This window comes from Scomber scombrus, chromosome 3 (assembly GCF_963691925.1).
Source record: "Scomber scombrus chromosome 3, fScoSco1.1, whole genome shotgun sequence".
NCBI classification, from domain to species: domain Eukaryota; kingdom Metazoa; phylum Chordata; class Actinopteri; order Scombriformes; family Scombridae; genus Scomber; species Scomber scombrus.
This window is the reverse complement of record NC_084972.1, coordinates 10,476,588-10,620,766: the sequence shown is the minus strand read 5'-3', so window position 1 is coordinate 10,620,766 and position 144,179 is coordinate 10,476,588. Positions and strand designations below refer to the sequence as shown.

The following is a 144,179-nucleotide window of genomic DNA, read 5'->3' as shown; positions in this document are numbered from 1 at the left end:
CATATTGTCCAACATTAACTCACATACATGACATTTCTGTATTGTGTGAGGTATTACATGAGATCGCTTGAGATCTGAAAAATGAAGTCAATACAGAATTGATTTAAACCTTAAAATCTTTCTCATAGCCACCAGAGGCCAACTCCACTGGCTCTAAAAAGACATACGATTGAATAGAAGTCTACGGTAAAATTACCCTATTTTTCACTTTATTTATTACCTCAGTGGACATTTTCCTGATGAGTTTATGGCCTCAATCGCTAGTTTCAAGTCTTGGAGGCAGCAGGATGTTCATTTTGTAAATTATGGCCCCATTTAGACAAAAGCAGTGTATGCTTAAGGGCAGGGCTACCTTGTGATTGACAAGTCGCTACCACAGCAGAGCTTGAGATGCTACAGTTGGACACTGGCGTGCTCTTCCTCAGCTCTACCCTTTCATTCAAATATGGTCACTTCTGGCTCCAAAACACCAAGATGGAGATGGTCAAAATGATGAACTTGAGGCTTCAGAACAAGAGTCCACCAAACCAGTGTGTGACCTCATGGTGGTTACATCCAATACTTTATACAGTCTATGTGTTAGACACAGAATTAGACTCACTGCACAATAAAGTCTGTATTTTAATGACATCTGCCCTGAGATCCTGTTTAATAGTGCATTCAGGGCTATGCTGCGAGTGCAGATACAGCAGACACTGTCTCTCCTACTCCTTGCAAGGGTGCATGGATCCACAGTAGATCACCAGCTCTGGCTGCAATAGTATTAACAGTATTTTCTTTATGTTGGAAAGATACAAATCATATTAGTTGAATGGAGAAACTCTGGTTAGTACTGTGCCTCCACGCTTGGCATACTCTATATTCCATCTCCTTTTCTCATACTACTGGGTTCCATCAAGTCCTCACCTGCAGCGACAGCCACCTCTGACTCTAATCTTATCCACCTCCTAAATCTGCTTTCACCAGTATGAGCAGTGATGACTCAGAATGAAAAAAAACCCTAAGATGTGAGTTCTTTATGAGCTCCAGTCGTTGCACCAAAGGATTTTCTTTGAATTGTAGATTGTTGTGCACAAGCTTCAGTTCAGAGTAAAATGGCAACAAAACCAAGAGAATGAGACAGTTTGGAGGTGAAATGCTAACATTGGCTTGCTAACATGCTCATAATGATGTAGCAGGTATAATGTTTACTGCATTCACCATTTTAATGTGTTCTGTTACAATGCTTATATATTTGTTCATTAGCAGTAAACACAAAGTACAGCTGAGGCTAATGAGAATGCCATTAGCTTTGCAGGTATATTTGATAATAAACCAAGATTACAATTCTTCCTCTGGGCTCAATGCATGTTTGTACAAAAATATAGTGGCAACAGAGAAGGAGTTCATGGGTCACCAAAGTCAGAGGGATTCATCCTCTAGGGACCATGAATGTGTACAATATCTAGTGCCAATACTGTCTGTATATTAAAGTTAGTGGGTCAACAAAGGAAAATGATTCATCATCTGGAGACCATGAAAGTCAGTAGAACATTTCACAGAAATCCATCAAATAATTGTTGAGATATTTCAGTCTGGACCAAACTGGTGGACCATCCACCAGACTGATATTTCCATCCCTGGAACCATGCCGATAACAAAACAACACAAATAAAGCAAAGTCTCATCACAGAGGGAATTTATTGTCAGATGACAGGCATCATCTTCCTGGCAAAGGGACCGAGGTCTTTTTTAGAGACTGCAGGCACAAAAACAAAGCACATTTTTCCTGAACTATAATATGATATCAAATTCTTGCCAGTACCCTCTCCTTGTCCTCTCACACAATCTGTTGTGTTTTGCCTCCTCTGTGTAAAGTAAATAGATTGTGTCTAATACTGTCATTAGTTCCCACTGTATCTCTGCATAGAATTGCGTGCTAGCTCCATCTTTTATTCTCTCTTCTCATTCAGTTTGAACAGCTCTATTCTCCACCGGGGAGAGGAGGCTTCTTATATCATCGTTTCACTGAACTGAAAATAGGAAGTTCAGAGCATGGAAATGCCTTTGACAGAGAGGGGGGGCTGAGGCTGGTGCTGCTGCACCCACAGCCTGATGTTTAAAACAAGGCGGATCTGGAGGGTTTTGTCTGAAGTCCAGCACAACTGAAACCGAATGCGCTATGATGAATACATTGCTCAAAGGCAATGCATGTGTGATGAAGATGTGGGTATCTGCATGGTTTATATTCATTCTATGTGATGTCTTTCTGCTAATGAAATAGCCTTAGTGGGGCAGTGCAAAGGCTCCACTTTTTAGCAAAATACTTCAAAATATGTTATGTAAAAGATCAAACATAATGCTGGAATTAACATTAAATATGCATAAGAAAAAGCAAGCTAACAATACTATATGACTGTAAAATACAATCAATAATGAAATAATGCAATAACGGAATTATTTATCAGCCACTGTGACCTTTATTTGTTTCACCCCTTCCTCAAATATAATCCGTTCTCTGCAATTTATCTCAACTTTGCTGCACCACTAGCTCCACTTGTTCTTATATATTTTGATATATATTATATGTTTTGTATAGTTTATATTCCTAATTAGGCATCTAGGCTTTCTCCAAACAACAATTTCATTGTTTTTTCTTGTACAGTGACACTAAAGTTATCCTAAGTTTTGACATGAAGCAATTGTTTTAATACAACTGTGGATGTGCTGTCTCGGTTCTGCAACTGCCAGAACTTGAGCTCTGGTGGAGGAAATATTTGTATTCAGCTAAAACAATGAGTCAGCAAAAACAGGAATACTGCAGTGAAGGGTTTCACACTGTTGTGCAAAAGCAGGGCAAACTCATATATACATATGTTTATATTCAGCTGGAGCCAATCATCAAATCGGCACAATGCAGTGTAACAGATAGAAAAAAAAGAGGCATTAATGATTAAATTGCATGCAAAGTCCTCCCTATTGTTCAAAAGATAACCAGTTTAGATTTTAACAGCTCCTCATCCCAGTCAAATCTTGAAAGCCATCTTTGTGTTCATTTAAACTCTCTTTTATTCAGAGAGAGCAAATAAAACCCAACTTCACGGCCAGGGCACCATGCTGCTGTTTGTTAGAAGTGTGTTACAAGGTTCTTGGAGGGGATGAAAAGTACTGGGTTGGACTGCTGCAGAGCTGTTGTTGTCTGAGGACCTGGTGTGAAATCAAAGAGAAGTTTCTCTCTAACGCTTGCTGCTTTGGAGTGAAGCCTAGAAAATGGAACAATGATATTGTATCAGTTCATGTTAGTTAATGTGATGCTTGTCTCGACTCCTCTTTTGTGCCGTTTTGTTGTGTGCTGCAACATGAAAATCTAACGCACAGTTGTTGGAATGAGATATGAATTATATTAAGGACAGATCATGTCTTTCACTAATCCTACTTTAAATGTTTTTATTTACCACATCCAGGGTGTTGTATATGTGTATACATTTGCACACTCAGGTATGTGTATTGAGGTATTGAACTGTGCAGGTGTTTTCATGCACATACATGTGTAGTTCAGCCAAATGTATACAGAAAGCCTTTAGCTCAAGCTTGAATATTGAATTTAGTTATCCATGTTATATTACGAACACACACATATTGTACATGTGTTTGTCTACAACTGAAAAGGTATCTATGCACTGTAACTTGGTCAGTCAGTCATCAGAGCATACTGTGTTTGAATGAATCTGCTTTTATATCAGAGACAAAGAGAACAGGATAGGGAATTACATTTTTTGGCAGAATGGTGGTTCTGTTGTGATTCAGTTGCAGTTCAAATTGAATTGTTTGCCAAACAAAACAAATAATGGGACTACATACTGCTAGGGTTTCATTTGCTGGTGTGTTTCCACTATCTGATCCAAATATAATATAATAACATACAATAAGTGCAAAAGGAAACACAGATTATTCAGTACAACATACATAATGTATATATGTAGTAATGACTAATAGCCTTTTACTTTGTGCTGTATGTTGGATTCTTGTATGTAGGATGTACATTGGCCATGTTGAAATATAAAGGTGCTTTTCAGTATGGTTGAGATATTTAAACATTAATGTTGCACTCATTAGTGGTGAGGCAACTCTGCAAACTCTTGCAGGTTTAGAAAAGCATTTGTCTACATCAAGGGAATCCAGTCACGTTTTGATGCAACAAAATGCCAATAGATGCATTTCAGAGGATGTTAGCAAGAACTGTTGATCAGTCATTCTACTTTTTTGTTCTACTTTTTATTCTCCTTCTTTTTTCTTTTTTTTTTAAAGGTACAATGTTTAAGTTGCAGATATTTTGAACCAGACTGAAAGATGCTATAATCTTTGCTGTAGGACTGTCAATATATCACTTTATTAAGTTATAATATGTTTTCAGTTCAGAAAATAACCATGCTAATTCCCAATATGGGGTCAGTTCATCCAAATAACACCTATTTGGAAAGCTGTACTGATGTTGTCGGAGCAGCCTGAACTGCACTGTATTACACCAGCCAAGTGAAAGCTGGCATGAGCCAAGTGGCATCATAGCATATTATAGTAAACTAGATTGATATTGAAATATCAGATCAATAAATTAGGTCTCTATTGGATTACTGTGTTGTTCTGTGACATTTTATGATTTGACCTTCCATGGAGGTAGTGTGTCGATATTTAGTTGTTAATTAGAGTTATGTTGTAACTTATCTCTGTGGTGTAACTGCATTCTGATCTGTGCAGCTCTTTAGTAACTTATTGCTGGCTGTAATGTTTCTGTAGAGGTTTGATATCTCACAGATTATATTCAGTGAGTGATAATGGTGGTTGGGTGATGTGTTTGAGGGGAAGGGTGGGGTCGAGATAAGCTGCCCACCTATTTATTTGGATGAGGTGGCCAATTCTTACATATTGCACCTCTAAACAGAAATGGTCTGTGTAGGCAATAACTGATAGAATAACAACATTTTAAGGTGATTATAGTTAATGAAAACTGAAACTAAATAAACAAAGTGAAATAGCAATCATACCTAATCAAAATTTAATCGAAGATCAAAATGAAATTAAAACCATGAAACTGAAACTAAAACCATTTACTTACTAGAAAACTAAATTGTCATTGTCCTCAAATTAAAACTATAAAAATAATGTTTTAAAAATTAATTAAACTAAGCTTGCTTCATTAACCTCTTAATAAAAAAGTTGCTGAGGTGAAAAAATGTCCAGATTAATAAACTATGGCTGGCATGCAGCAACATTAAACTTCTTATTCTAAAATGTTTTATTTATTTAGTTCTACTGTTTAAAGAAAACACTGTACAGTTTGGCCTGGCACTTTAAGGCAGAAAGCTCATCAGTATGCATGTAGAGCAGACAGGATTTGTAATATTAGTCTAAAGTACAGTACTTTGATCTGACAGCCACACTCTGCTGGCACAACTGTGAGCGGCGGAGTAAAGAAAGCGTCACATTTTCAAATAAGTGGTTCCTCTCATGTGTGTGCGTGTGTATATTTGTGAGACTGATCATCTTTGCTACTAAAACAGCATGCTGGGTAGGATTTGTACTTACTACTCAATGAATATAAGTTGACAAATTAGCTGTTCTACCTTAGCGATCATCACAAAATATGACCCATGGCTCTGTGTGGCCATGCACAAATGAGCCAACGGTAAATTTCTGTAGTCATTAATTAGACAAGACACAACTTGACAGAGTCTCGGCAGAAAGAAAGCTGGGGGCATAGATACCATTTTTTTTTTTTTTCAATTAAAAGACGGTAGTCAATTAAAAGTTGGGTCTCTGCCAATGGCTGGGGGCAAGGTTAACACGAACAAATGAAGTCCAGGGAAAAAACAACGGTGGATAAACTCCTGGTGCCTGTTATATAATGTGCATAGTTAAGTTAAGCAAAAATAGTCGTTACCTGAATGTAACCCCAGTTCTATGAATACATATGTAGCCCTCTAGCCAACCGTCACAGAGAGGGGAGGGGAACGGAGGAGGTGCAATATAGTTTAAATACAGGGATAACTGTGCATATTTAATAATAATGACAGCAACAACACTACATGAGCATGGGTAACCAGGGTTACTTGGCTAAGCTTGTGAGCATACATCCGTGAGCATGCTATCCACATGCTACAGCTAAGTGGTGCACTGCCAAAATGTTTCAGATGGAACTCAAGAGCTCGAATTATTGTTCCGCTTGTCTGCGTATGTGGGTTACTGGTAATGCAGGAACAAAAATTTAACAGTGCAAACTGAAGAAGATCAGAAAACAAGGAGGCTTTATACTTAAATATGAGCAAACATACTTATGTTTTCCTTAGTAATTAGAAATAAAGGCATCTCTCCGATATAAGCCTGTTTCTAGTAAAGGCCATGTACCCCTCTGCAGTTAAGTAAATAAAGTAAATAAAGGCTATTATTTGGAAACAATGCAGTATCCAGGATTTTTGCAGAGGTCTTTAAAACATTGTCATACTGAGATGATTTGTCAGACATGTTATGTGAGAGCAGGTTGATTCACTGAATGTGTAAAAATTGAGGATATTAAATCTCTTAATGTTTGTGCTTTGGCTACAAAATGACAGCTCCTGCAGGTTCAATACACACATCCCTCGAGCATGCGCACTCATAATTTCCTTTGCTGTCATTGCCAGCAAAGCTGTCAACTGAGAAGTCAGCTGTTGACAACAGCTGGTCATATCTACCCAATAGCACAGAGATGCACCCCCAATGTTAGCCTTCATCCTCATCTTGCTGCTGTCTTTTTAAATATATTCTCTCTCCCCGCCTTTTGTGCATTCATGCTGATGTTATGGGTGCCCCATCACCACCCCATCACCACCTAGTCTTCACAGATTCATCAGTTTCATCACTTCATCAGCTTCATCAGCCTTATCAGTCACAGCAGATTCATCAGCTGCCACCACCACCAATGTCTGGACTCCACAGGGGATTTATCTTGCTGCTGCTCAGGACTGATGTCCCTTGATGTGTGTCGAAGCGCTAAAGTCTTTACTGACTCTTCTGACAAGACTGAATCATCACTATATCTGTTATAATAAACATTTGTTTGTCTGCTGTCTCTTTTTGTCAGGAACAATGTTTAAGGTTAATGCATTATGGTTTCCGCCTCTAATTTTGCACAAAACCTACAGTGTTTTAATTTGTAATGTAAGTCAGTTCTGTAATATTCTCTACAGCCTCATAGTATTTACAAGCTAATCTCTCTGGGGAAGACTACCCAGTTGGATGAAGAATACATAATCTGTCTTGACAGAATGTTCATGAAAATTAGGATGGTGTCACTGCTGCGTGCTTTTGGATACTTAGCGAGAGAAACCAACTTGCACTGAATTTCTGGCTGCTTTACAAATTGCAGCAGAGAGCAGCTGTATTTCTTGCTGTGTGCAGGTAAACAGAAGTAGGAGACACTGCTGAATGACTTTTATCGAATCCAAGTCCTAATTGCAGACTGAATAGAGCCGCAGAGGCTTAAAAGTTTGAACTTAGTGTAAATGAAAGATAACAGCCCTGTTTCCATGGTTACGCAATGGTCACATGGGTGAGGCAGAAGAACAGAACTGCCTATCTGCATGAGATGACATATTCTTGGTATAGAAAGTACTTTGCATGGTGGGAACACACACTCTCCCTCCTCAGGTTCGGATGAGTACATGTGTTGTGGCCCACTGTAAGGTCAAACCCAGTGAGGGGTGGGAGGCTGTCCTGCATATGGCCTCGATAGTCCCCATGGAATCACAGCACCGCCTGCCCACCAGTCTGGCCCACCTGCTTCTCAGCAAAGCCAAGTAAACCCTATCCCCATGCTGGCTACATTTCCTGTTGAACACACGCAAACACCAAGCAGCCCAAAAAACGTCATCTAGTTTGCATTTCAGCCAATTGCTTAAATTGTTCTAGGCATTCATGCATGTTTCACACCCACAGTGTGAACACATTTGTTCTTCTCAAGGGGAAAGCGACATGGTCCAACCTTTACCAGTCCTGTGCTGCACTGCAATTCAGCTCCATTTCCTGTATTGTTTATGCCAGAGGATATTATACAGTAAATTCACATTGTTATACTTTTGTTTTACTTTTAGGTGAAAAAGTTTAGGCAGGGTGTGTAAATCATGCACACCACTGATTATCATCTGATCCCAGCAAACACCAATGACGTTCATCACATCAGACACAACTGTCAACACCTCATGTACTTCTGTAGTTTTTCCTTCCATAAACATCCTACAGGATCATGGATGTTTTCATATAGATTGCAAACACTACTATAGGCTTTCATACATTTTATATATGGTTTGTAGGTCATATAAAATATAAAATATATAGAAAACACAGAATATAGGGTTGTATGAATTATGCATTAAAGTACAAAAGTACTAATTAAGAGAAAAATCTCACTACAAGGTCCATTTAGTAGCTGTTCTTGAGTTTTAAATCATATTAGATGATGTTCTTGGGAGGTTGTCCCAATGTCATGGAATTTTACGTGTTCAAATCTCAATTTTTTTTCCTGACATCAACAATTCCGTGAGAACTGGGTAAATCCCATCCACCAATGAAGTCCATGTAGTATGACCAAAAGCTCCAGAACAGCTTCTAAATGGACATTGAGGTTGCATTGCTGTGACTGTTGTTTCCTCAAAGTCAAAAATTAACATTAAACTACTAAAGAAACACATTTGTCAGTCTATTTATGCACGTGTTGTATACTTCTTCTAATTAAAACAAACTTGCAAGTATGTTGTATTTATGTTGGTTTCTATTAAAATCATGTCTCACATGTCTTATGTCTAGTTTCATCCTCATGACGACACTGTTCCTGGCAGAAATAGCTTGCAACTGTGCCAACACAATGAAGCCAATTTAAACTGCTTGACTCATTTAAAACCATTATACATGGCTGCAAACAAGTGTCCACAGCACAAATGTGTGCTGGGAAAATCGAAGCCTTAACACTGAATGCCCATGGGGTTGGTCCTCTAATGCATGCTTGGTCTTTCTCGTATAAGTTGATGCGGCTGGAAGAGCAGTCTCACTGCACTACAAAAACCTACTATCCACCACAAAGCTGGACTCATGCTTCTTTTCCTCCCACGTGAATGAAAAAAGCCTATCTCTGAGGCCTTTCTCTAGTCAATAGTAGCAGTCTGTACCTAAATATACTTTCCTCTGTTTTCTTGCTTTGTCTAGGCAGTGATACAGTTAATCTGCTCTCTGTGTGCTCCTTAAGGAGAGAGCCAGAGAAAGAGAGAGAAAGGCTCATGAACATGCTGAGAGAACAAGCAAGGAGGAGTGGCAAGGAGCCAGGTGAATCAGAACATGTGACAGGGGGTCAGTGCGGTGGGAGGTGGTGAGATGAATGACTGAGGTGTGAATCCTTGTCGCTAATGGAGGCATCCACCTCCACCAAGCTCTTTCCTGAAGTCTGTGATTAGCTCATCTCCAGCCTTGTGCTCAGCTACATGCCCTCAGCCTATGAGCCTGCTATTTAAATATTTCTTTGTGAATTTGTGCTTAGCATAAAATCTCATTTTATTTCAAAACATGCAGATCTGGTTTTCAAGCGGAAGCTGCTGCGTTTGTTTATGTAACTTCCAAATCTGTTGAGGTGTTCATAACGTTTTAAAGGCTGTTGGAAGTAATAACTACTGAGGTGAAAGGGTTAATTTATGCTTCTTTATAGACTGCCTTGATGCAAGTCAGCTTGACCATTTTGCTTGGTGTAAAATCTAAAATGCTTCCTCTTCACACTTCACCGGCTAATCTGACCATTCTCTGTGCCTGTTGTTGGTTGCCTTGGTTACAAAGTCCTTCAATGTGGCGTCATGGTACAGTACTGTTCCTGCTCAACGCAGAGAAAAGCATCATTTGCTTTGGAGGAGGGTGTATTTTGTATGATGCATATAGCTAAATTTAGCAGCCCATGATGAATTTTTTTCTTGTTCATTTTTGGAGGTCCTAGAGGTTTGTTTGTGTCTTTAGCTGAAAGAGATAAAACATTCATAGACATTGCTGAATGGATCAGTACTGCTATTGTGTCTCTCAAACAAGAGGAGCTGAAAGTGTTTGTTTTGAATGATTTTTTATTAGATAGAATATTGATCTGTTCATTCATGTCTACCACCTGTTCCATCAACCCAGTTTCCCTCCTCCTTTCATCTGCTGACAAGTGCAAAGTGGATCTCATTCAATTTGAAACTGTTGCATCTCATTAAAGTAAACTTTGGTATAATTAGTGATTCATAATCAGATTTGGCAAAAAAATGTTGGTTGTTAGAATAAGTATCTTCAGGAAAAATCTTTCATTTATCACAATACTACGGTGGCCCTAAGAGTTCAACGCACGGCAACATTAGAAAACATATGCAAATAGACCAAAGCAAAAAAGGAAAATGAAGAAAAGATCTTCACCAATTTGACATGTGCAGCATTGAGAATAAAACATGCTGTGAAGTGGGTAAATAACCAAATACAGAAATGCTGCATTTTTTACTGAACACCACAGAAATGAGTTACAAAACAACAGAAGTTTCCAGGGGATTATTAACTAGTACTCATTTCTCTTCTGTGCCACATGCAGCATTTCTGTGTTTGGTTATGTTTCCTCACTTTGTCAACTTGTTTAAGATGTTTTCTTTCTTTGCTTGTGTTTTGTCGATTTGCGTTTTGCATTTGTGTTTTCTTGCCATGCGTTAAGCTTTCATAGCGACTGTACAATACATACAGTACAAGGAAACACACAATGAGAACGTGGTCACTGACTTTCACAGCAGTCTACTGTACTTGACACTTTAATCTGAGGTGTGGGATTAAGGGCCCTTGAAACCTACCTTGTTTGGTCCGGAATTTTTGACTTTTCAGTTTGATCTGAACCAAAATTACAGGTTTGAAATCTGTCAGCCGCACGATCTTGATCTAGTGTGAAAACATTTTTTGGCTGTTTCTGACTTTTGGACCGGTTAAAGCTTCGACAGGCTATCCTCAAAACTGGAAAAAAGAAACAATGAACCACTGTAGCACTGTAGTTATAAAAAGTCAAATGGAAAAAATGCAGACACTTTTAAGGTATTTTCAAAGAGGATGAGAGAGAGAAGATATGAGAGGACAGGAGAGCAAGGTCACCTGGAGATAAAGAAACGGTGGCAGCGGTGTACAAAAGTGCATTAGAAAAAGCGGTGCATCGACCAGTGAGAAGGACAAATTGCCAAGCAAACTCAACCATTAAGGTGGTGTAGTCTTCCCCAGTTTCAGCAGTGTTAGCCACAATAATATGATTATAGTGGCAATGAAATTAATCTGTTCATTTTTCTCTGTTATCTCAAACTGAACCAACGAATTGACAGCACACTGACATCAGACACACAGCCGTCTACAAACCAATCAATGTCAAGTATAGGAAGACACACCCTACATGGGTGATGATAACAGGATGTAGGTATGTCATGTAAAACTCTTTAGTGCACTCAGATAATTGCAATGTGAAATCAAAACTAACTGGATGCAATGTATGCAGTGTAACAAAAACATGTGCCTTGGTTCACACTTTCAGGTGTGAAAAGGCCCTGAGGCGATAAAAGATCACATATTGACAAACTTCATCCCAAAACACTCTAAACACAAAATCTGAGGGAAATATCTGAAAACCATGAAGGTGTTGTTCCTGTTTCCTTATTGCCTTTTTATTACTGCAAGTTAAAATTTCTTTTGATTTGTAAACCACCTTTTTCTTTTTAAATACAGCGTTCTGTAAGTGATGAGTCCTGCTAGGCATGACTTGCCCTGTCTGTTGACCCTTTAACATTTCTTATTTAATTGCAAACTGTCTGCTACTTCTCTCCCTCCTCTTCTTTTTTTGACAACAGTGTTTCAAAATTTAAGACAGACTGAGCTTGTCATCATGCTTAAAATCCAGCTCACAGACAGCAAATGCACAGATCATAAAACCCGGTCGCACTCCAACCTGCTTCTTAATCAATTAGAACAGTATTGCAGTCTTTCTCTGCGGGTCGGCACTTGAACCTCCTTTAGTACTGTATCAAGAGTCAACTCAAAGCACATCTCTACGTCACCTTGGTGACAAACTACCAGAGCATGAGGGACTACCATCGATTGTGTTCATGTGACTGCCGGTTGTCTTCAGGCTCCATCATGCAACTTTAATGAAAATAGATTTCCCCTGTCCTTCACCTGTGCAACATGTAGAGGAGACAATATAAGGTTAAGGTAGGGGGAAGGTACAGAAAATCTAATAACAGGACTGACACATGACAACATAACAAACTTTAATTTCAGTTTTTATGGAAATGTGTAACTATTCCTCTCCGAAATTTGTCTATATTTCCCATGTTACAACAACAGTATCTTGTATGTTTTTTCCACTGAATTTGGTTTCTAACTGAAATATACTTTATTTGTAATGCCAGTGGAAGTTTCAGCACATTTCATCAGTGTTTTGCTTCATAAAACAGAACCATTCTACCGGCTTAAATTGATACATAAAATGTCACCTGAGAAATGACCTTTCTCACTAATGTGCAATCATAGAAAATGTCATATATTTCTTCAGGATGAAGTCAACAAACACCACAAATCAATAATAATACTACCTTCCATTCACCATAGCCTTTATTGCCTCAACCCCTGTTATCTCTACCACTGTTATGAATGGGAAAATGACAGAGCAGGCAGCTGGGGTGACAAACTAAGTGGTGATGACAGCAATGCTCCACACAGGAGGCCCATTACTTCTAATGCACACTGGAAATGAGAGGATGTGCCAGATCAAGACCACTGTAACGTCACCACATGCCTTTGCATAAGCAACACACTCGCACATGAAAATGTCTACAGTGGCAGCATGAATCAATGCTGAGGTGAAATATTAATCCATTTCCATTTAAAATTCCCCTTCAAATTTTCTATTTGTGGATGCTAGGCAGGGTGGCTCTTTGAAGCTGCATGGTGCCACAAGTAACCCTTTCACTAAAGATAAGGTTTGAGGGCAGAAAACACTCCTTCTGTTTGATTTCTACACATTTAGAATAAGTGGATGTGGTCTAAATTCCATTTGAGAATCAAATGATTAATTTTTTAATTTATAGTATTTGTTTCACCTGTCATAAACAGTAAAGGCTGTTATTAAAACATGCTGCCCTGTTCTTCCCCTGATACAACCCATAATGAATGACAGCGCCTGTAACAAGTGGGGGAGGTTGAAGAAAGCAGCATAAATGAGAATGACTCGTCCTATAGGAGATTTGTACTGACGTCACTTTTTCATGTGAAACAGTACCACCCTCCCTCACCAACACTGAATGGTAAAACAAACTTTGCAGTGCTGCAATGAATGGACAGAGCTGCAATACCAAAATATAAAAAAGACATATTTTCATGAAAAGGTAAAAGTCTTCATTGACAGTAGTCTGTATGAAGCACCAAACAGTCATTTTGTCTGTGGATATTGAAAAATGGCCAGAAATGGACTTTCCTGATACATATTGTGTAAACAGTATATAACTACTGTGTGTAGCACAGTACAGGATAAATAACACCTTTCTACTAAAGGAAGGAGTCTCTGTATGTATGTATGTATGTATGTATGTATGTATGTATGTATGTATGTATGTATGTATGTATGTATGTATGTATGTATGTATGTATGTATGTATGTATGTATGTATGTATGTATGTATGTATGTATGTATGTATGTATGTATGTATGTATGTATGTATTTCACTTATCTTTTTAACTGTTCATCCAATCGACTCCACACTTGGCAGGTGAATGGCTGGGGTCCCAAGAAAGCGCAGTGTTTATTTAGTGCAATTTGGTTAGCAATACGTTTAATGTTAATACACTTTGAATAAACCAGCAATCAGCAAGCCACTCTACTCTGTGCAGGGGCAGGGTGGAGCTCCGGGGCCGCTACAATTGTGAATGACAGACAAAGCAAAACTCTTTGGAGCAAACACACCCACTCAAATCTGAACTAAAGGCACAGAAAAATAAGAACAATCTTTGAGCCCAATACGATCGTTCCACTTTATTTTAGGAGCCCTTGAAATGAGAAAATAACTAATAATAAATATTATTATAATTTATATAATATGTGCATAATAGAATGTTAGTTTCTTTCATGTTGTTGGTGTATATACTCTTACATCAACTGTGTTAATTTTTTCTATGCAGTGAAGTAGCGCCCGAAGGCCAAGAAATTGGCCCCAAAACAGAAGTTTTGAACGGGCACTGCACTGCACAATATTAGTAGTATAGAGACCTGGCCTGTTTTAATGTCCCTATAAACTTAGTGTCACATCTTCAACTGTATATTTTTCTATAGCATTAAATATTCATTAATACATATGTAACACTCAAATTGAAAAACAAAAGTATTCTTTAATAGGAGTTGAACACTCAAAAACACATCAGAACTGTATAGGTGTGGTTTGTTTTCATCCAGTTTGATTGACAGTTGTCTGGCAACATGAGCAAACAGCTCCACAGCTGTTTCTGGATTCTTATTCAAATGTTGCTATCAGAGCCCTGGTCTGTTTAAACCAGAGAGAGAAAGCACAGACAAAATAATAAGAAGCTGATTGAGGTTGTTGAGGACCTTGTCTTGTTGTTGTTGTTGTATGTCCACCAGTCTGGAAAGCAGTGTTTCAATGCCTACTGTGGTTGAAAGTTTCAAATTTGTCTGTCAGCATCTTTGATAATTGTGGTTGGGTGTAACGTTGTCAGAGTGTACTAACACATCCTGGAGTACATTGCTACATCACTGCAAGGTTTGCAAAAAAAACTAAATAGTTTGGCAGGATCACCTAAGCACCCATCAATTGGAAAAATCTAACCAAAATTTCGTTTTTAAATTATTTTCTTTAAAAGCTGCATGAGGGTACTCAGAGTGCACAAATGTACCCATAATAATAATATTTAGAATATTATAACAGGTAGAGGATAATATAAACAATGGTTCATGTAAAGGCAGTAGTGAAATTTACTGGTACATATTTATTAATGAGTAAGCAGAGACCAAGATACAGTATGTGCATGAATTAGCTCTTACAAAAAGGATGCTGACAATCAACCACTCTGGTGTGCACATGCATTGCATGTTTAGTTTCTTCATTTTTAATACATCTATCCCAAATCTGTCACAAATGTGAACGTTTTCTCTTTCATGCTGACATTAGCAGCTTAATGTCAGATGCTGCATGGCTTGACTACTTAGCGAGTGCTACAGGTACCACTGCAGGATTTATTCAGCGTAGTAGCCCCCTCATTTTACTCTCACTCACTTCACACAGCAGGATATTGATCCACTGTAAATGGAGTGAGCACAAGCACTGCTACAAAAAATAACCCATGTGTAGCTGCAGTTAGTCTCTGACTTCATGGTATCATTTATCTTTGCTTGGCTGCTTGAGTCATGTGAGGACAGTGTTGGACTAGGTTTGATGGGTGGACAGCAGCAGCAGTAAAACTGGAGAAGCAATTAAGTGAAGGCTATTAACTAAAATATTTGATACTTAATCAGAAACAATGGTGGAATCATTAAATATATAGATATAGAACTGAAAGTCTCCATGACTTATTGTTGTAGTTTACAGGAAATGGCTTGCTCTGCAAAAAGTGATATTTAAAGGGCCATATTTGCATGACATCACATTTATGAAAGCAAACACATCTGCAGGCTGTTTGGAAATGTTTTTTCATGAGCAAGCATGTATCGCATAATTTAATTTCCTCTGTGGACATTTCAAATGCTGCAATAACGGTAAAATGTACAGTTTACTTGGCAAAAGTCTGTATTTATGAGGTACACCTCATATGTGGGTTATGTAAAGTCAATACAACATTCAGCCTCTGCAGTGGCTGAGTATCCACACACTTTTGATTTTACTTTTCAAAGCGAGAGAATACACTGACAGTCCACACGCTACATTTCTCATAAAAAGAGCCAGTCCTATCTTATTACTTCAGATCTAACCCTTCCACACTTATTGGATGCTATCTCTGACTTAAGTCATTAAACTTGCTTGTATTGTACAACACAAGTCCCTCACTCATACTCAGACACTTGCTACTATTATTGTCTCACAACACTGCTGACAATATAAGGAAGTACCACATTGGGAGCATCTGTGGCGCTCCAATAATGTCAGCAGCACAGTGACAATTTCTGTGCTTTGGTGTCAAAATGTGTACTCTTCACTCTCCATGGAGAAAATGAATCTCTGCTGGGCAGACACATAAAAAGTTAAGCAAACATACTGTATAGCAAGATGAACGAACACGGAGCAGTCAGTGCGTCCACAGTCTCCACTTGTAAGAGCAGAGCAATGTGCTTTTGAGAAATGAGATATTGGGCAATCTTTCTGGCCCTCTACATGATGTCTTCGCTACAGTACATACCAATTTATGCCTCAATATTGCTGCTCAGTGTATTATTTGATCTTCACACAGTGCAGGTTTTCAGCACAGTGCTCTCCCTGACTGAGAGTGCACATGATGGCATTAGTATATTGTGTGGCACAGGAGTATTATTGGCTGAACGCTCTCCAAGGTCCCATAAAGTTTAAATTAAAATTTAAAAGCAGCACAAATAAAGCCACATGCAAGGAAGAGAAAAAAAATGCATAATATCCTATAGACAAAGGAAGCTTGCTGGAGTTGGACCACCTGTGAGCTCATTGTGCGCTGCATACAGAGGAGCAAAGTATTACTCAAGGCAGGAAGTAATAATAACATTGCATGTTAGGTTGCATTGTTGCAGTAGCAGATTTTTTAAAATTTGAATCAAATCAAATCAGATGAACAAATAGACTTCCAGAAATGGATGCCACAGCTTTCATACAGCACTCTGATGTCTGACTAGTTATTTATTCCCATTCATTTATTCATATTAATTTATCACTAATTATCTCACCAGTATTAACAAATTTGTACATCTGCCGTCATATTTTCAAAGCCATCCTCACATTTCCACACTTCTCTATCGTGCCAGCAGCTTGCATAGAATTAAGAGCGGATGCAACACAAAGTTCGAGCAGCTCCCCCCCAGAGATCTAATTGTGTACAAATTGCGAGGCTATGTGGTAATCTGCTGCGCTTTCCTGTAGCTGCTGCTGCCACAGGCCACCTGGGGTCCACTGCGAGACTGGACCTCTTCTGGGACTGAACAAATCATTACATACAGCTCACTAGTGACCCAGTGCGCATCCCTCATCATAAAGGGCCTTAAGGATGTGACATATGGATGAATGGCGTCAACCTATAGTGGAAATCCTCCCAAGGTGGATTTTTTTCCCCCCTCTGTAAATCCAACTGTGCTGCTGGCAAAGACCTGACTTAATATCTAACTAGCAGGTTAATAATAATGAATGTCATGGGCTAGATTGAGACTTGATGATTCTCAGTTACTGAAAGCCTAGAACTAAATGTCAGCTTCTGCTCTCTAATGTAGTTCTGAGGCAGGGAACATGCAGGAGTTCAGACAGATTAGTGTCTCACAGACTGCTACAGTAAAAAGAGCCTAATGTGTTCACTGCATGCTGATCGTAGCAGGAGTAAAATCTTATGAATTTGCACTTCGCAGAATGTGAAACAGTGATTCCTGCTCTTTTCCAAAAAGCTAATTAATTTTAATGTTTACAAAGGTCATCAGTGCAGTTTTGAATAAATTATTCTTTGCATGTTGTATTTGATGACCATTAACCAAACAAAAAAAGTCTAATTATACATTTAAAGCAGAATAAAAAAGGGTGTTCAATCAAGTCTTGATTTGGTTTATTCAATTCTTTTGTAAAGGGCATGTATCACCGTCGACTGTTGAGCAATGACACCATGCCTCAAGTTGCTTTGTTCTAAGCCTCTTTAACCCCAGTCACTTCTCAAAGAGAGATGAAAAACCTGCACTGACACTGTCAGAGGGCATTACTGACCTCTGACATTGTGCAGTCTGTTTTTTTATTACAAGTTTGTGTCACTAAAAATGATCATTATGTGCTTGAATGTTGCTCGGGGTTGTGCCATCAGCATCCTCACAGAGTTGCAGCATCAGCACTTAGATGTGAAGCAGAGACTGTGGAGACTAGGTGCTGTTATAAACTGCAATATAAGAACTAAAAGGACTCTTACTGTATTACAAATGAGGACCCATACTAATGCTGCAGCTGGAAAGTTTGTCAAGTATCAATTAAAATACATCTCACATACAATACTTTCAAACCTTTGTGTTTGGTGTCATTTTTAGAAACCGTTTGTGTGGATGTGTTTATATTAGTTTTGGGATGTTTCTGGTGCAGTCAGATTCAAAATCTACAACTTCAACTGGTTTGTCTTCTCCAAATGGTGTAAAAAGCCTTTTAAATATTTTTTTCAATGCATCAGGTCTTATGGTGTGTAATTGATGGCTGAGCGCTATTTCATTCTGCAAAATATTATGTAACAAACTTAAATAGCTAGGGTTCTTGTTTTAAATAGACTTATACATATCGATAAAGAAGAAACATTTCAAGTGATCGCGTTGTGTGCTTTTCCTACGCATTCTGCTGTGAATTCATTGATCCCGAAATCTGAACGGCAATTCAGAAAACATCACAACTTACCTTGACACCAAATTGCGCCTCTAAACGTAGGATCCAGAGACTGCCAAAGTCGAGTTTGTCCTCGGAGTGCCCCCCAACTCCTATTACACTAAACGTTCCTGTGAAGTTTAAAGATACAAAAGTACTTCTACATCAAATTCTTGCGCTCCTGCAGCCGGTAGTACTGTACCATCTGTTGTGCCTGAGCGCATCGAGCTCCGGCGGTGAGCAGGAAGAGGAGGGAGAGGAGAGAGGAGAGGAGGGGGGGGCGCACAGCCGATAGGACAGCACACACAGGAGGAGCAGGGTCAGATACAATTCTGAGATAGTTCATCTCCAAATCTACTGCTCTTACTGTACTTTGTAGTTCACAAAATCAGTATGCGACGTGCAGCACGATGGGAATTAACTGATGATCGAGCATGTGGTGGAGGATGCACCTGTATTCACTGTCACTCACTATCCACACAGCAAAACATAATCTAAAAGCCTTTTCAGACACGTTTGCATTGACTACGGTAAAGTATTCATTCTCTGATGTTAATACATTTTTGAAAATTAGGAAGTAAAACCCAGTATGGTGAATATATGAATAATCTATACAAAAAAGACACCCACCGAGAAAGCATAAAGGACAATTGTATGGCATGGTTGAAATGCAAATATCAATGAATTCTAAAGTAAAACATGAAGAGACATATTATAACCTTCAAATTCTGTAGTGAATACAGCAGCAGCCTTTTTGCCTTTAATGTAGGTGATTGGATCGCTCTAAATTGTAAAAAAATATATGCAAATTTCACTTCATGGCATCCTATTTCAGTACATTAATACTGATGGAAGGGTCGCATCTAAAAGAAAAAAATCATAACCTGTTTCCATTGCGTGACAGTCATACATGATAACTTCATAATGATAATGATATGTAACTTGGACATACTAGTTCACATCATTAGCATGCCTGCTGTTATGTATACTCATTCAACTGCAGCTGTTGTCTAATCTGACCAGTGTCTACTGGTTTAACACAATGGTTCATAAATGAATGTTCTGTCCCATGCCCATTAATGGTCATATATTACATGCAGTATATTATATATCAAGCTGTTTACATTGGAAAAGACTCTAAACTACAACATACAGACTCATGTTGACCTGCACATGACTATTACTGTTGATGAATGCCAAAATGTAAATGTTTCTTATAAAAATTAATGTTAGGTCTTTGTGACTTGCTTATATCAGTCAGTTTACCCAAAAAAAATAGAAATATTAACGTTCTCGTTTTTAAAAAAATTCAAGTTTGTATAAAAGCAACACGCATTTGCTTACTTGAAACACCTTTTGGACCCTGTAATTATTCCTCCTGTCCATTCTGAGAAAGTGGTTTGGACTTTTGGACGCTACTGTATAAGAGATCCCTGCCCAATGCAATTCTAACATGTGGCAGGGGTCAAAATCAGTCCTCACTGTGTGTAAAAGTGATTTCCAAAGTTGAAGCTAATCTGGAGTGAAATTTCCTATTGGTGTTTTCATGGACAGCATTTTCTTGCTGAGCGGGGAGCTATGAGCGTGTAACTGTTTTCAGATTGACTTGAAAAAATGCGAACCAATTCTTTAATTCACATTTATACATTTAAAGCCAAGTGGTAGGTAGTCATGCAGATAGTTTCCAGGTTTTCAGTTTTCCACCCAAAATACCAGGTTTAATACAACCCAGTCTCACAGCAGTTTGAAAAGTAATTAGAAATATAATAGATTCATGTGCATGGACACGGATTCAGCGTTCACAACTTTTAAACTAATGCATTTCAGTTTGAATACTTTCTGTGTCTGCACTACTTTTTAATATTTTTTTCAGGTCTCAAAAGCACAGAAGCTGTTTTGTTTTTCTCATTTGTTATTTGCTGCGGGGGGTTAACTGTAACGGCTACATTGCTCAGCATTTGATCACTAGATTTTGTCTTTGTTTTTATTTCTTTATTTAAGTCGAGTCAAGATGAAATTAAAAATGCCTTTTTAAGCCTTTTAGATCACATCCCTGGTAATATTGTGCACCAATATATGCAAAAAAAAAACAAAAAATCTATTTCTTTGTTTCAAAATCCAATCATGTTTTCTTCCCGTAAAACAAAATGAGGTGTGCTTACATATGTTTGAACCAGCCAGTTCGAACCAATTTCAACCAGTAATGACATCAGTTTTAAAGTCATGCTTAGTATTACAAAAAAGGAAAATTCGTGTCCATGTGCATGAATCTATAAATTAAATTTAGTGACTAATTCACAAACTGCTGGGAGACTGGGTTGTTTATGATGCAACAGCAACATCTCTTTCCAGAAACAATGAGTGAGTTTTATACTGACAGTCAATGCCAAAGGAAGTTAAGGACACATGTTTACTCTACTGGGATGGCTGCAGAAATGTCAGAGACAATCATCTTTAAACTTTGCCAAATAAAACCAATTTTTGCCTGGCTTTTCACTCTAGGGGTAGGTGAGAAGATATATTTTTCTGTTCATAATTTGGTCAAAATACTCCCATACTACCCATTCAAACATCTGCAGCAGGCATGCATCTGATTGTTGTTAAATATGAAATCATGCTCTTAACATTCTTTGACTTATCCAAATGCCCAAGGGCCCACATGTCCACACACATTACAAAATGAAGCGTGAGAAGAAACATATACATGAAACTGAAAAACACTAGATGCACATGGATCCAGAGATTGGATACTTAGAGAACAGATGGTTTACCTTCAATGTGACAGATACTGTGTGTTGCCCCATATATGTTAAGAGCGATTAAATCAAAGGTCAAATGTATCCTGAGAAACTGGAGTAACATGGCAAAGGTTTCTAACAGTTCTGCATTAAATGGTTGCTAATTCTTTGCTTTTTAAAACTGTATCCTTGCCAAGCACAAAATAGCACAAAACTGTTCTATCACCTCCTGCGAACAGAACTGGATCCCTCCTCCAAACACTGCTGCCTCCTCACCCACATGTGCTGAAATCTGCTGAGACAGGGGAAGATGGATCCTCCCACCCAGGATGAGTATTTTTGGCGGGGCATAGACAGAACACTGACCCTGGTTTCACTGGGTGCCATCTGCAACCGCTGAGAGCAAGCCAATCTGCCATACTGGCCATTTACAGCTCCTGCCAACTGGGATCATACTTCTTAAGCTGTCCACAATGTGCTCGCCAGGCCCGGTCACTCCTATGATGGAGTGGTAGACAGGCATCACAGCTCAGTGGGGTCGCTCGTTTCCCAGGGTCAGTGAGTTGTGTTCAGGACATTAATAATGCACCTCAGCCATCACAGAAAACCAAGTTATGGGAAATGGTGCAGGTTGCTTCTTTTTCCCCAAAAAATAGTCCAGACCTGTAATTGTGTTCTTGCTAAGAGTTAGATGCCACTCTCATGTGTGCCTGGCCTGTTAGCTACAACTAGGAGATAGATAGCTTATCTTAGCAAAAACAGCTAGCCTGGCCCTGTAAAACTTATTGTTTTTACACTTTCTTTTATGTACAAACAAACAAACAAACAAACAAACAAACAAGATATGTGTTAATCTTCTTATCTAACTCTTAGCAAGAAAGCGAATAACTGTGTTTCCTAAAATGCCTAAAAAAGACAATTCTTTTAACTACTGAAGCTTGAGTTAAAGATACTTGTCAAAAGTTACTTCTAAATTATCCTGCTGAAGGAGTGTGTGGTGTGTTTGCCTAAATGAGAACTCTAATTCAACTAACTTCTAATTCAGAAGGAGGACAGTTTTTGATGTAACAGAAAAATGACCCTTTGCTTTCAAGCAGATTGATTCACTGGATTGCGATCAGCGGTAGTTTGAACAGTGATGAGTGTGTGTGTGTATCTTTCAATACTGCCTGTCCACTTTCTCATTTCTTCTGTGCGGCTGCATGCTGATCACAGAAGCACAAGACTGACTCATGTTAATGACAAAAGATGTATTTGAATATACTAGAGAACAGCAGAACTGTGATAGGTGTGAAACAATGCAATGGAGCAATGTCTGATATGTTTAGCACTCACAGTCAGTCACTTTGTCTCCTGTCATGACCACATCATATGAAATGAAGCACAGCAGTAGTTATTGCAGAATGTCGACTCAGCTGTCATGTTTCAACACTTGGACAGAAGAGACAGCTGGGCATCTGTCACCAGGATGTCATGTTCTTTTAGGCAGAGCTGCAGTTCTGAATGGTGCAAAAGTTTCAGCTGAATCTGTGATTTTACTGATCAGTTCTCTTCTCTGTGGTTGATTGTGATTGGAGGGCACATGTTGTGAGACATGGTTATAGGGTAGAAGATTATCAAGAAGACTCATCAAGTTAAGACTTTGTGTCCAGGGTGCCTGTAATGTATGTTCTATCTCGTCCGTCTACCCACAGAGAGCATTTAGCTCTTTGTGTTTATTCACTAAAGATTCAGATTGTTGCAGGAATTCTGCTGCTACTGCCATTCTCAACCCTCTTTCTGGTGCTTTTTTTTAATAGCGTGCCTAGTACTTTTCGTCACAGACAGACTGTGCTGTTTCACTGCAAACGCCTGATATCACAACAGCATCCACGGCCTTGTAGCATTACAGCACTCAAGCTGGAGTTGCTATAGCAACTGATGATCAGACGGGTTATTTTTCTGTGTTTGTGAACATATTGAGGAGATGATGGGGAAAAGACCAGATAGCATTTTGTACCCGCGGTACCAAAACACCAGGCTTTTTAAAAGCCTGAAGAGCAATAAATGTCAACCTGTTATTGTTCCTCATTACTGAAATGTGCCAGAACACTAAATCTGATGTAATCACTATAAAATGTCCTTCCCCGTTTGGTAACCATCCATGAATGGAAGAAAAGTACTGCATGACAGCATCTCCTGAAACAAGCTTTTCAACAGGAGCCCTTCTGAGATTTGAAATCATAAAGGGCACAGTGTGATTCCATATCACCTCTACAGAGGGGGTGCTACTGACACTTTGCTGCCACATTTAAAGGTCAGACCTAGAGGCATCAGCAGAAAATATAAGAATTACTTTACAATATGCAGTAACTGTATGTCATAGTTGCAGATGGTTTACTTTCTAACATCAGATTGCAATATATTTAAGAACTATATAAGTAATGATCTACGAATTTTTTTAAGTCCTCACTTCCTCCGAACATAATAACCTTGTTTTGTTATTCCTGAAAGAAAAGACTATGAGTTTTTATGATTCCGCAACATGAACACCGTTATATGAGGTGAGTCACTCCTATCCAGGGGAAGCATGAATGTTTCTCTATCACAGCCCATCACAGCACTCACCAGCCTCTTTACTGCCTGTGGATTCATCCACATTCTGGGATTTTTTTAGCATCATAGCCAATGGTGAAATTTAAATTAAACTTAGAACTAAGAGGCTGCAGGTAGTATGTGTAGGATCTGGTTTTACAAAATGTCAGTGGCAAAGGAACAATGTGAGAGTGTTTACTGACCTCTTAACTTATTGAACTTTATGGAATTGCTATGTATTTGCATTCAATGTCAACCCAACTTTATTTGTCTGTTTCTATAATGTTAAAATGTAGAAATAAAAATTGAGGGCTTGTGTCACATCCTTTAATCCTTCAAATGAATTAAACATGCCAACTCTTAAAATGTCTTAAATCCCAGACTCTCAGTATTTCTAATATGTCCTTAGAAGCAAGAGATTTTAACTTCGGTTGAATGATGGTGAAGACTTTTAAATGAAAATCTGATGGAAAGTATTAGGAACCATTCCTCTCTTATAAAGCTGATTACTCTCCAGCAGGTAAGTGTGTTTGTATCGAACATTTAAATGCCGGAGCTCAGAGGATTTTTCGATGCAGGCATACAGCCAAGTGGAAGAGCTGTTCAACATTCAAATGTCTTCATGTCTGTTTATTTATGGCAGGTACTGTATGTCAGTACTTGCCAAGATTCTCTGTGCTATTTCTGGCTCCCCTGAAATAACACAGTAAGCTCATTTTTGTCAAAAGCTTTGAGGGCTTACTTTAGATTATATGAATGAATACCCATGGTCACTGCTGTGATAAAGCTCCACAGAATTACTTCTGCGACAGGGAGAAAGACTGCCGGTAAAATTATTATGCTAATGACATATTTTAAAAAATCTTATATTTCAATAATATATCAAAAGACAAGGAGGGAGATAATCAAAGATTTTCCTTTTATGCTGCTAAGCACTTAACTAAGGCCAACCCGAAACACAAATTCTGTCCTCATGCATGTATGCTGAGGTCCATTTATGTAAGCTATGGCAGACAGCTTGTCTGGCATCACATGGGATGAGGAAAGCGCCAGCTGTGTCCAGGTGTGTATGGATGGACAGGGATTCTGCAGCAGTCTTGTTAATTACCTGTAAACAGGCCTCATCTCCCAGTTCCCTGCGGTGGCTCATCAAACACCATCAGTGATGTGGTTAAAAGTGACGATATGAAACAAGTGTATAGTGACTGCACAACAAAGACACCACATGAGCAGACTGGAGATGACACAAAATGTAAGAAATAGAACTTCATCGTGTAGGGACGCACAAACCTTCACTTCAATTGGTTTCATCATTTACCGAGCGTTTCCTTGACAACAGCTGTGTTTCAAGGACGTTGTGGTAAGATGATGTGTGCGTGTCTCCAACTGTGGATGTGTCTGCAAAACTGTGTGTGTGTTTGGGTGTGTGTGTAGGTGTTGATTAAGTTAGCATTAAACATGACAGGGATTACATTTAAGAGCAGTTTTACTTTATTGTTTTTAACTACCTCCCAGCGACTGAAGACAAAATTCATTTAAGAAACATTATCCTTTTTAGGGTTAGGCATCTGAACAAAAAAGACTGGTCAGATGCATATTAGTTTTCATTTTTATGGTTCCAAATATTTGTCATTTGAAAGTGGAACACATCATGTCAGGAACAAATGCAGCTGGCAGGAATTCTAGTTGTTCAGTTGTAGTGAGCAAAAAAGTCATCAGCGGTCTGCTGGCCAGGGTCCTCGGATCCATCTGTCAGACTGACATTATACCACAAGATCGGACATATTCCAGCTTTGTTGTCATCCTGTTGTGTGCAAGGAAGTAAGACGACAAAGTTCTCTTGTGCCAAACGCAGAGGTTTCCACATTATCACCAGAGCATGGTTGCTTATGTTACATTTCACATTACATTACTTTCACTGACCTAACAATGGCTAGAGAACTGTTTCTTGGCCCGTATGATCTACATAATGGCTGCACTGGAACAGCTGTGCTTATTGTAATTCCACAAAGAGTAACTTTTGTACTGTTGTATTAAACAGAAAGACAACACCAAAACACAACATTTACCAGATTGAAATTTTGGCATGGTGGACCTTGGCACTGAGCTCTCGTGAAACTTATTTGGCTCACTGCACAGCATGCACTGATAAACAAGACCAATATTGATTAACAGCCACAAAGGTTCCATTTACATGACTGTTTTAATGTCCAGACATTTCCAGCATCAGAGTTGAACAACCTGGTCTGATCATGTCACCAGGACCCAGCTCACTGAATTTCAGTCAGTTCATTGACTTGAGCAGATCTGCAGAGATATATATGCACAACCCGTTCCTGAGTCCTAATCCATCTACTCCAACATGTGATAGTGCTCTGTGGTCTGGAACTGTAAGTTGGGAGTTCGCATGAAAGGGCTAGTTTGTGAGGAGGAAGTGGTGTTCACTGCTGGATGGCGACCATCTGCGGGGCCCACAGCAAAGAGCAGGTCAGCCATGTGGTAATGGCTGCTTCTCACTGTGCCCTGCTGCTACAGTACTGCTCAAGGCAAAGGAACACATGTAGCAGTCACTTAATGAGAACACAGCTTCATCCATCACACATTTTACAGCAAAATGTGGAGATTAGGGGTGCCTGGGTGGCAAATCATCCACCTACCAACCAGGTTAAATTCTTGGAAGAGGCACTTGCTCACTAGCTTGGTAGTGTGTTCTAACTAATGTGTTTGTAGCTGTGGAGCCATTGAGGATCTTGTCTGTCGCACTGCATTAGTGATTCCTACTGCTTGGTCTCAGGGGTCTGTGCGGAGGAGGAAAGTGTAAACCTCCTCATGTGTTACAACCTCTCAGTGAAGCTCTCTGCTGAGAGGTGATGGTGATTTCACCCCTTCCAGGCCAACACTTGAGTAAAGGGGAAACGGTCATTTCAAACTGGGTGAAAAGAACCTCAGAAAATGACAAACTTAAGAGATAACTCATTGGTTGTAATAAGGTAGTTTAGGCAGTCAGCTGCTACACTCACACATACTTAAGATATCAATGTTGTGCTTATTCTTTAACTGTTTTCATGTAAGGTTTAATGTCATTTGTGGCCACACTGCCACCTCTTTTGTGGTTTTTGTGGCATTTCAAAATCCTCACCACCACCGCAGCTTCCCCTCCCTTCCCTTCCCTTCCCTCTACCCTTCCCCTTGGGGAGAAGTTAATATCGTCACACCACGCTACCTGCTGTGCTGAGTTTTATGCTCCCTAATGGGAAGTGATGAGATCAGAGCCCCGACGCCAAATGTCAACTCTGTGCACACTTTGCTTTCACATAATAATACATTACATAAGCAGAATCATACTGTTTTTTTTCCAAACATGATCAATGCAGGGGGTGAATGTGGAGTTGCCTCACTCTGTCCAACCAACCAACAAGTTAATTATAGATTGAAATATAAAATTAAATTCCAACTATTATTACACATGATGCACACTGGCTTTGTGCAGTGGGTGTCCTATAATTATTTGAAAGATGAGACTCATGACTCTCAAAGGGAGGATGTGATTTGACACATTTTAAATTTTAAATTTTAAATGATATTTAAATGATTTGGAGAAATGGCAGCATTATAATAAAAAGTCAAATTTCAAACTGATGTCACACAGGTCAAGTTGATGAAACATGAAGGGCTGATGCATCTTATTACAGACTGTAACCAGGCTGATTGGTCATGAACTGTCATTTTTTAAATCCTCAATTTCCTCTGATTCAACCAAACCTGTTTGTCAAACCCACATCTGTTGCCACCCTGGTACATGTTTCTATATGCAGCCTGTTTGGTTCACTCCTGAGATCATGTATGAATTTATAGTTAAATAATCTGATTTGCCCTACTGTGAACTACTTTTGAAACATAGCCACCTCACCAGCAGAGGTGGTTCACAGACAGATGGTTTCCATGACAACATTATTTGATAAGCTCTCTCAAAGCGATCAAAAGAGGGGAATAAAAAGCTACCTACTTAATAAGTCATAGACTGGTGAGAGCAACTCTATTAGTAAGTAAGTAAAGTTTATTTATATAGCACCATTCATAGATACCAGTCACAAAGTGCTTCACAGTCAAAATAAATAAAACAAATATAAACAACAGATAAAACACACATGGGAATAACAGGCATAAAAACGCAAGTTTAAACATAAAATACCACATGCTACCTACTGTATTTGCCTGTCTGAACAGATGGGTTTTTAACCGCTTTTTAAAAGAGTCCATATACCCCAGAGACCTCAGTTTTATTGGGGGACTATTCCAAAGCGTAGGTGCTGCTGGCTGGAGTGCATCTCCCTAAGTCTTAAAGCGTGTCTGAGGGACATTTATAGCAGAAGACCCTAGTTAGAAGACCTAAGAGCTTGGCTATTGGTGTGGTGGTGCAGAAGGTCCACAATATAAATGTGGAGCCTGGCCATGTAGGGGTCTATGAGTGAGCACCAAGATTTTAAAATGAATTCTGAAAACTGTTGTACTGTGTTAAAAGCCTGGCAAGAGCATGTTGGATGGTTTGTAAACAGTCCAAGGAAGATTTATTATGGCAGGCACAAAGAGAATTGCAATAGTCTAGACTTGAGATGAAGGCGTGTATTAGCATCTCCATTTCACTTTTTGACATAACAGACCTGAGGCTATGTTTCTAAAGTGAAGGAAACAAGTCTGATCGAGTAAGTGCACTAATAAAAAGCATCAGAACTAATGGATTGGTCAAAAATCACACCAAGAGGGGTCCGCTACAAGGGGGGTGTAGTAATCTGCCACCAAAATATGAATGTTCTTCTAAAACTCCCTGCTCCATGTGAGCAGGGACTTTGCAGTGCGATGAAGCAGTGTGATGACAAAATGCGGCTTTGAGTTCTAATGGCAGGAGAGTGCATGATCTGTTTCCACACTGTGTGTTGATGTCACCAACTGAGGATGGGGTGTCCGAGCATGCGAGTGTTGTGGCGAGATCAGACTTGAGAGGAAATTCCCCTGCAAGCTCAGGACACAGAAGACTTCCAGTGCAACTGACCACATCCTCTCTCAAGATATTCAGATGGGAACAGGAGGTCATTACTCAAGATGAAGGCTGTTGATTTGACTTCCCATTAGAATGGCGAGCCACCAGAATACTGCTAGCCACAAGTGTTGAAGAAACTGCAGTGTTAGATGGTACCGTTTTTCGCATCAGGGAAAGTCTAAACCATAGGAGCATCTGCTGGATGGATTCCTTCAGAATTTGTAGTTCAGGAGGTTTTTTTTTTACAGGGAACTGATTTATCCACAGAGGATTCTATGTTTTTGCCATAACAAAACCGGCAACTAGTTTCACGTTAATATTGATGTTTCTCTGAGGCTGTTCAGCAGACAGAGGGTGACTGGAACCACTATGAACAGTTCTTGAAAACAAAAAATCCATGAGTAATGTTTTAAATGCTTTATCAAATTAAAAAACACAGCTAAAAACAACTAGCCCTAAAAAATTAACTGTGAAATATGACCCAAATCAATCAATTACTGACAGAGCTTCTGGCAAGCAAATACTGACAGCTTTTACTGCTTTTGTGCTAAATGTCAGTTTAGCACAATAACAGATAACAGATTATTCAGGTGGAGGGAAATTCTGTCTATGTAAATCAAAATTCATGTTTATACTTTGTACACAGCATTCATATCAAGGTGCTAACACTGATGTGCTGCCATAAAGTGTTACAACATATCAGGAAGTGAATTTAAATTATCTGATAATTCCAAAATTATAATTTCAGTTTAGTAGAAAATTGTAGTTCCACAGGTAATATTTTTACAACTATAGTTGATTTTGTTACAAAATGGCAGCACCCTCTGCATTAAACATTAACAATGTTTCACTAATAATGTTCTCATTCTTTCTGCCTGTGTGCACTTTTTAAACTGTCACTCAGCCTACCTGGACTGTCAAATAACATTACAAACAGCAATGTGCTACAAGTCTTTGTATTGCGTCACTGAAAGCGTAAGAAACTTTATAGGGTCTTGTCATGTAGTTCATAAGTCAAGGCAAATATGTAATTACAGTGTATCCAGCATTAGAGATGATTCATCAGGGTCAACAATTAAATGTAACCACCACAGATCTGATGGCACAACTTTATTGATGCAACCATGGCAACCTGGAGAATAGGATCCAGCATCTTGATAGGCTGCCGGCGCTGCAACTAGGCAGCCTGGTTGCATAATGTTCTCAACCTTGACTTTGATGTGTTCCTCTTTATGTCTTTGTACCTGCAGTGAATGTTTCTGTAATGTGCGGAGACAGATAAAAATAATTGCATTTAATGGTGAGTGTGGTAAAACAGAAAAAGGAGAGCCGGAAGACAGTAGGCCAAAGATCAACTCTTGTTTTCACTTACTAGAGACATTTGTCTGAATATAATCTGCTTTTCTATGTGATTGCTTGCTTGTGATGCATCACTCATACAGACTCCAGAAGAAATATGTGTGTGTGTGTGTGTGTGTGTGTGTGTGTGTGTGTGTGTGTGTGTGTGTGTGTGTGTGTGTGTGTGTGTGTGTGTGTGTGTGTGTGTGTGTGTGTGTGTGTGTGTGTGTGTGTGTGTGTGTGTGTTTGTTGGAGGGATCAGCCCGAAAACTTTGCAAGTGACTTCCAGCAGACTTGAGCAGCAGAGAGAGTTTAGCTTCTGTCAAAGCCATCTGGTGCTTCTTTAATAAAAATGTGTTTGAATCTGTGTCACGTTTCTCAACTGGTCTCCTCGTTTACGCAATGATTCGCGTCGTCGAGGAGAGGGAACAGAGAGGGTGGCATGAAGAGAAAGGGAAGCAAAAATGTTGTGTGTGTGTGTGTGTGTGTGTGTGTGTGTGTGTGTGTGTGTGTGTGTGTGTGTGTGTGTGTGTGTGTGTGTGTGTGTGTGTGTGTGTGTGTGTGTGTGTGTGTGTGTGTGTGTGTAAGAGCTGGTGGCAGTGGGTGGGTGGGTGTTGGGGGATGGGGGTACAAAGACAGAGACAGAGAGAGTATAAATGTCACTTTAAAATGCTGTGCCTTCCCACTAACACATGACCGTCACTTCACCCATTTAAAATCTGATTATCGTTTCATTATAATTCGTTCCTTATTAGAAAGACTGGGTGGAATCTGGAAGAGTGAGGAGAGATTATGTTTTGAATCATGAAAGAAGGCGGCCAGATTTATACATTTTGGAGAAGTCTATTAGCAAGTTACAGACTAATGATGACAAATTATATGTTATTCTGGGATTCAAAGGTCTTACAGTGATGAGGCTTCTTTTCTTTTCAGCCACATAAGCAAAAGATTCTTCCATGGATTTAAAGAGGCAATATGCAATAGAGGGCTCCTCTCCCTGTGTGTGTGCGTGTGTGTGCGTGTGTGTGTGCGTGTGTGTGTGTGTGTGTGTGTGTGTGTGTGTGTGTGTGTGTGTGTGTGTGTGTGTGTGTGTGTGTGTGTGTGTGTGTGTGTGTGCGTGTTAGGGTAGAAACGAGGGGTTCAATGGTAAACAGGGAGCAGAGGAGCTGACCTAGGAGGAGGGCACTCTCTCTGCTCTTAATTACCGGCAATTCCTGCGAGAGAAAAGATGTTTATCTTCCCCCCACCACTCTAACTTTCACACTGCTTCGCTGTAACGCACCCTCAGCCCTTTGTCACTTCCTCATTTAATGATGCTCCTGTGGAGAAGAAAAATAAGGGAATTTTCACCTGCACCAACTTCCAGTATTAGTCATGAATATTTCAGTGAATACTAAGAGGGGTGGGGGTATATCATGAGCTTCAGATACCCAGCACAGCAAGTGTATGTGCCACTGTCCATACTGTAGCTGGTGGAGAAGACTGACTGGATCAGCACATCATCACCATCATCTTCAGTGTTACAGAAGGCAGCCAGAAAATCAAACCCCCCCCAACCCAACCAGTGTGTAGCTGTCAACTATGTCAGTGATGGAACAACATGCATGCATGCTGTGAAAGAAGAGTAGCTGACTGGTGGTTTTATTCACATGGAGTAAGGGAACCAAATTGATGCCGACATGCAGAGCGAGATTATCAGCACTTGCTGTATAACTACCTCTTATCTTTTTTGCGTCCCACGGTCTCCATTGAGTCTCATTAGAAATATGTGTGCACGGATTGTTTTTGGACTGATTTCAGCTTTCACCGTGTGTTCCAGTAAATGCTGACCTTGTCACATAGCATTTTTCATACTTAAACAAATTCAATATGGCTCTAAGTGGAATCAGTGTGCGAGCAAATTGTGCTGAGGATAATGTATCAAATAACAGGATAAATCCAATTTCACAAACACATCCCCTTGAGGTAAGATTCAGATAGCTTGACTGCTGATTCGTACACACACACACACACACACACACACACACACACACACACACACACACACACACACACACACACACACACACACACACACACACACACACACACACACACACACACACACACACCCACACACAGAAAGAAAGAGGCAGCAATCCCTTATTGTATTCCTATAGATATCAGAGAAATTGAATTTTTAAGGGAACAAGCATCTTTCTTTTTGCCCCTATCATTCAACAATGCCTGCTGTAAATGGATTTCCTATCTATAAATGCCTATCTTCCAATAGCAGTCAGGCATGCTGAGGTGAAGTGCCGCTATTCCATCAATGAACCTTTATTGGCCTGTTAATCCCAGGCACATTCAATTTGGATGTAGATATGAAGAAGGGAGATTACATCCAATGGGTCTCCCAGGCCGAATGGACACCCGCACACACACACACACACACACACTCTGACACATAAAAACACGATGATTTTCCCATGTATCTTTGCAAACAACATGGCAAGAGAAGAATTGAGAAGTCTATATTTATAATGTAGTATGCAGGGGAAATCAGACACGCTAGAGGTAGGAATTCCATACAGATATATGACTTAATAATTTTGCAGAATTGTAAAGTAAAGTAAGCACTATTAGAGGTCTGACATTTTTCATGACAACAGGAAAGAGGATGTGTATCCACACAGCTTGTATAAAGCTCTAGTCTGGTGGATACACTGCTGTCATTCTCATTACACATTTGCTTTAAATCCACAAAAGTAAGAGGAAACCTGTCATGCAGTAACTGCTGTGCACTCTCATCGATTGTTCTGTCCTGCAGAAGTCCAGCATGTTTACCTGTCAGCATAAACTGCGCAGTAAAACTCCAAAATCCCTCCATCCAGTCCTTTCAGTGAGATATTGTGAGTCTCTATAACACAGAAACCCTTTAGGGCAGGATCTGGCAGCACGCAGGAATATGGAGAGTTAAACCTATGAATCCCCAAAGAAAGATGGATGAAGTGTTAAGCAGCAGTATTTCATATGGACTATGCTCATAAACTGGGACTCTGGCAAAATACATGCAATGGATTAAGGTTTTCTTCCATGTATCAGAATATTCTTCAGATCTGCAAAATGTTCACTGACAATATTTTTTTGTGGGTATAGCTGAGTTTGGGAAACGTATCCAGGTAGCTAAAGCTCATTGTGTTTCATGCAGTGGATACAGAGCAAGCAGAAACTGCCACACCTTGAGGACTGACGGCAATGCAGAAGTACGTTAAAGTGTAATGCCATCAAGAGCAGCTAGATGCTGGTTCCAAACTATTCTTGTCTTTAGCTGAGCCCCATTCAAAAAGCATCAATTTCTATCTAGTTTGTTTTTTGTTTTTTTCTAGTCATTTAAAAAAAAAATCAGCCATTATGGTCTCAGTCGCTAAATTTGGGCAGTGTGCTGGTGGTCAGTTTGAAAATGATTGCTCTGTTAATAAGATTTGAAGACTTACATGTATGCAAATGAGTAAGACTTAAGTTGTTTCTTTTTTTTTTTTAGAGTAGTATTTGATCGTCCACTTTATTGAACATGTAGCTTCACTGAGGGAGCATTTGATAACATTACTATACCAGGATCAGCATAATAATGACCTATTTTTTTCTCTCTCCCTTAGTTTGACAACTTCTACAATGTGGTCTGTGAATATGACCCTAAAGAGTTAGGGTTAGCCCTAACCCTAACCCTAACCCTAACCCTAACCCTAACCCTAACCCTAACCCTTCCCCACATAGAAAAGCAAACAAGGCTGTTTTTAGTCCTGGGCATCTGCTGTCTGATCACTGTTAAATCATGCAAATCATGATAACAGAAAGCTGTGATTGGTCAGGATCCAATTTATAATCTGCCATGTCTCTCATACAAGTCATGACAAGAATGCAACAATATTTAAATTATTAATGTTTTCTGATGCTATCAAAGGTTTAGATAAAGTAGCTCAGTACAGAAACATACCACAGGATACCTTTGCCCCACAGTGAATACTTTACATAGCTTGATTATGTATTACCTCTTTTAATTGTCTATAATGGTATTTCCGTTTTGTACCTGAGTGTATAACCCCAAGGTCATAATACATCCTGCCCTCATGTTGAATATGATTATTGATGTCTTGATCCCATTTAACCTGGCAGCTTGCGCACTGATCTTTCATGTGCAAAGTGACGCGTGTGCCGGCCTTGTACTTCTACTCAGTACAAAGATAAATCACTGAGAGCTGAGCCTATATCCCGAGGGAGCAGGGAACACAATGGCTTAGCTAGCAAACCCAGAGGGTGAGCGGTGTCAGTCACTAACTCCCCGCAGAGACCCACCGGACCTCAGAAAATTCCCTAATGGGAACATTAGAGAAACAGGCCTTTTGGCTAGACACACACACTCACTCCCACAAACACACCTCTACTTATGGAGGAGGAGGAGGAGGAGGAGGAGGAGGAGGAAGAGGAGGAGGGGGGTGAGGAAGAGCAAATTAAATATTGTCAGTGTTTGTTAAAAAAGGTTTTAGTTGTGAATTTACAGGAACCATACATTCATGATCTTATCAAGTCAAAAGCATCAAAATCATCACATTGGCACTCCCAGAGCAGAGCCGTGAATCAAAGCCTATCTCAGTTGGTATAACCTCAGGATGAACAAGCTAGACTGAACAAAACCATTCATAATGCAGGTTGTTTAGACCCAGCGATGTTATGGCACATGCTTCAGGGTAACATCATCCTTCATCCTGTGTATCTCTCTCTACTGCTCCGCTCTTTTCTTCATCTATTTCTGCCACAAGCCATACATGCAACACCAACATACAAAATCACCTCATTTGGCTTTCTGTCTCCTGGTTCTCTGGCAGAATCTATACTAAGCCTCATAACCTAGGAGCCTAGGAGTTATATTTGACCAGGATCTGTCCTTTAATTCCCACATAAAACAAATTTCAAGGTCTGCCTATTTTCATCTGCGTAACATTTCAAAAATCAGACATATTCTGTCTCAAAATGATGCTGAAAAACTAATCCATGCATTTGTTACTTCTAGGCTGGATTATTGTAATTCATTATTATCAGGCTGCCCTAACAAGTCTCTAAAGACTCTCCAACTGGTCCAGAATGCAGCTGCACGCGTTCTGACAAAAACTAGAAAGAGAGATCACATTACTCCTATTTTAGCTTCACTGCATTGGCTTCCCATAAAATCAAGAATAGAATTTAAAATCCTTCTCCTCACTTTTAAAGCTCTTACTGGTCAGGCTCCATCATACCTTAAAGAGCTCATAGTACCTTATGTACCTACTAGAACACTGCGCTCCCAGAACGCAGGCCTACTTGTGGTACCTAGTATCTCTAAAAGTAGAATGGGAGGCAGAGCCTTCAGTTATCAGGCTCCTCTCCTGTGGAACCATCTCCCAGATTCGGTCCGGAGGGCAGACACCCTCTCTACTTTTAAGAGTAGGCTTAAAACTTTCCTTTTTGATAGAGCTTATAGTTAGCAAGCTCCTAGTTTATGCTGCTATAGGCTTAGACTGCCGGGGGACTCCTACCCCCATGATGCACTGAGCTCCTCTCTCCTCCTCTCTCTCTCTCTCTATCCATCCATCTATATCCAATAACATTCATGTACTATTAATGCATTCAGTAACCTACACTTCTTCCCCGGAGTTGTCTGTGCTTTCTCATCTCACAGGCAATCTGGGCCTGTAGACGTCCGGATGACAGATTCCAGTCCCGGACCTTCTAGCCTCAATGTTTATTTTCAATGTGCTACTCTCTCTCTCTCTCTCCTATTCTTCCTCTCTCTCCCCTCTACCCCAACCGGTCGAGGCAGATGGCCGCCCACTTTGAGCCTGGTTCTGCCTGAGGTTTCTTCCTGTTAAAAGGGAGTTTTTTTCTTGCCATTGTCGCTAAATGCTTGCTCATGTGGGAATGTTGGGTCTCTTTATAAATTAAAACTTGAAGAGTACGGTTTAGAACCTGCTCTATGTGTAAAGTGCCTTGAGATAACTTTGTTGTGATTTGGCGCTATACAAATAAAGATTGATTGATTGATAACAAATAACAGTTTTTAAAAGATTCGGGACTGTTCTGCTGATATTACGACCCAGTTGACTTGCTGTGTCTTTCTCTTGCTTCATGCCCACTGGCCATGAATACTGTTTATCCCTTAGGCTGTCCAGCCACTCAGTGACTGGTGGTGGTGGGAAAAAAGATCTAAACATAGTTTTGGTTACAGCACAACTCACATCCTGTTTATTCTCTTGAATCACCATTTCTCTAGTGTTGCTCAACTTCAGGCAGGTGCAGATTATGAGAGCACACACTGGAGAACATATTGGTGTAAACATTTATTAACAAATGAGCACAAGGATTGCCAATGTTTCACCACGTGGACCGTCAGAAATGCAAGGCCATAATAAAGCCAGCAAATTAAACCCACCACAGATGCTAACCATGAAATTGTAATACCGGCTCACACGTGCAATTTCTGTCTTTGCTTTCAATACCACAGAGGCTAAAAAGAAAGGGTTGATGAAAAAGATTGAGGTTATACCTAAAGCAGTACAGTGTGGCATGGTGTGTGGTGCTTTCTTTAATCATCACATTTGGAAATGTGTTAATGGAATAATATTCAATCCTCTCTTCAAAGCATGTTTTACTAGTGGATAAACATAATTCATTTGAGCTGGAGACATTCAGTGCAGACTCATCGAACCATAAAGGAGCATCTTAACTCCTTTATCCTTTATCCAACTCTCTGAAATAATAAGCTTAAAGCTGTTAAAATGTAAACCGCAAGCGTTTATAATGAGGTAAACACAAGTGGCTCCAGATCTGAGGTCGGAAAAAAAAAGCACCCTGCCTTTAATATCTAAGACTAATGGGCAAATTGTTTTCAGGAGACAGTGCCAGACTCGTGGGCAGAAGATAAGGATTTGAGCATTTGTTGTGCTGTTGCAGCAAAATTCCAACACAAAAAAACCCACCCAGATTTGTTGGGAGGGAAATAGTAAAATATTTACCATAAAATGAATATTGATGAGGAAGGTAGAGACTGAGTTAAACCAGGGTGAAACAACAGCAGTGATAATATCTGAGTCATACGGCACCAAGCTAACCTGCATCGCTGCATACCGCCACCCACTCTGCTTTGACCTTTCAATATAATGTATAATTTCAGCACAGCACATTTTTATGTCTCTTGCATGGCCACTCTTCCTGTAGCAAGTAAATTAAACAACATTCATTTCCAAAAGTGCAAAGCTGTTGTTGACTTCAGCCCCGTCACTTTCAAGTCTGCAGGTGAAATGCCAGTGACCTACCAGGATGAGCAAACACACAAATGGCAACCACAGGGGGTGCTGTCTTCAGGTATGAATTTTGATCGTATGGCGACCATCCCTCTGATGATCCTCGGAGGATGATTGTGCTGGGAAATGGGGCCACAAATGTCGACATACAAACACCAACAGGAGCTCTCGTTTTTGACAAGTGGACCCCCCCCCCCCCTTCAGCTATACCTGTGAAAGCTATGATCTGCATCAGTGAAACAGGAGCAGCAGAATCACACCTGCAGGTCTTAGGTTAGAAACAAAGCTCATATTCAAGCTCTGAGTAGCCACAGTAAAACATACCAACTATCACTGCAAGAGACAAATGTAGTCCTGCAACAACCGAATGGAGAATGTGGGATGCTTACATGAACTGGGAGGCAAGAATAAAGGGTCACAAGTGAACATCTGCTGTAAGAAAATATCAGATTTTTTTTTCTCCTCCTTCCTTCTTTACAATAGACCCAGACTCTCCACAAGACTTAGCGGCTGGTTGCCATAGTTATATGAGGCAGTGGAAAAACACAACTGAATGATGAAATTATTAATAAATGAACAAAACAAGTCTCATGCATAGAGCTCGCCTGCGCACATGCACAGCAGAGTATGCTAATAACATCCTGCCTAAAAAAAGACAATAGACGTTGGATGCAAGAATTACACAGCTGAATAAATACGTCACTTGATTCGTTATTTTGGACGCTGTCCATTTAGTGTTTCATTAACAGATTAGTGTATATTTGGCCACATGGATAGTGCATTTGCTGAAAACAGAAACTCTGAATAGAATACCCTCCTTCAACTGAAGTATTTTGGCAACATTTTTAACTGTGTCCTTAATCCAAGATTCACCATAGTATCATCAAACAGTGCCCAGTGGCTCTTTTTATTTCAAGTTTATGTTTAAAATTCAGAAGCCATTGTTCTGCATGTGAACTGAAATAACAATGAGAGTAATGTGTCACCCAATCCTCTTGACACAGATACAACAAAGATCTGTTAAACTGGAAGTGGTCAACATGAATACACTTTTACTTCTTTTTTTTTTAAACATGGATTAATTTTTTTGTGTATTAAATTACTATTCCACAGTGATGCTTTAAATTACACTTGAAGCAATCGTTCAAGATTTTAGGAAATACACTAGTTTACTCTCCATGACTCAGATGAGAAGATTGATACCACTCTCATTTCTGTATGTTAAGTTTAGAGCTTTAACAAGGAGTTAATTATCTGATCTTAACATAGCTGTTGTTCCCCTACAAGCAGGGGAACAACAGCTAACCTGGCTCTGTTCAAAGGTAAAAAAAAATCTTCTCGTCTCACTCTCGAAAAGAAAGCCCATAAGTGTATCTTTCCAAGCGTTGAACTATTCATTTGAGACACACTGAATAGACTTGAAAATCTATGAGAGCTGCAGGTGATTGTGTCTTGTGACTCAAAGTCCTTTCCACACAATATACGTACTACAAGGTCAGAACCAAAGTAAAGCACTGTGCTTTGGCTTCTTAACTTGAGAAATTTGGGAAATTAAACAATGAATTCATTCAAGATTTATCACAGTAAACCACAAACTTAAAAGCTTATTGTTCATGTGTTGATGTGTTGTCGCTTTTAGAAACAAACATCACTAATGAGTTTGAAGAATTGGTGGACTTCTGATTTTGGAATGGTCATTTATTTTGGATTACTATCCCAGTTTTACACACTGGACCGACCAGGGACTTCATTACCCTTCTCAATGACCTCTGCTGTACATGGCAGAGGCATCTGTAATCAAGTGCTCTAAAACTTCTCCCTAGCATCAATTTTCAATGATTTTCTCAGTTCACAAGAGGCTCTCAGATCAGCCCATAAAATAAAGTGGCCACTCAGAAACAACAAGAGATGAGTGTCTTCTTAAGCCTACATATAGAATAAGAGGGGTGATGATGATGATGATGATGATGATGATGATGATGATGATGATGATGATGATGATGATGATGATGATGATGATGACGACGATGAGGATGGTGATCATGAGGATGACGATGACGAGGATCAACAGATACCCCAACAATGAATTCGGATTGCATGAAATTTATGTTACGTTACCATAGAAACAGCTGACGTCAGCAAGGTCAAAAGTGCAAAGAGGTGTAGGGTGGGTGGGAAAGTGGGTGGGTAGCAGATCTGATGGTAGGCAGACCTGTGGAGCGGAGGTGGTGATTGCGGTGCTAATGGTTTTTCAGGAGGGGGAAGGGTTGGTGTGAGGGCTCTTCATTGCACTTCTGTCAGTTTAATGACTCCAAAGCGTGATTACTCGGGTTAGTCCACACAGTTATGTAAATCACCACTTAGGTTTGTATGCTAAATGTGGTCATCCCAGGCGGTGACATAGAGCAGATAATAATAGTATAGTATAGCTAATACTATAGCTGGACTGCTTGACTGTGGAATACATGTTAACATGAAATGATCTATTGTTGGAGCTGACGTGACAAAAATGTGAATGTATTCAGATAATGGGACATGAGTCAGCAGCAAAGCAAAGCAACAATAGCAAATGCGTGTAAGTATATAGACCAAATATGTTTTTTGGCTGTTTTTTTGGTATATGGTGTTACCTCTTTTCCTTTCATTACTGTGGAATTGAGCTGGTGGTTTGATTTGGACCATGCTAATGTAATGCACAAAAGACACATGAAGCATTTATCCTTTTTCACACTATTCTGCATAAAATCTATCTAGAACTAAGACCAATATGATTGAACAGGGAGTTATGTGCTCCCTCCACTTACCCTATAATACATATTCCCTACTGTGACAATCCTTGTATGTTTCATTCAGCACCTCTAACACAGCTTTCACGTATTAGAAAACTAACCGATTCCTGTGATGCGTTGCAGCATTTCTGTACATTTTTACTCTAATGTTTGATTAATGTAACTCCCACCCGTCGTTAGTTACATCCTGCAACCACTGATATCATTTTGGCTAGGTACATTGGTAATGGATTGTACATTGATTTGCCATTATCCTGATGGGATTTTTCTTTTCCTAGCAAACGTTGCCATTTCATTTGTGCCACATAAAATGCTGTCTAATTTATGAGTTGTTATTTGTGCTGTTAATGGGTTTTTAAAAGATGCAATCTGGTTTAGCCTTGAAAAATGTACTGAATGCCTTTCATCAGGCACACTGGATTGTTTCATGTCTAACTCTGAGCTTTGTCTCACACTATTTCTATCATTTTATAAATGATTGATTTCAAGTTACTCTGCAGGTATCATTGAACATTTGTTAAAAATTAGTGTTTGTGCATACAGTGCCATGGATGAATTGTATATTCCCTATACATTTTTTTATGGGATACTATGTTCCAAACATCTCTCCTGGTTTGCTCCATATAAAATGTATTTAAATCCACATTTATAGTTATATTTATATATAGCTGTGAAGACACAGCTATAAGGTAGGTACTAATGTGTGGACTGATTCCTAAAGTATTAATATTACAGATAAAAAGTTCTGAACATAAATAACGACCTCACACAATAGGCATTTGTTATTTGCCATTCAAATTCGTCCAGCATTTTAATATAAATGTGAGTAAATGTTAACAAACAGTAAAAAGCAGTGCACCAATGGTTGTCCCAAAGACTTAACCTTTAGGAAGAAAAAAATAGTAAAAAGCCAGGTTTAATGTTTGGTTAATCAGTCAATAGTAAGCAAGTAAGAGGCATATTGATGACTTTTCTTCATAAATGATGACCCTCTAATAAGTCCTGCACTGCATATCACTGTGAATGTGGGTATGTATGTGCATGTTAATATCAGAGAAGCGCCGAATCATGGCTTTACAGTAAGATGTACAGCTACTGTATTTTTGTAAATGGTTTGTTGACTATCGGACTATTATTATCTATTAAATTCATGATGTCATAATGCATTGTTTTCAATTAATTTAGAATATAAATGTTGCCTTTCGTTCGTGATTTTTTTTCTTACAAGAAAACACAGGACAAGTGATTTACAGAGCAGATTTGTTACTGTTTTAGACTGGAAAACGCAATTTGACTTCAGTTAGACTTGTGTCAAGGGAGGCAATGATTATGGGAGATTTGACCTTAGGATTTGCCGTTTACCCAGTGTAGCACATGCCACATAATAATATGTGGTGTGACTGGATTCGAACATCAGAACTGACTAAGTTAATATGACTTAATGTAGTCAAGGGCAGTATCCCTCCATGTAATTTTAACAGGGCTGTGAGAGAGTAGGCCATAGGGGGACCACTTTTCCTGTCACCCTTTGCCACTCTCCAAAGGTCGACAGGCAGAGCTCCAAGGAAGCTCCAGCACTCTCCACTCACTTTAATTAAAGACTTCTACTGGACAAGAGTTAGCAATTAGAGTGTCTCCTCAACTACTGTATGTCCCCAGGGAGGTGCCAAGAGGAACTCCCACTCACCCATTAATGTTTAAACTGGCCTGATTGAGCTGAATTATTCAGTGAATCACTCGTCCTCTGTGGGTAAGTACCTCCTTGTTGGTTTGGTCCTCAGGCCCAAGTCTATGTGACTACATGCAGCAACTGTGGTTTAGTCAGCAGTTGCTGTTAACGCACTGGGACTGTAATCCTAGATGAATACTTTAAATTGGGAAACTGTTGAAGCATAAAAGACCAAAGCCAGAGTCAGAAGTATTAAGTGCAAGAGTACATTCTTTAAATGACCACTGACCCATGTTTATATGTCTCTTATGCTTATTAACAAGGTGACCGTTTTGAACACTGACAGTGGGAGCACTCACCAAAAGTAATTTAGAAAATAAACAGTGTTAATAATTAATTGTTTTTATCCATTGACAAAAAATACTAAATTTTTTTAGAGAGTTACCTCTCTTGGAAGCTGACTACTGACTAGCCTAGACTATACACATGCACCAAAAGTGGTACATCATTGGCTATTTACCAATGTGTTGGGTATAATATTAAACAAAAGGTTATCCATCAAACCTAAAAAAAAATTTAAAAAAAGGGTTATGTTTATTGAGAACATTGGGAATTTGGAGATTTAGGTTTGACTTCTATTATGTATTAGCCTGTAGGAAACTGTTCCTTGCAGGACAACACAAAAGTGGACACTCTTGCTCATTTTTCATGATACAAGCATAGCTGTTGCTGGCCAACAACTTGATGTGTTAATAAGTAAGCTTTGATGAGATCCTGGATATATTTTAGACCCTTATATATAGGGGCGGGTGTGGCTCAGGAGCAGTCGTCCACCAATTGGAAGATTGGCAGTTCGATTCCCGGGGGTTCAATTCCTGGCTCTTCCAGTCCACATGTCAATGTTTCCTTTGGCAAGATACTGATATTAAGACATGTAGTGTAAAAGCGCTTTGAGTGGTCATTACGACTAGAAAAGCGCTATGTAAGTACAGTCCATTTACTTATGTCTGCCTTTTCTAAAAAAAATAGATACTATTTCTTCAGGGTGTGCAGTTAGTTAGTTAGCAATGTGGGCTCAATGCTAGCTTTAACAGCTTTACAGAGTAGTACCGATTTACAACAAAGGGGCAGGGATTAGTTAAGAGTGATGTACACTAATAAATAATTTAGGAATTTATGAGAAAGAAACTGTTACAATACAAATGATTCTATTTACTTTCCAAGTTATTTTACTTTTGTTGGGAAAAATGCATTTGATGACCCATTAGAGCTTATATAACATCAGTATTTCAGAAGAGGTGTATCTTTGCCTGGGGTTCAGATTGTCCAAGCACACTAAACATCGGTATTCCTCATAGTGATTCTAATCCTTTATTCACAACATTTCTTCCTCTCACAGAAGCAATCAGAACTGGCTTTTTGATCTGTTTTCAGAAGAAATTCCTTCATAAATCAACTGACTTGGCTGCATGTTCTTACTATAACTGGAGCCATTTGTAGTACATATCCATTTTTTAACAAATCTGTTGCAATGTGCAAGTAAAGCCTGGGTTATCTATATTGAACCAAATTCTGGCATTGCTGCTAGCATCCTACACATTCTCATTGTGAAAACAGCAGTTACCTTGGTAACAAGCACACCACAATAAGGGCATCTTAGGAGACAAACATATCTGTGCCGTGGAGGCTGGGGCCGTGTGATAGATTTACGTAATCAAGGACATTTACTGTACAGCCACTCTTCCTGTGATCTTGAACATCTCCACAGCAACACCCATGAAGGTTGCTGTGTTATAGGGAAACATACTCATCTATTTTACTGTTGGTCTTATAGAGATTTCATTCTCACTGACCAGGGCAGCTGTAATTCACTGGAGCCTTGCCAGAGTTAAAATAATAAGTTAGAGGCATTGACTCTAACACATGTAGTAAGATTTCTCAAAATTTAACAGTGCATCAGTGTTTTCCTCCTGCATGTATGCCTGGGGCAATCTTGATGGGGGTAATTGGATGAGTTTGCTCACTTAAGCCGACAGATGTTCCTCTACAGTCACAGCTGTTAGCTTTATTTGGTGCCTGAAGACTTTAGATCCAAAAGATGTTATCTCAACAGAAAAATTATGCAAATTCACACATTTGAAAGTCTTGTTTTGCTTCATTAGGCTGTGAAAAAAGGGAACTGTATTTGTGGGTTACTTTTGTCCCAGCCACTGCTGCTAAGCTTTCTCTTCCTATGACATTTGTTACATACAAGAAGCTGAAATTGTTTTTCTTGTGTGGATCTGTCAGTGGTAGCAGGCCAGGCAGCTCCTCTGGTTTCTGCACACACCTTCATTCTTAGACTTCATCTCCAGGACTACTGACCATATCTCCAGGACATGTACTGTATAGTGGGCTTCATTAGCAACCCATCACATAGTGTGGACCTCATGTGTCCCAGTAACAAGGGAGCCAAGACAATTGTCACACACCACAGAAACAGGCATGAACAGATGTTGGCAAACTACATTGTGGTCTGTGGGCTGAGTTCATCTTAGTTTGTGGCATCTTTGAACATAAGCTTTGTTTTCATGTTAACGCTTTATGTTGCCCACCAAGAATGAACTGGCACATTATGGGCTTTGCTTTAAGTAAATTATAAATCAATATGTGTAGTATATACAGTACTATGCAAAAGGCCACAATTAGTTTTTTTGCTTTGGCCAGGTGTTAATGACCATCCATATTTATTTTCCGGTCTCTTTACTTACGAACAGATACGAACAGAAAATACAGGAAATATGTACACAAAATAAAATAAAAAACAACAACACAATTTCAAGTCAGTATTTAGTGTGACCTCCCTTGGGACTAAAAACATCTTGAACTCTTTTGGGGAGACTGTCCTGAAGTGGATTGAAGCTGATTTTCCTTTGAGAGTGGCCTTGCTGATGCAAAATTAAGATTTTATGTCATTTCATGGCATTTTGAATGGAATGATGTGATTGAAAGTTGGTCTTATACATATTAGCAAGCTTCCAATGAAATAAACAACATGTGTATGTACTGCTCAAGCATACCTTCAAACCTGGTGAAATTGGAGGACAAATACAGGTGTGACATTAGTTAGGGTTCCATTCCATTTAGGATTAAGAGAGCCAGGTTCTTGCAATTGCTCACGTTTAAGGGGAAGTCACACTAAATACTTGCTACTTTAGCCTATAGAAGCAGTTTTTTCAGATTTTTTTCAGTTTTTTTTAATACTGCATACACATTTCCTGTATTTTCTGAGAAATAATTATATATGGTCATTATAGCGTTGCTAAAACAACAAATCTAATGGTGGCCTAAAACTTTTGTACACTACTGTATATATATATTTTATTTCCATGTGCATGAGTGGAGAAATCAAGTATTGCAAAAATAATAGTAATAAAAGTGTGACTTTGTTTCTGTTGCAGGGCTCTAAATGACCCCATTTTTTAAATGGTAGTCCACTGATTTTGGTTTACTCATAATGGGGAAAACTGTTGTAAAAGGGTTTTAATCCATTGCTCATACAATCTGATCCTGATGCGTTATCAGGATTAATTATGTATATCAGCTTGGGCTTGAGTCGCATTATAAGAACTGTAGTATTCAGCGTTTTTTGATATTGACCCATATTTGGGACTACGATATTTCAGGCCCTGCAGCATAGATTTTTACCATTTTTATATTACAAATGCCCCACACTTTATGGTGTTTGAGTATAAAACCCTTGGAGGGTTTGGTTTTTTATCAAAACCTTTGGTACCTTAAGGATGAAACCAGTATCTTGGTGTGTGCTAAAAATACCAACATGTCCTCCAGTGGGACGGAAAGAGGAAACAAACTGCAATCTCCCAAGTTAAAGTCTAATGTTTTGTTATTGTTCACCGTTGCTCAAGTCACAATTTATATTACTACTATTACTATTCTGTCACTTAAATGTAAATATACAAACAGGTGACAAATTGAAGGAAAAAACAACATTAAGTATCTCAGTAAAGTGTTTACCCACCTTGTGCTGCCAGAACAGCTTCAGTGCACCTTGTTATTGATTCTACAGTCTTTAAACTCTACTGGAGGAATGAACAACATTCTTCCAAAAGATATTCACTCATTTGGTGTTTTGATGATTGCGGTGGAGAGCGCTGTCTAACACGTCACTCCAAAATCTCCCATAGGTGTTCAAATGGGTTGAAATCTGGTGACTATTAGGGCCATAGCATATGATTCATATCATTCTCATACTCAACAAACCATTCAGTGACCCCTCGTGCTCTATGGATGGGAGCATTGGAAGAGACCACTTCATCAGGATAGAAATATTTCATCATAGGATAAAGGTGATCACTCAGAACAACTTTGTATTGATTTGCAGTGACCTTTCCCTCTAAGGGGACAAGTGGACCCAAAACATGCCAGCAAAATGCCCCCCACATCATAACAGAGCCACCAGATCCCCTCACTGTAGAGGTCAAACATTCAGACCTTTACCAGTTTTTCCTTCAATTTGTCACCTGTATGTGGCTTTGGGACACTCACTGAAACTTGCTGACCCTGTTGTTGTTCTTGGCAGGATAGTCTCAAAAATATCATCATAAAAAATGAAAACACACATTAAACACATACCTAGTTTTTTGGTATCCAGTGTTACCTCTTTTCCAGACATTTCAGTTGAATCTCTGAGCTAAGCGTTTGTATAATTAGTGTGTGGTCAGTGTGTGAAATAAATGTGTCAATCACAAACCACTCTAAACCTTGCACCTGTTGATGACTCTGAAACACACCAATAAAAGTCAAAGATGATTTAATACCTCCATAAATCAAGTGAAAGAAGAAATTATACGCCTAAATACACAGCTATGAAAAAAGCATATCAACACATAAGCAGAATTAAATTGAAATGTATTTGTTTCTGTCATATATATAGGCTGTCACACTTGAATGCATTTCACAATCCCAAGCTGTATCTCAGTAATCAGAAGCTTTCAGTTGGACGAAGTGAAATGATTTACAGTGTAAGCCTCAGCCCCTGAAGACATGACTAAATTGGTTTTATGACAGCAACAACATGTAGAATTACTCAGTCATAAAGCTGTCACCTAATACAATCACATTTTGCAGCTGTGCAAGTGTAATGTGCCCTGGCCATGCCACTATGTATAGTACAAGTTGATTTCTATCTTGTTTGCAGTTTAGTCTGACATGATCCAGCTGGAAGCACATTGGAAGAACGCTGGTAAGGCAGCCAACTTTATTCAGTACTGGTCTAATCTCTAAGATCTACACATTCTCAGCCTTCTTTTAATCAAAAAGATGAATATACATGTATAAAAACAGCAAATCAGTGCTGCATGTTTGTGCATTAAAAAAACAATATCACTGCTCAAGTGAGCCAAAGTTATCTGAAAGCATAACCGTGAGGAGATGATACATTGATGATTTATGATCATGATTTTTGTATGGAACTGTGCATCCCCACCAAAACAGTGAAGCTCCACAATGATAATAAAACCTGGTTCACCAAAGACATTCAACTTTTACACAAGAAAAATAACTATCATTAACGGAGAAAGAGAACAATACACTAGGAAAACAGAGGTGATTATTACAAAAAAAGTCCCTCCCCTACAAAGTGATACTGACCTCCCAGAAATACTCAATGAGTTCTATCAGAGGTGTGAAAAGTCTCCAGTCTTACAGTCTACATACAGGAGGAGCAGGTGAGGGCCACGTTCAGGGCAACGAACACAGCCACAGGCCTGGACTGTGTCAGGGTCCAGCTGTACTCAACTACTGTGCAGCTCAACTGGTTCCACTATTTACATTTTCAACACCTCCTTCCACTGTGTACAGTACCACAGTGCTTCAAGGACTCAACCATAACCCCCCTGCCAAAATCAACCAAGACCTCCTGCTTAAACGGCTTCAGCCCTAACATCTATGGTCATGATGGTATATCATCCTCTCCTATTTGAAATCCAACACCACCCCTCTAATGGAAACATTGATAACAACCTCCAGTTCATCACATCTAAAACTCAAGAATTCATTTCAGGTACAACCCCTCCCCAAAACCCTGATACACATCTCAGAAGAACCCATAACCATTACTGACTCATTCGGACCTCTTGGCAAACACATCAGCAACACAATCAAATAAACAAACAGACTACATTACCAAAAAAAGCCCAGATCATTGAGAGCATACTTACTTGATCCGCAACAGTCTGGTACAGCAGCACGAACAGTCACACATGCAAAAAGCTGCAGCATATAGTCATATTGGCAACCCCTTTCCATCAGTTGAATCAATATATCACAAACTCAATTAAGAGTAAAAAAAAAAAAAAAAAAATCTCTAACTCCTCTAACCCTGCTGACCACCTCTTCCAGAAAATGCCCTCTAGGAAGCACTACAGGTCCCTGCCGCAACAGGGACAACCCTGACAATGTTCCTGCTCTTAAAACCCTTGCATCAATTGTGTAAATATTGTATTGTAGTAATTTGTGAATATTGTCTGTTGTGAAAGTCATGTGTCAAATGTGATGTTAATATCTGCTTATGTTTGATGTTATCAGCATTGTTAAATCAAGCTTACTCACCATGCTGTACCGTAGGAAAATTACACCAGCCTCGCTCATGTGGTTATTAACAAATGATTGATTGGCTGGGATAAAGACAGAGTTTTAATTGGCTCATCGGGAGAACAACAACATTTTGCTAAAGATAAGTGAGCAGGTGGAGTTTCCATATACAAATGCGACAGAGCAGACCTCTCTTCTGTTGTTCTGTTTATTACCACCACATACAGTCTTGGATAAAAGAGATGTGGCGCTATCCATGGTGCTGAATGTGCTGGAACTGAAAATGAACTATCTGGTCACATTATGGCACTTCCTATGAAGTGAAAAAGAATCATTATGAGGAAAAAAATAATCACCGGATGAACAGCATGAATTTCATGAATATTAATTTCATTTGTTCTTACAATGAGAAATTTTCTTTTCTATTTTCTTTATCAATATCATACCAGCTGCTCATTATGGGGTCATTCATTCATTCGCCCTACTACAGGGTGTTCATGACTTTCCTTACTTTCCTTTCTTGCTGAGGGCAATGCAGCAACACTGAAGTATCAGAACAGACGGAATAATTACCTGAGCAGCTTCAAGCTAAAAGAGAGAATGTATGCTGCTATTATGTAAAGGCTATCAAAATTTGGCACATATGCCTCACCAAGGCAATGTGCATCAGAGGCTACATGAAGGATTTTGTGTAAAAAGTTAAAGGATATACAGTGCTGTGAAAAAGTTTTAGGAACTAAAATTATCATCCATTATGCAATACCATCTGAGAGGTGTCTGATCGGTCCCAAATTTGTTCTACAGTGTGACAATAACCCCAAACATCCAGCCAGTCATAAAGAACTATCTCCAGCAACAAGAAGAACAAGGAATACTGGAGCAGATGGTATGGCTCCCACAGAGCCTTTATCTCAACATAATGGAAGACACACAAGCAACTAAGATGCCGAAATCCACAGAAAAGCTGTGGCAACAACTCCATGATCCAGGAACAACCTACCTGCCAAGTACCTTAAAAAACTGTGTGCAGGTGTTCCAAGGAGAGCAGGTGCTGTTTTAAACACAAAGTGTGCTCACAAAAATTACTGATCTCATCTTGTTTTCTTCTGTCCTCTTCTTGTATCTTCTATCTTAACTTTGTATGCACTTAATTGAGACATAAAAACTATTTGTGGCATTATTTTTGAAAGCCTTCACACTTTGCTTTTAGTGCCTAAACCTTTTGCACAGTACAGTATTTATTGTGTGTTGTTGTACATAATAAATTCACAATAAACTCCTTCTAATTGAAAAGACTGTTCATACAAATTCCAAACTGCACTGGAAGTAACAGATGGGGTCCGGAAATAGATTTTTAAGCTTTAGTATACATCTATTTCCTTTGTCCAATTATTTTTAAAAACATTTTTAATTATATGATTACTGTTAGACAGAATGTGCAGAACGTTTTAAATAGAACAGACGTCGTAGAATTTAGACGTCCTCTAAACCCCTGAAAAGAGATGACTTCTTTTGATACAACTTTCTGATGAGATATGGAAAAGAAAGACATAAGAGCATGATAAGACATAAAGTAATGCAATAGAAAATAGAAAAGATAACAGATCAAAGGGAAAAGATTTATAATGGGGTTTCTGAAAAAGGGGACATATTAACTTGACAGGACTGTTTAAAAGTTGTCTGTTTAGATCATTTTGTCCCTGTCACTTTCAGAATCTATACACATCATAGATCTAAACTAACTAACTAACTCACTATATTTCATAAAAGTAACTGTAATGTGCCATTCTAAATAGACACACAATAATCAAAGCCAAAGACAGATAAATAGAGACTAATGCAAATAGAAATCAATGGAGAAGTTGTTGGGATGACATCTCACATTTGCAGATGGTTTCCAGGGAGCATAGCCCCATGGGTATTGAGACGACCGAGTGTCCAAAGCTATTTGGGAGATTTCTTCCACAGATGTGTCCAGTGGTGACAGGAGACAGGCAGCTCATCCTTCACATGATCTGATCTGCCACTCATCCTGCAATTTGGAAATGACAAGCCAGAGGACTGACTCTCATGGGGTTTTCTGCATCGAGACTTTTGATTGAGTTTAGTTTCTCATATAAATCATTTCATGTTGGAACTCATTTGCTTTTGTCTGTCTAGCAACTTCAGGAAATGAAGTCTTAACTTCACTTGTGGTTAATGAGCCAGATTGTTTAGCATTATTTTGCATCAAGCATCCACATTTACAGTAATCATTATGGAATTTAGGGCGCACTTCAATATTGTGCACTGATGAGCTGCAACATGCTGTTAGGCAAAACTAAAGTGTGATTCAGAATGACATATCAGCATCATCAGAAATGTGATAATTCATCACATTGTAAGAAAGGTGATAATTCTACTTTATGAATATTATTGAGATTGCCAAACTGGAGGGCATTATATTGAAATGTGTTCCTAATAGTGTTCCTATTATTTTGTCAAAACTAGAAAGAGGAGAAAGCATAAAGAAATGTTGGCAATTTGAACAAGCTTTATTATAACATTTTCCTTTTAATGTAGAGTTTTTTTTCTTTTATTCTGTTTATTTGATCAACTGCAACAACATAGTAACACTTCCATTCATTATAAACCAGTTTCCAACTCCAGTCCCTAGTTAGGCTTTTAGTAACAGTAAGAAAGAAAAAAAGTGTATAGGTTATATACAATTTAAAACATTCAAATAAAAACATTTCAAGTCATGCCATATTAAAAATGTGCGTATTATTCGCTTCTTTTCTTCACTCTTTGCCTTCCACAGTGCAAACAGACAAGCTATCAAGGCAAGGCTACTGAACATTTGCCTGGTCTACTGATATCTCCAACAGTCACGTGACTTTCACCTCACAGGTCATAGGCGTCAGTCGAGAGTTTACAGCAGCAGAACAAACTTTAACTCAACATTGGCGTATGGCCAACATGTTGATGGTAGCAGTTGCCTATTTACACATCCAGCAAACACAGAGCAACATTTGTATTCATTGGGAGTCGTATTTCTGGCAGACTTCACTCTCTTTTTATGTATTTTTAATCTCCATTGATTCTTGAGAAATTCAACTATCTTGCTAAATGCATGAAATAAGCAAACAAGTACTTCATAGCACAAAGAGGAGCTGGAGAGTTGGGTGATAATGTGGGTCCGTCACAAACTCTCACAGTATGTCATTTGACCCCTTTTTGCAATAATATAAAAATATTGATTCACCTACCACATTCTTAATAAATAGTACCCAACGTTGAAAAGATGAAAAAAAAGAAAGATAGAGAATAGTCAAGCCAGCCTTCATATTCTACATCTACAGTGTGATACCTTTTGAAGGCAATCATTCTCAGAGCAATTTTTCCCCCCTTGAAAAATGCATGTTTCTAAGCTCTTCTCAGTTGCCGGAAGCACAATCCCAAGGCCCCAGTGCAACAGAATTCCTCCTCTCTGGAAGAAGAACCAGCAGCCACCTACTGCAGCACAGTGACAAACTATGCAAAAGTATCCTTTAGATAAACCCAAGTCCAGCAGAGCCCCTCTCCTGACACACAGGCGATACCAGTCATGACACTTTATGACGTCAATCGGCACCAAAAATAATCACAAACAAGCAAAAACACATGCAGTGCCTTTCTCCTGCCTCAATATATCTTTCTTGGAAACATTGCCTCATGAATTATATGTTTGTGTTACAGCAGAATTCTTATGCACTTCTGGTGCTATACCCGAGAGCTGATAAGCTTCTGTCAAAGTGAAGTTATATTACATGCCGTCCCTTCCCATGAAGCAATTTGAAAAAAAAAAAAGTGTAATGAGACTGAGACATTTTTGTGACAGCTCCAAGAAGGCAAAATGAATCAAGTTGTTGGGCACAGACAACCTTGAGAAATCAGTTTTTCACTAGATGTTTTAATTTTTTTTCCAAGGCTGATACAAGCTGGAGGTAGAGAACTGCATTGCATTATCGTTACACTTTGTGTAATTTATTTATTTATTTATTTATTTTTGGCTTAAACGCCAGACAGAAGCAGGCAGGCAGATGAACACGAAGTCCCAGTGCTCTGTAAGTAACATATCAGCAGCCAGATTTACAAACTGCTTGAGGCATCTTTGAATTAACAAGAGGAACAGGCTGAACTGCCAAGTGGAGATGCCTGTTGCCTCGTCTAGACACAGTAAATTCATTGTTTACTGTCTTATATCTCGGTCTAAGGCAGAGTTTGGAGCAGCGTTTGCAAATGTGGTGGACACAGGTGCAAAATTGTTCAGCGAAAGAACAAAGCTGGGTGAAGTTGGCGAGTTTAGAGTTAGAAATCTATTTTCACTTCTGTAAAACAGCCTCTTCTATTTACCTTCATTTGTATTAGCTATTGGTGCGCCTAATATACTGCTGTTCATCTCTCCATTATTTGGATCTTTGTGACAATTGTGCTGGTACGTAGGAAACAGTAATGCAAAGTTAATGTAAAAGTGGCTGCTGCAACAGGGAATATTACCACACTATTTCATCATGTTCACGTACTGTAGCAAGTCAGAAAGCATGACCTGTGCTGAACTCTCTGTTGATAATGTTATATAATTTATACTGGGTTTTTTTTCTCCAAATTATATTCAAAGTGTCTTCAAGAATTATTCTAATAAATTAAGGAAAGAGCACTGTATATAGCTTTAAAATTTCACTTATCTAAAAGTTATAATGAATAAAAAAGAATTGTTTCAAGTTGCATTCATTTTTTCAACATTATAAAGTGAACTTATGAAGTGGATGTAGAGAAAATGTTAACACATGGTTGCCTTTTTGATCCACTAGAGACAGAGCAGCATTAGCATTCATGGATGCTAACGTTAAGATGAATATCAAATACTCAGTCTTTAGTTCTGTTTGGGTCTCCACCAATTCCTGAGGGAAATATCTGGCTGTTTAGCTGATCAAAACTCCACCAAAACCAGTCATGCTGAGGGGAGCTGCGCAGTCAGACTTTAATTATCAGGGTTGTGCAACCAATCACATGGTGATTTGATCCATTGTTAATATAGAGATACAGAGACTGGCTTCATTCAAATGTAATGATGTTGTACCCGCTGTGCTTTTGTCTTACCTGTCATTCACCACTGTACTAATTAGAATAATTTCACTGATGCTAGGAAGGAAATTGTGTTACTACTATTAAATTAAAGCCTCCAGTACACAAATACTTGATGGTTACTTTGTTGTTGAGAAAGTAGAAATCTCAGAAATAGCACTCTTTAAAGGATCAGAGCTATATACTTTCCACGAAGAGTGAAAACAAGATGAGTCATGGATCACACACATGTATTTAGACAAATCCTCCATAATTACCATAAGGATAGCCATGGGAAAACCTACTAAATAGCGAAGGACTATTGTCATCTTAAGTCTGGTTCAAAGGAGAAAGCGTCTGAAACCTAGATTAGGGGGAATGATGTGGGATTTTTAGATAGCTGTGGTTGCTGAGCTCCCAGCTACTCATCGTCTTGATGATTGACAGCAGGGTTTTCAGTGGGAGAAGAGAGGTGAGACTGTGTGAAGCAAGGTGTCGGCGGAGCTGGAACGTTAAGTCCAACATAGACGACAGAGGCAACGCTGCTAAAACAGAACCCGAAAGAAAATGCAACTGGAGTGTCTGTCTCTCCTGCTGTGCAGTTAAATAGGTGATGTCCATCACCAATTAATGTAAAACCATCTGATGTCATCTGCAGCGTTTAGTTAATGGTGGTGGACTGCATGCTGAGAGAAGTGTGTTGGTTTGTGTGGTCGTTAATCACAGACTAACAGAAGGAGGTTTGGATACAGAAAAGTAGTACAAAGGGTGAACAGTTTATTTGCAGGCTGACCCTCATTTCAGATTCTGTATTTTGGCTTCTGTTTGTGATTTCTACACAACAACCTCCAAAGAACAGACCTGAGTCTCTGGTGGGTTAACTTCTGTCTCCACACCAGTGAATATTTCCACGCTGCTGATGGTAAATCTGGAGAGATGCCACTGTTCAGCTCTGATTCTTCAGGGCTGACAAGATCTGACATTTACTGCTGGTGATGTCTAAGGTATTCTTTTTTTTCTGTTGTCAGATTTTATCGTACCTCAGCTAGGAATATCTGCACCTGAGATCATGTTCTGCATCTACCCAGCCATCTGTATGTGGTATAGCAAAAAATAGACCAATCAGCAACAAGCCTGATAATCAGACTAAACTGACATTTTGTTTTTAAGTCATGCCTTCAGACTGATGATGTGTTCATGATTGGCTGTTCATATTTGTGGAAAGGGTTGGTATTTTGCTTTGTTTTGTCATAACCAATCCATAGCATGTGGCATAATTGTACCTCTGATGTAATTTTCAGTTGACATGGAAACATTTCCAAAATTGATTAAAATTGATCAAAAATGTAATTATCTCCCAGTTTAAGGACAGCTATTTATGTAGGTCGACTTACGACAACTTACACAGCTGCAAGTTGTGCAAGTTGTTTATGTTGCTATTTTCAGCGATTGTAGCTATTTTGCTAGCGTAGGAAGATAACATCCTCGTTCTTAATTGAGATGTGGGCAGTGATACAGAAGTCTGGAAAGAGGATACAAAGTAATTTCAGCTGTCACTAAATGCTTCTAACAGAGTCAGTGATTTTAGGGTGAGACTTTAAAAAATGTAATAACTACATATCTGCATGTAGTGAATTCATTTTCAATTGCAGTATTTGACCTTTTACTAATAACTCATTAAAAGTACCCATTACTAATAACATTTACTCTGCAAAAACTGTTATACACCACTGCTCAGAATTCATGATTCAAACTCTTAGATCTGGAGACTTAATGGAGCACTATATACATTTTAAACATCAAGTTCAGTTTATTCGTTATGAGAAGCACTACTAAGCCTGTTTGCTGTGAAAGTCCTTCTGTGACTCTGGAAATAACCTGATGTCAGCCGAGTTGTCTCAGCTTGGGCTTTGAGACTAGAAATTATTTAACAGAAAACCTGCGCAACAAACTGGGGAAATGTCGTTGGATGATTTACTTGGCAGGGAGGGTTTAATGACAATCATGTTGCATCAGGAGAAGTGGAAGGTACAATGGTTTTAAAGCTTGGCCCAGTAAAGAGACTAAAAGTCAGGATATTTCAGCCAATGTTGTATTGATTTTTGTCTTTTTTTATCCGTGTCTTGTGAGTCCTCCAAATTTAAAGAAGTGCAAGACTAATTTGCTGGAATAAACTCCATAATGACATGGACATCCTTCCAGACACTTGTGGACAACTGTAGTAATCAAGTACCGAGACAGAATATGGAGGCCTGACTCTATTAGGAAGAAGCCACAGCTATTTTTACAGTATGCTGAATTATACTTATTCAGCTGGCAGGGGTTTGTTTTGCTGTCCTCCCCCACTTTCATTGCTATGTTGTAATTATTATGCAAATTGCTGTAGCAGGGCTTGAGGAGCTTCAGGTTTTCATTAGTTTTTGAGATGAGTGCTAATTTTTTAAAGGCGTGGAAGGCACACATGTCTGGCCTTGTATGTCGATGCATCACAACTGCCTTTTTACACAATTGTGGGCAGCGTGTTGCTACCAAAGAGGAGAAAGAGCATCTACAATGTGCACATGTGCCTTTGTTTAAGCTTTGATGATGCAGCTGGTTGTTATGACTCAATGTAAAGGTCATAACAAGCTTCATTGTGAAAGAACACAATGGATTTGGAACAGATGATGTCAATTTTTGGCCATTTGTTGCACATAATTGCTGCTGTTGACCAGTCTGACATCTCCATATAGCCAGAGACGTAGAGGCAGCACAAACAAACCAAGGCCTTTTGACAGGTCATCATCTGTATCCTCCTATTCCTGTCTCCATCCATCAGCTGTTACCATGACTCCCACTGTCTCCCTCTTGTTCCTACGGCATTGGCTGGCACTTATGCTTGAAAGACATTCTTTTTAATTACACTGTCTGTTTTGTGAGTGTCTTCTCTCCCAGTGGACTCATTGGAAAATTGTCAGAGGGAACCAATGCCAGGCTAAAGCATTTCAAACAAGTCTTAATGTGTCTAAGAATCAGTTGATTTACATTGCGTTACTGAGTGTGTGCATATTTCACTTCCATAGCTTTGTTCAAAGCTCTCTGCAGACATCCCCTTAATGTATGAGCAGCAATAAAATTATATTTCGCCTTCACAGACTTATTAATCTGGATATGAAATCAGTGTTTAGTCCTAGTTAACCAATTTACACAGTAGCGGTCTCATTTTTCCACTGTACAATGAACATTTATAGGAGCAACAAATTGAGGAGATGGACCACTATTTTCTTCAGAAATGCTTCAGTCTGCCTGGTGTAGCTGTCACACAACATCCTCGAGTTTTGCGTTGTGGATACTGGAACTTTCTAGAAGAAAAGCCTCCAGAGCCATCTCTGCAGTGTTCCCACAACTTCTTTTGCAGTTTGTACGAGAACATTATCTGAAAGATGGGCCCATCTTGAGGGGGGGTGTTTGCACCCTAGGGTGCTCCGGGATGTGTAAAGTTGCCTTATATTCCCGGGCTGATCTACAACTATGCACAGTAATTATCAGACGTAATGAGTCCCTCCAAGTGTAAACCTTTATGGATGTACTGTAGCAACACGCACACAAACACACACACACACACACACACACACACACACACACACACACACACACACACACACTGGACTAATTGACATTCCGCTTAATGACTGCCCTTCAATAACACACTTTGCTCTACTTAGTACCAAAATAATTGGAGATTGCCTCAGTGATAGCTGATGGCAGCCATATGGGACTTAAAGTTTTGACTATTAGCTGTAAAGTGTCTAACTAATAGACGTCACAACTAAATACTGCAGCATGAGTAAATGTGTAGGTTTGCTGTCTTAGTGACAGATGAGAGCATCAGTATTTAATTCAGGACACTCATGTCAAGGTTTTAGGTATTTATTATAACAATAAATTTACAATTTTAGTTTGGCAGTGTAGCTGTGCACAAATGTGAGCGAGCTTGACACAAATTCACACACTAACTCTGTGAATGCTAATATAGGAGGAGGCTGGGGAAGAGGGGGGTGTTACATTTATGAGAACAGGCAGCAGTTTAGCAGTGAGGATGCAGAGCTCAGTGCTATTGAATGCAGACTGAATGAACACCAAATATTTATGACCTATTCTGAGAGATCTTTCTTTTTATAAACTTAATGCCATAAAAAAACAACAGAATCAACAATCCATCAATACTTTTTGCTTTGTCCAGCCTGTTTGTAGCTGTCAGTCTATTGCTACTTCCTACCTGAAACATTAAAAACAAATATATTGTTTATTTTTTATAAAGCTCAGTCATTTCCTAAAACAGCTGGGTATGTGAGTTTTAACATGTTACTCAGACAGGGGTAAGTAATGCATTTGTTTGGGACTAATACACAGTCATTATAATAGGTATTTACAGCACTAGGATGTGTATGTGGGATTGACTCAAAATAAACTACAGTGTGTGTGTTTGTGATAATGTGGGAAATGGTCTGCTAGTGCAATATAGTGGTCCACTGATGTGCTTTAATTAGATTTTGGACAACAGTGGTGCTCTATACCACAGAGGAATAATCTATATTAGGCTTTGGATTCAATACTTGATCAATTCATTGTTGCTTTTTAATGAATTTTGTTGACTAAGAAAATACTGACTACCGTCAACCTTATCCTTTAAATAGCATACATACATACAAAATGTCTACTGCGTGACAGAGGAAGTGACTAAATGTAAAACATGAACCTACTATATGCCAAATCTGCCAAATTCAAGACATTAACCAAGAAGGAAGTGCACAGTTTCAGTCGGAAGAACTAAACATTGAATAACCAAACGCTTAAAGACATTTCGAGACTTGAAATTCAAATTATTTGAAGGACTTGTTAACATAATGTGGGAAAGAGAGGGCCTGTTGTGAATTCCTTATGTAATAGTCACCCAGCACTGCCACTCTACAGATGGTCCAGGAGAGGTAGGCAGTTGCACCAGCACATCTATTTCCACATAGCATCAGTAAGAGCTCTTATCCCTCTCTGCAAACCCACACTCTGACAGGAGGCTGAGGCACTTGACGAGCAGCAGCGAGGCCAGATACCGTGATTAAAAATGGATGCTGATGTGAGAGCGAATGTCAGCATGATGCTGCCATAACACACTTGGATTATTAAAAAAAAGGAGTCAGATTGCTGTCTCTGGATGTGGAGCTCATTGGTAGGTTATTGATTATGGTGAGTGAGCAGAGGGTGCAAAGGGACAGGCTGGCCCCCAGGGAAGACTTGCATGATTGATGCTTTCTTTACGAGGCCCGTATCCTGTGCTTGTCAACTAGTTAGCTCAGCAGAAAAAATACACATACTGCACCTGATGATAAATGGGAACTTGTTGAGATGAGATCTCTTAAATATTGAATACCAGTAGACCTACATACAGTGTATGGCAGTATGAATAGGAAATAGTTCCTCATTATCAAATTCTTCAGTGTGTGAGATTTGAGAAGATGACAGCTTTTGTTTGCATGCATGTGAAATACAGCTGGCTCTGAGTATTTGTGTATGCAGTTCTTACACTCTTACACAAAGTTCTTCTGATTAGAGGGAGACATTAGAAAATGTGGTGCAATGCTGACTCAGATGAGCATTATGGATACTTCCAGAGATATTTAATGCTTAGAGCACTGGCCTCAAACAGAAGAAAATCACAAGAATGTGCCTGGTAACCAGTGCTGAAAAAGTATTCAGCTCCATGCCAGTGGATGGTCAATATAATAAAGGCATAAAAATATTTTTGTCGTTGATGATGTGTAATGCAAGCAGTGTGGCTTGTTGTCATAAACTTACAGAAAATGATCACCCAACTGTGTCAGCTCATGGTTTAGCTGTCCAGACCGCAGCTGTTTTGATTTAAAAAAAAAAAAAAAAAAAAACTCTTTAAAAGCTGCCTTGTCAGCATCAAAAGGCAAACAGACACATTTAGCGTCTAGCTTTTGAACTACTACTGCAGTCGAGCATGTAGCATCTAAAGTGCCAGATTTTTCTCTCAGGAGTTGGTAGAGAGCAAAAACAGAGCTAAAAGAGGGTGAGTATTGTACTTACATTCACCAGGAGGACAGAAACACGAGTCCCAATGTATGATAATGCATTCCTCTTTTCCTAGTGGCCAAAAAAACAGTTATAAAAACATACTTAAAGCAACTAAAAACAATGGATCAAATGAATAGGTGTAATATGAAAGAGGTCAGTCGAAATGAAAAAACCCACAGACAATATAGCATGCTTTAGCTCATTGTATTGGTTTTTCAGCTCACACCTTCACTCATTGGGTCATTCTCGTACCTGTACTCTTTGACCAGAGAAGTCAAAAAAGCTCTAAAAACCCACTATACACTACTCACCCAGCATAAAACAACACCCAATGTTTCTCTGTAACTACTGAGTATGTCAACAGGAAACTGTTTCCTAACAAGTATATTTATGTAAATATATATATATATATATTTATTTATTTTTAATGCTCTAAATTTTTACTTTTGGACTCCACTAGAGTAACTTTGCATGATTTACAGTTCAAAAGATTCTGTATTTATCTTATACTGACCCTTTATGCAGACCCTCGGTATTCACTGTCTCTTTGAGCCCTCCTCTTGATGAGCCTACTCTGTTCTGATTGGCCAGCTTTATGGATCAGAGTGTTGCAAAGTTACAGAAGATGCAAACCCAACATTCCCTGCTTTACTGCCTCAAGCTAAAATCTTTTAAATGATTAACTAAGATGCTTTTATTGTGAAGAATGTATGGGAAGTTAATCTAGCTTTGTTATTGGAGCTAAAAGAAAAAGGTTGAAAAAACAACATATGGACATATTTGGAGCTCTTTGTTCAGCAAATCAGTTAGAAATAATGTAGGGAGGAATAGTACAAGCAGAAACAGCCACAGTGATGATAATGCTTGATGAAGAGCTGCAGACGACCAGCATACCTCCAACAGGTAACCTTTAACTTTGCTGTGCTGTGTAATGGAGTCATGGCTCAGCATGACTACCCCCAAGACAATGGAAAAACACCATAATGTTAGCGAAGTGGAGTAGTGAACTGGCATGCTGACATGCAACTTCCAGCTACATTTGGAGACATGACTTTTACTTCATGAGGAACCTTAGACACAATCTTACTGCTCTGAAACATCTTTTTTAAAATCTCAACAGTGCAACAGAAGGTTCTTCCCCTTCACTGAGGATCACTATACTGTCTTATATCTCCACCTGCAGCCATTACTGCAAGATGTGGCATGGGGGAACTTGCATTATTCATTATGTCATATTCTGATTGGCTGGGGGTGAAGGTGGGGGCAACGCTTCCAGCTAATCAAAGTAGGTGGTCATTAATAATGCAGATTTTATGTAAATAGCTTCTGAAATAGCCTTCTGGAGGACAGATAGCAACCTGAGCCCCAAGAAAAAATTGATTTAAAATTACCTAAACAACTTTTGGTGAATAAAATGTCAGAGATATGTTTAAAATAGACTCAGTATTTTAAAATTAGTCAAAAAAGACATAATACCTGATCTTTAAAGCCATGCAATCCATTCCACTGGCTGCATTTTAAAGTTAATTTACTGTGATATGTATTTCTGATCAGCAAATAACTCCCTTTTAACAGGAAGAAACCTCAGGCAGAACCAGGCTCAAAGTGGGCGGCCATCTGCCTCAACCGGTTGGGGTAGAGAGGAGAAAGAGAAAGGATAAGAGAGAAAAGCACATTGAAAATCAACATTGAAGTTAGAAGGTCCGGGACTGGAATCTGTCACCCCGACGGCTACAGCCCCCGGGTTACCTGTGAGACGAGAAAGCACAGACAACTCCAGGGAAGAAGTTTAAGTTAGTGAATGCATTAATAGTACATGAATGTTAATGGATATAGATGGATGGATAGAGAGAGAGAGGGAGCAAGAGGTAGAGTCCTATCTAAAAAAAATTATTTAGCCTAATAGCTTTACACATGCACCCTGTCGTCGGTGATCTACTGCTATGATAATATGATTACTGGAGAAAATTGGGCACTATCACCTCATCAGTTTTCTATAAGATAAAAGATTCCATCAAAGTAAAAAGGCACAATAGCCGAGAACTTCCATTACCAAGTGTGACAATTATACAGCCAAATATGTGCTCTTTGCCTTCCATTGTGTTCCAGTGTTATCATCCTGTGGCAGAAAATTAGTGACACAGCTGTCCAAAAATATGGATTCATCATTAATGTTGCTATGTACTAAAGAAATACAATACAAGGCTCAAGGAATAGAACTCACACAAAGCCTGCTATAATTGAGCTCTCCTTTCAGCTGCTGGTCCCAAGCTCTCGTGCCATGGGAGGCTATTCTTGACTTATTCCTGTATTCATGGCCAAACAAAGCACATCGTAGCCAGTAAAAACTGGCGAGATAGTGAATGGCTAAATGTTAAACACAGAAAATATTTCGTGAGACTGTGCTTGTTGATGCTCTGCTCTTATAGTTTGGTGTAGTTGCTACCAGAGAACTGAGGAAGCAGATATTTTATTTGATGAATACTGATTGCAGTGTATTTTGAAGAAGGCACTGTATCAGATTTTATCAGAGGTTGGAACCAAAAGGCATAACAATTTAATGGCCTAACTACTAATGAAAAGAATACGTTTCATCACATGGGGAAAGGTTGAACTTTCCTTGACCCCAGAGATAGATGTAATGAGGTAAACACAGCTAGACGGAGACTGGGGAGAATTATAAAGGTTTGACTTTTATGTAAGTTGATCAATTCATTACTATTTGACCTTGTGTTTTAAACCAAAGACGAGATTGTAGTATTGTATTGTTGTATTGTTGATACCAGAATTCTCTAAACGATCTCTGCTTTGGGCAAGGTATCATTAATTCAATATATTTTGTGAAGGCTGTGATGTATTACACTAAAACTTTTCTCAATATTTATTTGCTCAGTGAAGATTGTTTTGCATTCCTCTCCTTCAGCCTCTACAGATTCACAGGATGTCGTTGCTCAGGTCAGCCTTGGTCTGGTAGAGTTAGCCACCTAGCCCCATTAAAAGATAGGTTCACAATTTATCAAGTGCGTCTTAAAACAACGGTCAAGTTTCTATATGAACACTGGTTTTAGGTATATCTAATTCCTTCTTTATATTTCCTCAGACAGTCTTTTCCTGTTGAGCTGTGGTGGAAGTATATTAACAAAAAAGGGACTTTGGCACTGAAAAGACTGTAACGTTTAAGGATATCTACTTGATAAAAATACTTTTAAAATGCATTTTTGCACAGGAGGGCTGTGGATTTGGCCTTGATCACTTACATTGTACGTGCATTATGAATGGATCCTCTGGTGGCCAGTATGAACAGAAGGAATGGTTATGGCTATTTAAATGTTTAATTTAAGTGTTTATTTGGGCAAATGAATATTGTTTTAGACTTGAAAAATTGTGAACATAACTTAACTCCTTTAACTTTAAATTTATTTTCCAGAAGGATTACTTATTCTGGCCCAGGAGTATAACGTGTTCACATTTATCCAGCATGACATTCCCCTCCCCCATAGTTCAGTGTTCTCATACTGGGTTCACCTTGGCTGTACTAACTAGAAGCTACTTTTAACCTCAGAAAAGTCTGAATTATTGAAACGCTGGTTTCAACGAGGTGCTGAAAACCTACCACAGGGATTTTCGGTCCATTCAAACATGATGATAGCATAGCTGCTGCAGATTCTTTTTTTAATGGGATGTTGACTGCTGAAAACATCCTGTTCTATTTCCTCCCAAAGGGGACGCGCAAGATCGAGATTCTGTATATGTACAGAGTATAGACATACAAATCACAACCTTTCCTTTTTCAATATTCCTCAAGGTAATTTCTTCTTCGAAGGACAGCTGTAATGGCTTTCTGAATATTACATGAAGCCTCTAATGGAGAGGATACTTCTAATCAAGATCAGATGCAATAAATGTTTTGTTTGGGGCAATGAATGATTCAAATAATAAGTTCTCTAAACCCAGCCATCATGTGCACACTAAGACACTTTTCCTTTAGTCCTTCTTCTATCATATACTTATGAATAGAAGTAGTAGACACTAGTTTTCCACCCTCTGGTACTAGAAAGCATTTTTAGATTCTATGCTAGCCTGCATTTCCTCCCAGGAAAACAACATCATAATGGAAATCCTCCATTATACAAATCTAAACACAGCAGGTTGGTGCTCCCCTTTTTTCGGTGCTTTTTCTGCACTTTAAAGACGGCATCTCAATTTCATTGTGCTTTGTACAATGACAATAAAGACTTTCTATATTCTATTCTAGTATGGCAATGAAAATACACTCCTGACTGGCCACGGTCATTTCACTTTGATGAAGACCAGACTGAAGGCAAAAAGCAGTGAAGATGGTAGCAATACAGGCCTGCAGATCCCAAGTGTGTAATGCTTGTTGGCCATATACTTCCGTTATTGACTGTAAAAGATTTGCAAGTAAATATTAAATAATATTACTTTGTATAGGTTTATGTTCAATTTTCCAATGTTTATGCAAACAAATGTTTGTTTGCATAAAGAATTTCGTTCTTTATGCAAACAAGACAAGACAAAAAAAACAAGTCTTAATGCTATTCTAGTAGCTCGGTGAGCCTGTACTGCATTGCTTTTAAATAATAAGTCAGCATGCTAACATGCTAATGTCTAGCAGGTAATTTTGACGATTAGTTTGCATGGTAACAAGCTAACATTTGCAATTAGCAGTAAGCAGTGGCTATAAGGGGATGTTGCTGATGGGGATGTCATTAGTTTTGCTTGTTTGAAATTTTGACCTGATGATGGCAGGAGATGAAAAGTAAAGGATCACCAAAGTCATTAGGATTCATCCTCCACACATTATGGGTTTCTGCGTCACATTTCATGGCAATCCATCCAAGTTGCTGAGATACAGTACTTCAGTCTGACCAAAAGTGTTGGCCCCACTGGTCAACATTAACACCATCCCTAGAGCAACACTACTAGCGTTACAAAAAAAGAGTTCCTCAACTGCAAACAGTTCAAATTAAATGAATTATTCATTGCAAATCATCCTATTGCTTTGCATAGTATATATACTATAACACTTTTTTTTAAATAATGGTTGATTTGACCAAAATGACCAGAGTAATGCTAGCCAGCCCGCATTTATCAATCATTTCTATATTCCAGGGGGACAGCTGACCATTTTAACGACCAGTTCACACTTCAGTGATTTAATGCACTCTGTGCCCTTATACAGAGGTGTGAATGGACCTGAAGACTCTTATATGCTGTACTGTTTACAATTTACTACTGTCTAGGGACAACTAAGAAGCCTGCCACAGCTTGATAAAGATATATGGCGGCAGGAAATCATGAATCCCCTCCTCCATTTTTGATCAGGACCTGGCTAGAAGTCCCACACTTAGTGCTTGAGTGTTGTAGTGGGCGATCCGTTAATTATTTTGATTTATAATGAAACAGAAGAGATGCGCTGACAACTGCTGAAGGAGCTTGGTACATGTTTCCCCAAGATATGATGAATACTCACAAGCGCTTGTAAAATATATTGATGACCACAAGAAGGACATAATTTACTTGGAATTTGAATCAGACTGATTTTGCTTGTGTCCATTTTTTTTATATATATTTATACAGCTGCAGACAAAGTTTGTTTGGAGATTAAAAGAGCTTTCATACTTTTCACACTTTTCTGTCTTCACCTTCTTCAAATCTATGCAAAATCCCTCCAGAAATAAAACATCAGCAGTATGTCTTGGCCTCGTACACTACCTACTGGGTAAAATAAGTCAGGCATGATGTTGTTAAATCAATAGCTTTTAACATCACTACTGTATATTTCGAGCCCAGGTAGTGGGCCAATATCAGCTTGACAGAGCGCATCTCCTCTCTGTTGTCAACATAGACTGGGGAGAAAAAAAGTTTGATTTTTTCTTCTTTCTTTAAAAAAGAGAAAAAAGGTGTGTAAATTATTAATGCCTTGTATTAAAGATGCAGGCCAGATCTCTCAAGGGAGTCAAGTTTTTCCTCTCAATACAGAACTGACATGAACCTAACAACAGTGTGCATTCTTCTCATCCGCTGTGGCTTGCAGGGCTCCATTCAACCAGCCAGTCATGACTGCTCTGAGGTTGAGGCTGCTGATGGATGACTCATCTCTCCATATAAAGCAAGAAATCTCTGTCTGTCCATCTGTATGTATGTTTGTCCTCCACATATCTCAAAAACCATCCATCTGATCTATTTCATACCTGTTGGATGTATTGCTGGGGACCCAAGGAAGTGCAGTGTCAAGTTATTTGGATGAGCAGTTCTTGACAAAATATATAAAAATACCCTTTTTTCTTTGCTGTGGAGTCAACGAGTGGAAATAAGGACAGCGCCACTGTGCCATTGCAACCAATACTATGGTCAGAGGTGGGATTAGATCTGTAGTGATAATGTCTTGAAAACATCTTAAACCTGCAGTGTGGAAATTGTACACATAAATGTCCATTACATTTAAAACCTTGACAAACAAGTTCCATTCCTGCACAGGCCATTTGACCGTTAACTTTTCAAATGTTAGAGTGAAACGAGTCATTCACAGGGGGGTGTGAGGCACAAAGCCCCGCTCTCCAGCTTTAAGCTAACTATTGAACTGTGTACTGAGAACAAAACTTGGCATACGTTCAAGACTTACTGCAGGATGTCTCAGACACATTTTGAACAGGCACTGCTGAACTAAAAAGCAAGGAATCTCTATTTGTCTGTCTGTTTGTGCATGTGTGTGTTCTTCACATAACTCAAGAACAGTTCATCTGATCAGCTTCACATTTGGCGAGTATTGCTACATGCTCCATGTCTGAATGCAGCAGAGAGAAGAACAAGCATACACAGCAGAAAAAAATAGAGGCAGATGCAGTTAAAATAGCCAACAGGACTGCAGACACTGGTCAATGGAAGGCCGTAAAACTGCCTCTATGGTTCAAACTCAGTTTAGTCTCACTGGTGAAGTTTTTTAATAATTTGATTTATTATTTCTGTATGATTTTAATTGAAACGTTTGTCAATTGATACATACATATGCTTTTCTCAAGGACTAACGATCAGTTGGCCTGTTCTAAACAGGTACATTTTGAACGGGCACTGTCTCTGGGGAACTAGGAGTCTCTGTATGTATGTATGTATGTATGTATGTATGTATGTATGTATGTATGTATGTATGTATGTATGTATGTCTCTCATGTATCTCTTGAACTGTTTCTTCCAATTGACTACACACTAGGTGGGTGTAGAGCTGGGGACCCAAGAGAGTGCAGTGTGAAATTTGGTGCAATTTGGACAAGTGACAAGTTTAATATTCCTAAAAACAGGTCAAAGACCAGCTGTAGCATTTTAGCATTGGCTTCCCGTCTCTTTTGGAATAAGTTTTAAATTTCTATTACTACTTTAAAAGGGTCTAAATGGTTTGGCACCTTTCAACTGTCTCTCCCTACATGTCTAACCACGGCATCGAACATTATCAGTCAAAGAAGTATGAAGAGGCAGCTTTTTATAATTATGGACCAAAACAGTAGAATAACCTGCCAATTAATATTTGACGTGACTCTGTAAACTCTATGGAGTGACTTTAGACAACTTTTAAATCTTATTTCTAAGTAGTCTGTATCTGTGCTTTTATTTGATCTAATTAAAATGATTTTGAAATTATTATTTCATTTTATTGTATTTTACCTATTTCATTGTACCTTATTTGTTCAGATTTTAGGTGTTTATAGGGCACATAAAATCTAAACAAATTAAATTGATTCATGTTTTTTAAATTATATTACTAAAAGGCATACAACAATCAAATGCATAAATAGTGCTCATAACTATAAATTAGGGCTCAAACAGAAAGGAGCACCCATGTCCACTCACTGAGACACTGTACATTAACCTCATTTAGCCAGTGTAATTTATGTTGTGTAGTTTATGTCAACTGAAATATAGCAATAAGCTTTCAGAGCAGGGAAAGATGGATACACCATTATGGTTAAAGCTACTACAAATACCTCTCCATGTCTACCTCCAACAGCCACTTCACTAACAAAGACCATACTATTTGTACAGTAAAAAAATATTTTATTTGGTTTTGTGAGAGGATTCAGGAAGAGTTGGCTGGGGGTTATGTGCGGTGGGATGATTGAGGGTCGAAGAGAGGGATGAAGGGGGTCGATTGTAAGGAGATGAACGGGGGCCGCATGTACCTGCAATATTTTGCAGATGATGGAGGGACTCAGGTTGAATTGTAAAAGATAAAAAATGAACACAAAAAATGACACAATTCAGGCTGGGTTTCTAGGGTACATGATATATAATGTTGTTATGATAAAAATAAACTTTTTTGATTGAAGTTGCTGAATGTGTCCTTATTCCTTGTCATTTTATGTGGTTTCTGGATGAACAGTGTAACATATGAGTTACACTATACTGGTTCCATAGGGTTTTTCACAGGACTTCCTTCATGCCAGATTCTAATGGAACAGAATCCAAGAGCTCGAGCTCTACTCCAGCGCTTATTTGTGAGGGTCTGCCATCATCACATAGCAATGGAAATAATTAGCCTACCACTTTCAAAAAAGGCTTGTTCCGATGGCCAATCTCACAGATTGCTCTCCTGTTCTCCAAACTTGACAGAGCACCCATGCACTGGTTATTCATGTTTTCTCTGACGAGGATGCCATATAACACATGCAGTATACAGACATAAAGTATGCTGTGTCTGCATCATGATCAACCAGCCTCAACACTTCGCATTTGGTTTGAAGTCCATATAAACAATCACAACAAAAGGAGGGAAGACAAAGAAGAATGTTTATGATGCACATCAAAAGGTCTACAGTTTGGGACCTAATGGTGAACCCAGCTCAGGAATAAAGCTTTGAGGATTCAGATGGTCACACAGTTGAATACTGTAGTCTTCATGGGTTCTGTAGTTTTTATAGCCCAGATAATACATGAGGGAAAAAGAGATAAATAGAGAGAAAGAGAGGTGCCAAAGGGGGGTATCATGGATGTCTTGATTTTTCTCTACTGTGGATCCTGTGGGCTCTGCCCTGCAAAATGCAACCTCTCTGACACACACACACACATACATTTTGACAACGTAAGCTCTAAGCTCACTCTCTCTGTCTATATCAAAGGCCCCACCATGTGGGAATTGACTTTTGTTCTTGGCAGCATGAAAAAAGAGAAAACTTTATGATGTTTATTTCCCTGTAGTTTTTATTTAACTCTGGTTTTGTTGTGGGGGGAAGTGTGCTCATTGTGACTGACATCTGTTTACAGCACAGGGACTCACTACTGTATGTTAGTGAGATGTTTGTTTGTTGTATTTGTGAGATTGACAGATTGTTTGTCTATGTTGGCTGTTTCTTCAGCTCCTTTAATTGGAAATGCAATTGTTTGCTCCTGCCAAACGTCTGAGGGCAGAGCAACTGAAAGAGGAAGAGAAGAGGAAAACATGTCTGATTGGGCTGTTTTTAATATCTTATGTGGCATCCAAAGGGCTTATTGGTTGGTTTAAAGAGATGAGGTAAAGACCTGGGTCATTCATGTTGCTATGCTACAGCAAAAATGATGAAAACGCCACACTTAAAGAGCGCTGCATCCATGTTGCTGGGAACATCTTTGGGAGCAGATGAGTGGCAATGCGGATATTTTTAACAGAATGCTGACCTCTAGTGGAGTACTGCAACAAAGTTAAGTGAATTCACACAGCAGCCATGAGGAAAAATGCTTCAATATGTAACATTATTCAACTACACATGGAAGAATTTGCATATATTTTCATATTTACTCAAAGTCCACAGCATGAGAACAAATCTATAAACAAATAAATATTTTAATTTATTACACTAATTCAAAGACATTGAGTCCGAAATACAATTTGATTTCTTTCAAAACATTGTTGTCAACATTTTGCTTTTCAGAATGATCCCCAATATACAGAATAATCAATAGACAACAAAATAATTAAAAGCAAATGTGGGAATGTCATACCTAAATGTTTATTATACATGGGCTCTGCTACTGTAACAGTACACTATGCAACAGTAAATACAAAGAACAACAAGACAAATCTGTGTTGTGTTTTCTTCATGTGTGAACACAAGCAACAAACGTCATTTTTAAATTCCTCATGGGTCTAATTTGCATGATCTCAGAGGCCATGAAAATGCAAACAGGATTGTGATTAGTTCCTCTGGTTCCTGGAACCTTTGGTCAAAATATGGGGCTGATGCTATTTGTGGTAAAAGAAAGCAAACATGCCACTAGAGTTTACTTGATTTGATGTAGCTATGCTTTGTGTGAGCCAAAAGCCCCTCTCTTGTCAATACTGTTGCTAACACAGTTAGATACAGAAGATAAAAAAAACTGACTGTGCATGTGTTACGTCAATAACAGCTGGGCAACAAAAGAGCAGATACCAGAAAAAGACTGGACTGTGGTGTTGGAATAAGTCATCAACAATGAGTAAAATGTTGTCCCATATTTGGCCCCAGCCCATCCCTTTGTGTCCCAGTCACTACAGCAGTGCACTATAGTTTAATGTTTGAAAACTACTTACTTAATCTGAATAAACAGGTGTTTTTTAGCATTGCTAGCTAGCTAACTAGCTAACCTGTGGACTGTCTCACAGAAACTGTGTTATGCTATAGTCTCTAAATCATATGGGAAAGAGTTAACAAGACTTGCTATCTTTTGCCAACTAACAAGCTGGTACTACAAACTAATTAGATGTGTCATCGGTGACATCATCTGTTATCAGTGGGGGGCAAAAACACAGAAGATGAATATTTACGGAGTACTTCTGAGATTACCTAGTTTGGAAGGTTAAACTATTGTTGCCAAAGTGATGAACCTCCAGTATGGCTGCCTGAGGGTGTCAGCTTAAAGCATTTAACTAAATCCACTCCCACACACACACACACATACAGCAGGCAATAGGCAATTCTCCCCTATCCCTGTTTCAGATGTTTTGTGGTAGAACAAACAGCTGTGATCTGTAAGAGGGTTTTTATGCTCTTGCTATTAGCACCGTTACCAGTTTAAGTTGAGGTTTGAGTTGGTTCAGGAAGAGCTTGAGTCTGAGTCTTCAACATCTGTGGAGTCATGTTCATCGGCAGACTCTGTGAGGGCAGGGTAGGGCCGTGGCTGGTCCAGGTTGACGTAGGTGACATTCAGACTTATGTAGTGCTCTCCCTCCAGGCCTGACAAGATGGTAGAGACGGCTGACACCAATGTAGCGAAGCTGGGCCTCAACTCAGGATCAGGGTCCCAGCACTGGAGCATAATGCTATACCTGGAAAAAACATAGCCAGACTGTGTGAAGATAGACCTGACAGCTCAGTCATAGGGTAGCATGCATTTATTACACTATACATTAAACATTATACACTAATAATCTATAATGACTTTTCCACTTTAGGTCATTGTTTCACAAATTCCTAAAATTCCTGACTTATATTACTTTACAGACAAATATTTTTATTTCCTTCCAGCACTGATTAGCTCACATGTTTATGTGTTTTTATCTGTCTGCAAGCTACTGGATCTTTTGGCCCCTACACACCAGCTTTTGTACCTACTGGTGAGGGGGAAGTTATACCCTCATCATTCTTGTCTATGTAGTTTGATGATATCACATAATTGCAAGAAAACAAGAATATTAAATTATACTGTGTTATACTATCAGTTAATATCCGGTATTGGCCTTTTTTTAACTCAAGGAAGTCTACATGATTCATGAACCACAGTCAGATGTGTGATAATGTCTTAGCGGACAAGGGGTATTAATGGTTTATCTATTCTCTATTACTGTTTAATTCACTGGGCTTACAGGCTTACAGGCCATGGGCTTTGCCATTAAATTGTTTTGTTTTGTTTTTTCAAACAGCAAAAACATGTCGGCTCCTTTACTTGTAAAGTGTGTGTGTGTGTGTATGTGAAAGAAGCACACAGTGTTTTAGACATACACATTAACTCCTATATGACATTGCTTAACCATGTTGGAATACCAAGTAGTTGACAATTTACGGGTTTCACACTACTGGGTGACTGTTCGAACATCTTGTTATTACTACTTGGACTTTGTGCCGGAAACTTTTCTTCTCTGTTTTGTAACTGTAAATCTGTGTTAGTATTATTGTAGTATTAGTACTGCTGCTGAAGCATTTCCTAATTTTGTGAAGTTACCATATACTGTTCTACTTATTTATGAAATCAACAGTTTACAGTTATTCCAACAATATAATATAATAATATAATAAAATATAATATTATGCGTTTATGTTGGTTACTTACAAAGGGTCAGGGCAGTACTGAGGCTGGGGAAGCCTCCTGCCCTTCAGTAAGTAATGTGTTATGTCATAAGGGTCCACCTCTGGGTAGGGGCTCGCTCCTCTGGTCAGCATCTCCCACATTAACACACCAAAGGACCACTGCATAAGGAGGAATGAAAGTTATACAGCAAGTACCGGCACATATACAGACCCATCAACTAGTGTGCCCCTGTTTAATGGTGTTCATACAGTAGGTAAAGACAAGTTTAAAATCGTGTATTAAGATTTTAAATTGAGTAATTCATGCAGCCTAACGCCCCACTGCTTCCTGAGAGAAAGACTCCCTCACTCATTAAGCATAATGGTACAGCTTTGAACACAGACAATATGGCTCTTAATCTTAAATCTGTGCAGTTAGGATAGTGGACCTGGAATAAACCAGTATATTTACTGCAAAATCTAACCAAGCGGTACACAATGCAAACCACTGCATAGAGCCAAGCAGATGGTAATATATTGATTATTCAGTTTCCGAACACACAGCAGGGTGCAGACCAGTATGAGCTTCAGTGCAAGTCAAAATTAAAATAAGCGGCACAACTACTCTATAGTACACAAATGTTTGATGAATAAAGTATGGTGTACTGGAAAAGAGTTGGGCGACCTGTTAATTTTAATATATTGTTTTTTGTGATATAATAATATGACAATAAATTAATGTTGGGAAGCTATGTGTAGCATAACACCTAAAACTTTTTTGAAATTTGGTGAACATTTCAGATCATGATACTTTTCATCTTGCCCACAAGATAAACACATCAACATTGTGCAAGTGTCCCTCAGCACTATTTTAGTTACATCTTGATTATGGTTCCACGATGCTCACCACATCTGACTTGGAGGTGAATTTCTGCGTCTGCAGACTCTCGATGGCCATCCATTTGACAGGCAGTTTAGCCTTCCTGTGGTCCTGAACACTGTAGTACTCCTTATCAAAAACATCTCTGGCCATGCCGAAGTCTGCCACCTTAACTGTGTATGACTCATCCAGCCTAAGGACAGAAGAAGTACATGGATATTTCTGTTGCAAAACACTGTCCCTGAGTACTGTGATGTAACAACCTCATCTGATTTTATACCCTATAACTTCTCCCTACATTAATTAATTAAAAATTAATTAATTTTCAGAGCATTTCAGGCCCAATGGCACTAAATAAATTGCTGATTTCTCAACTTATCTTGGTGACTCACATGCAGTTGCGTGCTGCAAGATCTCGGTGCACAAACTTCTTCTGAGCCAAATACTCCATCCCCTTGGCAACCTGCAGTCCGAAGCCAATCAGATCCTTTACAGTGGGGTTCTAAACAAATCCCACAAACAAGCTCAATTAAAACAGTTGGAAATGTTAAGTAGTCTGATAGTTAGTAAACAGATGGTTTCACATAAATCAGATGATTCATTTTCACTGTTTTAATGCACCATTCTCACCCTCTTCTCGCAGCGTATGAAATGCCGCAGGTCCCCGTGTTTCATGTATGGCAGCACCACTAGAGGGAGTCCTTCCTCTGGCAGTAGGATGCCCAGTAGAGAAAGCACATTGCTGTGATGGAAACCCTTCATTATTATACCTTCCTTCAGAAACTGCTCCACCTCTTCGACATCAGTTATCCCTGATGACATAGGCAAAATGTATTAAAAGAGTAAGGAACACTCAAAATGGATGCAAATCTAAAGGAAGAAAGACAGACTTGTACACATTAAAAAACTGCAGAGTACAACAAGCCTGCTTTTTAAGTTTTCAGAGAACATGTTCCTGCAGCAAACAAACTGGATAGACTTTTTGGTGCTTTCCTCAAGTGTAAAAATCAACACTCAAGAAGAAAATATTACTTACTATTTAAAGACTTGACAGCACAGTGGATTTCTCTGCGATTGTGGTCTGTGAAGTAGCCATGATAGACTGTTCCAAAATGACCTGCAGGGAAAAAACACAGAATAACAGAGGACTGCTGCTGTTTCCTTCAAAATATGATACAGATTGCATCAAGCTGCATAACAAACCTTTCCCTATGATCCGATGGTGCTGCACAATAAGCATCTCAGCAGGAATTAGAACATCCTTCACCTCCTCCAGCAGCTCTGGCCTAAAACTGGAGATTAAGATCTTCTCCGAAGGCATGAGTGGAGTGAGGGTAGGATCTATGCTGCCTGCAGCGTAGGCCATGCTGGGGAACACCATCGTCCCCACTAAGGGGCTGGGAGGATTCAGGGATACTACTATTAGACCCAGAGAGACAGCAAGGGTTAATAAGTATTGGTGTATATCTCAGAGGCAAGTTAGCAACACAGCATTATAGTGTATGAATAGTGTATTATGAGTATGATAAGTGCTTAGCCAGAATGTCACCTCTTCTGTAGTCCCCAACAGGTGACAGCTCCACATTATTTGTACCAGGGCGGTTAGCACTGTGAGCCAAACGTGTCTCTACCATCGAGGCTGAAAAACATTTCACAAGAGCTTTAAATCATCAACCACTGAAGAAGAACACATGTACATCCTATGCAACAGCAGGGATGTTCTAGTTGAAAGACTCACGTAATTCATCCCAAATTCCCACCCACAGCCAGTGACTGTTGTATAAACAAATCTGATCAAGGTCCACACAACAGAGAGAAGCCCACCTTTCTTTTTCTTCCTCAAGTGTTTCATGACAACGAAGGCCAGCACCGCCCCAGCCACCAGAGCCGCTAGGATCCCCAGAACAATCCCTACCATGTAGTGGTTGCTGACCCTCACCACTGTACCAACGTTGTGGACCTGCCCGTTGATGGAGATCTGGACAACAGAGTCCATAATAAACAATGAACAAACCATTATTATTGCAGATCAATTAATCTATTATTGCAGAGAGAGTTTTTAAGTTTTTAGTGTGACCTTTACTTTAGTAAAGCATAGATTATACGTTTAAAACTGTTTACACCAGACTGGTGTGTTTTCTGTCATGGATGGATGGATGGATGGATGGATGGATGAATGGATGGATGGATGGATGGATGGATGGATGGGTATATAAACAAACATACACCAGTATGACAGTTTTCATCAATTGAGGTATGCTTCTTTTGGTCCCGGTCAAGTTAATAATTGAATGGTTTAAACCATTAACTATAAGAACAGAAACAACTGCTTCTGATCCCATTATAGGTACCTAGATCTTGAGAAAAACTCACAATATCTGCAGAAATAGATGCCAAGAGTTAGATGAGGAGACCACACTCATGTCAATACAGTAAATGCTAAGCCACTACCAGAAACTAGTTAGCTTAGGTTAGCACAAAGACTAGAAACTGTGGAAAAAGCTAGCCTGGCTATGTCCAAATATAGCAAATACCTACCAGCACTTATAAAGCTCACCATTTAACATGGTAGTTATATACTGTTTGTTTAATCTGAGCAAAAACTGAAATGTAAAAATGACACATTGTGGTTTTATAGCACAAACTCAACTTTTTGTTGAGTTTGTTACTGAGGGAGGCTAGTTTTCTCTGGTCGTTGTACTTAGATAAGCATCAGCTAATTGTCAGCATTTAGATATTATTTTTAAGATAAATATGTAATTTATTACACAATTTGCTCTTTAAGACAATTTTGTTATAATTACCTTGATGATCTTTGAAATGTATTTTGCTTTTTTTTGTTGTTGTTGTTGCAGAATTTGGCCATCATTTCTCATAGCTGCTTGACAGGTTTAGCAGCATGACATACAGATAATCGTTAGTGATCACTGGCAAGGCAGGAGGTGCCAAAAACATGGGCCCCTATGGTGCAGGTTGGACCCAGGTAAGTGAGTGAGTTAATCATCACTCTAATCCCCAAGCCCTGACTCACCTTCACTGCCAGCCCCTCAGTGGGAATGGTCATGTTTTTGGGGATCCTGCAGGTAATCTCGTTGTCCAGGACTTTAGCATCACAATCAACACCTGCCACGGTCATAATGATGGTCATACAGGAGCTCACCAGGTTCAGCTTCTGATGCTGCATACAGAAAAGGAAATCAAGACATGAGAAAATGTTATTTTTAAATCAGATTATTTCATTTGGTTGTGAATTCAAATGCCCACAGAGCTATAACCTACATGTAGTGACACTTCGTCAAACCCAGGGTACAAACTTAGCACGTTTCCCTCTGTTTCAAAAGGTATAGGCTCGCCATAGGGGTGGTAAGAGAACTCTTTGTTCCAAAGTCCCAACGCTCCATCCATGTCAAAAGAAAGCTCTCCTTCCTCTGTCTCATCCCTGTGAAACACAGGAGTGACACACTCCATCCTCGTAGACAAGGACTTGCCTATGCACTCCTGAAACAAAACAGTGTAATCATAATTCCATAGTGGACAGATACAGTAAAATGTGAAAAAAAAAAAAATGATCAGCTGTAGGTTATGATGAACACTGTACCCTTGTGACAGGCTTCAGGTAACTCTCATTGGGTTTAAAGCGAATGACCGTGCGGTAAACAGAATCCAGGTTCTCCCCTTCAATCACAACCTTTGACCCCCTAGAGTTTGTGAACAAAGACAAATATGAGAAATTATGTTTTCATATGATCTGGCAAAAGAGATAATTTTCTCTTACAGCTGAGTATGTGATGCAGATGAAAAAAAGGTTAAATCAAACCAAATTCATCAGAAATATCCCTGCTGAGAGAACAAAGGATGGTAGAGTGCATACAGAGCATCTGTTTGTACTCACTGGCCTACCTGTCAAAGCTACAGTCAGGCAGGACGGCTGTAATCTTTGGATTTTCTTTGTAGTAAAACACCTTTGTGGTGAGGCCCTGTCCTCTTGACTTGTCGATGAAAACACTGAGAGGGACATCCCTCACCTCTGAGATGGGCTGGGACAGACAGATGATGGAGGACACATTGCCTTTAGGCTTTGTAACTCTGTAAAAAAGCACGATGTATGTAAATGACTCCATTTCAGATAGCAGTAAATGTTCTTTGCATGTTCAACAAGGCAACATCTACTGATGGTAGTTCAGTTCTAAGTCAGTCTTTGATCTTTCTAGGAGTTAACATTTAGTTTCCAAAGCCATCATTATTCTACACACATGTTGAAACAAGTTTGCTTAATAGGTCATGGCGATAAAAATGTTGTGAGCAGCAACTCATCTTCTTAACCCCCAAGAAAGTAGGGCAACTACACAAAGCTGTAAAGCAATGTTTTTATTTTACTTTTAAAAATATTGCAGCTAAGATGAAAACATAGATGGAGACGTGTTTCCAGACCTTTTTATATGACAGGGTACATCATTGAGGGTGACTCTTCTGGTCTTTCCAGCATCCAAGTGAGGTCCAGTCACTGTGATGAGTGTGCCCCCAACACGGGGCCCATAGTTAGGATGGATTTCTGTGATGTTGGGAATCTGGAGGGACAATTTATCATAGTGTTATGGTAAAACAAATATAGATTTGTTAAATGTCAAAATGTAAAAAGTAAATGGATGAAATAGCTTATAAAGTATATTTGAAGTTGGTGATGTTGTAATGAGGATAGATTACCACAAATATAAACCCTGATATTTCTGCCTTGCCATCAATAGCGTAGCGTCCCTCCACCTTGCCCTCATGTACTTCCACTGTGATGTTGACTGGTTTGGACAGGTCAGTGGTCCCCAAGCGAATCTTACACACCAGGCTAAAGAAAAGCACAACAAAACACACGTCAGCTGTTGGACTCAATGGTGGAGGAGACAAAGAACCACTGAGCAGGTTATCTTTGCTGCTGACATACAGCTTTCAGATTAAAATTAGTCTGTTTGTGAATGAGATAATCATTACTAAAATAAGTTTGTTAAGAAACCTATTGAATAAAAAGATCTGCTCTTAAATGCTTTGTACTCATGCTCTTAGCACAGTTTTAGCGATGACGAATCCCTGTCCAGACTCATATCTCAACTATTGAATGGATTGCCATGAAATTTGATTACAGGCATTCATGGTCCCTGGAGGATGAATCCTAATGACTTTGGTGATATTGTGAGTTTTCATCTAGCATCACTAGCAAATCCAATGAAATGTCTCAATATCCACAAGACGGAATGACATAAAAGTCAGATGTGTCTTAATGTTTCAAGAATTTCCCTCCGGCGCCAACATGAGGTTGTCATTTGTGGCTTTACAGAAAATGTCTTTGAGTTCAAGATACCAATTCACATCTCCTCTAAAAGTAGCCTTAATGGATGGGATTGCAGTGTAGCAAAGTCATGCTCAGTTTATTCAGTTTTTCAGGGAGCTTCATGGAAACAAAATACAAGTGTTTTTTTGTTTTTTTTCACAGCACAAGAATGGTGATCTTACCCAAAACGACTGTGGTATGAACAGAACAAGCCCTGCATGGTTACTCACTGTGTGCTATTACTTTTGACTGGAAGCACAGTGCAGGCGGTTTGTCCTAGTCGAACCTGGTGTGTTCTGGTGGTAATAGGGGGTCTTGAGGGTGACTGGAACTCCCATCCACACACAGTTAGCTCTGTTTGACCATCAGGGGGAGCAGTCCGTGGAGAAAACTGCGTCAATAAAACAGAATACACGCTATAGTACCAACCACCCTGAAATTAAATGTTTCTATCCATTACAGAAAGGGATATTTGTGTCCTGGATAACAGAACAAATCTCACCCCAGTGATCCCAGGTGGGCAGGACTCATTCCTCCAGCGGCTGTGACACTCACTTTCCCAGGAACACACTCCAGAGCACCAGCCACAGTTCATGAACTTAGGGGCTGACAGACACATGGCGCAAGTCAGGAAATGCTGACAACCTGGTCCTCTCTGGGGAACCTGAATCATCTGAAACAGAGGGACAGCAATTTTCACATTCCCATTCCAATACTATGACTTTTGTTATTGCTGATCCCATTCTTTCATTCCACTCCAGATTGTGTGTCAAAACCAAAAGAATATTTAATGACAACAACTGCTTACAACTGCAAACAAGGAACATTGGCAAGACATCTTTCAAACTTCTCTGTTCATTAACCACTGTTTATTTGCATGTTTTTTAAGAGTTTAAAGAAAGGATGTGTCATTTTCTGAGAGGAAATGTCTTAGACTGTAGTCCAGCCAAACAAAATACCTAGTATAATGATAAAGTTGCTGATCTCTGGAGTTTTCAGAGGAGCTTAATTTTTCTGCTATTTCAATATCTCAGTGAAAACAGTCATAGTCCTACTGTCCCACAGGAGAACCAAGAGACCTTACTGATCCAGTATTAGCCTTCAATATCCACCACTGCACCAAACTACAATGTGATATCAAGTTTATCGATTTTCTTTTTCCACTTAGGTCACAGGGGTCTCAACAAATCCCAGCATGCACTGGGCAGAAGACAGGAAAGCAACCTGGACAAGTCTCCTGAGTATTACAAGGTCCCGGACAGATAATCATTCACACACCTAACTCATTTGTAATTGTAATGTAATTTGACCTACATGACCCCAAGAGCCACGTGACAATATTATCCTCTAAACCACTTTACACCTTTACAAAATTAGCCCAGAAATATTCATATTCTTTCTTTCAAAGACATGTAATTGCTACTGTACCTTGTCTCCAACTACGAACAGTAGATACTCTGATGAGTTCACAGCAGCAATGGATGAGATCCTCTGGTTCTCTACCAAAGAGTAATTGGCAAAGATTATAGGGCTTGATCTTGTCAACACAAGCTGCAAACAGACAAACAAACAAAAAAAAAGCAGGTTATTAATACAGTTAAAAATATTTCTCCTCATCCCCATGTTTTGTTGTATACCTGTAGCAGGCGTCCAGTAGAGGTGCCAATATGAGCTACCGTCTTGTTCTCTATGGTTGTGACAAGCAGAGAGGTGAGCAGGACATTTGTCATCTGCCTGTTGAAGAGATCCACTCTGTAGTAGGGCTTTGAAACCATGGTGGGATGGTCTCTGCATGTGGCGTTGTTCTCCATGCTCTAGTACCAAGGCCGCAGGTGGCAGAGGACAAGGAAAGGAAAGGTTGAGGTAGACAGTGAGACCGAAAATACACTAAACATAATTTAAACTATTACTATTAGGCCTGTTTTAACAAGGTTGACAGTTAATGTCTACGACAGGTGAATCTGCCTTTAGATAAAGCAAAGCAGAAACAGCAGTGAGGAGTAACTCCAAAAAAACAAATAGTATTTAGTAATCATAGACAAAGCAATCTCGACTCAAGGTCTATACTCTAGCTTTTCAAAGCTTTCAACAATATCACACATTCTTCAATAGCATTTGAAGTTTGCTCAGTAGTAATGGAGATTTGTGGGAAAAAGCTAGTAAGTGGACTTTGAATTGGAGTTATGTACTTTCATGTTTAACTTTAAGCCAAGACCGACGAGAATACCTAAAAGTGCTTTTTTATGAAATCATAACACTGAGCTTGCATGTCAGCAGGTCCATCTGTTAAAAGCTCTGGAAGCTGTGGAGCTAATAAGTGAAATTGGGATTGTCAAATAATGAATAATCATGAATAGGTAGCAGGCAAAGTAAATATTTTACTTAGAGGTTTTATCTGACTTAATGAGAACACACACCATCATTAGTAATTAGTGTGTACCCAGAGTTATTACATATTTGAGTTTGAGTTTGAGTTTATTTCGATCAGCAAAAAATAAATAAATAGAACCATAAAAAAAACACATCCCTCTAACAACAGGGCTGCATGGCTGATCGGCATGGCTGATATTCAGTAACACATTTTACTTCATGTAGCTTTAAACCTGACAGTAGTAACCTTCGTAAAGCAGCTTACATTTTATGTCACTTCTGCAAAGTTTCCAACATCCAATCTGATTTATAAAGTAGTTTAAATTAATGCTTGACCATTCCTGGATCATACTAATAATGTTTCATCTTTAAATTATGCAGATGCAGTAAGATAAACCAAGCTGTTTGTTTGTGAGAACACGATGTGAGCTGCACACCAGAAGCACACAGTGAATCTGTTACAATAAGATTATCATTGCATAATTTAAGAGGCCATGATAAATGATTATGTGCTGCATTACTGACAGACAGATTGCTTTGTAGCTATAGATACAGAACAGGGTAGATCACTGTTTGGTTAAAGGGTGTCTTTGTGTCAACACTGGATTGTATATCTTAGGCTAGCATGTAAAAATAAAGGAATGACATTTTATAGTAGTTTTCTTGGTGTATATTAGTGGTCTGTTTTCAAATGAAGTAAGCAGCAAAATATTGTAAGTCATGCATCTTCCACTGTCACACACAAACACAACACAAACAGCGTTGCTTTGGACTGATGTCAATAACCTGGAACAACCACAGAAGCATAGCCTAGGTCATAATTCCATCTCTTGAACACTAAACCTTAACTTCATGTGAGCTAAAAATCAAAGATTTATCAACCTAGTAAGGAAAATTAAAGCCTTTAGGAGGAAAACCTCTGAAATGATGGGAAACCGTATGGTATTATTATAAATCTGGCATTACATATTTTATCCTGTGATAAAACTAAAACAAGTTTTAATATTGAACAACAGAATTGCATAATCCATGTTAAAAAACGTTTTCTCTACATTATTTAATCCAATGATCTTCCAATGCCTCAGTAATTAAATGACGTACTCAGACATCAGAAAAGCAGAGCATTTGTGAGGCAAAGATGATGTTATTGGAAGCTTAGGTGTTTTGATCTGCTGAAAAATGGAAGAACCATGATTTAAGATTGTTGGACAATCCAGTTACTCAACATTCAGACCAGCAGCCAAAAACAACACAGCAGAAGACGCCTCGGGGGGAGAGTTCACTAGTCCAAGTAGAAACTGGTCTGCCAAAGGAAAGGCAAAAGAAAATCCAAAATCGAACATCCAAACTTCATAAAAATGCATCTTTCTTCCAAACTTTTATTAAATGTGAATGCAACAGCTGAAATGAAAATCAGTGTTAAATATTTAGTTTTTCTTACCCTTGAACAACTAACAACATCAGCTCATAGTTTTGTTTCTGAGTCACAAAATGTATTTCATTACAGTGACTTAATTCTGGGAAAGTTACTATCCTCATGATGAAGGAATTCTCCAGCTGGCGAGTAGGTTTTACTTTAGTAAAAAGTTCTACCACAAGCTGCCCAGTCTCCAACACTGACAAACTTAACATTAAAAATAATACAATGAGAAATATGCATGGGACCTTGAAATAAATAGAAGTTTTCACGAGAGAATTCATACAAGAAACCACTGCCATCATATTCTGAGCCATGTCAAAATATAGATCCAAATACAAACTATGGCCTTACAAGGATACTGATTACACTCATACCACACCAGTTATGGAGGGATTAATATGGTAGGAAGGAATGAGGCAAACTTTATTTATCTCACACATCACATCAGACATCCTGTCTGACCTGAGAAACCTACGTAACTGATGCAGAAAACGCATCATAACACTAACTCGTCTCACTCCCATCTGGCTTCCGTCCAATATTCCTTCCAACAGCTGCTTCTGTGTGAGTACGTAGACTTTTGTCCATATTTATTTTTCCATAAAAAAGATTTATGCATCACTGTTTGTGTACACTGGATGCTCATACAAGTACTTCAGGTTGCAGTCCTCTGCCTGTTGGGATACAAATTATCATTCAATGGTATTTCACAGAAATCCTGCGAAACAGGTGACTTTGACAGTCATTGCTTATTACATCACATTACATGATTGCACAATTATTTTCATGTCACCTAGAAGATATATTGTATGATGAAGATGATGTACATAAAGGACACTATAATGACAAACCTAAACACATCTCAATTGGATGACCACAATGATTCAGAAAGTGATTTGTGTCCCATAGGTGTGTCATCAATTAAAACCTCCCCACAAAGATGTACCGACATTTACTAATGTAGAGAAAAGTTCAGAAGAACATCTCCTTTAAATGAATAGTTTGACATTTTAGGAAATATGATGATATCAATCTCATAAATGTAAAGCTAGAGCCACGTGGTAATTAGCTTAGTACAAGGACTGCAGACAGCTAGCCTAGCTCTGCCCAAAGGTTTTAAAATATCTGCCTACCAGCACCTCTAAAGCTCACCAATGAACACATTCTTGTTGTAAGGTATGTAAGGTATGCTGTTAAGGGCAAAACATTTATTTTTCAAGTTTACTTTACATTTTTGGTGACAGTGGGTTCACTTTCACGTTACACAATTATCCACCGACAGATTTGTCTTGGCAAATAGTGAGTAACACAATAACCACAAGAAACTGGAGCTGCAAAAACCTTTTCATACTTTTTTCATTGTTTCACTGAGTTCGTCCCGTTTGGCTCTGCCAACATCTGCTTATTGATGCTGCTCCTGCCAGTGCAGTGACTAAATTATTACTTTGTTTAAGGGTGTACATGATTGCATAAATTGATAATTCCCCATGACAATCATAAGAAAACACTTCACAAAGGTATGCTATTAATTTTTTGCATGAAAAAATAGAAAAAATCCCTGTTCTGTCATTATCATTCTTGATTAGAACCATTACAACCAAGGTATTATTTCACTTCTGTAATTTACCCTCCCCCTTTCATTTTCAAACAAACAAAAGATGGTTTCAATCAGCCACAATAAGGTCTCAGTAACCTGGGTTTGTATTTATTCCATGTTTATAAAAATTAAATTGCGCTTTAGACATACTTTGTTTTTCCACACCCACATGATAAGTATTTTAATAGACCTTATCAAGTTACCTCCATACTGAGTCAGCAAATAATTATCCATGTGAATGAGTTAACACCTTTGATGTTTTCTATTCTAGGTGACTGCTAAATATGACAGTGAGTGATGTTTTATTGCATGATATAGAGATGGCTAGATAGCTAATATTTTCCAGTACACTCCAGATGTTTTCCCTTATACCAGCATGCCATGGCATGTATCAGTCACACACTACTGAACTTACCTTTGTTAGTATCCTGCCTGTCTCTATTTAAAACAGGATCAAAAAGAAAATGAACCTGAGATCATATTAATCATTTGTAATGGCTGTAATCTGTAAGGGCTGTGTTTAAGTGAACTGACCTCATGTGGACAGCTCTCACACGGCTGGAAGTGGCAGAGGCCTCTGGAGAGCTGCTCTGGTCCCGACTCGCAGCAGTCGTCCACCCCATCTACAATTGCTTTGTTCACATTGTCCATGGGGAAGGCACACAGGGCAGAGTCATGCTCTGTGACCCCGTTGTCATCAGTAACAGCAAACACCCCATACAGGATGTCATCCTCCTCCTCAGCCCCTAACTCTTCTGCCAGCTCCCTGCCTGCCTTGCCAAAGTGGGCTGCCTGGACCACGTTGTACACCACATCCTTATAGGGTTCACTGGCTACATTCCTCCTGCGGCGTTTAGGTTCAAAACGACACTCCAGGATCACCTCACGATACCTCTTCATCTCCCATTCATTCCTTGGGAGACGGCCCAGGCGAGTCTGAAACGGAGATGAGTCCTGGTCTGGGCTCTCTCTCTGGACTGAGAGGAAGTAGACAAACTCCTGAGTGAAAAAGCTGTAGACATATTCGATGTGGTATGTCCTCCGTAGGCCAGGAAGGACAGTCAGGCCACGTACATCACTGTAGAAACCATCTTCTGTCCCCAGTGGTCGACGAACTGATAATGACTTCCTACCATAACGTTGGGTCACACTGTCATTGACAGTGGCAGAAACAAAGAAGTAGACAGTCTGACCCTCCTCCACCATTGTCACTTTAGTACCAAGAGGACTGGCCACACAGTCAGGACAGTAGGCAGCAGAGTTTGAATCTTCTCTGAACAAACACTTTGAAATAGAAGGCTCTCCATTTGACCTGAGTTGATGTAAATAACAAACACCATACTGAGAACTTCCACAAGAATATAAAGACATAAAGAGAGTATCCAACAGCAAGACCTGATTGTTTGTGTCCTCCAGGATGTTGGGGTCCTTGTCAATGTGACACAAATCACATATCTGACAATCTGGGCTTCCCACTGGCCCAGTGGGAAGCTGCCACACCTTCTCCAAGCTTCTGTTGACAGCTTCGATCACATTCTGAGAGGCTACATAGACCTCCTGGTATAACGAGTTGTTGACAATGTTCTGGATGGGGCCCCGTGCCTGGAAGAAGGGCATGGTGTAAACCACGGAGAAGTTGACTGGGCTGGGGGCCAATGAGGGACAGTTGGCCAAGGCAAAGGCCATTAAAGTCTGGAGCCAGACACATGTCCCCCACTGTGTGGTCCAGTGGACCATCTCCAATCCGGAGTGCACGGGGGACGACAGCACAGACAACGTTTGGTTACCTCCAGGTCTGTTGTCGGGACAAATGCATCCTTAACATCAGCTGCAGATACCTGAATGAAGTGAAATGACAGAATAGAGTAAGTCATTAAGAAAGTATCTTCTACAACACAAATGACTGAAACTTCAGTGTGTAAGTTCTTGGCCTTAAAAATTCCAGTTTGACTAAAGAACCTGAAAGTAATAGTTCGACAGAGTTAGATTGGAAGATTTATGGTTAGTTTAGCTTAGCATAAAAACTTAAAACAAGGGGGGACAGATAACCCAACTCCGTCCAAAGGTTTAAAAGGATCTGCCTACCTGCACCTCTACAAAGTGCTGAAGAGCAGTGACTTCCTGGACTCTTTGTTATCTCCATGAGGGTGCCAGGCAACCAGCAGAGAAACAGGGAAGGCACTGCTCTCAGCCAAGAAATAGTTCAGCACATAAGCCCCTGTAAAACCACAAAGTGTCATTTGTACACTACAGTTCTCTTATGGATTACACAAAAACAAGATATACTGCGCTAATTACTCAACTTTAGAGGTATTAGGCAGAGTGTTTTTTAACCTTCCCACAGAGCTAAGCTGACTTGTTCCTCTGGTTTTTGGTCTTTAGGCTAAGCTAAGCTAATTGTCTCCTGGCGACAGCTTCAGTGAGAGTGGTTTTGTTGTTTCACCTAACTCTCCAAAAAAGTGAAAGGGTATATTTCCCAAAATATTAAATTATGGGTCCAATACATTTTGTGTTTTCAATCACAATGTATGGTCTTCCTCAAAGGGAATAGTGTTTGTTAAAAACACCAGGATCTACTGGGATTTGAACAGACAAATCCTAGATCTTTGGTGACAAACATTGTCATCTTGGTTGAGCCAGATGATGACAGAAGATAAAAGCTTTTTCTGACTCACCACAAACACTGAGAGGAAATGTTTAGATAATTGACCAGAAAGCTGTGTTTGTAGCGCTCAGTACAGGAGATGGTGGATAAAAATATTTTTTTGTGACTTCCTGCACAGGTCATTCATATCTGTCTGCTCATGTTTATCTTTTTAATTCATCGTTCGCCTTTCTCCAAACATGAGTCATGCTCTTTCTTGCAAGAAGACTCATATTAATAGACCAAGTTAAGGGCCTTAGTTCAACTTTAATGCACCCAATAATCAAATAAAAGTGAATGATTTTCATCCTAACCCATCTTCATCAGTGTCTAGATAACAACCCACCAAATGGAGCCATGCTTTATAGTCAAAGGCTAGTCTTCATCATGAACAGACGTGGTTGGGTGGATCATTAACTAGACACATCACAGTAACACTGTATTCAAGACCCCTGGCCTCTCTACTTTGCATTCCTGTCACAACCACTACGTGCCTTTCAGGAGGAAAGGTGTGCACGGACTGATGGTCATACGACAATGTTCCTTTTTAAGTCCCAGGTGAAGAAGAAACTGCTCATCTGCTCGTGCCAGAGAATTTCATCAACAGTGATTATTTTATGTTGGCATCAGAGAAACTCCATTTTGACCAAACTTCATTCAAAAAATGTAATTAATGCTATAGGCAGTGATATGCTATAGGCAGTCATATGGAAACATTTTAAGCCAAGACTCTTGTGTCTTTGCATCAATAATTCATAGAATCCCACTGACGTTGTGTTACATTTTAACATGTGCAGCTCCATGTGAAACTGAGATTAAGGTTAGAGTTTCAAAGCCAGGAGGACATGCGTACACATAGTAATGGCACTGATTGACTTTCTTCATGTTCATGGTTAATAAAGCAAATGGTTGAAAATGAGTTTCCATTCATGGTGCTACTCTGCTATTTAGAGGCAAGCATGCAGGTTTGACTGAAGGCTGCATCAGTTTATTTCCTCACAGGTCAATTAAAAGTGGTGTCACAGCGCCATCTAAATCTAAAATCTAAAATCTAAATCCTACTCAATGTGACACAATTACATTATTGTGTGTTGTCGGTCGTAAATACACTATTTACATGTCTCATTTTCCAAGAACACAACATAACAGTACTTTAGTGTCAAAATACATAAAACAATACCCTGTGAAACTACTGTGAGAAGGAATAACTTTATTGGATCAGTGCCTTACTCACAGGCACTCTTGTGACCTTTAATTAGAGTAAGGAAGATCACCTCTCTTCCATCAGTCAATGCACAGGCAAGCTGCTTTGCATAAAACCAATAGTCAAAACATATTATACCCCAGGGACACATGTATTGATTCAGTATTTGGAAATGCTCCCCAAACCAGTGAGGAACCACCAGAACCCTTTAAAGATATTAGACCTACATTTATTTCAATTTAAAACATCTTCATTTATATAAGGACAATTTGTTTACACTTAATATCCTTTCAAATCAGTGTCTGAAGTGGTTGTGTCAACATGGTTCAAAACCCAAATCAATTCTGAAAAATGATGCTGTGCAGAAGCAGCATCATTTTCATCCTTTGCTGCTATGATCTGTTATCTTTTTGGTTGTACTTCTTATCTCCACATTCATACCTCTGTTATTTGCTCTGACAGTCAGTTCAGTGAAATCCTGCCAGCACTTATCCTGCTTGGCTTCGATCCACATGTGTGATGTTATCTGATTCCAACAGCTGCACAAAACCTGAAAGGTTAGGTGTAGCTACACCTTTGCTCAATGAGTTTTACAAGTCAAATATAGTCCATCATTGTTATCTGTTAGGCATGCTTTACTGAGCAGAACGAAAACTTAACTTTAATATAACATATATCACATTACTGTCACATTATAAACTGAATAATCAATGGCACACATAATCCACTCACTTATGATCACACATTACCTACAGTTTCACACCACAGCCTGTGTCATAAACAAAAAGTATTTACTTAGAATGAGATAGATTCATTAATTGCAAGTACAGTAATTACAGTAATAGGCTAAAAATTACTTCAGCGAACTTGATAATAATTTGACTCTCTTGCTCTGGTATCATTATACGGTGATTATTTAAATGTATGGTGGGAGTATGATGTTGTTTTCCTGTGATATCTGTTCGATCAAATCTGCCTTTATAGCTACTTCTGTTTTGTTCAAAAGTATCTATGACACATGAAGCTGCGAATGTTATTTAAAAAGATTTTTAAAAACGTACCTGTACAGGTTAGTTACTATCCTCTTCAGGGAAGCAACCTCCGCCAGTTTGGATGCTTGTTTTGGTTGTATAACGATGTACGATGGATCCGTCCTCAAATTCAAAATTCAAGATGACATAAATATGCTGGTACACAGGTCCTACTCGTCCTGAAGAAGCGCTGGGGAGTGTAAACTTGTTGGTTTCGGATTCAACTTTTACTCTCAGTGTGAGTGAGCGGTCTGTCTTCCAGCTGCGCTCCAGCTGGCTCCTCCCCTCTCCAGCAGCACACCAATTAACCCACTCTGTGATGGTTCAGACACCTTACTGGGTGATGCTATAATTTGATGCAGGGAAATTTCAACAGCTGATTTCTTACTATGTACTGCTTGTTTCATTCAACAATCGACAAGCCACCAACACTATTTTTTAATAATGATGCTGGAACCTGCAGCTACAGTTACTGTTTAGACAACAGGCCCAGTGTGTGTCCTGGTGTGTGTTATGTTGGTCTACTGAGACATGATGGTACTCAGGGAAATTAATCCTATTATTCCTTATATATAAGCACAGCCAAAATATATGTAATTTATATAATAGGACAGTAAAGTAATAATAATATTGTTATTATAATACTGGGACTACAGTGAGGTAGTCTATACATGAATACTTTAAAAAAGAAAGCAGACATCAACATAATAAAATGAGCGAGAGATAAGGAGTCGGTTTTATTACTTGTCATTTATTAATATATAATCTTGAAACTGTGCGGCAGCAGTAAACCTGCACTGTTACAACCTTATATTGGCTTTGCACAACAGCCATTAGTTAAGGCATGATTAGTGGAAGCAGAAGAGGTAACGCTGGATTGCTTAAGCAAAGCTGGATTTCATAAAATACAATGAACCTTTATGATTAGACAACAAGCAGGACAGATTCACACAACAGTTCTACTGTTATCAGTATGGGAATATTCAAAGTAAAATGCTATTGGACACTGAAAGATTAATGTACATACATTAAAATTCCTTCACACTGACAACGACATATTATTTTAATACAACTGACAGCAGTAAACTCGTTAACACATTTCTCTTGGGAGTGCCTTTCGCAACATGAAAGTGCATAGACGTAAAGGGACACAATGATTCCTTTAGTTATTGGTCATTATGTGAAGGGAAAACAGGAATGTGGTTAACTCATATCAGGACAGGATGACTGGGAACAAGAGAATACATTCTAAGGCAGGTCTTGAGGAAATTCCAGTTTTCAAAGTCAATTTTTATTCTTGATTTTTAAGAACTGAGTTCATAGCAATAAAAAGACAAAGACAGCATTTTTCATCCTTAGGGAAGCTTTACAGTAAAACTAATCATTTACAGTATGTTGTTATTAGGTAAGCGATGGTGCTGATGCTGCTTCAATCTCACACTGTTTTATCCAAATTAAAAATTATAAAAAATCTAGCCAGCTAAAATACAGCCTTAATTTATCTCTGTTGTGATACCTACTCCCATCACAAATCTGTGAATTACATCAAAGAGAACCCGGTATCAAGAAATGCATAGCTTTGATAATCATACGTAGACACTGAACAGACTACTGCATCGTCTACAGCCGTTATTAGCACCAGGCCAGTCGGTGTTGAGGGTGATGCTTTTTTTTTGTCTCAGAAGGTCAGCCGGTGGCAGCAGAGGGCTCAGTATGTGAGAGGGCTCAGGATGAAGAGGCGATCCTCCTCCTTCCTGATCCACTTCAGCAGTTTGGTGACAGCAGAGACGGCCAACGCCTTGGTCCCGAGAGGACTGAAGCAGAGGTAGAGCTCAAAGCCACTTGTCACCTGCAGAAAGAAGGGACAAGGAGACAAGGATGTGATGAGTGTTACAGTATTTAGTGACTGCTTTGTCTCAATTTTCATAATATTCAATGTGCAAAAATCTAAATGCAAAGAGACAAACTGAGTTGCTGAATGCTTCTTACCTTTAAACACAAAATGCACATACAAAGAGCAAACTGCATGCACTAAATGTATTAAATGTACACAGCAGGAGTGTAAATGTAATGTTATTACAATAATGTACTATATTTTAGATGATTAAATATATATGTGATTTATCTACATTATGTCTGATTACTGTCTTGAATAAAAACCTTTGCAACAGAAAGTTCCACATCAAAGTTTTCCATCAAAAATGTAAGTTTCCATTCTCTCTCTATATCATTTCTGGTACTGACTTCAACATAAATTGAAAAAATAAAATCTCATTACTATTTGAACAGGAAAAGAGGAAATGACCACTGCAGACTGTCTGGATGAGAAGTGATGTTTTCATTTGGTGTGCTATGTCAGACTTTGAGGCCAAAAATAGGTGTGCAGCATTTTAAAAATTCAAACTCTGTTGTGAGAATTTGAGCCAGAGGATTCATAAAATATTTAAAAGACTTTCTTGTAGAACAAAGTGTCTTATATCACAGTGCCAAGCTTACCCATGCCAGCAGGTTCTCAGATTCACTACAGCGGTAGAAGGAGCGGAGAGGTCTGGTTGGATGGTGCAGGCAGCTGTGAAGGTCCTGGTACAAACCCATCAGCCTTTCCTGCTCTTCATCAGACTGGTACACCTCTGGAAACTCCGGACTGGAGGAAGAAAAATAAGAGTGTGCTGAAGATTTGTACCCAGAAGCTAAAAAAAAATAGTGTAACACATGCTTATCAGACATATCAGAAGACATCCTCCTCACCTGGTGTACAGCCCCGAGCTCTTTGACTTATACAGGAAGTGTCTGAGCTCCGGGATGCCGACCTGCGCCACAGAGTAGCTTGGACATTTCAGTGCCTCTTTCAGGGCCGTGTAGGCAGTGCGCTTACTCAGCCTCTCTAGAAACCTTTTCTTGCAGTCGGACATGTTAAAAAAGTCCTCTCGGTCAGTTGAGACCAGGATGAGGCAGAGCTCGGACGCGGGCTCCAGGTAAGAAATGTGAGCGTGGAAAAATCCTGCGGTGTTGAACTTTGGCAGACAGATCGGCGTCCAGCCTTCGCCCTCTCGAAAGGACGAGGAGGAGCCCACCAGGTTGAAGACCAAGTGCAAGTCTATGTGGTGCAGGAACTGGTCCTTTTTCCTCACCAGAGTAACCAGGCGGTCTCCTGCCAGCAGAATGGAGAACACCAGGCTTTTGGATTTGGCGGCCTGCAGGCTCGATGAGACCACATCCCTGGAGGAGCTGGGAAGAGGCAGGCAGGTGACGGCGCTGAGCAGCAGGCCGGGGTCGCGGTCCAAGCGATGCAGCAGGTTGTCGGTGAGATACTCGGAGCCGGCCAGGAGGCGTCGCAGGTCGTAGTTTTGCTTGTGCTGGAAGATGTGGTTGAGTTGGGTGAGGGTGAGCAGGCTGACGATCTGGTAGTAGATGTACTGCAGCTCCCGCAGCAGCTCCTTGTCTGACTGACAGGTGCGGGACACGCCCACCAGGACCAGCGGACTCTTGGTGAGGAAAACCACCTTACATCCATCTGACACAGAAAATCATCACAGAGTTGGCATGGATTCAACATATTTCCTTTCTGACACAATTCATAAAATCGTTTATCTTTACTTGCGAGACACAGTGAATTCTGACCTGCGTGGATGGAGCGGATGAAGTTCTTCTCGGCCTCGACGAAGGACACGAGGGCCATCATCACACCCATGGTACTGGACAGAGCCTCCTCGGTGCCATAGCGGGTGTAGATTGGCTTTCCGGCCTCGCTCAGCACAAACACATGTTTTCTGTGGCTCCTCCACGCTTCGCTGGACACATCCTCCTCCTTCGTCCTGGCCTCTGATGAAACGTCGTTGCTGTGCTGCTCCTCCAGCGCTTTGAGATCATCTGCGCACTCTCCTGATTTGTCCAGTTCAGTCTCCCTCCGAGCTTCTTCCTCAGCCTCGGCCGTCAGATCCTCAAAGGACTGCGCATGCACAAACATAGCACTCTTCTGGCCAGCACCTACGTCAAACGAGAGAGTAACGATCACGTATTGTTTTTATGAAGCCTCAATAACTATTTGACTCAGCTGTTTAATCATTCTTTTTGTGTAAACACTAACACAAAACAGGCATAGAAGAACTACTTATAGCTCAAACTTTTCAGAGGAGCTCCAGTAAAAGGAAATTAAGAACCTCTTGTTGCAGCTTATTTAATTTAGACAAAATATGAGGCGAATAGGGGAAGCCGGATAATGAGTCATCAACTTAACACTGCAAAAATGCAACGTTTATCTCCAGGCTAAGTAGAATAAATCTAGAGTTACATCAGAGGTTGGATTTGTTCAAGCTGGATGCAGACATGCTTTCACTGTGACATACTCACATATATTTTTTTCAGATCTGAGCCAGGACACGGTCGGTATTATTAGAGCCAGAGTTTTTTTTCTTCATTGTTGTCACGTTAATGTTTTTTAATGTTTTTTAAACACTGCATCTTCCAGAAGTAATGATGCATTCACTGGTGCTCATTGTCAATTCATAAAGTAAATGATTGCACTCAACCATCGAACAAAGTGAAAAGTAGTGGGCCTCCTGTAAGTGGAATGTTAGTAAGTCATGCAAATAACAAAAGACACATTACTGTGATCATACGTTTAACATTTCTAAACACAAACAGGATGTGCATACTCATACTGTCTCCTTCTTTCTCACACACACAATCACACTGATGTCAAATGGAGAACTTCTTAAACATTTGATTCACGAGTTAAAAACAAGCTCATCTGGTTTTGTGCTTAGCAACAGCTGGTCAGTAAGGAAGTCAACTCATGGGATAATTTTCACCCGTGAGGGAAGGTACATGTATGTGATACTCTTGTTTTTGACACGGTACAATTATGTATCCATTAAAAATCTAAATTACTAGAGGCGGATTTTCTGTGTGTATTGTGCAAACAGAAAAAAAATGCGGTTGATTCAAGCAGCAATGTTTGCATTGTTGCTGGTTGTACAATGAGGAAATAAAAAGTGTTGCAGCAGAGTTATTACATAAGATTCAACAATGCTTTGTGATCCTGTGAAAGATGAGCCAAGACACTACAAGGACATTCATTTATTCATTGTATTCATCACTGATCTAGACCTCAAGACAGATATAATTGTTGTCTTGTTTTTTAAGTAGCACATAACTTATCCATGTGACTGGTACTGTTTTAACCTGGCTTTGTTTTTATGTTTTTTTTCTCCACCTTATCATACGTGTTGGCATGTGGTGACTATTGCAGTTTTCCCTTTGTGAATAAATAAAGTATATATAATACAAATCTAATGTCTAATTGCTGCGATTTACTTAACTGTTGTGACTAAAGGCATCATCTCAGAGTGTTAAGTGCCTGTTTGTGAGAGATCATGATTTCAGTATATTTGAGAAAGAGATGATCATTCTGCAGTGTTCAGATTTCTATGATTTCTATGAAATGCTGTAGGTCTGACAGTCTGCAGAAAGTGTTGGGTGAATGTGATCCGGCCTCACCTGGTTCAGTTCCTTCCACCAGACCCGGTGTGGGGCTGTCTGCCCTCTCAGAGCGAAGGCGGTCCACTGGAGCCAGAGTACCATTCTCCCAGGATGCAGCAGCTCTCTGGCCTTCTCCATCCATCACTGCTACTGAAGGCAGGGACACACACCTTGTAGGACAAACAGAGAGAGCTGTGAGGCCAAAGGTCAACAGCTTTGTGACACCGTGACTGAAGATCAAGCTGGTTATGATGTACTATTATTATGACATGGCTAGAAGCACGTGAGTCATTAACATTTTATGGTCTGACTTTTACACTTTCTACATTTTCGAAACTTTTGAGCTACAGTTTCACTCCTGTGTTACTATGGTGTGAAAAGATAATAACAAACTTATCTCAGAGAAAAACATTTATCCTTCGTTTTTTCCACGGCTGTGTTTTATAGTTGTCATATGCCTTCGTGTTTCACAGCTGTCAGTGGAGAGACGTCTTATGTGCTGATGCAAAACTTCAAAGGTTACTTTGACTGCTCAGTGTAGCAGATAATAAACAGTGAGTTAGCTCAGGCTAGCTCGGTTTGGGTTCGCTGCCTTCATCCTTCCTGATAAATCGCTTTCTTCACTCGTTCTAAGTTATTCCCAGATGTTTACCTTTCATGTCCGGAGCTGCCTGCATCTGATCGTTGTGCTCCACAACCCGCTTGTCACAGTTACAGCAGCTGGCTAACTAGCAGAGCAGAGATCAGATCACACAGACTTCTCTTCTTCTGCTTCTTCTTCTTGCTAGTCAACGTGCCCTGAAAAGTTGCGGAAGTAGGAATTGTGGGATATGAAGTTTTCCTCTGGAGTACTAAAAATGCCTAATTTAATAAGAATAAAATAAAATAAAAATAAATTGGAGCATTAACTGAACATTTGTGAAATCGGCTGACTACTCAACGTTGCATTGGGTCATTTGTGCTGTTATTTATGTATTTATTTAATCTTGATGGTGCCTGTAAGCTCGTGGCTGGACACAAAATTAAATGAAAAGGCAATGATGCGTGATTATAAATGTGTTGTTAAATTGTAGCCTCTTTGAAATAAAATGTTCCCACTTTTGAATAACTTAATGTATTAAAATAAGTCGTGAGGCAAACTCATATTCAATAAAGATGGATGTTGAGTTACATTTACACTTTCTATTAATATTACCATTAGTAGTAGTAATAGAAGAAATGTCGCCGCGTATACGAGGAGGCCATGAACGCACGGTGTGTTTGAACCATTGACTGAGCGTAAAGCGAGGTCACATGTCGTGCCAAAAAAGTGATCAGCGGGAGCGCGCGTAGTCTGTTAAAGGGGTATCACCCAGTTTATATACGTGTACAGCTGCTTTTCGCCGATCAAACAGTCATAACATGCAAATCCATACAACTTTATGTCCGTGGTAACAGCAAATGAAACAACCTTTCAGTCACAAGTTGGGAGCTGTATTCACTTTTTGGCAAGTGGAAAACTGCATTGTACTGGTTATATTGTCATTTAAAGTTATTCCAATTGGTAAAAAGGACTGGGTTGGCTGTAATCTTTAAAATAGCCCTCATGGATAAAACCAAGTCATTTTAAGGCATAAATAACCTTTGACACAGCCACTTTCTGGCACACGGAAGACTGCATTGTATGGGTTGTAGGCTTACTGCTACTTTAAAGATATTCAAACTAGTGAAATGAATTGGACTGGTTATAATCTAGGGCACAGAGCAGATGAAACACACTATGTTAAAAAAAAATTCAAATACTTTTTTGGCCACCAAGGTTGTGATTATTCAGTTACAAGAAGCATTAAAGTTTCACAAAGACATACTTTTCCTATTGCCATGGACATCAAGTTATGTGTATTTGATCGTTATGACAATTGGATCCAGATAAAGCAGCTGTAGACCATATAAACTGGGTGATATAACATACAGTCAACAGATACAGCCTTAGCCATGGGTGTACATCCAAGGCTTTAATAGGCTGCGCGCGTTCCCGCGGACGGTTTTGGCGACGATCACGGGCCCTGAACACAGTCTTTTAACGCACAACGGGCCCTTGAACGCACCGTGTGTTTGAACATACAGCGGGGAAACAGCTGCAGTGGAGTAACTATTGTGTTTGTGTTGGCAAACCGAGTTCTATATGTTAGAGTCAGTGTAACACCGTTAAAATGACACACTCACACTTAAACGGAAAAGACTGATTGAGGATGTTTGGTTTTGCGCTGTAACTTAAAGTCTTTATTTGGTAAGTATGGCAACTGTTTACAAGGAAGCTAACGTCAGCCAAAGCTAACTAGCGTGGCGTTAGCTTATGTTATGTCACAGCTGTAGCTAAACTGTACACAAAAAAAGAGAAAGCTATATACACGAACATAGGTGATCTACGAGAGCAACACATTGTGCACGTTGAGAAGTGTAGTTAATACTCTTTCTGTATGGTTAACAGGATGTTTTTTGTGGCACAAACATGCCTATCCGAGCATATTGCACAATATGCTCCGACTTCTTCGATCACTCCAAAGATGTTGCTGCCATCCACTGCGGACACACTTTCCACTATGAATGGTAACATGTTAGAGGAGGTCAACAATACCACTCAGATTTCTGACACCTATTAAATGACTAATTGTTCCCTTTCTCCTCTCCTACTGTCAGTCTTCTTCAGTGGTTTCAGACAGCCCCCACAAAGACATGCCCACAGTGTAGGAAACAGGTACAGTATACATATACACGTTCAACTGCTGCATAGGCTGGATCAACCTGACAAACAGAGGAATAAACTGAGGTACTGGTCTTCTCTGTGTGTAGGTCAGCACCAGACACATTATCAGCAAGCTGTACTTTGACATTGGTGGAGAAGAGGAGGGCACAACAGACCCAGAAAGCTTACAGGTACAAAACTTACAGCATCTACATACTATTTTAGATTCAAGCTTATCACTGTGCCATTCATGATCTCGTGTTTTTTGGTTCTCACTGTGTTTCTCTCGTCCTTAGAATGAACTTGATCGAATGAAGGCTCTTTTAAGCTCTAAAGGTAAGACTTTTAACTGTGTGGTGAGACGATGTTGCTTGATCATGAAACACACACAGCGTAAGTTCTTTGTTTATCTAATCGATTGGTAGAGAGAGACTGGCGAGACAAACAGAAGGTGGTAGACAGTTTGAAGGACACTGTGGACAAGCAGAGGAGAGACCTGGACAGTGTACGGAAAGACATCGCTGAGAAGGAGATGTTCTGTTCTGCTCTCAGAGTAAGCCGTCTGTTCCTCATCGTTTAAACACATTTTCTGTGCTGATCCAACAGTCCTATTGTTTCTGAGAGGGTCTGATGCATTTAATATTCATTTATTTCATTTGATCTCGCACAGAAACAAATGACATACCTGGAGACACAACATAATGATGTTCAGGCTGCCAAAGAGGAGGCCCGCAGACTCAGGAACAAAATGAAAACCTATGAAAGGTATCCACAGTCAAACAAGTATTGTCATATATACACTTCTAACTAGGGCCACATTTTGATCATCACAGTTATGCTGCATATACTGAAAAGAAAATGTGTTTTAGATAGTACTTCATATACTTTTAGGACAGCTGTAGCTCAGCTATTTAGCCTAGTTTGACAATATTGTTATTAATATCACCCAATTTAGTTTTTTTTTTCGCTGTGTTTTCTTGAATCCTAAATGTGGACTAACACTGTTTGCTTGGCTCCAGTCTGGATGTGTTGTTACAGGGCCAGAGAGCAGAGGTGGAATCCATGATCATGGATATGGGTGTCAGTCAGGCCGCTGTGGAGCAGCTCTCCATCTACTGCATCTCTCTCAAAAAGTGAGGAGCACAAGTCCTGTCTGCCTTTTTAATAGCACATCACTTTCAAGCTACATCAGTCGTCATTCATTAAATGTTCCCTGTTATCTCCTACCTTTGTTTTTTAGAGAGTATGATAATTTAAAAGGAACCCTAAAGTCTTCAAATGACATGTGTGAGAAGCTGAAGAGAGAAGTGCTCACCACAAACAACAAGGTAGTTTTGTTTTAAAAAGTGGTCATAATAAAGCATACATTAACACTCTGGGAATCAATTCATGACTGTTTTTTTGTGCCTTTTTAGTTCCATAAAGCCAGTATGGAGGTGAATCAAACTAAAGAGGATATGAAGTCTCTGCAGAATGATCTGTGCCATGCAGACAAAGAGATCTCCGTAAGGCAAAGCCAACAAATTTGCTTGTAGTTTATATAGCGGAGAACTCCATCTTTGTGATGCATGTATGCGTATCTGCCCACAGAGTCTGAAGAAGAAGGTGGAGTTTCTTCAGAAGACTCTGAGCACGCCGACACGGACAAATGAAGCCCTCAGTCGGCTCGTCTTTGAGAGGTCAGCCGCTGGACCATTCTTGTAACACTTTTGTAAATCTTTTATGAAAGTATAAGCCATGTTGGATTTACTGATTAGGGTTTCTCTGCCCTCCTCTCAGCCCGGCTCCAATGGAGCTAAAAAAGCCTCACCTCCACCATCCTGCAGACAGCAAGGACATTGACCTCAACATGACCTATGACATCACCACCCCAGATAATGTGGTTAGAAGACCGACGCAGGTCCCATCTAAGAAGATGCGTCTTGACCCTCCTGCGTAAGTTTTGTTTGTGTGTGTGTGTGTGTGTGTGTGTGTGTGTGTGTGTGTGTGTGTGTGTGTGTGTGTGTGTGTGTGTGTGTGTGTGTGTGTGCGCGCGCGCGCGCATCTGTTGTAAAGTGACTATGGTAGCTCAGATGGCTGAAGAGAGTTGTGTGTTCAGATCTGGTGATGTCAAATATTGTCTTTGTATACTAATTAATTAAATAGAAAACACAGTCAAAATTTAAAATGCTTCATTTTTCAGGTCATCTGTGTCCAAACAAAAAGAGAAAACTTCATCTTTAAGCAAGGTAAGTTCTTTAATCAGTATCAACAAAATCCATTTCCAAATCTGGTGTACATGTCATGATGTTATTTCTATTTATTTTTTCGTACCTCAGGCTCAAGATGAAGATGGATCCATGGATCCGTTTTTGAGGAACTCCTTCCTCTTCAGAAAGAAGACTTTTGGTAGCATGTTGGACCCTCACAGGAAGCCTGGAGCTGTATGTACAACAAAACCATCTGCTGCATTTCATGTCTGATGTTTTGATACGTGATCTGTGCTTTGTAGCGGTTTGATGAATGATAATGTTTCTATTTTCAGGTGAGAACTGGTTATGATGGATTAGGAGGACGAACTAAATTCATCCAACCTGTATCCTTTTTTGTCATGTGGATTATGTGTTTTTCTAATCTAATCATTGATAATAGAGCTTTTTTTCTTCTTTTTTTTAAACCAGTTTTGGGGTTGAATATCCGTCTTGGCTGCATCAGGACTTACATTTTGTGGAATATTGACCCATATAAACTGCCAAGTCATAGTGCAGTATCATAGCACTGTAAATAAGCTTGGGGACAGTCAAACCTGGCATTCAACAATAATTAAAGCTTCACTAATCAATATTTTTTCTAAACAAATTATATGAAAGGTGTTGCTCGTATTCATGAACCACCCCCAACTTTTCAGGGTGTTTCAAAGGTGTTTTTCAGATTTTTGTTTTGAGTTTTAGCCTGCAGCTTTGTCAATCCTGTTTCTGGCCACAGCAGGCAGCTTCTTTTTTTTTTTTTAAACAAAAAAAAAAGCTCTAATTAATCTGTGCAGCACTTAATGGATGATAAAATCAGCAACAAGCTGGTGAACACAGTGAAGCATCTAGCCACTAGAGTTCAAAATCAGAGCTAAATGAGAGTTTATGTTGGACTTGTTCTACCAGGAGGTAACCAGGTAACTCCGAGGAATGTTAATATGTCTGCTGGATGTGTGAATACACTAGTTTTTCATAACTTAAAGGTGATGAGATGTCACTGTTTTGTATTTCTTCTACTTTGTTCCACTGGCATCAAGTGGCAAAATCAATCAATTAATACAGCTTAAAATAAAAATGCAATAATTTACTGTATTACTTTTGAACAATTCTTGCAAAAATGATAAAATGATAATGACAGGTAAAACCTAAACTGCTTAAATTCCTTAATCAAGCACTCTACCTCAGTCTCCTTTAGCAGAGATTCGCCCACTGATGAAAGCTAAAAGGAAAAAGGTGACCAGGCCTCCACCCAAGATTTCAACTTGCCTGACTTTGGACAGCTTCCTCGAGTAAATGCTGACGAGTGGCTCCCCGGGAGTCGAGGAAGGTCAGGATGTTTCTGCCGCTCTGGCACAGAGAACCAGCCTGGTAGCGGCTCTGCCATTCAGCGCCAAACAGAAACATCTGATCGAACTGCATTTAGAGGCAGTGACTGACCTCCCACCACCTGACAACAGATGCTGAGTTTTTGTTGACATCACCAAACTTGCTGTACATTTAATATTTGTGTTTATGTGAACTTGTATGTGGAGACTGTTTAGACCCTCAAGCAGTTTTTTCTTGCTGAGATAGTATTGTAGTGCTCTATTAGTGAGTGCTCTATTATGTTGATGCATCTTGCAGTAAAAGCTATTTGACTCTATACTTCGAAAAATAATCTGTTATTTTTCGCACTAATGCCTACATGTGGAAATACTGGAGACATTTTTTTTTGTTTTAATGGTACTACCAGATGTATGCCAACTCCAAATAATAAACAATATTTTTTTATTAAGGTTTGTGTGGGGTCTACACAGCATTCCCTCTGAACTGTGCTTTTCTAAACTAACCTGTCACTGAGGTGGGCTATCCTGCAGAGGGCAGCACAAACAGTGTTTTTCTCACATCAGGGTATGACTTTCCTGCATTGTAAGGAAATATGCACTGCACATGGTAACTGCTGGATCCAATTGTATTGAAAATGCTGTGCCAGTATAGAAGAACCCCCCCACCCCTAAAAAAAAAATGAAAGCCTGAGTTGTACATTGAGATCAAGTAGCAAAAGTTAGACGTAATAATATACTGCTAAATAGGAGAGTGTTAATTGAGCTGTGGTTTTGGAATGATCTCATGTTTGCAGATGATCACGTGAAGCTCTCTGACAACGTTTCCATGCATGAACCTTACAGCATCCTGTGTGTGATTTTTGGCATGTCGCCATTCAGACTGGCCTCTAAATAGATCGCTCGATATTTTGACAATTTGGGGAAATGCCAAACATTGTTTCGCACTGTGGAGAAAGTACCAGGTACAATGTAAATATCCTGTTCACAATCACTTGTATCCTGTTCGCACACCTAAACGAACATTCACCACACTGAAAACCATTTCTTACCATCATGATTGCCTAAATCATACTAATATAATGCTTAGATGCATCATTAGTCATTTGGATATTGATGATTGTCTTTGAGTGATCATGATTATGTGATTAATTATGTCATCCCAGGGGAATCTTTAAGAATTAGTAACAGGACATGGTGCATTTTTAAAAGCGATTTCCTTCCAGTGCAATCAGAAGAAGAAAAGTTCAGAGTCACTACACCCCTTACAAACAATATTTCAAGACATTCATGTACACACAAAACACACAATCCATGCAGTGCTTGTGGAGCCAGTAAACAATGTTTCATTGACCCCGAGGGATTCCACATACATGTACATCTTCCTGTAGGGCAAAGGTCTTTAAACTCAACTTTTTTTTCTTTTTTTTTTTTTTCTTAAACAGCTTTTCCCAGGGAGAATTATACTAACAATACCTCCATGTCAAGTTGAGGTGTATATGTGGATGTTATTAGAAAAAAAGAAAAAACTTCAGTGTTGCTAGCAGTCCGTTCAGTATGGCTCAACATCCTCCCAGTATCATTCTTGTGTAAAAAGTAATATTTTTTTCCTCGATCATCTTTTTCTGTGTTCTTTTTGTGCTTCATTCCACATTCGGTAGCTCTGAGTTCTCTAAATAGGTGTAAAAAGCAAAAAACATCCAGAAACGTCTCTGCTGGTTTCTCAATCTGTGTTTCTTACTTCAAGGGGAGAAGAAAAACAAACAATCCAGCCAAAACTAAATGCTGATTTTTTTTTGTTCTTACTCATCATCAGTCATGTCAGTGTGGGAGCCTGTGACAAGTTGATAAATACATGAACCCATCATTGTGCATCTTCGTTTGCTTCACTGTGATCTGTCCGGCACAATCTTGGACTCTCCGTTCTGTTTATCGTTGGACTTCTGGGACACGGTGGCCGGCTGCACCGTGGTTTTTACGCTACGCTTTCTCTTCTGGACGTTCTGCTCAGGGTGGAAGATGATGACATAGACTTTGGGGATGTAGAGCATGCCCAGGGACACGGTGGCACTCAGGCTCATGGACACCGTCAGGGTGGTGGTCTGGATAAACATCTGGAACAGAAACAAGACAGGTGAGAGAGATCTCTACACACACACACACCTATGGTTACAAGTCCTGAGAAAATTGATTGATTTGTGCACGCATACTTCTGGGTATCATTCATGATCCATCCATGTGTTAATAATTCATATCATTACGCACAAGTTCAAGAAAAGACAGTATATGGGATCTCACTGGTTGTGACAATACACTCTTTACAGTTTGCATTCCAAAGCACAAGAGGCGATGTTTTTCCCCTGATGAATGATTTATGACCCGGTATATGTAGTCAGGAAAGGAGGCTCTATTTATGGGTTTTGACCACTGCTGCCATTGCTCTTCCTCTATTGCAAATCCAAAGGTAATAATGAGAAGTGACTTCTCCTGAGATCTCTAATAAATTATAAACTCATTATTCAAAGAGACTGTACATGCCATGAATAAATCAACCCATATGTGCCATAAATAAGATATACAGTATTTGTGCCATAAATAAGTCATACAAGGTACACTACCCAGTATATATCAGCAGCAGCAGCACATCCTGGTGTATCCATACAGTTTCTTTAACATCTTTGTCTGCTTTTTATTTTTCCCTCTCACTGACCTCTCCATGTCTGTGAAAGGAGCTGTGGTGATTTATAGCAAAGTGGATTGTATGTAAGGCTTATGACCCGAGGCGCGCGGAGAGAGACAGTGAATGGTTCTTCCATATGCAAATACAGACATGAAGCAGGTGGTAGAAGGTACGTCTCCTCGCCCACACGTGGTCCTGCACATGACGACAGCATAACAGCCGCTATTTTCTCGAGCCAGACAATAGTTGGCCTCTATATTTAGATATTTTTTTCTGAGTGATGATTAATTGAATGGGATGGCTGAATTGGTCTAGGAGGAGTCCCTACCGTCCCTTAGCTCATCTGACCTCCTTTTCTCTCCCCCATTTTTTAAATTCACTTCATTTTCATTCGGAGGAGGTGAAAAGACTTTGAAAGCACTGCAGGCTTTAATTGTTTCAGCCTGACTGATTCATAATACTGCTCTCTATTAGTCAAAGCATATCTCTGTTTTTCAAATACTCGCCCAACAGTCTCGTACTTTGTAACAGCAGAAATAGCCCACAAGCTAAATTAAACTCTGCCTTTCAGTACAGTGGAGGCAGGATGTCCTGTGAGTACAGCAGGAAGCAAATTAAGTATGACAGGCAACAAACTTAGATTTCACTTTAAACATCTGAGGGACTGTGTTACTCTCTTACTATCAGTGTGTATTATTGTGTGTTGCATCATTTTCACTTAACTCATACTAGCATGAACATTCATATATATTATGTATATTAAATGTGCTTAAATTACATAAATATGTAATGATATTTAATGTGACATAAAATGAGGGACTTAACAACTTTACAAACTAATTTATTAACCAATCCATTAATTGATCATATTAATAATGACTTGATAATTAACTGGAGAGTAAATGCAGGGATTAACAAAAGACTGGGAGGCAGAGTTAATTTCTGTCAGAATTAATTAAGTTGGACGCGTGGTAACACCGCCAACACATTCAGGTGACGTGGGCTCTTCTTTTTTTCCAACTATTCTGAGAAGAGAAAATAATCCACCAATTAAACACTGAATGAAATAATCATTGCAGACGTAGCAATCCGTTTTTTAACTGCTTTAATTATTCATTCATTTCCATAGCAATTTATGAATGAATTATTAATTATGGATCTTTGATTTTCATCTTTTCTTTCATGGATTTATTTATTAATTAATTGTAAATCTTTTTCACTTGTTATTGCCAGATAAAAAGTTTGACACTTACATTGGAAGAAGTATTGAGATATTTTAATTAAGTAAAAGTAAATAAACTACACAAAAATACTCCATTACAAGTAAAAGTCTTGCATTTATAATAACCAGTAGAAGCAAAAGGTACTTATATGATAAATAAAGTCCTCATGTTATATTATAGTGGAGCTTATAGTGAGTGGAGCTAATGTCAACTAATATACTGTGTAAGCAATATGCTGCTGCAGCTCAGTCTGTAAATACATCATATTGTAGAATTTGCCCATATTTTGTATTCAGAAATATTTATTTTCAAAATAACGTCCTTCTGAAATGTAGTGGAGGAGAGGTATAAAATAGTATAACATATAAAGTGCTCAACTAAAATACCCTGAAAATTCCACTGAAGTACAGTGCTTGAGTTAATACACTATATAATTGTTCAAGGATTCAGTTTTTCCATTTGTAAAATATTGTATCCATTTTTAATTGTTCAAAATGTAATATCGGTTTATGAGCATTTTCAAAGTCCTTGAATTACAGGCAAAGTGAATTTCCCACCTTCTCGGTAGACTGTGCGGTGCCAAAAAAGATGGGTACGAAGGCAAGCCAGACGATGCAGGTGGTGTACATAGTGAAGCCAATGGGCTTGGCCTCATTGAAGGTCTCAGGAACTCCTCTGCTCTTGATGGCGTACACCGTGCAGGTGATCATCAGGACGATACTGTAGCTCAGACACAAGATGAGCGACAGGTCGGACATGTCACACTTGAGGACCCCACGGGCAAACTCTGGGTTTGGAGGCTTCTGCTCCTCGTAGTCAATGATGGTGTGAGGGGGCATCACACCAAACCAGATGAACACCCCAAGTAACTGTCGAGAAAGGAGCATTCGTTAGAGTGCTACAAAGGATCTGACTGTTCTCCATAGAAGAAGCACACACAAGCTTACCTGCACTGAAATGAGTATGAAGGTGATAATCAGCTGAGAGGTGGGGCTGATGAATTTCGGGGGTGTTACTGACTTCTTGCCCTGCTCAAAGATGCGGTAGATCCGGTTCGTCTTTGTGAGCATGGCAGAGTAGCTGATACACATGCCGAGCCCCAGCAGCAGCCTGCGGAAAGCGCATACAGCGATACTGGGCTCTGCAATCATGAGGAAGGTGATGAGGTAGATGAGGAAGATGCCCGTCAGCAACACATAGCTGAGCTCTCTGCCGGATGCCCGGACGATGGGCGTGTCGTTAAAGCGGATGAAGGTGATAATGACGCTGCTGGTGGCCAGGATTCCTAGGATTGCCAAAAAGACGGGGATGATGGCCCAGGGAGAGCTCCACTCCAGCTTGACGATGGGTGTTGGCCGGCAGCCTGTACGGTTCACTAGCGGTCTCATGTCAAAGGGGCACATGTCACAGGAGAACTCATCCAGCAGGTACTGGTAACCATCACAGAGCTCACAGTGCCAGCAGCAGGGAACGCCTTTTACCATCTTCTTCTTCTCACCGGTCTCACAGGGGAAACTGCACACTGACTCAGGGATCTTACGATCACCGCCTGACCACTGCATCTCCTCCGTCTGGGATGGATTTACAAAGACATACACATATTTGTAATACTGCACATGAAGTATATAAAGCACCAGAAGTACAAGAAAAGAAGGAACACGATACATAAATGAATTTAGAGGAATAATGCAACATGTTGGGAAATAAACCTATTCATTTTCTTGCTGAGTATTAGATGAGAACACTCTCATGTCTGTACACCGACGCCGATGTCTGTAGCTCTCGGGCCAGAAGGGGCTTAACTTATCTTAGCTTAACAACTGGAAACAGAAGGAAACAGCTAGACTGTCTCTTGCCTGCTCCAGGAAGTTACTGTACACAGTAAGGAACTAGTCTGGCACATGTAAAACACCAGTGTTTTCACACTTTGGATTTTGTACAGATTCAATAAAAGAAATGTAATATAATATATTAGTAAGCTTTAGAGGTGCGGGTGGGCAAATTTTGCTACCTATGAGGAGGGTCAGGCAAGCAGTTTCTCCCTGTTTCCAGTCTTTATGCTAAGCTAAGCTAACTGGGTGCTGGCTCTAGCTACATACATGTACTGTATTTAGCCTATAGACATGACAGTTTTATCAGTCTTCCCATCTAACTCTTGGCAAGAAAATAAATAAGTGTATTTCTCAAAATGTCAAACTATTTAGAGTTCAAGTTGACCAAAAACAATATTTACATTGAGTCGTAGATGGTTTGTCCATTGGCCAATATCCTTGTAGCCAGGGTTGCTGACATTCGACAATTGATACTGGAAGATGTCATAACGACCAGGGGCGTCTCCGTTCTCATTGAACATCACTCCTGTTCCTGCACTGCCTGTTTGATGGAGACAGAGTTTTAATGACTTGTGCGCTGTCAAAAAAGCGAAGAAGTGAGTCATAGGGGACGAGGAATACAAATTCGCTAAGCTGGAGACATGCACCTCCATGGAAGAAAACACCCACACACAGCTGAATACAGCTTGTGTTTGCTTTCTTCGGTCTTGTGAAATCACGGGAAAGCTGAGTGCAGGATGCTCTTTAGTGAAGGCTCTCCTCCACGCGTACAGTCTTTCAGTGCACTCTGCTCTGTTTCCCTAACGTGATTGAATGTTCCTCTCAGGTCCCTGCAGGCGCTCAATCAGAAAAAATCTTCCATAGAAGCCAAGGTCATCCAGCAAGAGCAGAGCAGTAAATAGGATGCTTTCATAGAAGACCTTTTTTTTTCCTTTTTCCAAACTGACTTTTTTATGAAAGACAAGGATGAAAAGCAGGAGCGTTGTGTATAGGGAAGAGGAGGCAGCCCTAGGGAGGAGATGTGCTTTGAAGAAATGTGCTGTGTTCTGTAGCTAGGCACATTAGCAGAAACATCTCAAGGCTTCCGTCATCAAGCTGACCTCTCTTCTACAATTTTCTTTTTAAAATGTTCTTCTTTTTAAATCTGCTGCAGCGCCGATGATCAGTAGTAGAAAAGCAACGTTTTCTCCAACATAAAGCTGCCATCGTTCAAGGTTTTTCCTCCAGAACAATTCAGAATTATCACACATTATGAGTAAACAAAAAACAGATTAAATGTTGAAAAGTTCACCGTTGAAGTTGACAGAGCGGATGTACTGGAGGAGCATCCGTCCTTCCACAGGGTCCATCTTTTCGCAGACACCCATGTAGCCAGGACACAGGTCCAGGTGCATGCTGTGCAAGGCGTGGGCCATGGCATAAACAGCGTCAATCACAAACTGAACCTTGCCCTCTTGTTCATACTGAGAATCTCGACTGATTCTTTCTTCACCTGGTAGACAACAAAAAAGTGTCACATGAGATGAATGATGAACAGACCTGCTCAGAGAACATGCATCGCCTATGACATTATCATACTTACTTGTACATTTTCTTCTACCAAGTTCATATTTGATACCAGGGCGAGTTAGTTTGCACTTGAAGTCATCCTCCCAAAATTCTGCAAACCAGATGTTTCTTCTGTTGTTTTCCAGAGATCTCGAAGTAAAGTACTGGTCAAACCCTGAACCATGTGACAAAATGGTTGAATTTAATATTTCATGAAATACAGCACTCTGATGCATATCAGTGCAAAATAATATCGAGTTCTATCAAACTGAATGATGGCTGTGTCTCAATTTTGTCATTTACTCCACATTTGAAGCATCGGTGACAGGGCAGAAACATCACTATCAGACGTATCAATCATTCATTTCCTTTGTTTGTTGCTTTGGTCATTGGACTTATTCATCAACGTCAAATAGATTTTCTATTGAATTAAGTTGGTTAAGTGGAGTTGTTTATTTTGATTCATTACATTTTTCCCCTACCGTCAATAGAGGCTCTTTTGGGCAAGATGGTGACAGCACCCTCAGCCACCTCCTCCTGGTCCTGAATAGGGGAGCTCTTGGCCCCCCAGCTGTCAGAGCCAACAAACAGGAAGTGGCCTGTCAGGTTGGCCTTTTTGGCAGCCTGCAACACTCGCCTGGAAGGAGACAGATCACACTTCATCTCACCATTTCTAATTGAGTGTGCTTACCAAACAGGAAGTGTAGTCACATACAATTAAATATGAAACTGTGTTTCATCATCGGTCAGATTTCCTTTTTTACTGATATGACGTGGAAGAGAGTTTGACTCACTTGATGTCGTCCTCATTGGCAAAGATGATGACCCCGCGAGCGTTTGATGTCTCCATAAGTCTCTTGATGACCTTCTCAAACTCCCCTGGTCTAGGCTCTCTGGGTATCTTTATGGACTGTGCAATACACAGCCCTCCTGCATCACACACATAGAAACATGTTGTCATTACTGTACTCTCTGGTTTTCTCTGCTCTGTGCACTATATAATATATATACACAACTCAGCCAGTATTGAAATAATGCACCATGTCTCCACGTTAATCCAATTTTGGGGGCAGTTAATCTAGTAGTCATTTAGACATTTGACTCAGAACCACAAATGTCTAACTCATAGTGGCAAGGAGTCACCAAAATTATTAGGATCCAGCATCTGGGGACCTTGATTGATTGTACAGGATTTTGTCTGTTGACTCGTCTGTTCGATTTTGAAATATTTGACTGGAAAAGTGAAAATATTTGACCTGTTGTATTATAGAGAAATTCAGGGGATTACCAATTTTAGTAAGATTAATCATCCAGAGACCTTTTATGTCTATACAAAATTTCATGCCTATCCATCCAATATTTCAGTTCAGACACAAAGTGAAAAGACCGACTGAACCAACAGATCGTGCAGATCTGTTGCTGTCCCAATAGAGGTGAGTTGGACAGCATTAATGATGTTTGATGTTACAGAATTTGAACTTTAGTAACAGCAACTGAGCTTTTAAACCAGCATGAGATGGGGACGTTTGCTTGCCCTGTTAGTCCTCGCGTATTAAAGGATTTTACTTTCCTTTATTGGTCTTTTAATGAGTGAGAACAACATGGCTTGGTAAATGAATAATCCCTCATTGTCACAGAAAATGAATTCAAATCATAGCCAGACACGCAACCTGTTTCTCTGGATATCTGTTGGAAGGCGTCAACACCGCTTTCTCCATAGTTGCCCTCAGAGGCAATCGTGGAAACGTAGTTCCAGCCCATGGCTTTGACGATGTCCACCATAGCCTGGGCCTGGTAGGAGTCAGGAGGCACCACACGGGAGAAGAACTCGTAGCGGCTATTGTCACTCAGCTCCGGGGCAGTGGAGGCATAGCTGATCTGGGGGATCTGAGACACACAGATGGGTCAGTGTTGACGAAAGGGTTAGGTCAAGTGGAAAACATGAGCAGCGCTGATTATTAGGCCAATATGAGAGTATGTAGGTAAAAAGAATGACAAGGAGAGGCAGTGAACCATGGCAGAGCATGATGCACCACTTACTCACAGACAAAAACCTTAAGAGTGTCTGGCGTTCCACGTTAATACTATGAGCTAAGAAGTTCCAGGGCATTAATATCCCAAAATTGGACTATCAGAGAGAGTGTTCATCTCTTGAAGCCTGTGTTCTCAGTAATTCACAGAATTGAGGCAACTTTGCCGTGCAACCTGCCCAAACCTGGTTTGGACTGTGGAAATGGACAACGTCACTGTGAAATACAGATGGTAGGAACCATAGCTGTAAAAGCATTTGTTTGGGGGGAAAAATGGATGAGAAGATTAATTTACTGGTGTGCTACTTCTTTAATGACACAGTTTATGTCGACAGTCTCAACCCTGACCCTGCTAATGCTGGTACCCGTGCGTGGCTTAACGTCAGGCCCTCTGGAGTGACGAGGAGAGAAAGGTAGACACAAGGGGTAGTGAAGGGAGAAGGAGAGAGGAGCGAGAGAACCATTTCACAGATTATCTGGAAGGATTATAGGGGTTTTAGTCAAATTACGTTAAGCACAGAGGGAGAGACAGAGATCAAGAGACTAGAAAAAGGTTAGCATTTCTCAGCTGTAAGCCATACAATATATTTAATTCTGATGGCTGCATGCAGCTTAAATTTGCCTCTCTCCGTTAACCCCGTCCAGCTCAAATTTACTGGTCTTCCTCCACAGACCATACCCTTAACCAGGAGTAAGTTCCACCTCTTTGCGACTGACAAGTCCACTAAGTGACACATGACATCAGTGACCACAGTGGTCTTTGTCATTGTCGGCCAATCAAATCAGTGTTTGCGTACAAATTTGTAATGAACAAGACATCGTGTAATCCTTTCCAAATTAATCCCACATAAAGCATCTGCACCAACTCAATCTCTAAAATCAATCAGCCGTATCACTGACATAAGGATTCCCTTACAGCACAGTCCTGCTGAGATCTTCTCACACATCAGTACGTGATTTAAAAGTGTCCGTTGTTATTCTAGGATCCATGCCAGAGAGATATAATTATGACTTAATGTTCCAATTAAACTTAACCAAACACTGGGCAGAATATAGTGAGGGTATAAGATAAAGAAATTATGATAAGCAAGAATTTGTATTATTCTTAAATTATGAGCACATGTTTATTCAAAGTATTAAATGAGCTACCAGTCACATTATGAAATGTTCAGGAAAGCTAAATAACAGGTGAAATGTTTTTTTTGCACCTTGCAGCAAACTTGAAATATTGAGGATTGAGAAGGTTTAATATCATCTGCTGTTGCTATGACTTCAATGATGGAGTGCACTGACATACTGCATGCCATTAATTAATAGCTATTCTTGTGAAGAGAGGTGCAACTAGTGATTATTTTCATTGTCACATTTTGTTTTATTTTATTGATTGCTGTGTGTATAAAATGTCTGAAAAAATTGTCCATTACAATTTATGAAGTGAAATCTTAAATTTGCTTAATTTGTCTAACTAGTGGTCCAGGTCCCAAAGATATTCAATTAACAATTGTCGAAAACAGAGAAAAGCGGCTTTATCAATGATCTGCTGATCGACTTATTAATTGTTTTCATAAAAGTTTTGAGGAAAAAAGACGCCAAATCAATATTCAGTATGTGCTGTAATTGAACAAGCTCAGCTGTACAAGAGTTATGATGTAAACCCCATAAATTGATGTAAAAATACTGTCTTTTTTTATGTCTCGAGCTAGGCCAACAGTTTGTGTTCACATCTTGTAAAACCAAGCAACATGACAACAGTACATCTGGTAGATGCTGAAACATCTCCTGCTGTGGTAAAGAGCAGATGTTCAATGCAGAGTATAGTTAACGTCAGTCTAGAAGCATCCAGAGTCTGGAGAGCAGCACATATGGACAGCGGGAGGAAATACACCATTTAGCTAAATCTACTCCACACCGGCCAGGCCACAAGTTGCTGTTATCCTGGAGCCAATGTCATCCCGCTGCCCTGATGCTCTATTTTCAGCCCAGGGTCCTGAGCTGCTGAGAGGGGCTTAGAGGAGGTTGGGATCTATAATTCTGTAGTTAACATCTGCCCTGTATGCAAGCTGCCCCTCCTTGGCTGTCAGCTCGCATCCCCATCATAAAGGATGCTGCAACAAGTAGCATCCAGGAAATGGTTTTCTTTTTTCTTTTTCTTTTTGTCTCACAAATTTGGCTAATTCAACACAGCCTAGATATTTATTTTTAGATATTTTTAGATTTCTGGCAGGCTATGTGAGTATAGCGATGAGAATATGACATAATGTGGGATTTACACAGACTCAGTGTCCTATCATCACTATAAGCAGTGTAATCAATTATCAAAGGTCAATCATCTGTACAAAAACGACCTCCACTGCACTCTGAACACATAACACGGATTAGCATGTGTGACAATAGATTCACAATTCATTGAAGCCAGCAATACAGAAATGACTTGTTCCAAAATGATATCAGGTGGAATATGTGCTGAATGAGTGTCTCTGTGTAGCAGCAGTACAATGATATGTGCAATATTAGGACCTGTTATTAAGTATCTCAATGAGATGATATTAAAAGTGATAACTGTGAATAAACTCAGAGACAGAATTTAATGATTTCCTTTGAATGGGAAGGTGTATCCAAAGTTTTGACTGGTTTGTAGTGTGGACATGGGTGTGATTTTCCCATTTATGATTTTTTCATATGAGAGACTTTTTGGAGGCCTGGAAAGATGAAAGTATGTCAAAGAAAACAGAAAAGATTAGAGAAAAGTCAGAAAAATAAAAATAATTTTGTATGACATGATAACATGATTTTCTTTCTGATCCCTTTCATCATCCAAAGGCCCCCTTAAATGTATTTTGGAACTCATGGGGGGTCCAAAATCCCTGGTTTGGAACCACTTCCAACTCTTTTGTGGACAGATTAAAAGAGGAAGAGATAATGGCTTTCACCTTGTTTCACCTCATCAGCTTACTTACTGAAAAGAGGAACTGTCCCTAATATGTTCACTTTTTAAATAAAGAGAGTTAATAAATGAAAGCTCACCGCAAACAATCTGAGCACATTGGCCACCATGATGGACACAGAGCTGCCAGATGCCCCAATCACCCCGACCACCCTCTCGGGTTTAGGGATGATTGGAGGCTCCCCATTCGAGCAGCGCACGTCTGAGTTGTCCTTCTGGATCAGGGCCTGGACAAAGGTGAGCGACTGCTCTAGGGCGTAGGTGTCTCTGGAGCAGGTGTCCAGGATCCGAGCCCCCAGAGTGATGTTAGGCAGCAAGTCCGGATCGCTGTTGATCTGGTCCAGGGCGTACAGCATGGCCTCCAGTCGATGGATCCCCTTTTCTCTCTTGATATCCCCGCAGGGCACCCCAGCAGGCCCCCGCGAGTGCACCGGGAACAGCCCACCCAATTTGATGTCGCCCTCGATTTTGATGGATTGGGGCTGGGCGCCCTGCTGGGCCCATGAGCCCGGACTGATGCCTGCCAGCAGTACCCACAGTAGCCCAGACCATATCCTGTATCTGGATGATGTACGGACCCGGCAGCATTGATGGGATGAGCGGGCCTCTGATGTCATGATGATGACCAGCAGAGGTACTGATAGCACCAGGCCGCTCCCTCTACCTTTGACACGTGGGGACAGTCAGAGAGGGGGGCTTTAAGGTTTGATTAGCATCTCAACATATATTTGCATCATATCCAGTGGATCTGTTGTTTTACCGAAAACAAGAAAACTGTCAAACCGCTTGTGTCACTCAACCATCTGTATCTAGTCCCCAGTCCTCCCGTTAAGTTTCCACTTACTGTAAGAGCTTTAAAGTTGTATAAGCTTTACTACCACAATGTTTGACCGCATGACATTATAATCTGTTTTTTGTTTTGTTTGGTATATCACATCAATAAAGCTTTGTCAGAAATATTTACATCCAAAGTGCAATTTTTAATGTTGACGTGACATTTTAAATTCTAGATGTCTTGTTCAAAATGTCCCTTTAATTCTGCATAAAATATTGTGTATCATTGGAGAAATGTCATCTCGAGTAGAATTTTTGTAGATATAGAAGTTCATATTTAGAAGTTTTTGTTGTTTTTCTTTTTTATCTTTTAAAGGGTTCAGTGGGTTTGAGTAGCTATTGTCTCTCTGCAAGATCAGTAGGCTACAGTTTCTTAAACTGCACCTTTAGTTCTCAAATGAACAAGGCATCAGAGTTGAGGAAAAAAGAAAAGCAGGAATATCATATAGCCTACTTTATATAATATATTATATTTTATTTTTATTATTTGTGTGCAATATTTTAAAGAAAACTTTGTTTAAAGAGATTTTTTTCATTGTGCACGATGACACAGACTGAATATTTGAAGCTTTTATCATGCAGAGCTGAGAGCCCATGATGGAAAACACCATCAATTTTGCAAAACTGAAAACATCAACTGAACCATCGCAGCATTTCATGCTCCAAAAGCTGGAACAGGTTAATTATATCTGCATGAGGATCAAATGCAGATGTGGACAAAACACAAAATAATCAATTGCACTAAAGCAGAATCAGATCCAATGACATGTCAATTACTAAGAGAGAAAATCTATTTTAAAGTTTCCCGGCAGAATTTTGGCTCTAAAAAATATTTAAGTGTTAATGAACTAACTTGATCAAAATCGAAATATAATTATATAATTAATCAAAATTAACATGAATTAAACTTAGATAATTACAGTGTTCATGCTTACAGATTTACTTTCTTTTGAATTGCATTACATTATTTATGGTGCTGCATCTGTTTTTCTGTACGGCACATGTGAAGTTCAATTCAATTGAAAAGATTCTTGAAATCAATAAGATCAGAATGAGAACCAAAGCTTTTTAATGCAACACAACTGATACATTTTCTTTTATTCCATTCAACCTGCAAGTAGAAAAAAAATCACGTAAAGGCACGTCTTACCTGCCCATTCTTCATTGACCAGTCTTGATTTTATCCATCACACGAGCTCTTTCAAACAGGCCTCCATCCATGGTGATTATATCTAGAGACAAGGCTCTCCTCTCCTCACTAAAAGTAAATCCTCTATCATCTCAGACAGCCTGTGTGCACTCTCAACAATAACGACAACCTGACTGAAAACAATTGTCTAAAAGCAAGTAGTTATGATTTCTTAAAAAAACCAAAATGAAACACTGACTTTTGAGGCTTGAGAGTACAGTATCATGGCAGAATGAGGGAAAAGTGGAAAAAAGCGCAACATTACAGCACTGAGATTCTACAAATCACTGCCAAATCCCTTAAAAGCTCTCTCTGTCTCTCGTTCTTTTCCCTCTGTGTGCATCTCTGTCCAGGCACTCCCCCCTCCTCGCTCTCTCCCTCTCTTTCTCTCTGTTGAACCCTCTCCGCGCTCTCTCTCTCTCTCTCAGTGCACTAATGGCCACAGATTGGGATTATCATGCAGGCGTCTGTGAAGAAAGCACTAGGTGGACTAGCCCTTTTTTTTCATACAGCTGAACCAAATGCAGAACCCTCCCCCCAAGCAGTATGATGGAACTCTGTCACTTTGAGAGATTAGATGAGCAGCCATTTGATTCATACTCTCACACACTAACATGCCACACATACACACACGCACGCAAACACACATACACAGACTCTCTCGCTCTCTTTCTCTCTTTAACATATCTGTGAACACTGGCACAATAGTAGAAAATATCAGTGCAGAAAATAGATTTCTGCACAACAGAATGCATCTGGATTAGATTTATTATTGATTTGAGTTGATGCTGTGGGAAACGCAGCCCCCAGATCAGCCTACTGTACCAATACAGACATCTCAAAAAGTGCTTCAAGTAGAGACTTCCACCATCTGGGTTTACAGAGGAAATGAAACACACAATACATGATTTCCCACAAATTAAATTTTAAGGCTAAATTAAAATTTAAGGCTATATTTATTATATTTATATTTTTTTCTTTCATTGTCTGTGCCATCTTTGTTTGGTTTAACTGAGCGCTGTGTCAGCTGAAGAAAACATTGTTCATCCTCATAGGCTGCAAGTAATCATGTATACCAACGTACCTTTAAAAGTAGACAAAGTTAAGTTTGGCATGTTATTAGCAAGAGTCTTGTGTATTGCCTTGGACTTAAAAATCGACTGTAATTGGCATGACGATAATCTAATATTTTCTTGTAGGTGGTCATCTGATTAATGAGGGAGTCCTCACTTAAAAGAGTTTAATCTTAACAATCCCTCCTTTTTTCTACTTAATTACTGCAAAAAACTGCTGAAGGAGTCTTAAGGCTTTACAAAATTTAAATTAGAACATAAACAATAAGTACCTCCTTTAAATAATTTATGGTAGATTTATCCGCCTTTAAAATAAAACCAAGCAGTCAAATGGCACTCTTTCATTTGGAAACCATCAAATGATCCAATACAGATTCAAAATAAGTAATAGATTTTCTCATTTTGCTATAAAGGCATGCGTGGGAACTTTTCTACATATTTCTACCATCCTTGATGAATTCATTTGCTAAAGTTGCCTCGAGTACTGTTGCTAAATGACTTCACCAAGTCGTAATTATCACTATCACAAAAGCAATTGCGGTTAACGAGCCTCACAGCAGCAAAAGATATGATAGCCGGTATGGAAACACACCACACTTATTGAAGGCTCTGCAGCAGAAAATCATGGTACAAAAATCTCCAACTGTGCACACTTAAAGGAAGTTATTTGTGTACTTCTTTTTTTACACTTGCAATTGCTATGTACTGTGTGTATACTAAAATATATGTGTGCATGTATTGATTTGCAGTCTTGCTACTCCTTTTTGCGAGTTGTAAACAGATATTGCAAGTGGACACTATTTATAAGAGGATGCATCATTGGTGTAACTGCAGTGGACCAAAATAAAGCATCCTATTGACCCATGATCTGTTTGAAATAACACATTTTAAAAAGTGATCACAAAACCCCAAAAGATTTTTTTCACTTTACTTTTAATTCCAAGCTAAAAAAATTAACTCTTGCCCATGATATCAGGAAAGCCTGCACAGTCAACCCAAGACAGTAAAGGTCTACAGATGTATTGGTACCTGTGTAATACATGACACTTTTTTGTTAGAAACTACCCTAAGAAGACAGACTTCTCCAAGCCATCCTCCACTTTGGTGTACTCCAGGTGAGATTTAAAGTACTGGCTTTCATACTGCGGGCTGCTACGGATGTACTCCAGGTAATCAGGAGTTCCAGGGCAGATGACATTGTCAGCCAGCAGGACGCTCCCTTTCGTGAGGAGGCCACACTCCTGATGACAAAGCAAAGTGAGCGTGAAAAAGAGTATATTTGATCAAATATGACATGAAAATTTTAAAAAACTTGCCTCTATCAACTTTGTGTCAGGAAGGTAACGGTCCTTCCAGTGATCCAGGAAAACCAAATCAAATGTTTTCACCCCAAACTGCTCCTTCATTTTTGGAATCCAGTCACCAGATGCTCCTTCGACTAACTGCACCTGGTAGAAAAGAGATGCGCTGTCTGACCCGTGCACACTGTTTTATTTGTCTTTTCAGTTAATTTAAAGACAACAGGGTTTACCTTGTCCTCTAGGCCTGCCCAAGCAATGACTTGACGAGCAATAGAAGCATAGTTTGGGTTAAATTCAAGCGTGATGAGCTTGGCATGAGGGGGAAGCAGGCTGGCTATCCGCACCGTGGAGTAGCCACAGTAAGTTCCCAGCTCTAACACAGTGGCTGGGTTTACCTCAGACACTACTGAGTCAAGAATGCAGCCTGTGGCAAACAGCAGGGACACAAAAACAACAAAAAAACAGAAAAAGGAGATATCAACATGTCTAACTGGGTCAAGTGAGGTAAGGATTTTACACATGAACACACACAGTCATATAACAGGACTTGCTCAGTACCTTTCTCATCCCCCACATTCATGGCCCACTCCTTATGTCTGCAGAACTGATCAATGGCTTGGACCACGCTGCGAGGGTCTCCTCTAGTGGCGTTCTTCTGTACTGCACTCAGGAGGCGCTGAAGGAGTTGAGGGAAATAACATTTTACAATCAAGTTATTCTATTAAAAGTCATTAAGGTGTCACTTAACTGCCCTGAATATATAAGTTGTAAATGGTAAAGGAGTTCCCAAAAGGTTAGGATTCAATGAGAATGTCTTTGCTCAGGGTAATCTTCCACAGGCAAATACATGACAATTTCAACTAAGATGAATTGTTATCACACATTAAAATATCACACATTAGAATGGCCTTTCTTAACAACTAATATACTTTCACTCTTTTATCATGATATAGACTTATAGATTATATTTAGATTTTTTTGGGGGGAGTTTTTGGGAGTTTTCAATTTCATGTACCTGTTTTCAGCGCCCTTAATGACCTTTGACTCTGGAAAAGTGTTCTATCAATAAACAACTATCAATATTTATTTTCTTGTCATTCATTTTATCATTATTGTATGATTTTAGTCATCTCTTTCTCTCTTTTTTCACCTTTACTGGATAGCAGTCATGTACAGAGGCAGACAGAAAACAGGGAGACACATCCTTCATGTGTGTTTTTGCCTCATACAGTACCAGCCAAAACACACCTTCCCATTCCTTTCAATGAGAAAGTGTGTCCATACTTTTGACTGGTACTGTATAGAAATTATTATAGAAATTATAAATATTTCAATTTACAGTCTGCCTTGAGGGTTTCTTCTATAACCACCACACACTCAAAGCACATCCAAAACTACTCTTAATAACATTGCCTGATTTAACTTCTTCTCTTTGTGGGTGCAAACAGTCCAGACTTGACTAACACCCTCACTGTTTGGGTAGTTTTGTTGCACATGTTATGATGAGAATACTTGCACCTGATTGGCTTGTGTACAGAGAGTTTGTTCTCCAGCAAGTATACTGTGTACTGTCAAACTTCAACCTGAGCAGAGGATACTTCACATTATTAGGTTCTTGACTGCAAGAAACCCTGCTTACAGATTTAAGTGAACAGTACAGTATAAATTTGGTGTATACATTTTTGCTTGTTTTTTGTTATTATCTGTTCATTGACATTGCCACATTTCTGACATGCTCTGATCAAAAGACAAAAGGGCCTAAGCTTCAGGATTTTTAATTTCTCGCAATTGTTTTTGCTTTAATTAGGGACAGATGAAGAAGAATCAGCCCTGATTCATTAGCAGAATGAAGCGGAGGAGCACTTCTCAGTAGACAATAAACCAATATGGATACACATGTTTGCACCCGTGTACTTTTTGGTGTAAGGGTGTGTGCATGTGTTACATGCTGGGACTTATGTATTTGTATGAAAGGCTTCATTGTTAAATAGTACATCAAATATTTGTTATCTCTCAGTCTCATGATTGGAATACTGTATATTTTTATTTGTTATTTGCCCAATTTCTGATAAGTGTGAGAACATTTTATTTGGTAAAATTATGTCGCTTAAAACTTTTCAGGATTCACTATTAATGCACTTATATGCAGGTAGGACCAGTTACATTATTATGTGCGCCGCACTTTGTTTAAGATTTTTGGTGGTGCAACAAATAACATTACTGTTGGTTGTTGTACAGTAAAGAGTCTCAGTGAGTCACTGTGCACAAAAGTAGGGCAGTGGGACATCTGAACAGAATACAGTTGTTATTATGGTATCAGTTACACCTGCGAAGGGCCTTTTGTTTCATGTTAAATGCATTCCTGACCTGCACCTGTCTCGTTTTAACCCTAACCCTTAAAAACCAAGAGAGCCTAGATAAAAACTCAGATATAAGCTTCTACATCACTAGGTGGACAGTTTTTGTTTTGCCTTTTCAATAAAAGTACACTTTTACTTGGTCACATGATTACATTCATGTAGTGAAAATAAATCATTAATCAGGTTTTAGCCTAGGTTTTAGGTTCTAGTTATCTGGTTCTACTGATGACAATGTCAGTCTGTTGGTGAGTCAGTCTGTCAGTTGGGTTGACTCAAATATCTCACTATTAGATGGATTGCCATGAAGACATAGACACAGACATTTATGGTTTTCAGAGGATGAATCCAAATGACTTTGTTTCTCCGAACTTTCCTCTGGGGCCACCATGAGGTTCACAATTGCAGTTTTTGAATGAAATATCTAACTATTGGATGTATTACTATAAAACAGACATTGTTTTGCTCTTCATGAATTGTAATAATAGCTGTGACCCCATTATTTGGTCAAAATTTGAATTTGTCCTATACTTTGGTTTATGACCAAATACGTCCTATCGACATTCCCATAAGCCTCAGCTATACTTTGTGTTTAGTGCTAATTAGCAAATCTTAGCATGGTTATATGCTAAACTAAGATCGTGAACATATTGAACATTATAAACATCAGCGTGTTAGCATGCTTGTAGTTCAAGGCACAGCTGTTTCTAAGCACAGATTCACAGAGCCACTAACATTAACATTCAATTTTTGAAGGTGAATATAATTTTGTTAGCATATTTATGAACATGGTCGCTTTCTTTGGAATACCTTTAAAATGAAGAGCATGCTTGTAGGTTGGCACATGTACTCACTGACATTTGACCTATGTGTATATAGCCTATATCTCATCCTCTCTCTACTTGCAGGACTACATCACACTAATCTGATTATTTGTGTTAAGTCTTGTGAGTGATGATACAGCTGCTGTATTCTGAAGACACACCTGAGGACGTGTGGACTGGGTCAGCGTGTCCAGCATTGGCTCCACAATGACATCATGCCAAATCAGCGCCAGTCCTCCATGATACTGCACAGCGGTGGGGATCACCCATCTGTACAGAGCATACAGGAGAGCTGCTCCACCGGTGCAACTGTAAACAAGAGTCAACCACATCCTGCAAACAAGAAAGAGAGGACATAAACATCAATTCAACATGGTGAGATGGTGCTGCATCATGGAAGGAGGCTGAGATAAATGAGACAGAAAGCACAAACACACAACACAACATAAATGAAAGCTCTCATATCTATCCTCACTCTACTTCTCTCCTTGTGTTGGGCTAATGAGATGGGTGTTTACTATGCAGTGTGCCGCTCCTGTTTTCATTATCTGCTGCTGCTGCCAGGTCCAAGCTGCACACCCACACCCATCACAATATGATGGTATCACTGTAGGATATTATTTAATATCAGCTGCAATAACACAGTGCTTTCTGTGTAGGTTTCCCACTCTCAGAAGCAATTAGTCTGTTAAGCAATCTTGAGCACAGATCAACTGGGGAAGAACAGAGCGAAAAGGAGGAGCACAGCACAGCCAGAATCCTAAACAAGGAATCCTTTGGGAAAGCATTGAAGAGCATGGCTGGAAATGAATTCACCTTGCACTAATAATGAAAGACCAATGGTGGTTGAAGTAATTCCTTGTGATTTGGAGTTTGAGTTGCATGGCAACTGGCTGGGGGGTTAAGAGCTGTGTCACAAAAGGGAGAGCACTGGGACTTTAACCTTTACTTTGGCTTCCTCCTAGCATATAACCAAGAGACTCAGAAACAGACATGCAGAGTATTCCTGGCACGGCTTTACAAACACACACGTACATCTTTTTATCATCTCCAAATGTAGAAACGAATGCAGGGATGTGTAGGGACACTTGACGGAAATACACAATTGCATAATACAAAGTTACATCCTGTGCATACTAACTGAATTTGTTCTCTGCGCAAACAACATCAAAGGCTCTCAAATAAAAGAAAAAGAGGGGGAACAAGAATATGCAGGTCCTGCATTAGAAACATTCCAAACTTCATTATTGGAGATATAACACATCATTAGTTTTCAAAATGTCATGACTGAAAAATGTCATGACTGAGGAGTATCCCAGCGATGTCAGTTTGTTAGCAAATGAAATCATAACATTTGGTGGCTCCCTACAATAATTCAGCCCAAAACAGGAATTAAAAGCAAATTGAGTCATGATTTCCTTTGAGAAACACAGGAACAAACATTGGGCACAAGGAAAACAAACCCTCCTGCATTCTTAAAGGGTCTCTCATTAAAATCAAACAGAAAATATAAGACTTACATGTGTGGGCAGGCGGCGCTCCCTGTCCTCTTCTCACCTCTCTCTCCTCGCTGCTAGAGGAAAACCTAGCCCCCCCCAAACACGCGGTCATATACCTCCATTTACATGAGACTAACTCCTCCCTCCACTTCCTTCCATCCCCCTCTTTAGACTCCTGCTGAATCTGAGCATGCAAGGAATGCACAGACCAGATCTCCCACACAGACACACACACAGAGTAAATCAGTAAATGCACAGTAAGAATTTCTAATTTACTGAACAATTTACTGATTTACTGAGGGCTTACTTTGAGTGCTGTTGCAACTAATGCTGTTTATTATTTCTAGATATTTAAACAAATGCTTTAGCAAATGCTGAACACTTTAAAAAATATATTTTGATTACGTGGTGTCCGTCTTCATTCTGTCCTTCCCCAACCTGTCCCTTTTCAGTCTTTGCATTTGTCTTAAACAATCCAAAAACTGTCAAGCCCCTTTCCTTGTTGACTCATCTGGGTAATCCTTCAGGCTGACATTTCTGAGATGGAGCGCTGTTGAAATAAATCCATCTACGGATTTGCAGCAACCTTTGTTGTGGTCATCATTCAACTGTCTTAGAAATAACTACTGAGGAATAAGAGAAGTTTGATATCAATTTATTGAAACTCAAGAACCTTGTGATCATGTTAGAAAGCACTTTCCCTGTAAGACAAAACTTGTTATTTCTGTGCCTAAATTAAATGTGACTGCCATTAAAATACTAAAAAACAAACAACCCAGTGGCTAAATGGCTCTTACTCAGGCTAGTAAATATTCATGAAAGCTGTACTCATGATGCCAGCACCACACTACTACTGTATTTCCCACAGTTGACCAGGTCCCTTGTTATATCTGATGTGTCCGAGGCTGCTCCTGAAAAGAGAACTAGTCCGCTTGATCTCTGGGCAACACAGAGCCTGTGTGTCTATGAGGTGATCCAGGGGTGTTTCAGACACTGGGCAGCTGTGGCTCTTTTCTCTGGCAGCAGCTCCAACATAGTCAGGAGAAACGAACTGAACTGGGCGGCTTCATCCTGAGGCCACTCGTACTTATCCAGCAGGATCTCATACAAGCTCCAGGGCTTCAGCTTTGAGATGCGCCGCAGTTGTCCTGGACGGGTTGAGAATGATTCACATGCAAATATGGATGTTAATTATCTGATCACAGCTGCAGACAAATGCACTTTTTTTTAATACATTGTACATCTTTGCAATTTGCAATTCTGCAGTATGATGGACACAGCAGCATTAACAAGGTATTAATATATGTGGAATAGTTTATTTTACCTTTACGGTTGAAGTACCGTTTGGACTTTTTCCCTGAGATGATAAACTTGGATGGAAGAGGACCCAGCAGCTCAATGATATGCCCAATGTGATCTGAGGAGACACCGGCAGACAATGTATTATAATCAGATTTTTTTTCAATTGAGTACAAAAAAACAGATGAAAAAGATGAACAAAACAAACCTTCCTCGCGGGAGAATGTGCCTCCTGATTGAGGGTCAAACAGATAGTCTCCTGTGGCCAGCTCAAAAGCCTAAGGTATACAAAAAGACAGTTGTGGCACATTTAGAAATGCATTTGCTGGAGTTTATTTTTAAAGAAATGAACATTTTTACAAAAACACACATCTACACACGTGCTCACCATGCAAGCAGTGCTCCAAATGTCAGCTGGTGTGTTGTAGCCAGCGCCTATCAGGACCTCCACAGAGCGGTACTGACACGTCTGGATGTCTTCAGTGAAGTGTTTGTGCTGAAGGACAAGACAGATAACATGTAATATCCCACTATAAAATCAACTGTAACTATGACAAAAAAATCAGCTCCACAAAGTGGCTTTTAGTAAGCAGATACGAGATTCAGTCTGTCTCCGAGAGGTACTTAATCTAATAAATTGATGTGGTTACAGACAGAAATAATTCATTCACTTTAATAGTATCAGATGTTTCTCCTAAATTGGACAATTATAGTGTATACATTTATAGCTCCCATTGCAAAGATGTATAAGGATCACTCTTGTAATAATTAATTAAAAAACGTTATTTTACATGTTATTACAAACTTTTTACTCCTCTTTATCTTGGCGTAATAGCAAATGATACTATCTCAAGTTACTCTCTAATTTTAAAACATTACTAAAGCATACCATTAATGAGTACAAAACTAGTAAAAATATATGTGTTATAAGCGTGTTTTTAAAACATTGTGTCTTTTTCTGACTCGGCCAAATGAAATGAGAAAGACAACAGTGAGTGCTGGGTAGCTGTAACTGTAACACATAAGATAAAACTGTTCATCTCTCTCAATCAGCCCACGCAGTTCCATCTCACTGGAAACATATGGCAGCTGTGTTTTTCACTGGAGGACACAGTAAACACGGCAGTCAGTACAGAAAGCACCTGTCGCATGGGGTTGTGTAAAAAAGATGGCTTGGAGGTGTTTTATAAACTAAACTCACAGCCATTTATGAAACACTGCATGATGCGTGTCATAGCTTCTACAAGTGTTAGGTGCAGGAGAGCCAGATGTTTCTATTGTAAGAAAATAAATTATGTATTGTGGAGGATTGTGCTGCCACGGATGAGGTACGTACATTTTATAGTTTTTTTGTTTTAGTTTCCTGTTGAATAATTACTCACCACCCAGCAGGCATTGCCTAGGTCAGCAATCTTGATGAGAATTTGATCAGCATTTTGAGGATTCAGTAGGTCCAGAAGTCCGGCTGAGTCACTGATACCTAACATACATAGAAGAAAATGACTGATAAGAGGACTAGGATCAAAATTAGGTGGACTGGCAGAGATTTCTCTAACTGTTAGTAACCACAGGAAGAGGAAAACATTGCTGATATCATAAAAAACACAAACAAGACTGACCATATGGGGAGGATGGTGAACGCGGAGGAAGCTCTCTGTCTGCAGTCTGATGTAATAACATTGATCTACAGCCAAAGACCGCAGCATCTTTTTTGAGGTCTGGCAACGAGCACATGTAGTCTCTGTGGCTGTGCAAAGTGGAGTCCAGTCCATCTTCCAACAGCAGGGTATGTCTCCTAAAGGTTGGGTTAGGACCCTTAAGCTTAGAGTGACAGGTGGAGCTGGAAGTGCTAGAGGGAGCGGTGACATCAGCAAAGGCCACATGAGGTTTGTCTCTTTGATTGTGGTCAGATGCACTCTCCTGTCCCCGTCGTCTCCTGTCCCTCCTTGTCAGTCGGTTAATCTGGGTCCTAGAGACCTTGCTTGACTGCAGGGTGAAGAACAGTCAGAGGTGAGCATGGAGTAAGAAATGTGCATGAAAGTAGAAGTACTGAATGAATAATCACAACAACAATGTGAATGTTTTGCACATATCATGCAAATGAAAGCTAAAATGTGTGGGATTTTAAAATGTAAGCATTAGTAATAAGAGAACATGAAAAACAAGCTAAATATACTTAAGGACTACTTCAGCATTTCTATCCCTGGCTTCTAGTTGTGATAGTTGTAAACATTATTTTATTTTTAATAAAAGATGTACAATAAAATATAACATATACTGTATTTCTTGTATTTCTTATTATTATCTAACATAGTGATCTGCCCTACACTTGGTGCAGGAAGGAGCAATAATGGTGTTTCTTTCAATTATACAGTATTACGTTTATGTTGCAAACTGTAATAACCTCCAAAATTGTTCAGGGATTTCCACTGCCTCTTAACAGTCAAAGTGTGATAGCAAGAGAAGTAAAGCAAGATGAGTGGATACCTACTTTGGTCCCCAAACTTCTATAGAGTTTTCTATAACACCTGCTTTTTATTTGTATATTTTTTGCTCACATCACTGTATGAAGTGGGGTGAAATAGTTACAATATTAGAGTTATAAATGTGTGTGTATGATTAGGATTCAAACATCTTCCTTATTGAGCATCACAGCCATTATGTGTGTATCAAACATACCAAGACATGCAGTGCACTTGTCTAGGACTGTAATCTGACTTAAGTGAGGTGATACATGTCTGATGTCATTCAAATGCACTCCATGTTGCAGGTTTTAGGGGTTGTCAAGTGCAAAAGCAAAAGAACAACATCCATCTTACCCACTCCCCAAGAGTGTGGAAAACCCCGGTCAGCTTCCCCAATATCTTGGACAGGCTCTAAGGGGGTCATAGCAGATAGGGACATATCATGAAGCAGTTGTAAAAGAAATACAAATGTCTGAGTTAAATGAAATAATAATGAACACATTTTTAGGTCCCACACCTGATTTTCCCTGGAGCTTCTGTTGACTGGTAGAGAAAGAAAGTAAAATCAGACTCAACAAGACACAAGATGGGAAATAAAAGAGTATGTCCATCAGTGTATTACTCTAGGATCTGTATCAAACCTATGTGATTGCTAACACAGCATCACAAACCTGGAGAGCTGGTGTAAGAAGAGGACACGGGCATATGCCACAGCTTGGTGTTTGCCGCCAGTTTCTGAACATAAACCTCGTCCACTCTCAAGAGGATGTTCTCTGGCTTGATGTCTGTGTGTATAATCTTGCATTTGGTGTGCAAGTAATCTAAACCCTGCAGAACCTGCGATAAGGAAGGAAAAAGAGCCACCGTCATCGCCCATGTGGAGAAAAATAAAAAATAATCTGTTCACTAAAAAGAGCTAAGTCAGTTGCGAACGAAAAGGAAGAGGATTAAAGGTGGGGTGAGGGCTTACACAGCACCTGTCTGAGGATGCTCTTAACGCAGGGCAGGGGGAGACCAGTGTAGTTGGATTTGACGATCCACCGCAGGAGCTGATGACCCAGCACCTCCAGAACCATGCACACATCTGGTGAGGAATTAAGGACACCGTTTCATACTATACAGTTTGAGTGTTTGGAGAAAGCTAAAACACACTGACGCAGTCTGTACTGCAATGGCACATGGTGGGTGGGGCAAAATCATAGTTCCATCTGTATGTCTGTGGGCAAAATAATTTGCTTCACAAGTTAGAGAAAGTTATAATGGGGGGGGGCACGTGTCTCTGAAAAGGATACGCTCTCCATTCTCTCCAGAGATCCTGAAGTCATCAATGAGGTGCACGATTCTCTCACGTTTAGGATCTTTAGGGTCACTGTCCCTCACCTGATGGTCAAATATTCACTATGTCACAATATCTATCACAATATCAACAAAATATAAAGATGTAACTGAATGATTATGTGAACTGTTTAGATGTCATTAATATAATACAGGCTGCAATGAGAGATGCTGGTAATGTCGAAGTTGTGTGTATCCATTAAAAATAACAATTTTTTCACAATTAATGTAGAGAAGCTGAGCAACTGTTAACACTTAGTGAATACATATTTAATAAACACAATATATTGTCGTTACAAGCAGATATAAGGAAATTCTAAGGTGTTTGTCAACAATAATAACTTCTTGCTAAATAGTTGGACTTGTGTTTCCAAATCTGACTCTTACTAGAAAATCTTGAAATGACATCCGAAATTGTTCAGCTATCTAAGGAAAATTCTGATTCAGCTGTGTAAAGAACAAAGCTGTGCCACTCCAACACATAAGTCGCCACAGTGGAAACAGTATTTTGTTTGTGTGGAACTGACATTCACACACATTACCAACACTTTAGCCAAGTCTACTACTTTTACATCATATGAATACTCTAAAATGACAAAAAAAAGGTGAATACATATCTAAAAACAATGTGAAGTTCTTACTGACACTTTTCAGAAGTTTGACCTCATCCAGAGCCGTCTCTGTAAATATTTGAGCACTCTTCACCACCTTCAGAGCCACAAAATGCTCCTTCCTGCGCACACATTATTATGGCAGTCTATAATTACGTTTTTGATACTATGATGTTGTTATTGCATATATGAAGTCATAAAATGAATCGTGTACTTACTCCATATCCCAGCAGAGCCACACAGTGGAGAAGTGACCCCATCCCAACTTTCTGACCACCTGGTATCTGTCAACGAAAATCTCTCCAATCTCTACAGAGTAGTAACCACCTGCAAGACAGTGTGCCGTCTGCATCAAAGTGAGCTTAACCAGTGTGTGGAGGTTTAGTGTTGGGGTGCTGCCTACCTATCCCGTAGTCTGCAGGATTCTCCTGTTGCTCCTCATAAGACTCCAGAAGCTCAGGTTCCTGAGGCTGTTTTTCTGCAGCTGGAGAGTGGTGGGAGGGTGTGATTGGCGAGGGGGCAGGTTTAGGACTTCCAACTTTGTCTTGGGTGGGATGGGGTCTGGGTTTGCTGGATGGATTAGGAGAGCTGGTAGAAAGAAGGGCTGATATAGCAGCAGCATATGATGATGACATGTTCAACCGGAGCCAAATGAGGTCGAGCACAGCTGAAGACGGGTCCAGATGACATCAGCACTCAGGGAGAAAGCTACAACAGAAATGCATTTGCACGCTCTCAAAAATGGATGGAGTTCCTGTATCACGCTTAATGAAACAAGCGTGATACTTAATGAAACGAGCGTGAAACAAGAGTTCACTGGTTGTTTGTCTCCGGCAGTTAGTTTGTGTCTCTTTTTGACACTGATTGCAGTAGACTGTTTGCAATGACATTTCAAATGAGCCAGTGAATGTGTAGGTTTATTTTTAGCTAGGTGAATGGCATGTCAACGTAAATAGCCCCTGACACTGATCCAAGTGCAACTGAACTCTTCCTGATATTGCTTGAACTGTTGCAGTGTGGGTGTCTCTGTTGTAAACATGAACGGCTGGCAATTCAAATCATTTCATGTTCTTCGAAGGATGACTGGCTACAGCAGTACTTTTATAAAGACAGTTGAGAAAGTTAAGTTATTACAACACATATTTTAGACCGCTCTCTCTGTACTCACTTATTTATAATGGGCTTATTTTTGGTTGCATACTTTCAATAATGGATCTCTCAGGAGGTAGGGGAGAACGGGGTTGGTTGTCACAGGGGGTTGGTTGTCACATTCATCAGATCTCGGGCCCTAGAGGGCGCTGTTAAAAAGTTTTGGTACTGAACGTTTCAGAATTTAGGTGAGATGTTACTTCAGAGGTCATTTCTGGAGCAAACTGCTTGACATTGAGGTGAGAGGACGTTTAGTGTTTTTCATGTGAAAATGTAAATATCCAACTCTTCAGTGTTTCTCTTCTGCGCTTTTACACAATGAGTTTATAATAAAACAATCATTACCGTTAAAAAGTATGAAGAGAGAGCGATAGTTAGGTAGGTTTTTTTCTTAGCTATGCCAAAACATGTGGTTGGTAGCCCAGTTGGGGATGCTTGTCACATTCTCTTCGGGGTTGGTTGTCACATGTTATATACATATATGGTTTCATATATCTAGTTCTTTCTTTCTTTTAAGATGGCAAAATGACCAGGAACTTTGTCAGGAAGACAAACAAGGGTCAGACTCCTCCAGATGTGATGCTCAGAGCAATCAGAGAGGTGAAAATGAACAATATTGTCATATAAGGACAAAAAAGGCACTTAACAGAATGATTTTTCCTGTTTATGTTCTCTTGGTGCAGGGGATGTATTAGGTTGTTGTATTTCAATTAAACTAAAAATGTTAAATATATATTTTTTAAGACTGTGTACATTTTTTATTTTTCTCCATTAAAATAACACAGGGACAACCAACCCCATAGTGTGTGACAACCAGCCCCATCGTGGGGTTGGTTGTCACAAGTGCACAAGACATATTTGACGGGCCATATGTTTTGAACAGAATCAGCTGAAGGAGAGTAACACCACTCTATTCCTACCTGACACTTTAGGCTTTCATTACAAATTAAAAGGGAATTTATTCAGTTTATGGTTTATGAGGAATTCAAAGGAAAGTAAAAAGTGTGACTACCAACCCCGTTCTCCCCTACTGATGTCTACAAAAGAACTTCACTATGTAGAGAGTCAACAAATATTTAAACATGCTCATTTCCACCTTGCTATTTTTCCATTTAGTCCATTGGTGTTAGAAATATAATATTAGGTAAATGAAAACTATTGGCTTTGCCTATATTACTTAAACATGGCTGAGTCAGCTAAATGTTTTAGAAACTGGTAGTAAGAGCTCATTTTACACACCTCAGGTTTGGAGCTTTTCAGGTTCATTTTTAGAGTTCAAATATTTATGTAAGCTAAAGTTATTATATCAAGCTTTGCTTTTACGATCAAGTTAATTATTGACACTTACAGGTGGATAAACTATGTTAATTAAGTTTTATTTTGAAGTTTTTTGGAGGAAGTCTGAAAAAGTCCTGTACATGTTGCGGGATTTAAAGAAGAGACTGGGTAGTACAAATACTCAGTGAGCCTTATTCACTCATAAAAAAACTCAACAACATTAGAGGTGGAGCCTACTTACCCCCTTGTGAGTGATAGCCTATATCCAGTTTTAATATTTGTAACGTGGGAAATAAACCAAGCCACCCTGGAACGAGGACAGCAGAGACCCTTAAGCTGCGTGCTCTGCCCCTCACTCTGCTCTGTGTGACTGAAAAACACTCAGTACCAGAAATAGCTGCTGCTGCTGCTGCTGCTGCTGCTGCTGCTGCTCAGCAGCTGCTGCATTCTGCTATCGTCTGCTGCTGCTGCTGCTGCTGCTGCTGAGTTGCTGCTACTGTCCACTTCTGCTGTTGTTGTTGTTGCTTCTGAGCTGTTGCTGCCTGTTGCTGCTGCTGTACAGTCCTGCTGCTTCTGCTGCTGCAGGGCATGTTCTCACAACATTTATCACCATGTGGCCAACAGCTCTATTTCCACAGGCAGCAAGGAGGTCATTCTCCTATTTATTTCTTTATTTAGCTTTGACTTTCCTATCCAATTACAGAGTTTAGAGGGATGCTACACTGGCACCTATGACACTATATCCAAATGGACATATTAAAAATAGTATTGTGTATTGGCTAATGGTGATGAGCAGATTTTAAAAAGGTAATAGCATCTGCTTAAATGCTGAACATGTCACTTATATTTATAAAGTGTGTAAATACTACAGGTCACCATGAAGGAATTTGCCACAGCAGATTCAAATTCAAACACAGGTCAATATTAACTTACTCTTCTAAATATGTGTATCAAAGAAAATTAATTTGAAACTCTTTCTAAACAAGTGTCTTTGAGATTATTATGGAATTATTGACTACAGTGCAGAATCCCTATCATAATAGTTTAAAGCTCTTTGACACCCATGGGCCCACCAACACGTGTTCGCTTTACTGATTAGACCACTTCTCAGGACAGTATGAATGACTACAGATTGCACTTGATTGACAACTCACTACTTCCTATAAGACTTTTATCACTTTTATTAGAACATTAAATCTGATGAGTTTATGTAATACCAAGAATAGGCTGTGTTCTTTTTATCTAATTATTTTTGGGGCAGTTTTATGTCTTGACTGACAGTAGAGAGCTGACAGGAAATTAGAAATGCGGCAAAGATCATCAGGGGACACTGCAGCAGACATGCTGGCTTAGCATATCAGGAAAACCATAGGCGTAATTAATAATATTTATCAGGGTTAGGGTTCATTGACATGGCTGACTGTGTGTTGTGAATAAAGAATAGAAAAACAGAAAGGCACTTCACTTCAGCAAAAAGTACAGTAACCATTACAATGAATAAATCTGTTTGACACATTTTGCGTTGATTTCAACATGACACTTTATTTAGTAGAATGAATGCACAATCTCATACATACAGTATAGGGCAGGCCTATTTGGCCTTATTTGATAGGCCTGATTATAAAGAGAGGAGGGAAAGAGAAAACAGCTGCTCTTAAAGATGAAAAAAGAGAAGAATCAAATATTAACACGTCACACTGCTGAGTGAAATGGTTTGAACACACGTTACCAATTCCTGCACTGATGAGAAAGAGCTACAGTAGATAGCTACAAAATGTTATAAGTTCATAAATATAATATAGTTTGAATAAACTTTCTTTTAGAGCTAAATTTATATCATTTATTTTCAACTTACAGAGTACATTATATGAAAAATACATTTACGACCCCCAGTGCACAGCAGTTTGGTCTTTGATTTCAGGTTTTAACCAGCTGGAAGAAGCTCTGTGAAGCTGGATACTGAGAGGATGTGAACACATCAGACAACAGAAGAAACTAAGTAACATTCAACAGTGTGCTATAGTTTGTAACAGAGCAGAAAACATCATCAGCATACAGTATGAGACTTATGACACACAGAAAGAATTACATTCAAATGAGTCCCAAGATGGGCAAAGATCAAGTACATTAAATGAAAAAAATACTTGGATATATGTGGAGTTCTTTTTACACCACAACAAATAGGATTTTATTTCTTATGCTGATTTTACTGAAGTATACATTGCAGTGTTATCAATAATCTGATTACAAACTTAGAAATATATTATGATGAAAAAAAAGGCAAGTAGATTTTAAAAGACACAAAAACCAAGCACATGAAATGACTTGAAATGCTAAAATCAATACAAATACTAAATCAGCCAGCATGAATTCTCATAAACAAATTCTCTGGTGTGAGACCTGCTCACACCACCATTCAATACTGCAGCAGCCCTATTCTGTTCACACAATCAACCTCACTTTATACAACCGATTAAATAGTGCTCACTTGGGGGTAGAAGGAATGGGGACAGGGGGCTTTTGTGATTACATACAGTATTATGTGGTAAGTTTAAAAATTACATTGTTAGTACGGGAATAAAATATCAGCTTGAAACTCATCAGTACAATCCACGCTATATACAGACTAACTCTCAGATAGACCTTCAGCAGATGATGACAGAACTCACTTCCCTTAATTTATCCCTGTTATAAACCCTGTCAAAACCTTCCTACAGCCTGTCATCTCTCTTGGTGACAATTTCATAAGGAATTAAGGCTTAAGATGTTCATAAAGTGCTGTGTATGACAGTCAAATCCTCCACAACTAATTGCAGAAAGACAGATTTGAACAGAGTAAATTGTTGTCACACAGTCATGTACCACTGCCATACAGTAGGTCTCACAACAGCCCTCAGGTTTTTCCTAAAACTAATTCATTCTAATTATTCTGTCCAGGTCGACACAGAGAAAGCTACATTGCCAGCCAGCACCGAGCTGAATCTAGAAAAAAAATATCACAATAGAAATGACATCATTCCAAATACCCTAATTTAGTGACATCGAGAACTGCTTTCAGTTTCTGATTCGACTAAGCTCACAAAGGCTTAATGCTAGTATTACAGGTTATTAGAAAGCACTTTAAAGTTTTTTAACCAATGTTTATGTTGCTGCATTAGAACATTTAGGCACTCCCATCTGCTACTCCAATATGCTACAGTTCATGGCCCGGTTATCAAATGTGAATACAAATGAATGTGAAATCAACGGCAGATGAAGATTGAAGCATGTTTTTGCGTTTTATATAGTTTACAAACACACATTCACCGGCATGTATTAATACTTTTCAAATGAGCTCGTATAACATCTACGTATATCACACGTTTAATGAGCAATAAATTACCTCTTTAATATAACTGTTCTTTATATCTCAGAAGATACAAAATAGTAATTTAGACTTGTATATATTCTGTAAAAAAGTATATCTTGGGAGACTTTTCAGGGTTATTAGGAAGGATCTTACTGCTTGTGTTGGACCAGAAATATTGATATATGAAGTACAGCATGACCATATTGTTATAAGATGCACCGTAAGTCACCTCCTGGGTTTGAAGTTCATACATTGGTTGGATCAGTTATAACACATGGAACCAAGGCTTTTTCACACTGTACAGCTACAGTTTCTCCTTTATTACAGTCTTTTTTCTGCTGAGGTTGCCATGTTTTGCTTTGCTGTTGAGGTCACACTGTATCAACTTGTCTGTATAAGTGTGCGTGACTATGTGAGGTTATACTGTTTTTGCTCATATAAATGTAGAGTGTGTGTGTGTGTGTGTGTGTGTGTGTGTGTGTGTGTGTGTGTGTGTGTGTGTGTGTGTGTGTGTGTGTGTGTGTGTGTGTGTGTGTGTGTGTGTTCTGCTGCTTCAGACGAGCGTGCCTGGGTCTACACTGGGCTCCTTTGGGGTCGCCTCTTGCGTCTGTGGATGAGGAGTCTCCTGATAGAGAGAGAACTCCATCGACCTGTTGGGGAGGCAACACAAATCAATACAGCACACCACAAACCAGAGGCATGCAGTGGAGGGTAAAACCACAGTGAGAATACATCTTAATGGAATGAAAGTTTTATTTCTAATGCAGTTTAGGGATAAATGTCTTTGAAAATTCGTGAAATGTATGTGAAACTAAGGAAGGTGGGGGAAAAAAAATTTAATTATTGCATTTCCACAATTGATATCTTAAGTTGTATAGATTTTATTCATTGTGTAAATATGACTCCTTTCCTTTTTGGGTGATTGATTGAAGTCTGTGAGCTGTATCTGAGAGTGTTTTTGATCCGGAAACAAACAACCGCCTGGATGTTGGCACGAGGCAGCCAGCAGCAGTGGCAGGATATAATGCTGATGGCGCAAAAATCCAAACACAAACAAAAATAAAACAACCTAGACTGTAAAAGTCACAGGATGATAGATGGATTGGTTCGGGACGGAGTGAGAGTAATGGAACCATCCTCGGCTGCCAGCTTCCAGCGAGCAATTCTGAGAGGTGAAGAGCGAGCGAGTGACTATATGTGCAGACATGCTTGTTGGTATTCTCTGTATCCAAAATTCTTATTCTTATAGTTTCTTCTCCCACTCTTAGGGCTAATGTGTAAATGTACAATGCACTGTGCTGACTCTCGCCAATAGACAAACAGGTGTAAAATAAATAAAGCAGGAAAAACAGGTGAAAAAAAAACAACAAACAAAATACTGACCTTCCATGCAGCGGGTGACCGTGGAAGCTGGCTGACTGGGGTATCTGAGACCTGTGGAGGTTGGCTGATTCACCTTGAACAGACGGGGCAAGAGGGTGGGGGTGTGAGAGGCGAGAGATGCCTGCTTCATGGCCCTTTGGGGCAGCAGGAGGATAGCCAAGGGCGTTCCTCAGGTACCAGTCCCTCAGGCCCTCCAGGGCCAGGGCTTTATGCAGGCTTCGCGTCGAGTCCTCTGGGGTCGGAAGAGAGAACTGTGGGGGTCTGCGGCCGAAGGGGGTGCCAGACAGCTCGGATTGGTAAGGGTGCAGGTTGGGGATGGAGGATGTGGTGGTGCCGGAGGCAGGAAGGGGAGATTCATATGCGGACAGCAGGATGGCATCCTGGGGATGTTGCTGCAAAGGAATAAAGGGCCCACAAGATTTGGTTCTAGTGACTTTAACCCTGCGCAGTTCAGCTTGGGACCCTCTGAGGACCATGGGGCTGTAAGGAGGTGCAGCGCTGGGTAGGTGCACTTGGGAATGGGAAAAGCCGTTGGCATGGGGAGGCACCGCTGCAGTGGAGGAGCGAGGGGAGGGCAGGTCCTGCCAGATCCTGCCTGTGGACTGGTACAAGTGGTGCTGCACTTGCACCCTCTGCTGTTTCCCCCAGATATAATCCATCAGTAGCTCGTTGTAGCCCCCTCCAGCCCCCCTGCCTCCCATGGACAGGCGCAGTTTGGCCTGTTCCACAGAGCTGTCCACATGTCTCTCAGGGCTGCCCAGGTGAATGTGTCGCAGCTTGCCGTCAGTCAGTGTCTCTGAGCTCTTGTAGGGCCCTCCTCTCGGGGGCATACCATTTCTGGACGCTGGATCATCAGGGAGGCTCGATCTATCCAGCAGGGCCTCGGAGCTGTTACTGCGTCTGGCCCTTGAGCTGTAAGGGCAGCTTCGGCGGTCAGAGGAGGAGCCCTCCTGGGCCAGTGGAATCATATATGGCACATCCAGGCTGCCAGACCACTGCTTCAACCCATTACCCCCAGACGCATCCGACCTATGGCAGAGGTGGAGGACAACATCTTACAATAGGAGAAGACTCTGAGTAACTATGGATAATGAAGAGACTGAAAGCTGTTTTTAATCAAAACCGTGTAATTGCATTTCACAGAAAATCACTTAAGATGGATACCGTTTTTCTGCTTAAACACCAAATGTTGAGCTAAAGCACTTGCTGGTGGCTAAATATGACACAAATCGTTGTTACAACCTCGACTCTGTCTTCATTCAACTCCTTCATCAAGCCATTTCCAAACACAGTCTTCATCACAGTGGGGGAACTATAGCTGTTCTGCATAGACTGAAGCAGCCCAGTATCTCAGATTACCTGACATGAACGCTGATCGGAGCAGTTCGGGCCAACAGAGGAGTAGCTGGAACACTTCTCCCTTCAACGTTAGATGCACTTCTTGGTAAAGAGTGGGTTGGGCTGTGAAAAGTAACACCAGAGTACATGGATGCATTTACCAGTTACCACCAATAGATTACAACATGATTGTGCACACACAGTACAGTAGGTACACTCTCAGACAGATTAAGAAGACAGAGCTGCCACTGAAGAAAAGTACCTAACAGAGCTTGTGACAGAGTTACGACGTGTTCTCATCTCATAGTAAATCTCAACTGGAGACAGCTTCCTGCTGATTCTGTGGTCAGGGCTGCCCACAGTGAGCCGGGGCTGCGACAGAGAGCGCTGGTCGGCGGCCACACTGGGAGAGGACTCTGTTAGAAGAGAAGACAAAAACAAATGAAAAGAAGTGCAGCAGATTACTTTCATTTAAGACACGAAGATCCAGCAAGGCTATTTTGGGTTTACAACTTAAATTATATTCCATATTCAACATCTTTAATGCCACAAGTGTTAATGAGTCTCCCACTCACCACGTTGAATGTGAAATGCTAAACACTGGCAAATACATTAAGCTATTTCTACTGCTTGTTTTAGAAATGATGCTGACATCATGCTTCAGTTGAGTTTGTTATGATGTTAAGAAAAAGAGACAGCTGTTGGAAGACAGTGTGCATACAGTTGACTCACCATTATCATGGGACGTTGAGTCTGACATGGAGCTCGTACTCTCAGACATGACAGTGTCCTCTAAAAGACAACAAGACATTCAGCTCACAGACAACACAGCAAATCTGAAATATTCACTAAAATATATCTACACAGCTGAGTGAGCTGTTTATTTATTTTTTCAGATTTTTCAGTTTTTGACAAATGTTGGTACAAGTGTGCATTAAGTTGCTGTGTAATTCTACCTGTATGACACCCGCGATGAACTGTCCTCTTGCTATTTGGGACATTTCGGTCTGATTCCGCATGTCTGTACAAAGCACCAGTGAAGATGGCTTTCATCTGCTTTCTTTGGGCAGCTTCATCCTGCAGCCGGGGACAACAGGCTGTGTTAGACCACATTACACATGACAACACAGCTGCTGCGTAAACACAATTGATATTCAAGGTGTTGACTTACCTCTGCCTTGCTATTGGGCCACAGGCCAGCTCTGCGCTGCACCACCGGTGGTTTCTCCCCCGTCTCCAGGGGGAAAGCATGTGGCAACTTCCCAGTCAGCTCCTGCAGAGGACATTCATTAGCCTCCAGTAACTACAATCCACCTTCACACTGGCCTGTGAGGTCCATAAAATGAAACCACTTAACAGATAACTTTAAGTCCCAATAAAAGATCCTTTAAATACTTCACTGCACTGAATATAGAGATGGCAAAAAATAATGTTACTATCGTAGTTTGCCTCCAAAGTAGAAAAAGAGTAACTCTGCAGATGAGTAGAGCACCTCATTTCTAAATTAGCTACGCTGACACCGAAAATTGGCAACTTGTGAACCCAAGAATAGAGAGTGAGAGTGCGTCACTACACATCCTGCTGAAAAAAAATCAGGATGTGTTAAGCAGCTGTTAATGAAAAGCGGAGGCAGCTGGTGCTTTACGAAGATGTGCCCACAAATTCTCAGGAGCAATCAGGAAAATACTAATATCCAACCTTTTTTATCAAAAAATTTTCAACAAGTTGCCAGTTACATCTAAGCTCAGAAGTAAAAATTGACTGATTTTTCTAATGTTTTATATCTATAGAACAGAAAAAACATACTGTAATTAAACCCCTCTCATCAGGTAAAACACAATAGATTACTACTTATCATATAAATATGAGGTTTATGGAGTGGGAACACTGTTCCCACAGTCATGTATGGATCAGAAGTGAGCTACTCACTGCTTCCTGCAAACAGACTTGTTTGAGCTCTCCCACTCTGCTGTTGAGGAGAGCCTCCAGGGCCTGCTTCCTCTCCTGCAGAGCTGCGACCCTCTCAGCCTGCAGCTTGCTGTCCTGGCAGCCTTGAACATCTACACAACACAGTAAACACAAGGCATCCTCAGAAAGTGAATTAACAATAAGAGACTATATGGGTCAAAAAATTCTGGTCAAAAGGTTATGACCAGAATGACCAGAACCAGAAAAATGACTGTAAAATAGTTTAATTTAATTAGACTTTTGGAAATGTATTACAGTGTCACAATGGTTGCCTTTTAAAGTGTCTGTTTCTAACAATAACATGTCTGTTCACAGCTACTCAGTGTTCTGATAAGATTATCTCACAGCTGTGGTGACAGTATGTGAACAAAAGGCCTTCACACGTACAGCTGTTTTTCTAGTTGGCTGTTCCCAAGAGGAAAACACTTTTGTTTTCATTCAGTTGAACCGTCAGAAAAAACACAAGCTGATAGATTAGCCAGGCCATTTCAGGCTTGTCCAGACACAATAATGTGTGTCTTCACACCAGGGTCTGCGAGAAGCCATTACTCACCTGGAGCCCCCAAACCCATGGATGTGATCACATGTCCTTTGACCTCCATGTGATGTAATTCTGGGGACTTTACAATTCACACTCCCAGGCACGCCCTCACCTGATGAAAAGAGAGTGAGATTAAACCACAGCTGAGATGCAACAGCAGCGCACATTTGTCCATATTCCTTCCTCCTCTAACCTTGAGGTATCAGCCATGTGTTGTCTTGAGGTGTAGAGTCAGTGGTTGCATTTCTGGCAAGTCAGCAGTAGATAAGCATGGGTGTCTCCTATTTTCAGATGACACAAGGTACCATCAGGGGGAGCCACTGCACCTCTTCTCAGGTGTCTACAGCTGAATCCTTCAAAAGATTAAAAAATGTAACTTGATGAGAAAAGATAGTGGAACTTCTTTTGCCTCTATGACTGTTAAGTATACACAAATCAACAAAAACACAGCAAGTCAATTTGTCATATTGTATCCAGTAAAGAGAATCTGTTAACATTACATTACATTAAAGCACTATAAACCCCAATTTAACAATATAAAAAGCCACATTTATAATATGCATTTAACCAGTTTAAGCCAAACATTTAAAAAAAAAAAAGTTTTTAATTAAAAGTTACAAAAAGGCCTAACTAACTTGCACCTTAAAGCATTCTGAAAGTGAGTAATGTTCTAAATTTAGCTCTTACATGCAATTAGCAACCAATTAATTTGCAAAGAGGAGGAAAAATGAGACAGGAAAAGTAAAATTAATAATGTATAAAGAGAAATGTGGGGGAGAAACCTAAACCCTGTGTGTTTTATGTCTCAACAGCTCAATAGCTAATGGTACAAAGAAGGAGAGGGAGCCAGAGGAACGGAGCCAGCAGCAAAGTGATGGAATAAATAACAGAGGCAAGGAATAAATGCAATGTTCAGTGGGGTTTCCTGCTGTCATAAATATCAAGGTTTACATGGAGCTTACTTTAAAAGGAATTACCATTACTGTATTTTATGGCTTCTATTTTTTGGATCATCTGGGATAATTCTGTTGACATGGAAAAAAATCAACCTGAATAAAACACTTTTCTTTTCTTTTTTACAACCCTAGACAAGAAATGCTGCCTTCAATTGACAGCGAGAAATGTTTCATGTGCACTTTTCCCCACATAATAGAGGTTCATTACAAACAAAGCCTCTTCCCGAATACCCAATAGAGACCTGACATCCAAAAATAGCGTTAGCATTATCTGCCAAAAGCCCCTCACTCAACGCTGCTCACTAATCGCTGCCATAAACAAGCATCTTGCTGTCTCCTTGCCAGTTGAGTAAATCATAAAGTGACTCCATTCAACCCACAAATCTAGATGGAAGGCCTGAAGGGCTGAATCAAAATTACACTTCCAAAGACTGCTTCTGGCGGCATCGCATCTTTCAAAAGGAAACGTTTATCTATCAGTTAGTCGGCTGAAAAGAGCAGCTGTTTCAAAGCTCTGCACACAACTGACCAGCTTTTTGCTTTTTGGGGTCAGTAAGACACAGTGTTCTGTTTTGCCAACTCAAACAACATAAAGAGTGAGGCTTGCTTTGTGTGAAGACATACTTGAAATATTTCTACCCAGTTTGCGTTGGCTCCTGTCCTGGAACTGAACCAGTAACTGCTGTTTGCTCCTGTACGTGTGAAAACCCCCAGCATGCTTGACCTCCCACTGACAGACAAGTAGGAGCCTTTCACACTAAACAAGTGGCAGAGTTACGACTGCCCGCTCAGACAAAAGCTCACATGAATCCTGTTACACAGAACCAGGTTCATGATGATCAGATTTGAAGTTAATCTAATATACTGCGCGGGACTTTCACCTGGGAATGTAGAAAGCAGTGTCACGGCTGTGCTCTGTTGAGCAGTGAGCCCCATGAGAGAGGCAGTCAAGAGGAGACAGAGACATTTGGTGTTCCTCTGGATGGTTGCTGGGCAGCTGAATGCTGGAGCCAAAACGCTGCCATGCCTTTTAAGAATGGCTTTGTCCAGAAACCAAAACATTTGCTCGGAAAGTTGCTGCTCTCTGAAATATGGGCTTTATCTCTATAAAACTAACTATCCATTTCATACATGTTTGCTTTGCTGCTCTATGACTGCTAATACAGCGATTTAAAGAGAGACTATGTAACCTTTCAAGAAGAAACAACACAGTCTCCTTCTTACTAATAAAAAAAAGGTTTATTTACATTTTTATGCAACTTGGACACTCTTGCTTATTTCAAGACACTGTAAAGTTTTGCTAATGTTAGCTAATGTTAATTCAGTTCAATTCCATTTTATTCATATAGCGCCAAATCACAACAAAAGTTGTGTCAAGGCAGTTCTCACATAAAGCAGGTCTAGATCATGTTAGCAAACTATTAAAACATGTTAGCAAGTAGATAAAGCTGTGTAAGTGACATTACTGGGTAAGTTGGCTGACATACTGACTTTCCTCAATGTACTACTCTATATGGCAACACACTCATTCCATATGCACAGTACCAGTGTATGGCATCTTTGGATATGACACTCAACAACATGGCTGACATGTGGTGCACTTTACACTATGTTAAAGCATTTCAATCAATCAATCAATCAAACTTAGTTTATATAGCACCTTTCATACAGGCTAGTGTACTTCAAAGTGATTTACGGTTGATTGACAAGCTGATAATAGGACAGAACAAGTGACAACATAAAAAAAAGGAATAAAAATGATGGGAGAACAAAAATTGACACCAATGCACGCGAGAGAAAATAAGGATGATATGGTTAAATGAATAAAATGTTTAGAACATTTAAATAAAATAAATAAAAATAAATAAATGAATTAATTAATTAATTCATTAAATAAATAAAAAATAATAAGAGAAATGGTTTATCAAAAGGTAGAGTAAATACTAGGTTAAAATAGATTAAAAAGAAAAAAGAAAAGTCAAATGAAATAAAAGAGATGAAGTTCAATAAAAGCTAGACTAAAACTAGTGTAGAAGCTAAGCCAATGCTTTAAGCTACTGAGGCATTTCAACAGGAAACTTCTTGACACGCTTTGATTTTGCATAACGGATGAATGAGAGTCCAGTTGCTTTTTCGTATAGATGCAAACAATTCCATTTATTTGACATCTTATGCTTTAAGTCATACATTATCTCTGGTGTACATATCCGCATGAAGCATACCGTGCGCAGCGCAGCACAGCGCAGAGAAGCGCAGAGAAGCGTTCAAAAACTGTTTTCCCTCTTCCGGTTGGAAAACACCTGACGAGCCCCCAAAAGGTTACACATTATATAGGCTGACCCGCCAATCATAATCAGACCATGACACACAAGACAATTAACATCAAATCTGCTCTTACAACTAGGTTAAGAGATTAAAAGACAAAAGGAACAGATGAATAAAATCAATAAGATAAAAGTCAATAACTAAAGTAGAAAAAAATTAAAACATCAAAAGAAATACAATAAAATACAATAAAAAGACTATAAACAATTATCATCTGTCATTATCCTGTTATTGCCAGCTGTTTAAAAAGTTACAGTCTCACTTTAGTTTAACCCAGAGTGTACCCAGTTCCTGGAAGCTTCTCCATTTGCTTCTCATAAAACTTAATAATCAGTTGTTGCTGTTTGGAATCAACAGAAGATGATTTCCATGTTATGCTAGCAGCAATAGTTACAATAGATAAACTGAAATTGAAAAAGTGTCACCTACAGAGAGAAAAATGATAGAAAGGAAATGTAAAGAAAAACTGCATCACAATAAAAGCCACAATCTCTGGTAAAAGATCCCAAAAACACCACAGTAGTGAGAGCTTAGCATCAAAATATGCATAGCCTCAAACAGCACATCACTCCAGTGTTGGCACAAACACGAGCATCACCTCAGTGAATGACAAAGGATGGAGTAACAGTGAGAATCAATCAACTGCAACAGGTCTCCCTCTAACCACTACTGAGTCTAAAATAACACACCTGAGGGTATCTGTGAGCTCACTGGTTCATGTCAAGCGCTAACTGCTTAAACATCTGGTGAGCAGATGTGTGCGGAGGTACAGGTACAACAACAGGGGACTGCATCACATTCCAGAGAGAAGCCTGCAGGAGACATGGGGGGACAGTGAAGAATCAGATAAGCAGAGTCACAGAGAGCCGCATCAAAGGAAGGATCGTGAGCGATATTAATACAAGAGATATGAACCTAACACAATCATCAAACACATGTTGACTTAGCATGTGTAGGGGGGAGGATCAGGGGCCGGATGGCAGTACAGATAGCACCATGGGAGCCATGTTGATTAAAACATGAGGCGTGCGATGAGTGAGCTGCCCCTGTGCAGCTCGCATCACACGAATGCAAATCAGCAAGGAGTTTAATATTCAAGTCCGACGCCTGTACGGTAGGTCCAATCCTACCATGTCCAAACAAGGAACTCCTCTGCTCTCTGTTTTGCTTAGACGTCATGCATATTAGATATCAACATTCACTGCAAAGCTAAATTCCTACAGGCAGCAGTTTTATATCCCGCTTCCTCACCCCTTGATAAACACGATGCCTCTAAGCTTTTTTAAAGAGATTCACTCTCTCTGCTGTCAGCTTTTATCCAGCCCAAGAGTCCCAGGAACAGCCTACTGTTGTCAACAGCATTTATGGAAGAGATGTATTCATGACTTACAGAACAGCATGTCTTAATATGTTACAGTAGCTGCTTCTCCATCTGTTCCAACCTACATCGGACGCACAATATGTTTGTTAATCCTGTCAACGGGCGAACTGGAGCAGCTGACGTGTAAAAGAGCAGCTGAAGTATCACCTCATGCTCACTATGGACAGGTGAGGCTGGCAGCCCCCCATGTTGACTGTTGGTGTTGACACAGCTGTTGCTGTTGTGAACTTACACATGGTAACCAGACCAGGGTTACAACTATTCAGCCCCTGTTAGACAAGCTTTAAAAGCTCCCAAGCTGTTGATGAGGAGTTAAAACAAAGTCAACAGTGTTTCAGAGTGTGTAGCATTGACATTTTCATTGAACATGTTGCATCTTGCTTTTTTCATTTGTTAGAGAAAAGTAATATGACTTTTGCCTGAATGCTCTCCCTGCCATTCACCATCAAACTCCAAAGACGTTATACACCCATTGACAAATTGTAATGATGAGGACGAAGAGTAGAAATGTCAACACCCAAATGTTTTTAACCTAAAGATAAAAAGGCATCCTACATTCATGACTGTATGAATAGAAGATCATGGTCAGTTGGGACATACAGCTGACTCATATGCAGAGGATTTACTACTGAACTACCGCCACCTGACTAACCCCTACCAAACAACTGTAGAGGGCTTATGGAAGGTCAGGTGACCCCGTCTACAACCCCCCGTCACTAATATGATCTCTTCTTGTGCTCTGTGAATTACTGATTTATAACACGCTTATCAGCGCATAGCATGGCAGCTTAGCTCAGTCTGACCAATCGTGAGGCTGGCTATTTCTCCTCTCCGGCCTTGATGCTCACCTTTCCACATTTCACACGACTACCGCGGGTGAAACAAAGCAATCTTGGTGATTGCTATCCACCTGGATTCTGCTAAGCTGAGGTGGGGAGGAGTAATAAAGAAAGGAATGTGGCTCTAACGTCCAAGGGGATTATTCCTATACATTTTCCCTTTGCTCTGTAACACCTGGAGGTATTTCTGTATGTATTCCATAGACATTTTCATGTTCCACAGTACCTGTAATCCTCTTTGTTGGTTTTGGAGGGAGTTCAGAACTGCTTAGGATGTGCAGCCGCAGCCATACACATCCATTCATTACTATGCATGCATAACAGCCTGATCTGATTCTC

The 144,179-nt window shown here is 39.7% G+C and overlaps 7 protein-coding genes across 7 annotated transcripts; 1 reads left to right on the top strand and 6 right to left on the bottom strand.

Moving 5' to 3' along the window:
* Positions 1 to 70,855: 70,855 nt before the first annotated feature.
* Positions 70,856 to 85,391, bottom strand: mst1rb (macrophage stimulating 1 receptor b). Its single transcript, XM_062415770.1, has 20 exons — positions 84,189 to 85,391; positions 79,905 to 80,081; positions 79,696 to 79,818; positions 78,770 to 78,940; positions 78,498 to 78,658; positions 77,652 to 77,787; positions 77,379 to 77,515; positions 76,848 to 77,033; positions 76,546 to 76,645; positions 76,227 to 76,445; positions 75,979 to 76,125; positions 74,772 to 74,925; positions 74,497 to 74,586; positions 74,151 to 74,366; positions 73,984 to 74,064; positions 73,578 to 73,759; positions 73,340 to 73,449; positions 72,975 to 73,140; positions 72,111 to 72,247; positions 70,856 to 71,109 (listed from the first exon to the last, which is right to left on the bottom strand). Exons 1-20 carry the CDS (start codon positions 85,389 to 85,391, stop codon positions 70,878 to 70,880), a joined length of 4,128 nt encoding a protein of 1,375 aa, XP_062271754.1. The 3' UTR covers positions 70,856 to 70,877.
* A 3,879-nt stretch (positions 85,392 to 89,270) lies between these two features.
* mon1a (MON1 secretory trafficking family member A) lies at positions 89,271 to 94,790 on the bottom strand. The gene is made up of 6 exons (XM_062416443.1): positions 94,667 to 94,790; positions 94,033 to 94,184; positions 92,155 to 92,520; positions 91,282 to 92,047; positions 91,030 to 91,177; positions 89,271 to 90,382 (listed from the first exon to the last, which is right to left on the bottom strand). Exons 2-6 carry the CDS (start codon positions 94,154 to 94,156, stop codon positions 90,242 to 90,244), a joined length of 1,545 nt encoding a protein of 514 aa, XP_062272427.1. The 5' UTR covers positions 94,157 to 94,184; positions 94,667 to 94,790; the 3' UTR covers positions 89,271 to 90,241.
* A 1,347-nt stretch (positions 94,791 to 96,137) lies between these two features.
* traip (TRAF-interacting protein) lies at positions 96,138 to 100,463 on the top strand. Its single transcript, XM_062416046.1, has 16 exons — positions 96,138 to 96,283; positions 96,485 to 96,603; positions 96,694 to 96,751; positions 96,847 to 96,930; positions 97,036 to 97,075; positions 97,165 to 97,292; positions 97,410 to 97,504; positions 97,759 to 97,872; positions 97,980 to 98,067; positions 98,155 to 98,244; positions 98,330 to 98,418; positions 98,519 to 98,674; positions 98,922 to 98,967; positions 99,058 to 99,162; positions 99,264 to 99,314; positions 100,153 to 100,463. Exons 2-16 carry the CDS (start codon positions 96,506 to 96,508, stop codon positions 100,258 to 100,260), a joined length of 1,350 nt encoding a protein of 449 aa, XP_062272030.1. The 5' UTR covers positions 96,138 to 96,283; positions 96,485 to 96,505; the 3' UTR covers positions 100,261 to 100,463.
* A 1,712-nt stretch (positions 100,464 to 102,175) lies between these two features.
* On the bottom strand, positions 102,176 to 113,163 carry grm6b (glutamate receptor, metabotropic 6b). The gene is made up of 10 exons (XM_062444768.1): positions 112,627 to 113,163; positions 109,243 to 109,459; positions 108,367 to 108,502; positions 108,055 to 108,209; positions 107,607 to 107,747; positions 107,316 to 107,516; positions 106,426 to 106,565; positions 105,140 to 105,763; positions 104,750 to 105,061; positions 102,176 to 102,403 (listed from the first exon to the last, which is right to left on the bottom strand). The coding sequence occupies exons 1-10, from the start codon at positions 113,161 to 113,163 to the stop codon at positions 102,176 to 102,178; spliced, it is 2,691 nt and encodes an 896-aa protein (XP_062300752.1).
* A 3,418-nt stretch (positions 113,164 to 116,581) lies between these two features.
* Positions 116,582 to 121,689, bottom strand: comtb (catechol-O-methyltransferase b). The gene is made up of 6 exons (XM_062416089.1): positions 121,645 to 121,689; positions 120,286 to 120,457; positions 117,502 to 117,619; positions 117,174 to 117,367; positions 116,959 to 117,090; positions 116,582 to 116,883 (listed from the first exon to the last, which is right to left on the bottom strand). Coding segments are annotated over exons 1-6 (798 nt in total). The 5' UTR covers positions 121,647 to 121,689; the 3' UTR covers positions 116,582 to 116,703.
* Positions 121,690 to 122,262: 573 nt separating this feature from the next.
* LOC133977464 (SRSF protein kinase 2-like) lies at positions 122,263 to 130,012 on the bottom strand. Its single transcript, XM_062415639.1, has 15 exons — positions 130,002 to 130,012; positions 127,737 to 128,041; positions 127,552 to 127,660; positions 127,368 to 127,455; positions 126,680 to 126,767; positions 126,365 to 126,471; positions 126,059 to 126,224; positions 125,905 to 125,930; positions 125,742 to 125,798; positions 124,542 to 124,908; positions 124,305 to 124,402; positions 123,311 to 123,418; positions 123,131 to 123,200; positions 122,948 to 123,040; positions 122,263 to 122,771 (listed from the first exon to the last, which is right to left on the bottom strand). The coding sequence occupies exons 2-15, from the start codon at positions 127,966 to 127,968 to the stop codon at positions 122,587 to 122,589; spliced, it is 1,794 nt and encodes a 597-aa protein (XP_062271623.1). The 5' UTR covers positions 127,969 to 128,041; positions 130,002 to 130,012; the 3' UTR covers positions 122,263 to 122,586.
* A 3,650-nt stretch (positions 130,013 to 133,662) lies between these two features.
* ccdc120b (coiled-coil domain containing 120b) lies at positions 133,663 to 138,418 on the bottom strand. The gene is made up of 9 exons (XM_062416330.1): positions 138,352 to 138,418; positions 137,760 to 137,890; positions 137,002 to 137,103; positions 136,787 to 136,907; positions 136,563 to 136,622; positions 136,093 to 136,246; positions 135,852 to 135,953; positions 134,493 to 135,521; positions 133,663 to 133,759 (listed from the first exon to the last, which is right to left on the bottom strand). Exons 1-9 carry the CDS (start codon positions 138,398 to 138,400, stop codon positions 133,663 to 133,665), a joined length of 1,845 nt encoding a protein of 614 aa, XP_062272314.1. The 5' UTR covers positions 138,401 to 138,418.
* Between the last annotated feature and the right edge of the window lie 5,761 nt (positions 138,419 to 144,179).

What these genes read in the sequence shown, in the direction of transcription:
- mst1rb (XM_062415770.1), bottom strand. Translation starts at nt 85,391, where the DNA reads ATGGTCCACTGGACCACACAGTGGGGGACATGTGTCTGGCTCCAGACT. An exon ending in TGTTCGTAGTTGGAGACAAG is followed by an intron (nt 78,941 to 79,695) that starts GTACAGTAGCAA and finishes CCTCTGTTTCAG; the next exon opens with ATGATTCAGGTTCCCCAGAG. An exon ending in TATCAGGGTTTATATTTGTG is followed by an intron (nt 77,516 to 77,651) that starts GTAATCTATCCT and finishes TTGTCCCTCCAG; the next exon opens with ATTCCCAACATCACAGAAAT.
- mon1a (XM_062416443.1), bottom strand. Translation starts at nt 94,156, where the DNA reads ATGGATGGAGAAGGCCAGAGAGCTGCTGCATCCTGGGAGAATGGTACT. An exon ending in CATCCGCTCCATCCACGCAG is followed by an intron (nt 92,048 to 92,154) that starts GTCAGAATTCAC and finishes TTTCTGTGTCAG; the next exon opens with ATGGATGTAAGGTGGTTTTC. An exon ending in AGCTCGGGGCTGTACACCAG is followed by an intron (nt 91,178 to 91,281) that starts GTGAGGAGGATG and finishes TTCTTCCTCCAG; the next exon opens with TCCGGAGTTTCCAGAGGTGT.
- traip (XM_062416046.1), top strand. Translation starts at nt 96,506, where the DNA reads ATGCCTATCCGAGCATATTGCACAATATGCTCCGACTTCTTCGATCAC. An exon ending in CAGACCCAGAAAGCTTACAG is followed by an intron (nt 96,931 to 97,035) that starts GTACAAAACTTA and finishes TCTCGTCCTTAG; the next exon opens with AATGAACTTGATCGAATGAA. An exon ending in TGCTCACCACAAACAACAAG is followed by an intron (nt 98,068 to 98,154) that starts GTAGTTTTGTTT and finishes GTGCCTTTTTAG; the next exon opens with TTCCATAAAGCCAGTATGGA.
- grm6b (XM_062444768.1), bottom strand. Translation starts at nt 113,163, where the DNA reads ATGACATCAGAGGCCCGCTCATCCCATCAATGCTGCCGGGTCCGTACA. An exon ending in ATGTGCTCAGATTGTTTGCG is followed by an intron (nt 109,460 to 112,626) that starts GTGAGCTTTCAT and finishes TGTGTGTCTCAG; the next exon opens with ATCCCCCAGATCAGCTATGC. An exon ending in GCCAATGAGGACGACATCAA is followed by an intron (nt 108,210 to 108,366) that starts GTGAGTCAAACT and finishes GTCTCCTTCCAG; the next exon opens with GCGAGTGTTGCAGGCTGCCA.
- comtb (XM_062416089.1), bottom strand. An exon ending in CCCAGTCCACACGTCCTCAG is followed by an intron (nt 117,620 to 120,285) that starts GTGTGTCTTCAG and finishes CAACTCCTTCAG; the next exon opens with CGCCTCCTGAGTGCAGTACA. An exon ending in GAATGTGGGGGATGAGAAAG is followed by an intron (nt 117,368 to 117,501) that starts GTACTGAGCAAG and finishes TGTTTGCCACAG; the next exon opens with GCTGCATTCTTGACTCAGTA.
- LOC133977464 (XM_062415639.1), bottom strand. Translation starts at nt 127,968, where the DNA reads ATGTCATCATCATATGCTGCTGCTATATCAGCCCTTCTTTCTACCAGC. An exon ending in TCCACACTCTTGGGGAGTGG is followed by an intron (nt 124,909 to 125,741) that starts GTAAGATGGATG and finishes TTCACCCTGCAG; the next exon opens with TCAAGCAAGGTCTCTAGGAC. An exon ending in CACATTCTCCCGCGAGGAAG is followed by an intron (nt 123,041 to 123,130) that starts GTTTGTTTTGTT and finishes GTGTCTCCTCAG; the next exon opens with ATCACATTGGGCATATCATT.
- ccdc120b (XM_062416330.1), bottom strand. Translation starts at nt 138,400, where the DNA reads ATGGAGGTCAAAGGACATGTGATCACATCCATGGGTTTGGGGGCTCCA. An exon ending in TCTGTCACAAGCTCTGTTAG is followed by an intron (nt 135,954 to 136,092) that starts GTACTTTTCTTC and finishes TACTTTTCACAG; the next exon opens with CCCAACCCACTCTTTACCAA. An exon ending in CCGATCAGCGTTCATGTCAG is followed by an intron (nt 135,522 to 135,851) that starts GTAATCTGAGAT and finishes CCTCTGCCATAG; the next exon opens with GTCGGATGCGTCTGGGGGTA.